At 42.9% G+C, this 144,179-nt stretch overlaps 1 protein-coding gene across 1 annotated transcript; it reads right to left on the reverse strand.

Moving 5' to 3' along the window:
* Window positions 1-14,346: 14,346 nt before the first annotated feature.
* On the reverse strand, window positions 14,347-116,297 carry LOC126188687 (facilitated trehalose transporter Tret1-2 homolog). The gene is made up of 5 exons (XM_049930293.1): window positions 116,246-116,297; window positions 71,947-72,185; window positions 63,378-63,786; window positions 14,566-14,652; window positions 14,347-14,531 (listed from the first exon to the last, which is right to left on the reverse strand). Exons 1-5 carry the CDS (start codon window positions 116,295-116,297, stop codon window positions 14,347-14,349), a joined length of 972 nt encoding a protein of 323 aa, XP_049786250.1.
* Window positions 116,298-144,179: the final 27,882 nt, after the last annotated feature.

Below are 144,179 nucleotides of genomic sequence, written 5' to 3' on the forward strand. Positions count from 1 at the left end.
TTTCCTCTGCACGATGGTATCTACCACCAAGACAACACAACGTGTCACACAGCTCGCAGTGTATGTGCGTGGTTCGAAGAGCACCAGAGTCAGTTTACCATATTCCCCAGGCCATCGAACTCCCCGGATTTCTCCCAATCGAGAATCTGCGAGACCACCACGATTGGGCTGTTTGAACCAAGAATCCTCAACCGAGAAACCTAGCACACCAGGCTACGGCATTGGAGTCAGTACCTTCTAGAACCTCACTGACTCTCTTCTTGCGCCTGTCTCACAGCTGCCCGCACTGAAAAAGGTGGTTATCCAGGTTTTTCACATTATTTTTACTGGACAATGTAGTTTGTTCCTGCAGATAGGCAAACCAGTGGGTAGATCTCCAAAGTAGGTTGGTGGCGTGCCTTTTCAAGCAATTTATGTCAGGAACTTCAATGAACTGTACTCACCAACAGACTTTTTCGATGACACAAACGTTGCCTGTATCGAGCACCTGTCACATAAGTATTTCTTGGGGAGGGGGGGGGCAATACTCTATCCACTGACATGTATCTATTTTCTGTACATATTGTAGTTTCATACAGCTGTCTTCTGAAAACCTGGTGGTAGTTATGTGATTCTGAGGCACAGCTGATAAACATTTGAAAGGATTAAAGTACCGTCAAGGTACCTAGGGGCCGCTCTAATCTCAGTTTGGTTCGCTCAAGTCATCAACCTTTTTCAGTTAGAATTTAGAAAATTTTCGATCCCACTTGTTCTTAACATAAAGATATTTATCAAAATATTTCCATTTTTAAAATTACAACTCATTTACTTACTTATATTTACTTTGTAGTTGGTGTAGAGCACGTGTTCCATTATATTAGATGAATTTTCTTTTTAAGAAAATTCTGCTTTAGAGTACCTTCTGGCGGCCGGGAACAGACAAGGGGTGTAAGTGGTTGCCTCTCCCTAATAATAATGAATTTCACAAATGTAACCAGTGTCACGCCCTGCCACACAGACGGATGTACAGTATCAATTCAGTACCAGAAGGCCAACATGTAGGCGAGGCTACCGAGAAACACTTGTCGTGACATCTCGAAACTATTTCATCGTTCACAGCAAAAGTAATGATTTTCATCCTTCCCCTCCCACCCAGCTCAGATCTTGGATTCGCTGTTGTTACTGGGTATAGCATTTCTGCTTTTCCATTTTGATTGTTTTAAAACCATACAACATTCCACAATGAGATAAAAAAGGGGCAGAGAGCGATAAAAATGAACAAGTGCCTGATAGTGCCATTCACTAACGGTCAAATTCCCAAAAATCAACGATTTTGCGTATCTCTAATATAGACGTGTGTGAACTCAAACGGTTCCTACTATGAAGGTGACCTCCACTAATTAAAAAGTACTCAAATTTTCAGAATTTGCGTCAAACCTTTTCTGTTACGTTTCGTTCAAACATCTCGTGTTGGAGGGCTAGAACTGATCCACTGCCTCTGAGTTGGTCAATTTTGATGAAACTTGTCACAGTGTAAGGTGTAACGTCTAGAGAAACAAAAACAATATATTATGTAGTAATTAGAGAATTAGATGTATCATATTGTGTCATTGCATAAAATTATGTATTTTTTTTATTATTTATTTTTGAAAACGTCTGCGTCGGCGAGTAATAAAACCGACACAGAAGATAAATGTTAAACAGAGATTAAATAAGGAACTAGTATATAATGCGTGATGTAGATTAATGTCTTTGTCTTCTTGATTTGGAAGTTGTGCGAGTAAGATCTCCTGTTGTTGTCGTAGAGAACGCGAATGTAGCGCTCTTTTGTCGAGACTAAGCAATGTACGCCATTACACGTGAATTCACAAAGGTCTGTAATCACTGAGATATTTAAAGGTTTTAATAGAGTTGTTTAAATGAAAACTTGTATTATTTATTGTTAAGCTTGCTTGCATATTATCCCATCCTGTTGAGACATTTTTCAGTTATACAAATATTATCTGTGGTGCTGAGCTGCGTGGAGAACGAAGAGCCGCTGCCGCGGCGTATTTAAACGACGTACAATATAGTCGAGCATACCGCAAGGAAGCGGTAAAATAATAGTAAAATAATATTATTTCTTTTAGTTCCCAGACTGGCAGTGAAGATCAGCAGATTTTATGATGTGTTGCAGGTTGACGCGGGCTGCTGATAGGATATAATTTACAGTGCAAATAATTTAATGTACCTTCAGAATCTGATAGGAATCTTGCTGTGCTCCGTTCTGATCTGGCAAACTTTATAGTGACAACGTATTTTTTAATGAGAGTCTCATGTTCTTGGGCTAGTCGTGGTATGAAATAGCATTTTAACGAGAAATAAAATCCACTGCGAACTTGTGTTTTTGAACGATCATACGAACTGTAACATCAGTGTTCATAACAAAGTAATTTCAACTTTTAATCACTATGAAGTAGGGAAGATATATTGATTCTTAGCATGAGTTGCAGTTACGAAAAATCGTTCCTTAAATTGTAGGCCAGATCCAGAACAATCAGACTTCCATATATACATTTTATTCCGCTAAAAGGTAATGATGATAAAGAAAAGCAAAGCACAGCATTGCTAAAAGTATTTCACGTAACTCTCTTCGTAAATGTGTTGTTACAAAGAGAATAAATAAACTAAAGAATAACAATTTAACAATTCGCGAGAGAGTTGTACGCGAAACTGTCGCCCAAAAACGCGGGGCCCGAATTTGCAGTGGCCACAAATATAAAATTTTATGTATTTTTCTTTCAGTGTTGATTGTTATGTATTTGTAGATATATATGTATTTAGTGATAAATGTATGTATGTATATCATGATCAATGCTATGTATTAATGAATGTGTAAACACTCTTTCATGACAAAACGTACTACTGCAAACGAGTCTGAGAAGACGATCCTGATAGTATTGAGAAGCTGTAACGACTACGTAATCCGGGGGCAGCCGAACCCCGAGATAAGATAAACTAAAGGTAAGACTACAGTGTAGTTGTCCTGTTTGTAGAAGTCGAGCTCCAGTGAAGTGATCTCATTTTGCTAGTGGTGTGCATATTGTGCGTAGTTTGATGTTAGTGTTGGTGACAGGACAAAGTTGATGGTAGATAGTAATTTTTAGGGTGCAGTTAGTGTAGATAAATTAACGTATTTTGTGTGCAAGGGGCAAAACTGTCAGACTTTGTGTTTTAGTAAGCAATCTAGGAATATGGTTAAGTTGCGTAGTCAACGTCCGAGCAATATGGATACTGAGGAACAACAATTAGTTAGTGCAGGAAATGTGGAACCGGGTACCTCAAGTAGTACTAGTACTCTCTTTGAGGATATAACATGTGAGAATGTGGGGGCAGGGGCACAGGAAGTGGTGCCACCGCCCACTAGTCCTCAAGGGGATGTAGAGAAAGAAGTTGTACCACCACCAGAAAAGCAGGAACCAGAGAGTGGTAATCTGCCTGGTGGGTATTCGCTTCAGGCTATATTAGAGCGCGTGCTGAATTACCAGGCAGAATTTGCGCAACAGCAAGTCGAGCGAGACCGCCAGCAAGCTGAGCGAGATCGTAGGCTAGCAGAAAATTTACTTTCCCAGCAAGCTGAGCGAGATCGCCAGTTAACAGAAAGTTTCCTTGCCCAGCAAGCTGAGCGAGATCGCCGGCAAGCTGAGCGGGACCAGCAACTTGTGCAATCGTTAGAAAACATGAAAAAAGAGATTGCAGATATGAAACAGAATTATGAGTCGATACCTAAGGCCGTGCAGGAGCTGACTGAACAGGTCAACAACCTGCAAGTAGCAAACACTAACAGGGTAGACGAAATAGGTGTATTAGCCAATCGAGTAGAAAAGCTAGAAATAGATTCCACGCAGCTTGTAGAGCAGAAGTGGAACGAACAAGCAACTAAAATTGAAACAGAATTCAACTCATGGCTAGAAGTGAAGGAGTGTGAGATTGACAAGAACATTAATTCCAAAGTACAAGCAGCCATAGCAAATAGAGGCTCCGAATCGTTCAGTACCGCAGTAAATAGTCAGGTACAGAACGACGTGCAAACCATCGAACAAATACTCAGTGAGGATATTCCGCTGTGGCAAGGGAATATGAACAAACGGATATCCGACCTGGAGAAGGGTTTAGCACAAAGCAGAAAGCATTTGGAACAGGAACCTCTGTCGCCAACAGCCCATGGTTTTGGCAACGCACAAACTTATACGCGATACAACAATGGGGAATCTGTAGTCGATAATGCGAAGAGCTGTAGCTTCGGTTCGGAGCACACAGCATATGTCCCAGGAGCAAAACCATGTAGTTCAAAAATATTAGTGGAAGAAAGTTTAATCAAAAATAGACAATTTCAAACGTTTACTACTGAACGGAAATCAGTACACCCAGTAGTATTCATAAAAAGCTTTAAAAATATCTTGCCCAGTGTGTGGAACGAAACACAGAAAATTCAATACGTAATGTCGTACATTCAAGGGGACGCAGCGTTGTGGGCTACAGAAGTGGCAGACAGCTGCATGACATATGAACAGTTCGAAAGGGCATTTCTATCGAAATATTGGTCGCCTTGTATACAAGAGCGGCTAAGAAAAGAAGTATATAATCCCGAACCGTACTCACCTCGTCTGGGGAATTTGAGACGGTATTTTGAAAAATATATAAACAAAACACGCTACTGGGACGAGCCTATATCACCAAGAGACATAATAAGACTACTAAAATCACATTTACCCATTCATATCAAAGATAAATTAATACACGCACCAGAAAGCGATATGGAAAACTTCCTGTCTGTTCTAGATTCTATAGACTTGATACAGGAAGACGCAAAATCAGCGTGTGATCACTCGCGGAATAATGGGTCAGGATGTAAACATGACAGAAATAGTAGTGCACAAAACCACAACCATGGAAATGGTGGGGGTGGTAACAAGCGGCAAGAACATTCGCAAAATGGTAGTAATGGTAGAGGCCAGAACGGGTATGGACAAACAACTTATAACAAAAAGCGTCGATTTGACGACCGGTACGAATCCGGAATGTCAGGGACCAACCGCTGGAAAAATGCGCGAGGTCAGTGGCAGAGCAATTATAGTGATAGTAATCGAAATTGGCAGCAAAATCAGCGAAGAAGCCCAGAGCGACAGGGTAATGACCGGTATGACAACAATAGACCACCACCGCAAAACGCGCCTATTGCGCAGCCGTGGCGGCCGACAAATCAGAGTGTACATATAGTGGAGGTCGCGGACAATAGCCGTCCAAGTACTTCACAAGTAACTAATCCAACAAACTAGAATCGGCCTCGATATGCTCTCCATCGATGGCCGAGGGATGGAGTGAGAGCAACACGAGTGATAATAATATACCTGGGATACGTATGCTGCGATACAACGACGGTGTCAGTATGGATAAAGATCTACTGAACGAACCGCACGAATGTAAGAAAGATAATAACGAAAATGTGCAAGCTATTATCGAAGCGAAAATCAATGATGTTGCAGTGAATATAATCATCGACACAGGTGCCTCAGTAAGTGTAATGAGTATGGAGTTATTTAAGGCACTGGGAAAAGGACATAGCATTCCGACTTTCCCGGTTAATAATTGTAAGGTGTCTGGAGCCATTAGTGCACAGAGCCAATCAGTTAAGTACCAGGTGCAGGTGGAGATTTGTAAGGAGGGCGAAGCCATAGTGAGCTCGTTCCTCGTTGTTAAAGGATTGAAGGTGGCCTGCATTCTGGGAGTAGATTTTCTCCGTGAGAGGGACGCATTGATCGACCTCTCCTTGGGGAAATTAAGCATAGTTAATAGGGGTAGGAGGATTGAGTTATCTATGATGAAATCGAAGGAGGTACTTGTGCCGTGTTGTAATCGAATCAATATCAAGGGTAGGAACCCTTGGGTACTACACCTTGATGATTTGTCACATGCAGCAGACCTCTATTACCCGAATTTAGAGGATCGAAATTTTGAAACAAATGTTGAGGCATTTCAAACCAAAGTGCAGGAATCTGAAGGTTTAAGCGATAAACAAAAGCAACAGTTGACGCAGCTGCTATCGGAATACACTATGGTATTTACCGACCGACCAGGAATAGTCAAAGGGTACCACTATCACATAGAGGTGATGCCCCATAAAACATACTGTCGCGCAACTTACTCCATCCCTTGGTCGAGGAGGGAATTAGTAGCTAAAGAGATTCGGAAGATGTTAGAGTGGGATATCATTGAGCCCTCCTTCTCTCCATACAGTAGTCCTCTTGTAGCAGTGGCGAAAGCCAATGGAAAAATCAGGCTAGTGTTAGATGCGAGGGACATTAACAAAATTATCATACCTGTCCGGACTCGCCCTGAGAATTTAGATGAGCAGATACAAAAATTTCATGGAATACAGTACTTGACCTCGGTAGATCTGAAAAGTTCATATTGGCAAATTCCCCTTACACCGGAATCCAGGAAGTACACAGCTTTCATATTCGGAGGGCGAAGTTACCAATTCAAGGTACTTCCCTTCGGATTGAATGTGAGTGCTGGAGTGTTTATTACTGCATTAGACACGGTATTGGGTCCAGACTTATTAGAAAAAATCACTGTATATGTTGATGATCTGGTAATCGCTACTGCTACTTGGGACGAACATATGGAATTGTTGCGTAGAGTACTAGAGAGATTTAAGCAAGCAGGTGTGACAGCAAACCTAGAAAAGTCAAAATTTGGACGAAATAAAATTAAATTTTTAGGCCATCTTATTACACCACTTGGTATTCGCCCAGACAACAAAAAACTAGAGGCGATCCGAGAATTTCCAAGCCCCCGTACTAAGAGGCAATTGAAAGCGTTCCTTGGGCTCACGTCTTTTTTCAGAAGGTTCGTGCCCAATCAGCTGTTAAATGACGCGTCGCTACTAAATCTGCTACGAAAAAATGTGCAGTGGGTTTGGACTGACAAATGTCAACAAGCTTTCGAAGCGATTAAAACCGCCCTACTGAATGCAAATATTTTGCAGATCTGTCAAAGGATTTTTGTCTTGCGACGGATTCATGTTCCTATGGCCTGGGAGCGTGCTTATTTCAGTGGGGGGAAGGAAACGACCCGACAACAATAAAGATTATCGGCTTCGCCAGTAGGACTTTAACTAGCTGCGAGAGAGCCTACTCGGCAACCGAACTGGAAGCACTTGCAGTAGTCTGGGCTGTAAAAAAGTTTAATTATTATCTACAAGGGAAGGAGATTAGAGTTTATAGTGACCACCAGGCGTTAAGTTTTTTGATGTCATGCAAACTATTCCATACCACACTGAGGAGATGGATGCTTGTCTTACAAGAATACCGGATAAAGATTATGTACATAAAAGGCCAAGATAACGTAATAGCGGATGCTCTGTCGCGACTGCCGGTAGGATTACCGGATTTAGCAGAATTGTTAGAGCAATCCGCGGAGTATAAAGTGCTGTTAGTGCGTGACAATACTTACATGAAAGATTTTTTATATATATGTAAAAACATGTTCGAATTACAAAGGGCAGATCCGATGTGGAAAAAAATCATTAATAATATTGAAGAGGGTGTTAACAATAGAGATGAGCAAGGTTTTAAAATAGTGAACCATATTTTGTATCATAAACTTAGTACGAAAGAAGACTGCTGGGCAGTATGTATACCTAACCAGTCGGTAAAAGTTATGATATGGCACACGCACTTGGCATGTGGCCATGCAGGGATTGGAAAGTGTGCAGAGATCATGGCGAGATACTGCTACTTTCCCAGTATGAAACACCAGATTCAGGCAACAGTTAGAACTTGCGTGATATGTCAAAAAGCAAAACATTATAATAGATCCACTAAGTTTGAATTACATCCCATAGTTCCACTCAGGCCGCTTCAAATGGTATCTGTGGATGTAGCCGGTCCCTATCCCATGGCCAGAGGAGGTATGAAATATATACTGGCCATGTACGATATTTTTTCCAAATACTTGGCAATTTATTGCATAAAATCAGCTACTGCCAAAACCATGGTCAGGCGGATCAATCAAGAATACTTGCCTCAAGTGGGAAAACCCGAAGCCATAACGACTGATAATGCGTCTTATTTCACGGGTCGAACTTGGAAAAATTACCTACGGGAACAAAATATACAGCATATTCTGGTATCCCGGTTCCATCCCGAAGCAAGTCTAGTTGAAAGAATATTCAGAGAATTGAATAAGTTCCTTAGAATCTACATAGGGAACCGACATACAAAATGGCCAGGGCTAGTACCGAAATTTGTAGAAATACACAATTTAACACCCCATTCAAGTACAGGCTATCCACCGGTAGAGATATTGAATGGATTTAATGAGACACCGAATGAATGGCTCACGCCTTTGCCGAGACTACCAGTCAAGGCAGAAACAAGGGAGGAAAAGATGAAAAAGATATGGAACAGACTAACCAGCTGTGCGGCAAGGAGGAAAAGGAAGTACGACCGAGGTGTAACTAACGAACAGAAATATAATGTAGGAGATCTAGTACTTATTCGTAACCACCCTAAATCCTCAGCCACCTTAAAACAGAATAGTAAGTGGCAATTGCTATATTCAGGGCCCTTTGAAGTAATAAACGTGCCACACGAATGTAGCTATTTGTTAGCACATCCCCATACGGGGAAGATCAAAGGATTGTATCCACGTAAAGATGTGAAGTTATTTATTCAGTGACATATCACATATAAAGAGTAATAGTTGTAAGAAGATTTTAATTGTGTTTTAGAATATAAGTATGTTAGTATTAAGAAAGAAATTTGTGTGTAATGAAACTTGGAGGAAGTGGATTCAGAAAGTAGGCAATAGCTTACACAGGAAAGATTTTGTTTACAGACAATTAGAGCCATTTAAAATATTATATGCTCATTAAGCAACGAACAATCTTCTTGTTGATAAAGTGAGGATTAATTTCTTGAATCATTATACAAAGGATTAATTTCTTGAACCATTTTCTATGTGTAGTGTGTAAGTGCAATTAATGACGCAATCTAATATAGTAAGGTAACTGTTGCAATTGTATTAGAATAAGGAACCCTGAGAGAGAGAGTCTTGACTAGCCAAACATGGACTTTGTAATATGCAACAATTATGTGATGTTTGCTGCCAGTAGTGATTTGAGAACGACACTGGAGCATAAGCTAATCAAAAAACAAGCCGGTTCCGTGGAAACTCCGCTTTGTATATAACAATGCTTCAATTGAAGCCTGTGTACTTGGTACACGCCCTTGAATATTCATTACGCGATACGCGAATTAAGTCAACCAATGTGGAACCTACACTGTAGTCATATAGGAAAAATCATTAAAAATAATGCTAGTGCTAAATGAAGTATTTATTGAGCAATATGCCCAAGTCAAGCTGTCATGCACATGGTAAAATCTGTTTGATAGATGGGTGATAACCAGGCAAGCTACACTGATAAGAAAATTAAAAAATTTTACAAAAGGGCTATATACGCCTAGTAACAATATGAAAAGTGTGTTGTGATAAGGTAAAAACAAATAGACGCCATGTAGATTAGAGTGAGTATGCGAAGAACAGTTAAAAGGTATTAAAAAATAAACTGTGTGCATAAACAATGGAGGAAAGGACGGAATATTGTGTGTAGCAGGGACAGAAAATGACTGTTGTATCTGCACCAATATATACGTCGATAAGTCTAGTGTTGAGTGATAAACTGTCCTAGTGCAGTGCTCAACGAACAATAGACAGTGTATGAAAACAGTAGTTATTGATCCGTTCGGAGTCGATTTAAACGAACATCGCTCGACGGGGACATTTAGTATGTGTGTTACGAAACATTTTCACGTGTTGAAAGACGCTCTGGCAGTGTACCAACCGTAGAGTGAGTGAAAATGTGTAGTACAATGTGCGTGTGACGAACCTTGAATACCAGTGTCACAATGCCACAAGAAACCTGTTATCACGCCAAACCATCCTGTGCATACCAGTGAAGCGACGGCTTACTGAACAATAAACGCTTTTAACAAGTTGCATCTTCTTCCACAGCTAGTAATCTGTATCCTTAAAGACAGTACACCGTTGTGGAATGTTTGTTTCATGCGCTACGACGGGGAGCCATGCGGAGAAGCCGAGACGAGTGCCGTGCCGCCAGCCAGCCGGTCGCGGTAAACCACTGCCACTCGCCGACATCGGCGAATGGTTCAGCGCGGTTCGCGACTGCTTGGGCGCCACGTCAGCACGACGTCGCTGTTACTGAGAGCCGGTCGTCGAACCCAGCGGCCGTCGGCACGCGGCGTTCCAGACGACGCTACTCAACAATTGCTTCGCGCCGCCAGCTCCGTACAACATTGTTGTCATTCAAATGAACTATCAAATATGTATTTAATGCACTAACATGAATAGGGTTTAGTGGACACGAAATGACGAGACAAACATTTGTTTTTTTTTCCTTGAGTTATTCAATACGGACTCAAAGTATTCATTGGTTCAGTGATATATAGATATAATATGTTTTCGTCATGTTAATGAAGTATACTCGCATGAATGCTAGACATTTTAAACCAATTGTCGCGAGTAAATGCAAGGACGATTCATGATACTACTGTAAAAATGTGTAATAAGTGACTTTCATTACAATCCAAAACACAAATATTATATGGGTAACAAAGAGACTAAAAGTTTAACATGATCTCACAAATAGCCTTTGTTATATGTGAACATTGGATAGAATCTGAACTTTTTGTGATCAAACTGGGTATTAAAACAAACCAGGTGAGATGACCATGGCTCCGGCGCTGTTTTCCCAGGTTTTCTGATCGCACGTAGCCCGAATGGGGGAGCCAAATAAATGTAATGACCCTGGGACTAGGTTGACGGTCACCTCGCAAAGTGTAAGAACAGTATAAAAGGTGTAATTAAACCTACAGTGTAAAGGAACTAAGAAGTGTAAAGTGAATGATCCAACCAAGGTAACAGACAATAACCAAACAGACGTTAGTGGCAGCATATTGCCGAACATTTCCAACGTTAGTCAATTGCTGCCAGGGGACATTGTAACGTCTAGAGAAACAAAAACAATATATTATGTAGTAATTAGAGAATTAGATGTATCATATTGTGTCATTGCATAAAATTATATATTTTTTTTATTATTTATTTTTGAAAACGTCTGCGTCGGCGAGTAATAAAACCGACACAGAAGATAAATGTTAAACAGAGATTAAAAAAGGAACTAGTATATAATGCGTGATGTAGATTAATGTCTTTGTCTTCTTGATTTGGAAGTTGTGCGAGTAAGATCTCCTGTTGTTGTCGTAGAGAACGCGAATGTAGCGCTCTTTTGTCGAGACTAAGCAATGTACGCCATTACACGTGAATTCACAAAGGTCTGTAATCACTGAGATATTTAAAGGTTTTAATAGAGTTGTTTAAATGAAATCTTGTATTATTTATTGTTAAGCTTGCTTGCATATTATCCCATCCTGTTGAGACATTTTTCAGTTATATAAATATTATCTGTGGTGCTGAGCTGCGTGGAGAACGAAGAGCCGCTGCCGCGGCGTATTTAAACGACGTACAATATAGTCGAGCATACCGCAAGGAAGCGGTAAAATAATAGTAAAATAATATTATTTCTTTTAGTTCCCAGACTGGCAGTGAAGATCAGCAGATTTTATGATGTGTTGCAGGTTGACGCGGGCTGCTGATAGGATATAATTTACAGTGCAAATAATTTAATGTACCTTCAGAATCTGATAGGAATCTTGCTGTGCTCCGTTCTGATCTGGCAAACTTTATAGTGACAACGTATTTTTTAATGAGAGTCTCATGTTCTTGGGCTAGTCGTGGTATGAAATAGCATTTTAACGAGAAATAAAATCCACTGCGAACTTGTATTTTTGAACGATCATACGAACTGTAACATCAGTGTTCATAACAAAGTAATTTCAACTTTTAATCACTATGAAGTAGGGAAGATATATTGATTCTTAGCATGAGTTGCAGTTACGAAAAATCGTTCCTTAAATTGTAGGCCAGATCCAGAACAATCAGACTTCCATATATACATTTTATTCCGCTAAAAGGTAATGATGATAAAGAAAAGCAAAGCACAGCATTGCTAAAAGTATTTCACGTAACTCTCTTCGTAAATGTGTTGTTACAAAGAGAATAAATAAACTAAAGAATAACAATTTAACAATTCGCGAGAGAGTTGTACGCGAAAAAGGACACTATTCAGAGCCAAAAATCTCTTGTGCAAAAGCACACTGCTGTAAGCGATTCCTTAGTCATGTTATCAGTTCTTGTATCTTTTGTATCGAGTATCGAGTAACTTGCATTTCTACACTGAATACATAATCAATCTTTTAACACAACATAACGTCTCAGATAACAACTATCATACGAAAATTGAACAACTGACATCACAAATATACACAAACCTTCAACATATACAAACTTCAAATTAAGAAACTTTTTAAAATATATATATAAATAGGTTTTTAACTTATTTTAGAATAGTAGTAATACCATAACATATAATGTAGATCTGTATATTGATATTGGTTACATAAAAACATTTCATAACAAAAAATAGTAAATTATTAAAAATTTGTAATGCTTTTGTTACTTTCAGGTATGAGTGTGGAAGAGGCTTTGTAAAACTTTGCAGCTTGTAAGACTGCTCATCAGAAAGGAATACCAAGATAACTGATTTAATATTGGTGCGAGAAGCAATAACAGAATGTAAGACAGATTCAGAAGTGGGATTCGGTTTCTGGGTGAAACGATATCATTGATAAGATTAGCTAATGACGTTGCTGTACTCAGTGAAAGTCAAGAAGAATTACAGTACCTACTGAATGGACTGAACACTACAATAAACACATAATATGGACTGCGAGTAAACCAAAGAAAGACGAAAGTAGTGAGGAGTAGCAGGAACGAAATTAGTGATAAACGTAACACCAACATTAAGTAAAATGTAGTAGATGAAGTGAATGAGGACGTAGATATAAGAAACAGACTACAAGCGGTAAAGGGAACATCATTTATCGAAATAGGGCTGCTAGTATCAAACATAGACATATAGATAGATATTTATAAGAAAGCACGTCTTGAGCGCAGTGAATCTTTGGCGGTGGAAATACAGAAAAATAAGAGAACCAACATGTTTCATATGTAGTGTTACAGGGCAATGTTGAAAATTAGGTGGACAGCTATGATAAGAAAGGAGGAGGTACTCAGATTCTCCACAGAATCGACGATAAAAATCATATATGGAAAATGATGCAGCGGCCGAACCCCAAATGGGATATCCCGGTCAATAAATGCCATACGATCATTTACGACTTAAATAAAGAAGGAACAGGATGATAGTACACATGTTAACGCATTCACGGTACTAGTGATAGAGATTGGAATACATATGAAATACAGGGTGTTACAAAAAGGTACAGCCAAACTTTCAGGAAACATTCCTCACACACAAATAAAGAAAAGATGTTATGGGGGACATGTGTCCGGAAACGCTTAATTTCCATTTTAGAGCTCATTTTAGTTTCGTCAGTATGTACTGTACTTCCTCGTATCACCGCCATGATTTCATACGGGATACTCTACCTGTGCTGCTAGAACATGTGCCTTTACAAGTACGACACAACATGTGGTTCATGCACGATGGAGCTCCTGCACATTTCAGTCGAAGTGTTCGTACGCTTGTCAACAACAGATTCGCTCTTGACTTTCGTTTATGGGGGCATTTGAAAGCTCTTGTCTACGCAACCCCGGTACCAAATGTTCGTATTGTGGACGGCTGTGATACAATACGCCATTCTCCAGGGCTGCATCAACGACATTTTGAACATTTCCTGTGACAAAGTGTTTGAAGTCACGCTGGTACGTTCTGTTGCTGTGTGCTTCCATTCCATGATTAATCTGATTTGAAGAGAAGTAATAAAATGAGCTCTAACATGGAAAGTAAGCGTTTCCGGACACATGTCCACATAACATATTTTCTTTCTTTGTTTGTGAGGAATGTTTCCTGAGAGTTTGGCCGTACCTTTTTGTAACACCCTGTATAATTCCATACGTCTGGCAGAGATGCTACTCTGAGACAAAGAGATTAGCGATAGAGAGAATACTGCGTCTGCCCCCCATCAAACCAGTCACATGGCTGACTACACAGGCAAGAAACGTACTCTTTGCATCGATGCAGAGACATTAACAGATTTTTCTCTGTCTTTGACTGAAATGTTAATTCAATGAATTGTGGGTAATTTAAATTTCCAAATGAATTTTACTCCCACTCGGACGAATTTGAGTTCTTTATTTCAGCCAGAGTCAGAAAAATGGCTACTTTGTTTCTTCGTCTTCTTCGCCCTCGAAGTGCCGCGTGATTTCGATGAAGGTGCGGCCCCTAGTCTCAGGCAGGAAGAAGAATGTGAAGACGAGGCCGACTACGGCGCTGGCCATGAAGAGGAAGAAGACGGCGTAGATGCCCGTGGCGTCGCTGATCACCTGGAAGAGCTTGCTGAGCGCTGTGAAAAGGATGGACTGCACCACCGCCACGACCGATGTAGCGACCCCCTTCACGTCCGACGCGAACACCTCGCCCACGACGGCCCACGGCAGTGGGCCGATCCCCAGGATGTTGAACACCTGCGAAGGCAAAGCGACCCATCAGCCAGAGCCATAGTGGGACTGCAGAAAACTATGCAAGAGTGGGAAGGGGTGGGGGGCAATATTCTGAATTTGTCACTTTTTAACATAACTGATTCATTGAGTTTGGAAACATATTCAAAAGAACTAAATTTAACCGAAAACACAATAAATTGTTGTACGCGAGTCTTCTACTCAATTTTTTATGGCAGATTATTTTCATATCTAAACAGTAACCAAATTTCAATAGTATAGGCAATGCACATCTTTCTGTTTTATTAAAATGAACATGAATACAATCCTCATCATTCAGCGACATAAAACTGCATTCTATTTATGATTAAGACAAGGGTATACGACAAGTTATTCGCAAAAAAATATTTTATACATTGTACTATCCCTGTCTGTACTATCCTCTTTTTTAAAGGGTAGCACAAAAAACAGGCCCCGAGCACAGACTGTTCGCCAACTACACACGAATCGTTGTCCGCCACTAGCAGATACAACAACAAATAGATTTAATAATTACATAATGAAGAAATAATAAATAGGCTAATGCAGAAATGCAGTTATAAGGGTCGAGGGACATGAAAGGGAAGCAGTGGTTGGGAAGGGAGTGAGACAGGGTTGTACCCTCTCCCCGATGTTGTTCAATCTGTATATTGAGGATGCAGTAAAGGAAACAAAAGAAAAATTTGGAGTAGGTATTAAAAGCCATGGAGAAAAAATAAAAACATTAAGGTTCGCCGATGACATTGTAATTCTGTCGGAGACAGCAAAGAACTTGGAAGAGCAGTTGAACGGAACGGACAGTGTCTTGAAACGAGGGTATAAGATGAACATCAACAAAAGCAAAACGAGGATAATGGAATGCATTCAAATTAAATCAGGTGATGCTGAGGGAATTAGATTAGGAAATGAGACACTTAAAGTAGTAAAGGAGTTTTTCTATTTGGGGAGCAAAATAACTAATGATGATCGAAGTAGAGAGGATATAAAATGTAGACTGGCAATGGCAAGGAAAGCGTTTCTGAAGAAGAGAAATTTGTTAACATCGAGCATAGATTTAAGTGTCAGGAAGTCGTTTCTGAAAGTTTTTGTATGGAGTGTGGCCTTGTATGGAAGTGAAACATGGACGATAAATAGTTTGGAAAAGAAGAGAATAGAAGCTTTCGAAATGTGGTGCTACAGAAGAATGCTGAAGATTAGATGGGTAGAACACATAACTAATGAGGAGGTACTGAATAGGATTGGGGAGAAGAGGAGTTTGTGGCACAACTTGACTAGAAGAAGGGATCGGTTGGTAGGACATGTTCTGAGGCATCAATGGATCACCAATTTAGTATTGGAGGGCAGCTTGGAGGGTAAAAATCGTAGAGGGAGACCAAGAGTTGAATACACTAAACAGATTCAGAAGGATGTAGGCTGCGGTAGGTACTGGGAGATGAAGAAGCTTGCACAGGATAGAGTAGCATGGAGAGCTGCATCAAACAAGTCTCAGGACTGAAGACCACAACAACAACAACAACAACAATGCAGAACATCTATATATACTGAATTGATGACAACAGGCGGGCGGCAATGAACGGTTTAGTATTCGGGGCCAGGTTTTCGTGCGCCATCCCCTTTGAACACTGAAATACATTAAATTGCGCTACGCCAAGGGCGAACTGCGCGCCAGTGGTAATGTTTATGCCTTGTATCCACACTCCAAAAATTATACTTTGTTCTATAACCAAGTTACCGGGGCAACCTAACGAATTTATTGTTGTACAGTCACGGTTGACAACACTGAGCCATGGGTGCATACGAAATCATTGCAACAAGGCGTTCTAATTTTTGCCGGCTACTGTTGCTTCTGTATTTCTGCTACAGAACGTAATGAACTGATCATTATTGTGTAAGCTTTGCTATTGTGAGCCTCAGCTCCGGGTTCTCATGGATGGCGATGAAAATGATGATGGACACAAAACACCCAGTCCCCTGCCGGCAATCGAACCTGGGCCCCTTGCGTGGTAGGCAGTAACGCTACCGCTGGGCTACGGAGGCGGACTCTGAATTGGTGTTATAATTTTTGAATACCTAATTTGCCTTCCTGTTGGTTTCACGTACTGTTATATGATACAGTTCTACTGGAAACATACTCTTGAAGATGCCTTTTATAGAAAGAAATTTTGTTGTACGTGTTGGACCAGTCCTTTCCCGCAAAATATTATGCTTCAGCAACTTTCTTGTCCCAAAAGGTTCCTTATGCCATTTAGTTCCATCTTTACCACGTAGAATACCTGCGGAAGACATAATCGCTTCACCGTCTTCGTCAGCTCTGTGATTTCCATCGCTGCTATATCACTTGCCTCTCTTTCAACTTCAGTATCATTACAAACATCAATAGCATCTTCCGTATCTAAAGCAGCAGCATCTTCCTTACTCGGAATCCATTCGTCTATTCGTCTGTAGAATTTTCACGCCTGAAACCTGTAGCGTTACCCTCTTCTGTATTTGGCAATGCCTTCCATTATCTCTAGATCATCAAATCCTAATTACTTGAGAAAATTTTCCCGTGAAGTTGGGTACTGAGTGCATGATAGGAGGGCTTCTAATTCTGGTTCCTGAACAAGTTACGGCTCAGGCAAAACGAGATGCTTCTGCATGTAAGGTAACAGGGGATAATATGGAGCTCTTTCAAGTAGTTCATAATTTAAATTTAAAGCACAGCAACAGCGATAATATGCTGGGCAAAATAGACTGGAAAATACTTGTTTTGTGTTTTGATGGGCGTTGTATTTCCGTTACGTAGTGTTTTGGTTTTCTATTAATTGCAAAGAATTATAAAAGTGTGGTGATAAATGAGTAAAATTATATAATGTATTTAGATTTAAGTATTTAAATATTATAAAATTCTGTAAACGAATTGTGGTCATGTTTAGGGATTATTTTGACTAGTGTGGTGTCATGTGACCCGACTCAGGACTCTGGATACGAGCGGGAAAATGGGGTCTTTGTGCATTGCCCGCTGTGGCGGCAAGTTGGGAGCGGCAAAAGTGACGCGAGTGCAAGCATGGACGCCAGTGTATGCGAAGGAACAAAGTGAAAGTGTGTGGGTGTGATACAAACAGTGTACGAACTGCATCGATTATTATTTATGAACTTAAAAATGCATGGCCACAAAGTTAAAGTGTTTCTTTTGAATAAATAAGTTTCAATCAGAACGTGTGTAGTTCAGTTCACTGCTGTTCAAAAGCTAGCCAATATCTGACTCAATAATAGGGGCGCAAATGCAACCGTTTACTACCAACCCCCTTTGCACATGAGCCACGTGAGAAATAGGTAGTAGACGTGCCAGAGTTCAGTTGCAATTGGGGGCTCGTGCGGGATAGGATTTTCTTCCCTAGTCCATAGTATTTCGGAATCGGATGTCCGTCTAATGTTAGGCTTTTGAACAGTCAGTGTGGGGGCTCTGAACTAAATCGGTGCATTAGCAGTACCGGAGTGTTTGTGCTGGACAAGATACGCGCTGCCCCGTGGTTACGCCGATATAAGGCCACCACGATTGTGAGGCAGTCATTTACACAGCCTGGGCGTGTATAGTTCATTTCACTGCTGTTCAAAAGCTAGCCAATATATGACTCAATAGTAAGGGTGCAAATGCAACCGTTCGCTAGCGACCCCCTTTGCAGATGAGCCACATGAAAAATAGGTAGTGAACGAGCCCGAGTTCAGGTGCATGCACGTCTGAAAATCGTTGGTGACTGTTTTGTACGCAAATCTCAATGAAACAAAAGGAAGAGGAAACAACAAAATGTTTCAAGAAATATAAAAAGCCAATATATGATGAACATTGCATTACAACAGCGTGTGAACTTTGTGACTAAATAATTCCAAGTTCCTCTTTCCACTGTAAGGAGCAGCAAAATTTGGTAGCTATATAATATAATGTAATTCATTCTGTCACATATTATTAAAAAAATTGATACATTTTGCACTTGTATATGGGTGTATCTGTTGAATTATTACTCGGTTGTCTGATAAATAATAAAACTTTTAATATGTTATATAAAATAAAGTATTTTATTTGTGAACTTCACACTTCATCTAATGGAGATAGCCCGAATATGGATTAGAGAGAGCATTATGTTGTTTACCGTTTAAATGCTCTTCATTGAGTGTATTTAAATTTTGCTAATATTATGACATTAGAAAGATTCAAATGAGGGATAACCTGAGGCTTGTGTACACTAGTTTCAATATACCTGAAAAATTGCTTGTTATTGTTGTAAAGGTTACTTGGTAACGCAATGTGGATACAACTAAGACAGTAAGAGATGCAGGCGTTCTCTTGGTTACGACAGTGCATTATCCCGTGAACTCAGGATTTTGTAAAGAAGAAAGTAAATACAGGAACACCGGTTCTAAACTTATACAAAAACGGTTAGGCGTGTTTTTTTGTTTAACAACTAGCACTGTTGTAGCCGTCACCAAGGTAATTAATCAAAATGTTAAAGGTAGGCCCGTATTTGGACGAGATTTCAATTTCGACTGACGTCAGCGGATAGGAAAAATTTATGAGTACTACTGAACAATATAATAACACTTTTGAGGTAGGTTTGTGACCATTACTTCAGTTTTTTGTTTATATCACCATGTATTATTATCGGCAGTTCATGAAGTGTAAGGGTAGTGTATGATGTATGAGTAGCACGAACCTGAACCACTGTTATTACCCTCTTTGGGGGAACTATTATTTCACTGATACTCATTTTTCTTACAATACGACAGCTACCATCCTTCCTCCACTTAAAGTGCTACACTAGCACATATGTGGACTCAATGCTGCCCATAAAAATGGGAACTATTCGACGGAAAAATTAGCTAGGTCGAAATAATAAAATTGTCTAAGTCATTTCAAATACCTCACTGAAAACAAGCTTGAGTTACATGAGAAGTTATGAGCAACGTTTTCATTCACATTCTACGTATACACTCCTGGAAATTGGAATAAGAACACCGTGAATTCATTGTCCCAGGAAGGGGAAACTTTATTGACACATTCCTGGGGTCAGATACATCACATGATCACACTGACAGAACCACAGGCACATAGACACAGGCAACAGAGCATGCACAATGTCGGCACTAGTACAGTGTATATCCACCTTTAGCAGCAATGCAGGCTGCTATTCTCCCACGGAGACGATCGTAGAGATGCTGGATGTAGTCCTGTGGAATGGCTTGCCATGCCATTTCCATCTGGCGCCTCAGTTGGACCAGCGTTCGTGCTGGACGTGCATACCGCGTGAGACGATGCTTCATCCAGTCCCAAACATGCTCAATGGGGGACAGATCCGGAGATCTTGCTGGCCAGGGTAGTTGACTTACACCTTCTAGAGCACGTTGGGTGGCACGGGATATATGCGGACGTGCATTGTCCTGTTGGAACAGCAAGTTCCCTTGCCGGTCTAGGAATGGTAGAACGATGGGTTCGATGACGGTTTGGATGTAGCGTGCACTATTCAGTGTACCCTCGACGATCACCAGTGGTGTACGGCCAGTGTAGGAGATCGCTCCCTACACCATGATGCCGGGTGTTGCCCTGTGTGCCTCAGTCGTATGCAGTCCTGATTGTGGCGCTCACCTGCACGGCGCCAAACACGCATACGACCATCATTGGCACCAAGGCAGAAGCGACTCTCATCGCTGAAGACGACACGTCTCCATTCGTCCCTCCATTCACGCCTGTCGCGACACCACTGGAGGCGGGCTGCACGATGTTGGGGCGTGTGCGGAAGACGGCCTAACGGTGTGCTGGACCGTAGCCCAGCTTCATGGAGACGGTTGCGAATGGTCCTCGCCGATACCCCAGGAGCAACAGTGTCCCTAATTTGCTGGGAAGTGGCGGTGCGGTCCCCTACGGCACTGCGTAGGATCCTACGGTCTTGGCGTGCATCCGTGCGTCGCTGCGGTCCGGTTCCAGGTCGACGGGCACGTGCACCTTCCGCCGACCACTGGCGACAACATCGATGTACTGTGGAGACCTCACGCCCCACGTGTTGAGCAATTCGGCGGTACGTCCACCCGGCCTCCCGCATGCCCACTATACGCCCTCGCTCAAAGTCCGTCAGCTGCACATACGGTTCACGTCCACGCTGTCGCGGCATGCTACCAGTGTTTAAGACTGCGATGGAGCTCCGTATGCCACGGCAAACTGGCTGACACTGACGGCGGCGGTGCACAAATGCTGCGCAGCTAGCGCCATTCGACGGCCAACACCGCGGTTCCTGGTGTGTCCGCTGTGCCGTGCGTGTGATCATTGCTTGTACTGCCCTCTCGCAGTGTCCGGAGCAAGTATGGTGGGTCTGACACACCGGTGTCAATGTGTTCTTTTTTCCATTTCCAGTAGTGTATTATAGAACATAGGCAAATAATGATAGATTGGCAGTGAAAACAACGGAAACGAAATAAACAGAACGATTCAGAAAATACTGATGAGTAGCGACAAAAATAACCATCAAAGAGAACCGAGCGAGGTTGCGCAGTGGCTAGCACACTGGACTCGCATTCGGAAGGACGACGGTTCAATCCCTCCTCCGGCCATCATGATTTAGGTATTTCGTGATTTCCCTAAATCGCTCCAGGCAAATGCCGGGATGGTTCCTTTGAAAAGGCACGGCCGACTTCCTTTCACGTCCTTCCCTAACCCGATGTGACCGATGAGCTCGCTGTCTCGTCTTCTCCTCACTACAACCTAACGCAACCCAACCAGCAAAGAAGTGACATACTGACGCATCTCGAAGTGGAAAAAGAGGAAGACAGCAACGTGAGTTCACTATCTTGCTCCTCATATCACAGTAGCAGAATACTGGCCTTGTGACACAGACCATTATCCTACTGGAAGATGCCATCACCGTTAGGGAAGACAGCAAGCATGAAGGTATGCAGATGGACCGCAGTAATGTTCGTGTAATCTCTCATTCTCATCGTGTATTCGATTACTGCCATAGGTCCCATAGAAGCCCAGAGGAATTCCACCCATAGCATAATACAACCCCACTGACCTCCGTCCGTGGGACAGTGTATGTTTCGAGCAACTGTTCTCCTGGGAAATAGCGTCTCTAACCACTACCATCGACCATGTGTAACAACAAACGGGACTCATCCGGCCAGGCGACACGTTTATATTGATGCACGGTCCAATCTCATAGACTCCGTGCCCACTGCAATCGTAAATGATGATCTCGTTGGGTCAATGCGTTAAAACACAGCTGAGCACCAGTTCAACAATGCGCGCTGAACAAAAAATGGTTCAAATGGCTCTGAGCACTATGGGACTTAACTTCTAAGGTCATCAGTCCCCTAGAACTTAGAACTACTTAAACCTAACTAACCTAAGGACATCACACACATCCATGCCCGAGGCAGGATTCGAACCTGCGATCGTAGCGGTCGCGCGGTTCCAGACTGTAGCGCCTTTAACCGCTTGGCCACCCCGGCCGGCGCGCGCTGAACAGTATGCACCATAAAATAAACGCCTGCGCCAGCACTGTGCACTGTCGCTAGATTTTCCACAGATGCATACCTGTCCAATTCTACAGAGAGGACAACCCACCAACCTCCACGTTCTATATGAGGTGTGGCCATTCAACACCTTGTCACGTACTCGTGGTTTCACCGTCCTTCAATCATCCTTCATCAGCGCCGGCTCTTGCACAATTTTACCAGTATGCTGTAATGTGGAGGCCTATAGCCTTTTCCCGCTGTGGCGGAGCGGTTCTAGGCGCTTCAGTCCGGAACCACGCGGCCGCTACGGTCGCAGGTTGAAATCCTGCCTCGGGCATGGGTGTGTGTGCTGTACTTAGGTTAGTTAGGTTTAAGCAGTTCTAAGTCTAGGAGACTGATGACCTCAGATGTTAAGTCCCATAGTGCTTAGAGCCATTTGAACCATTTTAAAGCCTTTTCGCTTATAAGGCTAGTACTCGTAATTAAATTGAATACATTAACTTCAGATAAACTGAACTGTTTAAAAATATTTAAATTTTATAACTAATCTCTTAGCATTGAGAGGGGTTCACTTAGGTGACAAAAGTCCTTGTATATCTCCTGATATCGGATCACATATCCTTTTCCTACTGTAGTGCAGCAACTCCACGTGGCAATGCCTCAACAAGTCGTTTGAAGTTCCGGCAGAAATACTGAACCATCCTGCCTTTATATCCCTCCACAATTGAGAAAGTGTTGACGGTGCATGATTTTGTGCACGAACTAACCTCTCGGTTATGTCCCATAAACTTCGGTGGGATTCATGGCGGACGATATGGGTGGCCAAATCATTCGCTCGAATAGTCCAGTAGTCTTCAAGCAAACGGAAAACAATTTTGGCCTGGAGACAAGTCGCATCGTTGTTTGTGCTCATGAAGTACATGGGTGACGGAAAATGTCCTCCAGACAGCAGAATATAACCATTTCCAGTCAATTATCGGTTCAGTTGGACCAGATGACCCATTCCACTCCATGTAAACACAGCCCACACCGTTATGGGGCCACCACCATCTTGCACAGTGCCTTGTTGACGGCTTGGGCCCATGGCTCCGTGGGTCTCCTCCACCCACGGAGCCATGGGCCTCCGCCACACTCGAACCCTAACATCAGCTCTTACCACCTGAAATCGGGACTCACCTGAGTCGTCTAAGGCCCAAGCGATATGGTCACGAACCCAAGAGAGACGCTGCCGGCGATGTCGTGCTGTTAGCAAAGGCACTCACGTCGGTCGTCTACTGCCATAGCCGATTAACGCCAAATTTCGTCGCACTGTCCTAACAGATACGTTCGTCGTTTGTCGCACATTGATTTTTACTGTTATTCATGCAAGTGTTGCTTGTCTGTTAACGCTGAGAACTCTACTCAAATGCCGCTGCTCTCGGTGAAGGCTAAGGATGGTCTTGACATTTGTCAAGAAAATTTGGCCTTTAGGATAATCGCAGTTAATCTTAAACTATATGAAGGGTTGACGACATACAGCGATTTAATCCGCTCCGCCATCTTAACCATTCTACGAGCTGATAGTGGGTAACCTACCAGGGGCTTTCAATAAGTAATGCAACATATTTTTTTTTTTGTCTCAGACCGTTTCCGTTGAAAACTCCGAAATTTGTTGTGGGACATCATGGAATATTCCCGCTTCAGCCCTTACAGTTTCATGAAGTTCCGATAGTGACGACGCTATACATAGTCTTAAAAATATCTGTAACGCGGATGCGTTCCATGCAGAGAGACGCCATTGAGTTTCGTTAGGTAGAAAACCAGAGCGACGCAGATATTCATAGTCGCTTGCAGAAGGTCTACGGAGATCTGACGGTGAACAAAAGCATGATGAGTCGTTGGGCGAGGCGTCTGTCATCATCGCAGAAAGTGGCACAAACCTGTCCGAGCTCTCAGGTGACGGCCGGTCGCACACAGCTGTGACTCCTGCAATGACGGAATATACGGACACTCTCATTCGAGCTGATCGAAGATCACAACCAAACACTTCGTTGCACACCTGGACACCTCGGTGGGCACTGCTGACATTCTTGTCCACCAGCTGGAATGTGCCTGCTGAGTTCCTCGCCCCCTATCAAATGACCATAAACAGCAACCAAGTACCATTTGTGCAGAATTGCTTGCGCATTGTGAGGCTGATCGTGACCATTTTTTGTCGATCATCGTCACACACGATGAAGCATGGGCTCATCACTTCGAACCAGAGACAAAAGGCAATCCATGAGGTGGCGCCACACCACTTTCCTCCGAAGAAAAAGTTCAAAGCCGCGCCCTCAGCCGGTTAAGTCATAGTGACAGTCTTCTGGAACTCTGAAGGGTTTAGTGTGTTTGATGTCCTTCCTCGTGGTGCAATGATCAATATGCCTTACACGATAGAATGTCAGCGTCTCTAAATTTGAATTTCTATTCATTTTGGTTCACAAATGCTGTCTTCTTTGTTTGACAACTTGACGTTTACTAAGGCAATGTACTACAGCGTCATCATTGTGGAGAAAACAAGTTACTGCTCCATACGTGTTACTCTGGCAGTTGCATTTCGTGTATCATGGAAAGCAATTACGGACACAACAACACTGTCATTGCATGCTGTAAACATAAAAAAGCATATTGTGAACTCATGATTCGCAGTACTCGTTGGTGTACGCCGACGACAGGGCACAAGTCCGTCGGGGATCCTATGAGACGATACAAATCGCCGTTTGAGCTGTGGGGGTGAGATGTGGGAGTGGAGGTATTCGTAGACAGGAGACGTTTAGATTGAATGGAATGGTGTCCCAGTTACGTTCAACAGAGTCTCTGGCCACTGAACCAGAAACGAGGCAACTGATCAGTGTAGTGCACCCATTTACGTAGCGTGCACTAGCTTATAGGAGAGCTCCACCTTAAACAAGCCAATGCACTACCTCATCGTTCCCGAATTGTCAAAATGCCTTTCGGAATATTCCAGAAAAATGACGGACCGATCAGCGAATATATAGTAAGCGTTAAACGCTTTTTCTCTCATCAGTTAGTGGGGATTGTCAGCGAGCAAAAGTTTCGTAAAGGTTTGACATTACGTATAAAGTTTGTTGGCGATCACTTTCTCATATTCAAATACTGAATGAATATAATGTGGTTACTTGCACGTCTTGAGTCATACTGTCTCAAGTGCTATACATAGTTTATAACTACACTACTGGCCATTAAAATTGCTACACCACGAAGATGACGTGCTACAGACGTAAAATTTAACCGACAGGAAGAAGATGCTGTGATATGCAAATGATTAGCTTTTCAGGGCATTCACACAAGGTTGGCAGCGGTGGCGACACCTACAACGTGCTGACATGAAGAAAGATTCCAACCAATTTCTCATACACAAACAGCAGTTGACCGGCGTTGCCTGGTGAAACGTTGTTGTGATGCCTCGTGTAAGGAGGAGAAATGCGTACCATCACGTTTCCGACTTTGATAAAAGTCGCATTGTAGCCTATCGCGATTGCGGTTTATCGTATCGCGACATTGCTGCTCGCGTTGGTCGAGATCCAATGACTGTTAGCAGAATATGGAATCGGTGGGTTCAGGAGGGTAATACGGAACGCCGTGCTGGATCCCAACGGCCTCCGAGATGAGGAATTTTAATGGCCTGTAGTATAAAATGCAATTACTAGCGTTACACGTATGGAGCAGTAGCTTGCGTTCTCCATAGTGATGACACTGTAGTGTAATGCCTTTGTAAATGTGAAGTTGTCAAACCAACAAAACAGCATTTGTGAACCAAAAGGAATAGAAAATACAAATTTAGAGATGCTAAAATTCCATCGTGTAAGGCGTATTGATCGTTGCACCATGAGGAAGGATATCCAGCACAATAAACCCTTCAGAGTTCCAGAAGACTGTCACTATGACTCAACCGGCTGAGGGCACGGCTTTGAACTTTTTTCTTCGGAGGTAGGTGGTGTGGCGTCACCTCATGCATTACCCTTTTGTCTCTGTTTCGAAGTGATGAGCCCATGCTTCATCGTGTGTGACTATGTTCGACAAAAACTCGTCAGGATGAGCCTCATAATGCGCAAGCAATTCTGCATAAATGGTACTTGGTTGCTGTTCATGGTCTTTTGACAGGCGACGAGGAACTCGGCGGTCGCACACCTTTGAGTATTACAATTGGTGGACAAGAATGTCAGCACTACCAACCGAGATGTCCAGGTGTGCAACGAAGTGTTTGGTTGTGATCCGTCGATCAGCTCGAATGAGAGTGTTCGCATATTCCGTCATTGCAGGAGTCACAGCTGTGTGCGACCGGCCGGCACCTGGGAGATGGGACAGGTTTGCGCCACTTTCTGCGATGATGACAGACGCCTCGCCCGACGACTCACCATGCTTTTGTTCAGCGTCAGATCTCCGTAGACCTTCTGCAAGCGACTATGAATATCTGCGTCGCTCTGGTTTTCTACCTAACGTAACTCAATGGCGTCTCTCTGCATGGAACGCATCCGCGTTACAGATATTTTTAAGGCTATGTGTAGCGTCGTCACTATCGGAACTTCATGAAACTGTAAGGGCTGAAGCGGGAATGTTCCATGATGTCCCACAACAAGTTTCGCAGTTTTCAACCGAAACGGTCTGAGGGAAAAAAATGTGTTGCGTTACTTATTGAAAGCCCCTGATAGGTTACCCACTATCAGCTCGTAGAATGGTTAAGATGGTGTAGCGGATTTAACCACTGTATGTCATCAAACCTTCATATAGTTTAATATTAACTTAGATTTTCCTAAAGGCCAAATTTTGTTGACAAATTTCAAGACAATCTTAGCCTTGAAGATTTTCTCGACCCTATTCCTTGCAAAATATTCTATCCATCCTGAGGCAACGTCAACTTTCTGTAGTAATTCAAATTACCTAGAATCCTTCTCATCTGCAGGCAGTGCTCGAGCCATGACGTGAACGACGTCTGCTCCCTTTTATGGCTTCTCTACGACATGCAAAGTTCTTAGCAGATTAAAATTGAGCGCCTGAGCAAGACTAGAAACCTAAACCTTGTACATCGCGGGCTATGCTCTTACCGATTACGCTGCCCAGGTACGTCTCACAACTCGACACGCAGCTTTAATTCTGCCTATACCTCCCTCATGCTTTCCACACCTCACAGCCGGCCGGTGTGACCGAGCGGTTCTAGGCGCTACAGTCTGGAACCGCGCGACCGCTACGGTCGCAGGTTCGAATATCCTGCCTCGGGCATGGATGTGTGTGATGTCCTTAGGTTAGTTAGGTTTAAGAAGTTCTAAGTTCTATGGGGCTGATGACCTTAGAAGTTGAGTCCCATAGTGCTCAGAGCCATTTGAACCACACCTCACACAATCTTTCCTGCATACCTTACAAGTCTAGCTCTCCCAGAAAAGAGGATATCACGAAAAAATGCCAGTCTGCGGCATAATTTTAGTCTTCCAGGTACTTTGGACGCAGCGCATCGTCCGCTCCAGAGTAAAAAATCTCGAAACAACAGACTGGCCTACTGACTAAAAAAAAAATGCGGCCCGCGGCTGCAAGCTGCCCGGCCGATTCCTGGCCGCATTTTGTAATAATGTGTACCTAGCATCCAACAGCCTAATTTAAATAGGTCAGCGAACTTTAAGGGCTTCGTAAGAGTGAGCTTTCCCTCTTCAATAACAATCAAATATACTTATAGAGTCATTAATATTTTAAGATGTCTTTAATTTTAATTGGCGTTGGTGAATTCGTATGTGACATAAGACGACCAGTTAGGCCCACTTCAGCGTGCGCGCCTTGTACCGATGAGGTGTGAGGATAATGGTGCAAATGGCTCTGAGCACTATGGGACTAAACTGCTGAGGTCATCAGTCCCCTAGACTTAGAACTACTTAAACCTAACTAACCTAAGGACAGCACACACATCCATGCCCGAGGCAGGATTCGAACCTGCGACCGTAGCGGTCGCGCGGTTCCACACTGAAGCGCCTAGAACCACTCGGCCACACCGGCTGGCAAGGGTCAACACGTTACTGACTTGCTGAATTTGCGAAATTCTTTCTGTTGAATATATCATCCAATTTTTCTGAAATTCAGGTCATTTGTTTGTTTGTACCCATACATCACATCCACCGATTTACGTCGCATTCCGATAATTTCTTCGTGGCGCGTCTTTTTTCTTTTTTTGTCTTAGAATGTAGTTAACCGTTCACAGCGTGTGGGAAATAGTCATGAGGCTACACTTAACAATATGTTATCAAAAGTACGCCTCTGTACTGAGATACACTATGTGATCAAAAGTATCTGGAAACCCCAAAACCAAAATTTTTCATATTAGGTGCATTGTGCTGCCAGCTACTGCCAGGTACTCCACATGGCGACCTCAGTAGTCATTAGACATCGTGTGAGAGCAGAATGGGGTGCTCCATGCAACTCACGGACTTCGAACGTGGTCAGGTTCAAATAGGTTCAAATGGCTCTGAGCACTATGGGACTTAACAGCTGAGGTCATCAGTCCCCTAGAACTTAGAACTACGTAAACCTAACTAACCTAAGGACATCACACACATCCATGCCCGAGGCAGGATTCGAACCTGCGACCGTAGCAGTCGCGCGGTTCCGGACTCCGTGCCCAGAACCGCTCGGCCACCGTGGCCGGCGTGGTCAGGTGATTTGGTGTCACTCGTGTCATACGTCTGTACGCGAGACTTCCATGCTCCTAAACATCCCTAGGTCTATTGTTTCCAATGTGATAGTGAAGTGGAAACGTGAAGGGACACGTACAGCACAAAAGCGTACAGGCTGATCTTGTATGTTGACTGACAAAGACGTAATGTATAATGGGCAGACATCTATCCAGACCATCACACAGGAATTCCAAACTGCATCAGGATCCATTGCAAGTACTATGACAGTTTGGCGGGAGGTGAGAAAATTTGGATTTCTTGGCTGCTCATAAGCCACACATCATGCCGATAAATTCAAAACGATGCCTCGCTTGGTGTAAGGAGCGTGAACATCGGACGATTGAACAGTGGTAAAACGTTGTGTGGAGTGACGAATCACGGTACACAATGTGGCGATCCGATGGCAGGGTGTGGATATATTGAATGCCCGGTGAACGTCATCTGCCAGAGTATGTAGTGCCAACAGTAAAATTTGGAGGCGATGGTGTTATGACCTGATCGTGTTTTCATGGAGGGTGCTCGTAGCCCTTCTTGTTTTTCGTGGCACTATCACAGCACACGCTACATCGATGTTTTAAGCACCTTCTTGAATCCCAGTGTTGAAGAGCAATTCGGGGATGCCGATTGCATCTTCCAACACGATCGAGCATCTGTTAATAAAGATGAACAATAACATCCCTGTAATGGACTGGCCTGCACAGAGTTCTGACCTGAATGCTATAGAAAACCCTTGGTATGTTTTGGAACGCTGACTTCGTACCAGGAATCACTGACCGACATCGATATTTCGACTCGTGCAGTACTCTGTGAAGAATGGGCTGCCATTCCCCAAGAAACCTCCCAGCACCCGATTGAATGTATGCCTGCGAAAGTGGAAGCTGTCATCGAGGCTAAAGGTGGGCCAACACCATATTGAATTTCAGCATTACCGATGGAGGGCACCACGAACTTGTAAATCATTTTCAGCCAGACGTCCGGATACTTTTGATTACATAATGTGTGTCCTCATGATAAGGTACCTCCTTTGCAGTACCATAAGGGTGAGCAAATTAAAAACGGCGCAGCCCATTGTTTAAATGGAGTGTTTTTTGAGTGGAATAGCACTGCAAGAGTCCATGTTAGGATGTTGGAAGTATATGGCAATGATACACGACCATATGACGCAGTGTTGAATTTTGGAGCAAAGGCAGGTCAATTGGGCAACCTCCACTAACGTAACCCTCTCCCCTCCCCTTCCCACAGAAAAATGGAGGGAAGTTCAAATACCAACAGGATAATGCATCACACCACGGTTATCTCAACTAACCTAAGAAAATCGCGGGAAGATAGATCACTTGGGCTACCTCCACTAACCTAAGTCATCCGACCGCCACCTCTTCCTAGGAACTTGCACTAAGTGTGAATTTTGCTAGCAAAGAAAGGTCAATTCGAGTATCTCTACTAAGCTAAGAAAATAGCGTGAGAGAAAGGACACTTGGACTACCTCCACTAACCTAAGTCACCCGACCGCCATCTCTTCCTAGGGATTGGTAGGAAAAGGACTCAGCTGCACTGGGCTGCTGGAGAGAGGAAGGACTGTATTTATTTTGAAACAATTTATTTAGGGATGGAGTATACTTGTCATAGAGAACACACGCTCTGACATGCCACACAGCATGCATACCTGAAAACTAGTCCTAAACAACTCATGTATAATGCTCCACACTTGTCCTTGCTAATTGTAAACTGTCAAAATAACGCATTGCACAGCATACAGACATATTAACCACTCGTAAATAATGCAATACATTTATGTCCAGAGAGCCAGACAAATCGTTAATTGTCAAACTAATAATCCATCTAAAAGATTCTGTAAACATGCTTGCTAATCATCAACTGTCTAAATCATGCACCAGTTTTTATGTAAACAATTGGAGACAGCACCACCATCCAGTGTGTTCGCCATGAGGTCCGCAATCCAACTGAGCTAGTACACAGTACCACTACCAGAGGGTTCTGTCGTAGGTTCCATGATGTAATCCAAGATGGCAGCCATGATATCAACTGATGACACAATACTCTTACCCAAGATAGTGGCAAACAGTGTGTTCACCACAAGGTCTGGACCTAGTACACAGTACCTCCACCAGAGCATGCTGCCGACTGTTTTGTGACACAATCCAAGATGGTGGGGAGAAATGGTGGGTGGACATAATGGCTGTGCTAGACATAAGTTTCTATTTTGCATGCAATGTCTCCAGCACGAGATCTAGACTCCAACTGACCTAGTACACAATACTGCCACCAAAAGGTGCTGCCATCCATCCTATGACATAATCCAAGACGGTGGTCTGTGGAGGGGGGAAATGGCGCGAAAATTACTCAGCATGTGCTGGGCTGCTGGAGACAGTAAGAAAGGAGTGTATTTATTTTGGAACATTGTATTTAGGGACAGAGTATATATATCACACTGACACAAAACACATGCTTGGGGTCACAATACACAGCCCACAGACCTGTAAACTACTCTTAAATAACGCTCTGCAACCACGTAACTTCCTACTAAATTACCGAAATAATTTCAATACAGACATGCAAACTGCTCCTAAATAATGCAATGCACAGATGTGCAGACACGAAATTCTAAACTGTCCAAATAATGCATAGCACAGCCTACAAGCCCACTCACTAAATAATGCAACAGACATGCAAGCACCCTCCGCCACCCCCTGTCCAATGGAATGCACAGGCGGTTAGTGGCAGTCCCTGTGAAGTGACGTGGCCGTCAGCTGTCAAACCGCGCACATGCATGCATGAAGTAGCGACATCCCTCTCATACTTGACACCTGAGAAATTCCTCTTGGAATACGTGTTCCCCTAGACACCATTGCTGACGTGATCAGACGGGTACGAAGACTTATTTACAGAGCAGTCACTCCAGGGGCATGCACTGTCACAGGTGCGGGCCGCCGCCAGATGCAGGTGATCCTTCCCTCTACTTTTGGGGTATCAGTCAGTGTTTACTGACGTCACAGAAATCCAAGGCGCGCTCACGTTCCTCTCATACATGTGACACCTCTGGGCAGCATGTGTCTTTACCATTGATGACAGAGTAGTACAAGCTGCTTTCTCAATAGCCATTCTAACGGATCACTCGTGACATGTGGCTTATGCATCGCCACGTGTAACTACAAGCACATCTAGCAACATTCTCAATGTTATACTGAAGCCACATGGCTATCTAAAATAAGAACAGGGTCGAATTCCAGTAAATTGCATAGTATCCCAGAAATACTTAACATGATCTTTTGTAGCAGTTTTCATGATGTCTCAACTTGAATGCATGGAAATTCTTGCCCTATCAGAATCTGTTTACGAAAATAGCATATAATAACCCTCATCCGTCACATGTTACCTTTCTTGCTCTCAACATACACAAATGTTCTCACATCTATGTAGAGACACCTGTATCCCAGAACAAAGAATGTCATGTGAATGAATGGAGCATTAAGATTGGCTCTTATGGAACTTACCCGCTGAATTACTGATGCTGCCCATATGGAAGCACCATCCACCTTTTTCTTCCTTTCTGCAGATGAGACTTTTTGCGCTAAAATTGTTTTGCACAGTTCACTAAATTGCATCGACAGTTAAACCCACAAAGTTGTCTACAGACCATCAAATACATATGACACTCACAAGAATATTGGAAGCAAGGAACATACGAAAAGAGCATATAACTACAAATAAATATTACGATTACTACTACAGTCTGACACCAATGGATGTACAGGTAATGTCTCCTCATGGTAGCCGTGCTTCTGGAACGAATGTCAGTACCTACAGAGCACATTATTTTCCATATAAAATATCTCTCTCATACCCTCTCGGTTACTGATGTGCTGAATCTCTATGTCCTTCACGATTGGACACACAGTCATCTTCTCTAGTCATACCACAACATAAGCCACAGCACCTTTACAATGCAATATATACACATTTTTCACAACATAAGCCATAGTAACATAACAATGCAATATATACACATTTTACACAAGCAGTACAGTTATCTTTTATATCTGTACATCATCCGAAAAATTTATGGTATGCCCACACATACACCAGCTATATGTCACAATTATCCTCAGTCCTAGGGAAGCACTGTCCGCCTTTTCTTTCTTTCTACAGACGTGCCTTTAAGCGGCTAAAAACTACTTTACACTGATCGCCATATTGCACTGACAACTAAACCTTCCAAAGTGCCATACACATCGTCAAATACGGAAAGTCTCTTACTCAATTGCACTGCTCTCCCACTGAGGACAGTAGCTTGAATATTACAGCGTGAAACCAATCTCCAACCCAAAAATATATCCCCGTGTATTGTCTGTGTAGTAAACATACAATTCATATCCTCTGCCATACAAAATTATCCCTTTTACATCAAATAGACGTCAGTGGATCGAAGTTACTATCAGAACTGTTGTGCAAAGACTGGCTCGTCCCCCCCCCCCCCCCCCCTTGTACAAGTGCGTTACTTTTTCTGGTCCGGACCTGCCTGCATCCTCGTGTTTATACATCTATCTCTGGACTCTAGGATTACAAGAACATATCTAGTTTCGCACTGTTCGCACACAGTAATATCCTACCAATGGCTCACGCAACGTAATTCCGAAGATACAGAGTGGGAATTATTTCTATACAAACACGAAACTTTAGCTAGGTGGGGCTTGCTGTAAACCACTGACTTACTAGATACTTTTCACGTCTGTGAAGACATTTATTCGGAGACTCGAAACAAATGATATTTACACTCTCAAATACCGATGTCGGTGATGTAACAGATTCGAAATCATCTCTACAATTCACAAGGTCAACTAAGCTGTTTTTCATGTCTAGAGAACCGGCAAACGTCTCTTCTACATGCTAGATGTACAACCCACAATCGATCTTTTCTCAACTAAATAAAGGCGCGAAATGAGCTGAAGCAGTCAACCGAACAATTTACATGGGAGGGAATAATGGTCCAGTGCAAACGCACCTCCGTATTCATTCTCAAATTTCCACGCAATCACGAAAGCTATGCAACGCATACTAAGCATTATTCCTACAATCCAACAGGCATCTCCAGTCTGACAGCTCCTACCTTTAATGGGAAACGTGAATCAATCCTGCACAGGTCAACGGCGCTGCAGGCCAAGCATGCACAGGTAGAATGTTTATCCTTAGAAGGCGGTCACATATATATTTTACCCCTGTACTTACAACTAAATGTTACAATCGTGGTCTCAGTTGAACGACATTCGACATTGGAAATACTCTCTGTTGATGGCTGTGGCTCTGGAAACAGAAATATCAGTACCATTCTTATGACTTGACATACTCGTCCCATGCTATCACAGTACCCCATGTCAAATCCATACTTTCCTTATGACTGGACATAGTCATTTCCTTTGCATATGTCGGAACACAAACACATACTTTATAAGCCTGATGCTCAAGGTAAACCTATCATGCACCCCTACTACTAAGTATAATACTTCGTCAATAACTGCTCACTGGCGATACGAAATAATTGGCATTTGATGGGTCCAATTTAAGTTGGAACTGAGCAGAAGTTCGAGAAAGGTATATCTACCACCTTCTCCAACCCATGTAGAAACCGAACGACCTGTGTTAGTGCAACAAGAGCGTGTTTTGACCATTAGGCGGAAATGGGTGCAATGTGGTACGTCTAGAAACTAGATACAGATACTACAGTCCGATGCAGATTCCCAACTGTTCAAATCAGTCAGCCCAACATGCTATCATCGTTATTCTTTACCCATCCACAAAAGTCATTCCCCAATCAAACAAGCGTTGTCAGTCAATCATTATGTGGTAACCAACAGCGCACCAATCCATGGATGTGATAGAAAAGACACCGCCGATGTACTATAATAATAAGCAACACAGTTCCCAGCACGAACAATTTTAGCAATTTTACAGTAACTTCAACACTGGCCAATGGTGTGACAGCATGTTTCCCCAGTTTCAGTGTCATAACTAAACCTCCCATTCTCTACATTGCGAGTATAATTGCGAATGTAGATAGATGACTGCTCAGTACATCCATTCAGTGTTAATTCTCGACCACATAGATCATCAAAGTATACCAGACAGCACTCTACATATTTCTATCACCTCAAACACAGTGCTTAATTTACGATCTGTCTCTCTGCTTGTGAGAGTCACGGAGCATTCTCGCTGTCTTAGGCTAAAATTAGAGAGTTGAAAGATGACCGCTACACTCCACATCTCGTGAATGAATGCAGCTGTCCGAGTCCTAGCCCATCCAAGGGCACTAGATTTTTCGAGATGCGCCCATGTTGAGGTGCTTAGTACTTCTTATCGATGTATAGTAACAGGTTTCAAAGTGTCGTGATGTACTAATAGCAGACGCTTAAGAAGAACAAAAAACGAATGATTTTTATGCGCAATGGAGCTCCAGACGGATGGAGTTCGACGCATTTTTACGTAAATCAACCAAGCTATTAACTCTAAAGTATTGATCTAGAGTGTAGGATCGGTACCTGGTAGGTACTGGCAAGAGAGAACAGAAACACAAGCACTCCTAAAGCTACAACGTCTGCACTTAAAACAGTCTATAACGTTAGATCGCCTGTGGTTCCAACCTATCAGTCATATGGAATGTAGCGGTGTTATTATTCCAATGTGAGAAATATATTTTAAGCGCATGAGATACATCCTTCTTCCCGGTTTCTCTACGATAAATTATGTTATCGAACGGTAAAACGAAAAAACTACTTCCACTTGCCCTCCATGATACGAGCACAGTATAGCTTTCCAGAGACGTATGGTGTCCATGATTAACATCCAATCATGGTTCAGAAATTATACGATGCCTGCATCAGGCCTATAAAAATGATCGTTAGGAGCGGGGGATACCTCCTACAAGGAAACAGATAAACGCATAGCATCAGCGTCCGACATTTGAAAATTGCAAGTCATTCCGTCACTAACTCCATAAACAGCACATCTGTCGGGCAAATGTGTACATGGGGATTGCAGTCCTCACAAGCACCTATCGCTAACTTAGTTATGATGCTGAGGTCTCTATTTTACACCCAAGATGCGACAGGAGGGGGCGGGGGGTGGACTACATCGCATTAATCAAAGTTCGTTTAGAGAAATGTGTCAAGCTTCATCACACATGATACATCGCATTAATCAAAGTTCGTTTAGAGAAATGTGTCAAGCTTCATCACACATGAGATATAAGGCCTCTGATGACCGAGAGGTTTACCGTTAACGATCGCAAGTAGACAGTGCTTTATGCCACATACAGAACATGGGGCTGTATATGAGTAGAATGCAGGCTTTGTCACCCGACTGATGCATCCAGACAGAACAGTGGAAAAATTGACATACAGTAACTTCTCCTTCTCTAGAATGCATCAGTTACCATTAAATTGTACATAATTACAGCTCCATCTCAATCGATCAGCCTGTCCACTCTCTGTTTTCCTTTAACGCAGATGCAAATAAATTTAGAGGTGAATGGTTCTCTGTCTTCCTGAAATGCATCAAATACAGTAGTCAATGCGGGTGTATCACTGGTACTCCAATAGACATACAGTATAATGCTGCCTCAACGGAAAGAAATTGACTGCCTCCCTGATTCCCTTCGTTTCGATGTCAATGTTCCCTTGGATTCATCTTCTTGCCACATACTTGTTCCCATGTACAAATTGTTCGGCGCGAACCAGAAGATACGCAAGTACTTCCTCGAATTCTCCACATTTCGGTGTATATTTGGACAATTTATACCTATTCCCTCGTCATTTTTCGCAATTCTATCGATTTTAAATTGGATCTGTCCATGCGATCATGACATAACCTCTGGTTCTGTGTTCTAAAATTGCTTGTAAAAATAGCACAGCTGCCAACACCTAGCCAAAATGCACTGATCAGGAGCTGTAATATAGCACTGTACTTAATTGTATCCAGTCACCTCCAGATTCGGAGAGCGTTTGCTCTATTTTCTGTATGTCTGTGTATATGCATGCCTCGCAGATGGCTCCCAGGATCTGCAGTAGACGCGAGTTATTTTTGGCGAATGTGGGTCCGCCGCGCGTTATATCCTAAGCGATATTGCGACGTGGATCCACAATATGAGTGAATGGGATGGGGTTTGAAGGTGGATCCAACACGCAGAATGTACGAGGATGTGTTGGGATGCAGATCCACAATATGTGTTGCACAGGATAGGGTTTGAGGGTGGATCCGCGATGCGCAATGTACGAAGTGGTGGTGGGATGCAGATCCACAATACAACACATCCGAAAGAGCGTTTGAGTATGGATCTGCAGTGGACTGCATATCCGGACTTATGTTCAAAGGCGGTTCCACCATATCTCACATCTGCGATAGGGTTTGCAAGTGGTTCAACCACACATTACGTCTGGACATGTATTCTGTGTTAGATGTTTGGTCCACCAGCTGAGGTGACTGGGTCCTGGTAGCCATCCGCGAGGCATTCATATACACAGACAAACAGAAAGTAGAGCAAACGCTCCCCGAATGTGGACGTGACTGGATACAGTCGAGTACAGTGCTATATTATGGCTCCTGATGAGTGCATTTGGGCTAGGTGTTGGCAACTGTGCTACATTTACAAGCAATTTTAGAACACAGAACGAGAGGTTATGTCATGATAGCATGGATAGATCTGACATAAAATGACGAGGGAATAGGTACAAGAAAAACTTATGAGACTTGTCAAACTGTGGTCCATTTTCTCTCAGTATTATTTCCTATCGCCAATGATAAGTTATTGACGAAGTATTATATGTAGTAGTAGGGGGTGTATGATAGGTTCACCTTGAGCATCAGGCTTATAAAGTATGTGTTTGTGTTCTGACATATGCAAAGGAAATGACTATGTCCAGTCATAAGGAAGGTATCGATTTGACATGGGATACTGTGATAGCATGGGACGAGTATGTCAAGTCATAAGAATGGTACTGATATTTCTGTTTCCAGAGCCACAGTCATCAACAGAGAGTATTTCCAATGTCGAATGTCGTTCAACTGAGACCGCGATCGTAACATTTAGTTGTAAGTACAGGGATAAAATATATATGTGACCGCCTTCTAAGGATAAACATTCTTCCTGTGCTTGCTTGGCCTGTAGCGCCGTTGACGTGTGCGGCGATGATTCACGTTTGCCGTTAACGGTAGGAGCTGTCAGAATGGAGGTGCCTGTTAGAGTGTAAGAATGTAGATGAATTAACCGTGTTGTACTCTAGACGACAAAACAGTGAACCAATACTTAGTATGTGTTGCATCGCTTTCTTGTCTGCGCGTAAATTTGAGAATGAATGTGGAGGTGCATCTGCACTGGACCTTTATTCCCTCCCATGTAAATTGTTTGGTTGACTGCTTCAGCCCATTGCGCGCATTTATTTAGTTGAGAGAAGATAGATTGTGGGGTGTGAATCTAGCATGTGGAAGAGAAGTTTGCCGGTTCTCTAGACATGAGAAACACCTTAGTTGACCTTGTGGATTGTAGAGATAATTTCGAAACTGTTACATCACCAACATCGGCATTCGGCAGTGTAAATATCAATTCCTCTAATTGTTTCGAGTTTCCGAGTAAATGTCTTCACAGAAGTGACAAGTTTCTAGTTAGTCAGTGGTTTATAGGACGCTCAACCTACCTAAGGTTTCGTGTTTGCGTAGAAATAATTCCCAATCCGTGTCTTTGGAATTATGTTGCGCGAACAATCGGTAGGATACTGCTATGTGCAAACATTGCGAAATTAGATATGTTCTTGTAATCCCAGACTCTGGATATATGTGTGCAACCACGAACAAGCAGGCAGGTCTGGACCAGAAACAGTAACACATTTGTACCAAGGGGGGAAACGAGCCGGTCTTTGCACAACAGTTCTGAGAGTAACTTCGAACTGACGTCTTTCTGATGTAAAAGGGATAATTTTGTATGGCAGAGGATATGAATTGAATGTTTACTACACAGACACAGTACACGGTGATATATTTTTGGGTTGGAGACTGAGGAGAATTGTGACATATAGCTGGTGTATGTGTGGGCATACCGTAAATTTTTCGGGTGATGTACAGATATAAAAGATAACTGCACTGCTTGTATAAAATGTGTATATATTGTATTGTAAAGGTACTGTGGCTTATGTTGTGGTATGACTAAAGAAGATGACTGTGTGTCCAATCGTGAAGGACATAGAGATTCAGCACATCAGTAACCGAGAGGGTACGAGAGAGATATTTTACATGGAAAATAATGTGCGCTATAGATACTGACATTCGTTCCAGAAGCACGGCTACCATGAGGAGACATTACCTGTACATCCATTGGTGTCAGACTGTAGTAGTAATCGTAATATTTATTTGTAGTTATATGCTCTTTTCGTATGTTCCTTGTTTCCAATATTCTTGTGTCATATGTATTTGATGGTCTGTAGACAACTTTGCGGGTTTAACTGTCAAAGCAATTTAGTGACCCGTGCAAAATAATTTTTCTGCAAAGCCTCATCTGCAGAAAGGAAAAAAAAGGTAAATTGTGCTTCCACATGGGCAGCATCAGTAATTCAGCGGGTAAGTTCGATAAGAGCCAATCTTAATGCTCGATTCATTCACATGACATTCTTTGTTCTGGGATACAGGGGTCTCTACATAAATGTGAGAACATTTGCGTATACTGAGAGCATGAAAAGTAGCATATGATGGATGAGGGTTATTATATGCTATTTTCGTAAACAGATTCTGATAGGGCAAGAATTTCCATGCATTCAAGTTGAGACATCATGAAAACTGCTACAAAAGATCATTTTAAGTATTTCTGGGATACTATGCAATTTACTGGAGTTCGACTCTGTTCTTATTTTAGAAAGGTGTGTGGCTTCATTCTAACATTGAGAATGTTGCTAGATGCGCTTGTAGCTACTCGGGACAATGTGTCAGCCACATGTCACGAATGGTTAGTTAGAATGGCTAGGGAGAAAGCAGCTTGTGGTACTCTGTCATCAACGGTAAAGACACATGGTGCCCAGAGGTGTCACATGTATGAGAGGAGCATGAGCGCGCCTTGGATTTCTGTGACGTCAGTAAACACTGACTGATACCCGAAAATAGAGGGAAGGATCACTTGCATCTGGTGGCGGCTCGCGCCTGTGACGGTGCATGCCCCTGGAGTGACTGTGTTCTGTAAATAAGTCTTCGCTGCCGTCTGATCACGTCAGCAATGGTGTCTAGGTGAACATGTATTTCGTGAGGAATTTCTCAGGTGTCAAGTAGGAAAGCGATGTCGCCACCTCATGCACTCGGGCATCTGTGCGTGGTTTGACAGCTGATGACCACGTCACTTTGCAGGGACTGCCACTAAACTCCTGTGTGGCCCAGTGGACAGATGGTGGTGGAGGGTGCTTGCATGTCTGTTGCATTATTTTGCAACTGGGCCTGTAGGCTGTACTATGCGTTATTTGGGTAGTGTAGGATTTCGTGTCTGCACATCTGTGTACTGCATTATTTAGGAGCAGTTTGCATGTCTGTACTGAAATTATTTCGGTAATTTAGTAGGAATTTGCGTGTCTGCAGAGTGTTATTTAAGAGTAGTTTACAGGTCTGTGGGCTGTATATTGTGACCCCAAGCATGTGTTTTGTGTCAGTGTGATATATATATTCTGTCCCTAAATAAAATGTTCCAAAATAAATACACTCCTTTCTTACTGTCTCCAGCAGCCCAGCACATGCTGAGTAATTTTCGCGCCATTTCCCCCCTCAACAGACCACTGTCTTGGATTACGTCATAGGATGGATGGCAGCACCTTTTGGTGGCAGTATTGTGTGCTAGGCAGTTGGAGTCTAGATCTCGTGCTGGAGACATTGCATGCCAAATAAAAACTTATGTCTAGCACAGCCATTATGTCCACCCACCATTTCTCCCCACCATCTTGGATTATGTCACAAAACAGACGGCAGCACTGTCTGGTGAAGGTACTGTGTACTAGGTCCAGACCTTGTGGTGAACACACTGTTTGCCACTATCTTGGGTAAGAGTATTGTGTCATCAGTTGACATCATGGCTGCCATCTTGGATTACATCATGGAACCTACAACAGTACCCTCTGGTAGTGGTACTGTGTACTAGCTCAGTTGGATTGCGGATCTCGTGGTGAACACACTGGATGGTGGTGCTGTATCCAATTGTTTACATAAAAACTGGTGCATAATTTAGACAGTTGATGATAAGCAAGCATGTTTACAGAGTCTTTTAGATGGATTATTATTTTGACAATTAACGATTTGTCTGGCTCTCTGGACATACATGTATTGCATTATTTACGAGTGGATTGTATGTCTGTAGGCTGTGCAATGTGTTATTTTGATAGTTTACAATTAGCAAGGTCATGTGTGGAGCATTATACATGCATTGTTTAAGAGTAGTTTGCAGGTCTGTATGCTGTGTGGCCTATCAGAGTGTGTGTTCTCCATCACTTGTATAAATATACTCCATCCCTAAATCAATTGTTCCAAAATAAATAAAGTACACTTCTTCCTCTCTCCAGTAGCCCAGTGCACTCTGAGTCCTTTTCCTACCAATCCATAAGAAGAAGTGGTGGTTGGATGTCTTAGGTTAGTGGAGGTAGCCCAAGTGACCTATCTTCCCGCAATATTCTTAGGTTACTTGAGATAACTGTGGTGTGATTCATTATCCTGTTGGAATTTGAACTTCCCGCCATTTTTATGTGGGAAGGGGAGGGGAGGGGCTTAGGTTAATGGAGGTTGCCCAATTGACCTGTCTTTCCGCCAAAATTCAAACTTCGCTCCCAAAAGTCACCATCTTGGATGACGTCACAGCCACCATTTTTGATGACATCATCGCCACCATCATGGATGTCGTCACCGCCGTCATCTTGGATGACTTAATCGCCGGCATCTTAGATAACGGTACTTTGGGGTGGTGTCCCCCTTGCCCCAATACTCCCACCTTCAGATGTTAACATTTGTTTATGCTTCGGGAACATTGTTTCTTTACTTACGATGTTTTACAGTAGCTCTCCTGAAAACTTCTGTTGCAAGAAACAATGTTTATGACAAACATAAGAATTTGAAGATAGGATGCCAGGCATCTTAATAAAATGTTACCAAGAAAAAATGAATCCCTACAAAAGCAAATGGTTACAGTTAATTCAACAATTGTAATGTTCTAATATTTCCACAACGACAAAGAATTATTTGCTAATATTAATACGAGAAACAGTAGAAAAACAGATTTCCATCGACAGGGAACAAAGATTAAGATCGAAATTTTTTGGCGACATTTCATCCAAGTGTTTGGAATTTAATGTATTAATATACACTATTAGCAGGCAGTTTTAAATATTTTTCAGAAATGCTATTGAAAATTGACTGCGGAAACATCCAAAACTGCGTCCCAGTAGGAATACAACTCCGGGTGTCTCACTCTCTCCCTCATGAATTTCTTCCGCGGAGCAGAATGAAGCCAATCGCGGGCAACATCCGGTCAGCAGGCCAGCGGTTGCCCACCGTTGGCCTACACCATTCAAAAAGCCTGCGGAATCGAGGCACTTCGCAGAAATTTTTCACCTGCGTCAGGCCAGTCCAGATGACTTCTTCGGCCACCTAACGACCACGGATGAATGGTGGGTGTGAATCACCATGACCCTGAGGCAAAGGAACGCACCAAGTATCGGAAGAATGTGGATTCTTTACCGCCGAAAAAGGAGGAAACACAAACATCATCAGGCAAGGTGATGCTTCAGGGTGTATTTTGGGACTGCCACAGTGTGCTGCTAACAGATTACAGTGACTCCAAAAAGTATTCGTCCGACCGTAGCGCATATATAAACCACAAACACAAAAACAGAGCTCAGAAACTAACAACAGCTCTTTCCTTACATCGGTTAATATCTACATTAAGAAATAAAACGCTACTTGGGTTCATATGTTGCTTCATTTGTGAACATACCAACGTTATTTAAAATCATGCCCCAATTCATGTCAAATAAACATTCGTCTAATAAACAAGATTCCAAGTATGTATCCACACTGAAACATTTCTCTCTCCCTTTCCTAAAGCAGTTGCGTTTCATACACTGGAGAGGATAGTTCTTTGCCTGTTTTCAAAGCCATTGAGTGATATTTAAGTAGTATTGCTCGAAAACGTCGCGAAACTACAACTGGAGAGAGAAATATCTGTGCCAAGTTGTTTCGAAAAGTAAAATTTTCTCAAGAATCGGAGAAACCATTGGCGGACCTACGAGAACAGTGGAGACATTATATACAGATTTAATAAAAAAGATCTACGAAAACCAATAACGAAGCGGTCGTCCTGTAATTCTATCTGAGATGGGGAAATGATAGCTACTTAGAGAAATCAGAAAAATGCATAACTAAGCGCTCCAAAACTTGTTACTGCAGTTCAGACGCACACAGGAATGTTTGTTTCAGCACATATTGTAAGAAATGTGTTTTATGTAGCTGAGTGTGGAAGGAAAACGGCCTGTAGAAAACCATAAAATCAACAAAAGGAAGGAAGTTGCATTTGCAAGAGAATATAAATTCGATGGGTTTGATTTCTGAAAGAAGGGTGTACTTAATGACGAGAGTCGATTTTAGCTGTTTCAGTGAAATGAGGAAGAAACAGAGTGGAGACAAAGAAATCGTGAAGAGACAAATACAACAGCCTCAATTAAACTTAGAGGATGTTCAGTATTTGCCTGGAGCTGCATGAGTACAAATGGTGGAATTATGGACCACAAGGTTTACATAAAGATCCGAAAAACACTTCTACCCAGAAGTGTGAACAATATGGGTCCTTCTGAGAATTATACAGGGTGATTCAAAAAGAATACCACAACTTTAAAAATGTGTATTTAATGAAAGAAACATAATATAATCTTCTGTTATACATCATTACAAAGAGTATTTAAAAAGGTTTTTTTTCACTCAAAAGCAAGTTCAGAGATGTTCAATATGGCCCCCTCCAGACACTCGAGCAATATCAACCCGATACTCCAACTCGTTCCACACTCTCTGTAGCATATCAGGCGTAACAGTTTGGATAGCTGCTGTTATTTCTCGTTTCAAATCATCAATGGTGGCTGGGAGAGGTGGCTGAAACACCATATCCTTAACATACCCCCATAAGAAAAAATCGCAGGGGGTAAGATCAGGGCTTTTTGGAAGCCAGTGATGAAGTGCTCTGTCACGGGCTGCCTGGCGGCCGATCCATCGCCTCGAGTAGTTGACGTTCAGGTAGTTACGGACAGATAAGTGCCAATGTGGTGGCGCTCCATCCTGCTGAAATATGAATTGTTGTGCTTCTTGCTCGAGCTGAGGGAACAGCCAATTCTCTAACATCTCCAGATACTGTAGTCCAGTTACAGTAGCACCTTCGAAGAAAAAGGGACCAAAAACTTTATTGGCTGAAATGGCACGGAAAACGTTCACCTTAGGCGAGTCACATTCATACTGAGTTGTTTCCCGCGGATTCTCAGTGCCCCATATACAGACATTGTGATGGTTGACTTTCCCGTTAGTGTGGAAAGTTGCTTCATCACTAAACACATTCTTTGAAACGAAAGATTCATCTGTTTCCATTTGAGTAAGGATAAAATCACAGAAATCGATTCTTTTAATCTTATCAGCTGCAGACAGTGCTTGAACCAATTTCAGACGATAAGGTTTCATAACTAACCTTTTTCGCAGGACTCTCCATACAGTTGATTGTGGAATTTGCAGCTCTCTGCTAGCTCTGCGAGTCGATTTTCCTGGGCTGCGAACAAATGTTTGCTGGATGCGTGCTACATTTTCATCACTCGTTCTCGGCCGTCCAGAACTTTTCCCTTTGCACAAACACCCATTTTCTGTAAACTGTTTATACCAACGTTTAATACACCACCTATCAGGAGGTTTAACACCATACTTCGTTCGAAATGCACGCTGAACAACTGTCGTCGATTCACTTCTGCCGTACTCAATAACACAAAAAGTTTTCTGTTGAGTGGTCGCCATCTTAGCATCAACTGACGCGGACGCCTAGTCAACAGCGCCTCAAGCGAACAAATATACAACTAAATGAAACTTTATAGCTCCCTTAATTCGCCGACAGATAGTGCTTAGCTCTGCCTTTTGTCGTTGCAGAGTTTTAAATTCCTAAAATTGTGGTATTCTTTTTGAATCACCCTGTATTTTCACACAAGACAATAATCCAAAGCATACAGCCTAGATGCAAGGATTTAGGTGTTGCATAACACTTCCCTCTTGATGCTAACACCACTGCAAAGCCCAGACGTTGATCCAACGGGAATTTTGTGGAATGTACTCTATAGGAATATGAAGAGTCTTCAGATGTGCAATAGAAATGAAGTAAAGAACTCTACTAGAGGAATGGCTGAAAATTACATTGCAAAAAAACAAATTCTCTGGTGAAGTCCATGCCAAGGAGACTGCAAGAGGTTATACAAGGTCGTCCATTGATCGTGACTGGGCCAAATATGTCACGAAATAAGCGTCAAACGAAAAAACTAAAAAAGAACGAAACTTGTCTAGCTTGAAGAGGAAAACCAGATGGCGCTATGGTTGGCCCGCTAGACGGCGCTGCCATGGGTCAAACGGATATCAACTGCGTTTTTCTGAAATAGGAACCCAAACTTTTTATTACATATTCGTGTAGTACATAAAGAAATATGAATGTTTTAGTTGAACAACTTTTTTCTGTTTGTGGTAGATGGCGCTGTAGTAATCACAAACATATGGCTCACAATTTTAGAGGAAAAGTTGGTAACAGGTAGGTCTTTTAAATTAAATTACAGAACGTAGGTACGTTTGAACATTTTATTTCGGTTGTTCCAATGTGATACATGTACCTTTGTGAACTTATCATTTCTGAGAACGCATGCTGTTACAGTGTGATTACCTGTAAATACCACATTAATGCAATAAATGCTCAAAATGATGTCCGTCAACCTCAATGCATTTGGCAATACGTGTAACGACATTCCTCTCAACAGCGAGTATTTCGCCTTCCGTAATGTTCGTACATGCTGTGACAATGCGCTGACGCATTTTGTCAGGCGTTGTCGGTGGATCACGATAGCAAATATTCTTCAACTTTCCCCACAGGAAGAAATCCGGGGACGTCAGATCCGGTGAACGTGCGGTGCTTCGACGACCAATCCACCTGTCATGAAATATGCTATTCAATACCGCTTCAACCGCACGCGAGCTATGTGCCGGACATCCATCATGTTGGAAGTACATCGCCATTCTGTTATGCAGTGAAACATCTTGTAGTAACATCGGTAGAACATTTCTTAAGAAATCAGCATACATTGCACCATTTAGATTGCCATCGAAAAAATGGGGGCTAGTTATCCTTCCTCCCATAATGCCGCACCATACATTAACCCGCCAAGGTCGCTGAAGTTCCACTTGTCGCAATCATTGTGGATTTTCCGTTGCCCGGTAGTGCATATTATGCCGGTTTACCTTACCGCTGTTGGTGAATGGCGCTTCGTCTCTAAATAACATGCGTGCAAAAAATCTGTCATCGTCCCATAAATTCTCTTGTGCCTAGTGGCAGAACTGTACACGACGTTCAAAGTCGTCGTCATGCAATTCATGGTGCATAGAAATATGGTATGGGTGCAATCGATGTTGATGGAGCATTCTCAACACCGACGTTTTTGAGATTTCAATTCTCGCGCGATTTGTCTGCTACTGATGTGCGGATCAGCCGCGACAGCAGCTAAAACACCAACTTGGCCATCATCATTTGTCGCAGGTCGTGATTGACGATTGACATGAGGCTGAACACTTCCTGTTCCCTTAAATAACGTAACTATCCGGCGTACGATCCGGACACTTGGATGATGTCGTCCAGGATACCTAACAACATACATAGCACACGCCCGTTGGGCATTTTGATCACAATAGCCATACATTAACATGATATCGACCTTTTTAGCAGTTGGTAAACGGTCCATTTTAACACGGGTAATGTATCACGAAGCCAATACCGTCCGCACTGGCGGAATGTTACATGATACCACGTACTTATACGTTTGTGACTATTACAGCGCCATCTATCCGAAAGTGAAAAAAGTGGTCCAACTCAAACATTCATATTTCTTTACGTACTACACGAATATGTAATAAAAATGGAGGTTACTATTTAAAAAAAACGCAGTTGATATCCGTTTGACCTATGGCAGGCCATCTAGCGAGCCAACCATAGTGCCATCTGGTTTCCCCCTTCAAGCTAGACGAGTTTCGTTCTTTGTAGTTTTTTCGTTTGATGCTTATTTCGTGAGATATTTGGCCCGGTCTCTATCAATGGACTACCCTGTATACAGGAAAGGAAGGACTACTAAGTACTAACCATAAAGTTCAATGTTGAGAGTGTCATTTTCAGTACTGCGGACGAATACCTTTTTTACATCCTAGTTTGACTATCTTTCCTTTCCCAAAGACGTCATTGGGTGCAATATGGAGGGGAATTGCGTCAGCACACAGCTCTCCCAAATGTTGTCAGATTTCATGAACTGTTGCTGCTACTACTCGGTCGGTAGTTCCTCAATCGGAATCATAAAGTTGAGTGCTGTTCCAGCCCTCTCAGCAAGGAAAAACATCTAGCAGTACCAGGAATTGGACCCATGTCCCTCACAAGACAGTTTGCAGCACTGAGCACTCACCTATGGAAGTTGAACTGTAGGTTCCTCTATAACCAGCTGGGTGAGTCAACTCTACTGCCATACTGCCTCTAATAAGACCATGGCTAATGGAGCACTTTGTGTTCATACCAGCCTACAGATCGACGACAGCTGCACCTTTGACATCAATTAAATTTCTGTTCTTATCAAAAAATTTAATTACTTTTCATTCCTGTTACATGTCTTTCACAGATTTTGTAGTTCGTAAGGAAGTCATATTGTGATAAAACTATGATAGTTAAAAAACTAGGCTTGGATACGAATTCTTCACAGAAAACTCATTGCAAGAAGTTATTTAACGAAGGGCTATCTAATAACTTTCTCAGATGGTCTGTGTATCTATAAGCTGGTGTTTAGTGAGAGCAGGAAACTACATCAAACCCTCCGAAAGTGTAGGACCAAAGCGTGAACGTGGGCACCGTCATCTGCACCACTCCCAATTTCTTGTAGTAACAGTAAGTTGCACAGCAAGAGCACACACCATACCCGAGCTGATATTAGTTTCTTAGAGAATGACAGAATAGTTTTGGCTCTTGCAGCGATTTTTTGTTTTAGTGCTGAAGGGTGGGGGGCTGCTGAGTAAATGAGCTGTAAAGATACTCACGAGAAAAACGACCATGGCGGCGAGTGGCAGCCACTGCACAGCTGTGAGGTCTGTGTGCACCACGTCCTTGAGGTAGAAGAGGGTACCAAGCACAGCCATGGTGACGCCACAGCCGGCGAACGAGAGCAGCAGCAATGGCCGCCGGCCAGCACGATCTACCAGCAGTGATGTGGCAACGCTGGTCACTGTCTGCACTGCTGCCACGATGATGGCGCACACATCTGCATCTAAGGCCACGCCTGACTGCCGGAAGATGTCAGTGGTGTAGCCCAAGAGCACAGCCAGCCCCGTGAACACCTGTGTCACGATCAGCACAACGCACAACACCAGTGCCCGCCGGCTTCTGCGTTGCCGCAGCAGCTGACCCAGCAGCTCCAGCCGCGATCGCCTGGCCTCTGCCCCAACAAAGCATGCAGCTGCACTACTGTGTCACATAATTATCAACAATTCCTAAATATAACTTCTGACATTTCAGCTCTTTCAACCAATGTACCTCCTGGAGCAACTAGTGGCTCCTCAGAACCAGTTCTTCCAAGAAGGGGGCGATAATTTTAGAATGAACTATCAACAGCTTCCATCCTTATAACTTTGACCTCATCTTTTAAAATCATCCTATCTGATTAAAATGCCTCAAACTGACCTCCACTGTGACCTAACATACAAACTACACATACTAACCCCTAAACATGAATCCTCAAAAGTTGAAGCCACTAAAACTGCTGAATGGCTGAACATGGTGAATACTTACCTTACTCTACAAGTACAAAGCCTTAATCAAACCAACTTGCTTTTAAGCCAATGTCACAAGGATTTCCACTTTACATAGACTCTACCAGTTCCTGCAAATATTCAGACACCATGCACTAAACCCTGCCTTCCTTGTCTGTGTAACATCCCCCATTGTGATCTCATATGAGCTTCTGAATTTCGCCTCTCTTCCATAAGTCCTAGAATGGACTGAAACTGCTAAAACAACTAAATGGCTAAACATGGGGACTGCATACCACCACCAAGTGCCATACACACAAAACCATAATCCAACTAAGCCCTCTATTGTCAGTTTCACAAGGATTTCTGCTCTGCATAACCTATACAGTCTGTCCAACTCCTCGAATGCCATGCACCCTGCCTCGCCTCCTAACTCATCTACTATCCTCTGCTGTGATTCCATATGAGCTTATTCTGCTCTCTCCTCTCCCACACTGAACACCTTCAGGTTTGCTATATTTACTGCAAACTTTATACCAACAACCCTATCATTTCATTCTTGTCCATTAACCCTAGAAATCTATTGTACCAATACATTCCCCCAACCTTACATCTTCAGTCTCTCCACATCTGGTCCCACATCTGATAATTTTCCCTACCTTACAGTAAAATGTGCACAGAACTCTAGCCATCCTTCCTCCTTTAACAGAATACGCCTATTTCTTTCCAGTTCAGGGCTCATCATCGTCTTCTCCAACATTTTCCACACTCCCTATACAGCATTTTGACCAGGGACTTCTTCCCAAACTCTTCTACCCAACATTCCTTCTAAAACACATTACCTCCTGAAATCCTCCTCATCCTCATCCCCCTTCCACCAATCTAGTCCAGTAAAGTTAAGTGCTTTATATTTATGTAGAGACTATCTTAATAATTTTAAAGAACATATATATATATATATATATATATATATATATATATATTGAATGAAAACAGTCTTGGTTGCAGAACTGTTTTTATTAATAACAATTAGGCGTTTCGCCATTGGAAGTCATCGTCAGATGATGTAATGATGCCTAAGGAAGCCAAACATGTAATTATTACTAATAAAAAAATTCTACAAATGTGACTGGTTTCATTTAAAAATATTCATAACCAGTTGCTGCATCAGACGGCCAAACTGGAGAGGAACCAATGTCACACATATCTTTTACCTTCCAAAAATTTTTTGGAAGCGCTCCATGATTTATTAATACTTCTGCTACCACTTCAAGTGAGGCAATGAAATAACGATAAGAATAAAAGGTTATGTCTGATGACACCACTTTCCTAATCCTCAAACCTACATTCCAAAAATCCCAACAATTACTCCAACTTCCTCTTAACCAGGTTACAACCTGATGAAACCAATGGCTCCTCAAGATTTGCCCTTCCAAAACCCAGGTAATAATTCTAGGACACACCACCACCAGCTTTGGTGGTCATGATTCCTACATAACCACTTAAGACTGCCATGTTTTTCTAACTAACACACTAAAACCTCAAACTAACACTCCACTGTAAACTGACATGAAAATCTCATCTCTTAAACACACAACACAATGACCACTACAGCCTACAATTTGTAACTGATGGTTCAAATGGCTCTGAGCACTATGGGACTTAACAGCTGAGGTCATCAGTCCCCTAGAACTTAGAACTACTTAAACCTAACTAACCTAAGGACTTCACACACGTCCATGGCCGAGGCAGGATTCGAACTGCGACCGTAGAAGCAGTGCGGTTCTGGGCTGAAGCGTCTAGAACTGCTCGGCCGTTTGTAACTGACCAAGCATGTTTATTGCATCCCTTCCACTATCCTCCATATCTACTAAACCTAGATCTGACCAACGCTCTCCTATGCCAACATTGCCTGGATATTTGCTCCAGCAAAGTCCCATTGCTGCTTCTATATCCTTGAACCACTTTACTTTGTGTTACAATTAACTTTTGTTTATCTTTCCACACATGAATCCTGTAATTTCTCGTCAAATACCTCTCCCTCTCACTCACATCTAACATATCGATATACTACCCACAACCCCTCTAATTTTCAGTCCCGGTTTCTTGCCACTCCTATACTGACCCACATTACCAGTCCATCATCTACAAACAATCTGCATACTCTCTTTCTAAATGCAACTGCCTCACTCTCTTAGACAACAGGATCCACACCAATATGTATTCATGCTAACAGCTCCCTTCCCTCCATACTCTACTGAACATCAGGGTGCCGACCTGTCTCCATCACCTAGTGAGATGACACAGTGGTAAGTGCACTGGACTCACATTCGGGAGGACGATGGTTCAAATGTGCTTCCAGCCATCCTGATTTAGGTTTCCTGTGATCTCCCTAAATCGCTGCAGGCAAAAGCTGGGATGGTTCCTTTGAAAGGGCATGGCTGACTTACTTCCCCATTCTTCCCTAATCAGATGGGACTGATGACCTCGCTGTTGCAACCCACTGGACTAGTTAGCTTTATACTGACACTCTATGACCTACAGAATGTCTAATTTTCCATCTTCTAATTATCCCTACCCACAGGAAGTCCATCAGTCTCCAGTGAACATTCAGGGCTCCTTTTTAAGATCTCTACCTTTCTGCGCCATTTTGTTTTTATTTACAAATTAAAAAATGAAAACGTGGTCAACGTGTGTTTAAATACCATCTGGAGCAACATACTTCAATAATCTTTAGAAACCATGTAAATATCTCACTAATTTAATTACACTGCCTGACAAAAGTAGTGAAGCATCCTGAAGGGTAGGGGAAAACAGAACGAAACTTCACAGGCTGTAACTCTATGTGAAGTTATTTCAGTGATTATAAAACTGAGTCAGATTTACAAAAAATGTGGTAGAATGAGCCCACTTTCCAGTACAACGTTGCACACTCTGTGGCCTGAATGCATGCACTGGCTGGGTTAGAAGGATGTTATAAAGCCATTGTTACCTCTCATGAAGCAAACTGGCCCACAACTGGTGTAACTTGTCCTTGATATCCTGGATTCTGGCAATGTGACTGAGTTGATGCTAGAGATGGTCCCACATACATCTATTTGGAACACATGTGGTGATCTTGCTGGTCATGGGAGTACCTCAGCATCATGCAGACAGTTCACAAAGACAAGTACTGTCCTTTTGAAAAATGGCCACATGGGAAGTAACATATAAGGGTGTAGGATTTCTGTGACTTATCGTTGTGCTTTCAGTTCCCTCAATCACTACCAACCATGGTCTGAATATCTGATGTTGTAGGCAGTATTTTATCTGTTCTCAAATGACGGTGCAGATACGACAGGGTTACATTTACTTGGGGCACAGTAACATAGACGAGGAGCGTATCTGCCCTCACTTTCACGTGCAATCCAATGTCGGGCGACTGCCACATCCGAATGCAACACACAGATGGATACTGCACGATTCAACCAGCCTGTGAATGGAGAGCCACAACGATACGTCTTTCAAACTCTGTTACAGGCTGATAACGCTGTCTCGTACGAGTACAAGGCATTTCCATGCCCTTCACAGTGATCATTCAACATGTAATGCTGTTCACGTCCTTTATATACTGAAAGGTGGCTACACTGAGTCACAGCGCCAGAGATTGCGCCAAAGCGTATTACTCAGCCGCCTCCACTGGCAGTGCTTGTTCAGAAGCGGTGGTAGGCAGTTCTTGTCGAGAAGCGGTGGTAGACAGTGCTTGTGGAGATGTTGCAGTAGCTTGTCGTTGTTGAGAAGTTCCCATGGAAAGTGTTTGTTCAGATGTTGTCATATTGTTTTGATGGGCTAGACACCATATGTTGTTGGATTAGGGATGCTGTAATGTGCTTCTCGTCAATATATATGAAAGTAAAAAAAAATCCCTTTTTTATTATTTCAATGTCTTAAACAATAATGCCTCTTGGTCACAGGTTCAGTCAACAAAGCATCTGGCTCGTGTTCTTGTATTAGACTGTATTTCTGGTTTCTATGTGCAATTATAGTATTTCAGTTTTATTTAATTAAGTCAGTGTAAATGGTATTTAAAATATCTGGTCTTATTGAGGAAGAACCGTGCCAGATGTGTAAGTTGAATCACACTTCCACACACAGAACAGTTACACTTGTGCTTTGTTGTTTCGTAGCTTTTATAGTTGCTGGGGACTTAATTAATTAATTGTGTTAACGGAAGTTTTGTTTCATTCTTTGTTGTTATGCTAAGCAGTCAGAGTGCGTACTAATACTGATCAGGGCCAACCGGTTATGAGATTGCGTAACCGGACAGACAGTAAAATTATTTGCATAATAAAAAATTTAAATAAGCCCCCATGCACGTGGCGACCGCTGCTTCGGATCGTCCCTTGGAATCTTCTGATAGTAAAAATAGCAGACAGTAGTATTGTTGTAGTAATTTGTAGTAATAGAATATTGCATGTGTAGATTTGGTAATTGAACATTTGTAGTTGTGTTGTCTTTCTTATAATGGTATTTTTGCAGAATTTAATTTTTGATGTCTTGTATACACGTTTGACAATTTTGTGCAATTATGAAGATTTCAGTTGTTCGTTAGGCGTGTTTGTCGGGAAACATTTCGTGTGAATGGTATTGTTGGAGATAAAGTGTCCTGTAATTTTCGTATAGGGACGAGTTTTGTATGTTTTGTAAATGATTACGCGATCGATGAAAAAGGCGAAAATGATGACTAGTGAGAATGACGAAATTGTTAACATGGCGAACTCGCCAACACAGGAGAACAGGATGATGAATAATGAAGTGGAAAACAATTTAATAAGTTGGGAAAATAGTCCGGAAACAGTTCAAAATTTTTCACAATCAAAAAATTTTCAGAATACGAGATTAACGACAGAAGATATAGAGCAGTTGATGAGTGCAATATTAAATTTGGGATCTCGGTTAGACTCACAAAGGGAAACAATGGAAACACGGTTAGACTCACTGGGATCACAGTTACGATGTGAATTAAAAACAGATAGGGGAACAATGGAAACACGGTTAGACTCACTGGGATCACAGTTGGGATCTGAATTAAAAACAGTGGGATCACAAATAGGACCAATTAAAACAGAGATGGGAACCTTGGCAACACGTTTAGAAACTGATATGGGAACAATGGAAACACGGTTAGATTCACGAATAGGGACATGTTTCAAAAACATGAAAGATGAATTAAAGAAAGAAATTAGAGAAGAAGTACAACCGATTTTGAATGCTCACAATAATAGATTAATTTCAATAGAAATCAGACAAAAGGAACAGGATACAGAACAGGAAGAAAGAGATCGCGCGATAGTACAAAAATTTTCAGAGTTAAATTTACAACGTGCTCACGATAAGGAAGAAATATTTGAGAGAATCGAGGAATCCGTACCAAATGAGAGAATAAATAACCTAACACAACAGTATGAACAGTTAACTACTAAATGTGACAATACCGAAACCCGAGTCGCGACTCTTACGGAAGACGTAAATAAACATAAAGAAAAAGTAGGTGACTTATCGGAAAGAGTTGAGGAGATTTCAGATAAATTGACAAGTCTTAGTTTAAATGGGGACAGAGATTCAGATGATGCAGGTCCATTACCATTTGCAGAAACCGAAGAGTACCAGAACATGAATAAGCATGATGAAAATCAGGGAAAATTTAATGAACGCATCAAAAGGGAATTCGAGGCATTACGAAAGCAAGTCAAACAAATTGAAGGCGAAATCGTAGGAAAAGACAGCAGGAGAAATTTAGAATCACAGATAGCAGAGGGCTTTGAAGGAAATAGTTTATTTCATTTACGAGATGCAACAAGAGAGAGCCAGGCGCGCGAACCTGACAATAATCGACATTCGGACTGGGACAGACGCGGTAGGTCTTTGTCGCCACGAGGAGAAAACTTTGACTATAAACACTTCTTAACTGTTCGGAAATTTAAGATCTTTCACAATTCTAAGAATGACATACATCCATGTTCATGGTTAGATCAATTTATGTACGCACTTCCACCAAATTGGCCACTAAGTCACAAACTGGAATATATGTGTGGATATTTAGAAAACGAACCGGCGACGCGGATGCGCGCACTTATTAGAGATTGTAATAATCTAAATGATTTTTATCATGCATTTCTATCGGCATATTGGTCCGAAAATACGCAAGACAGAGTCAAACATAGTCTTATTATGCAGCGTAATTTTAAACAGTCTGAGTTCCGCACGCCGGCTGAATACTTTGAAGAATCAATTCCTGTCCAACCCTTATAGCCCGATTGAATTAATTCGCATTTGTTTAACTAAGCTGCCACAATCCATAAGACAAATTGCTTTAGCCGGAAGATGTAAAGACGACATTGAGACTTTTAAGACGTTGCTACAAGAACTTGAGTATGACAACGACGACGGGACTTCTTGCAATTTTTTCAGTAACAGTAATTACAATAGATTTTCAGAGAAAAAGGATAATGATCGGAACGGACGTTATATGGGTAATTTTGAGAATGACAGACGAAACAGACAGGACAATAGATACCAGCCTTATGACAATAACAGACGTTGTAACAGAAATTACACAGACAATTATAATAACGGTAATTCCTACCGGAATGATCAATCATACGGAAACAGTAATCGGTATCATCAAGACAGAAATTATTCATACAATAATAGAAATTCTTACTACAGAAATAACCAGGGTAGTAGATATAACAATAATTTCAGAAGTGACAGTCGAAATTATACTACAAGAAGTAGTCGTGCAGATAGCCAGGAAAACAGAAATTTTAATAATAGACATAACAAAGAATTTGCATCCAGCAGACAGGAAGGACCTAATTGGCATCCTCCACGTGACAGAACTTCAGAGAGACAAGTGCAAATCGTAGAAATTGATCCGCGAAATGACGGGAATAATCAAAGACGTGACGCGAACAATCGACAATGACTTGTAGCTTCGGCTTCTGGCAGCAATATAGACGGTTCAGAAAGTAATGACACTACGACTTTACACTACGTACGCCTGGAATACATGAGAGACATTTTGCTAGACGAAAAGGAAAATAATGTAGACGCATTTTTACATCCTGTTATTGAAGTATGTGTGGGTAAGAATAAGTTCACTGCAGTTTTAGATTCTGGGAGCCCATTGAATGTCATTAGTGAAGTAGTTTTTCGTATATGTGTAAGAACTATTGCTTGTCCTGTGTTCCCTGTTTATAAAACTACAATTCGAGGCGCTATTTCTGGAAAAAGTATGGAAGTCAAACAACAGACCAACTTAAATTTCATTTGTCAAGGATACGAATTTTCTGCTAATTTTGTTATTGTTCCATTACTCAGTACACAAATTATATTAGGTATGGAGTTTCTTAACGCACATAAGGCAATTTTAAACTTTAAAGAAGGAAGTGTGAATTTGACTGTTGCCGGAATGCCGAAAAGTTTGAAATTTTTCGAGTGTTTAACAAGATCTGAATCAGGCACAAAATGTTTGTTTCTTACTTCTGATGTTTTCGCTGAGCATTATGATGACAATGTGTTCATTCATGACAATGACAATAGATACAGAGACGGGATGGATGATATAATTAATAGCGAAGAATTAATTAATGAAAAGGTTAAGAAAGCTGAAGTGCCAGATGACGTTGCAAGAGAAGAGCTGCACCAAATTTTGACTTCACATGCTACAGTATTTAGTCAACACACAGGAACTATACAAGGCCTACAATATTTATTTAAAGTAAAAGAACACACACCATTTCGGGGGAAAACGTACGCTATTCCTTTGGCTTACAGAGACAAGGTTAAGAGTCAACTTCAATACATGTTAGATCAAGGCATTATTGAGCCAGCAGTCAGTCCTTATACCAGCCCATTACACGTTGTTCTTAAAAAGGATGGGTCAATTCGTTTGGTTCTGGATTCCAGGCAGATAAATAATATCATCATTCCTGAAACTGACCGTCCACAAAATTTAGATGAACTTCTTCAACATTTCTATGGAATTAAAGTTTTATCCACGATTGATATGCGCGCAAGTTTTTGGCAAATAGAACTCCACCCTGATTGTAGAAAATACACTGCCTTTTTAGCCTTTGGTAACTGTTATCAGTATCGGAAATTACCATTTGGACTTACTGTATCTTCAGCAGCACTCATTCGTAGCTTAAACGAAATTTTACCTGTTTATCTTCGTGACAATATTACTTCATATGTTGACGATATTCTTATTGCTAAACGTTCTTGGAGTAAGCATAACAAAATTTTGGATTCATTATTACGTATTTTTGCAAGAGTTGGCATTACAGTGAACTTGGAAAAATCTGAATTTGGTCGTTCTCATATTGGTCATATTATTTCTACAGAGGGTATTCTTCCTGATCCAGAGAAACTAGACGCTATTCGTAATTATGCTGTTCCTACTACAAAACGTGATGTTCGTAGTTTCCTTGGTGTCTGTAATTTTCTTAGACGCTTTGTTAGATTGGATAATTTGGCCACACCTCGTTTATGTGAACTATCTGGAAAGAATTCTAATTGGTGTTGGGATGAGGAAGCTCAATCAGAATTTGAACAACTCCGTGATGCTTTAGTTGCTGCTCCACTTCTTTCACATCCGGATTTATCAAAAGATTTTTGTTTGGCGACGGACTCATCATACAAAGGCCTAGGTGCACACTTATTTCAAGAGATAGAAGAAGACGGCGTTGTAGTACAGAAAACTATTGCATTTGGAAGTCGTGTTCTCTCTAAATCAGAAAAGAATTATTCGATTACGGAACTTGAAGCTTTGGCTGTTGTATGGGCTTTCACAAAATTTCGCATATTTTTGTATGGCAGACATACTAAGGTTTACACCGATCATCGAGCTCTGGAATTTCTTATGTCAACAAAATTAACTCATGGAAGATTGTCACGATGGGCGCTGTATCTACAGGAATTTGACTGTAGTATTGTTTACATACAGGGATCTTAAAATATTATTGCTGATGCTTTATCTCGTGCACCTATGGGTTTGAAACAAAGTGCTGAAGAGGACTGCAAGGAAAACAATTATTGTTTGATGTATATTCAAGGTGTTGCGTTTGAGAATTTTATTTCGTCTTCGCTCCAGGACATCGCTAAGGAGCAAAATAAGGATCCAATCTGGAAGGACATTAAGGAGAAGTGGAAGAGAAAGGAAAGCGTAGCGATTAGACAGTATTATTTAGTTCGCAATGATATTCTTTTTAAACGAAAATCGGTCGACAACTCTGTTTGGTTAGTTTGTATTCCTGATGAGTGGGTCAATAAATTGATTTGGTACACACATTTCAGTTACGCACACTTTGGTCCCAGAAAATGCTTTCATAAATTACGAGAAAATTGCTACTTCAGTAATATGGAAAAACGTATTCGATCTGTCCTTGCCAAATGCAAATTATGTCAAAAGGCTAAGCCGTCAACTATTTCTCACAGAGCACCGTTGTTTCCTATCATTCCTGCGAAGTTAAAGGACATGGCTGCAGTCGATTTGTTCGGTCCAGTGGTTCGTTCTACTAATGGTTTTGCGTACATTTTGGTAGCAGTGGAATTGACATCAAAATATGTGTGTTTTACACCTTTACGCAAAGCAACAGCTCGTTCAATATCTAATGCTTTCATCAAACATTTTCTTAAAGAAGTGGGTCATGTGGATAAGGTTATATCAGATAATCGATCACAGTTTCGTTCTAAAATTTGGCTTCGTACTCTAAGGCGTCGTAAGATTAACCGGACAGACAGTAAAATTATTTGCATAATAAAAAATTTAAATAAGCCCCCATGCAACACCCGATCAGGTCTGGTAACAACACTAAAAATGAACAACACTATTGAAAGCTGGTTGCCATTCTACCTATCACAGAGAACTGCATTCTTATCATTTTCATACCCATTGATGCTGCATATATGTACAAAGTTTCATTGACAGCCAACCATGTGTTCTGGGTACTTCACTTTTTTTGCCAGGTAGTGTACGACGCATCAACTGTATGTGTTATTATACCCATTTAGATGAAAAGCATGAAAATTATACCACTGACAGCCCACCGCATCAAAGACCTAGGTAAGGGGGGTAAACTAACAATTACGAAATAAGAGAGGTATCTACAACCCTTAGTTCGTGTCATATGTTGCATGAACAGCAGAAACGACCTACTTGAGCTGCAAAAAGAATTGTCATTGCTTTTTAATTTTAAAGGGATCGTATTTATGAAAGCGAAGAGATTAAAAATGAGCTGCAACAGCTGAAGATCTCTCGTGTCTAGGAAAAGAAATAGATTATTCCAGCTCTTGAAAAAAGATCGTGGGACAGATTCACAAAGCCTTGTACATATCATCTCACTGACGTCAGTTTGGTGTATTGCTATGAAATCTATTTTTTGTTCACATATAAGCATTTTTTGGAGACCCATCATTGCTGTTTCCAAAATTTGAACCAGTTGCTAGGCAATTGTTGTAAACAATCCAGAAGCAGCGAATCGAAGTACATTAGTATAGATACCGAAATCATAATATTAATACGTGAGCACAAAAGTTAAAGTGACAGTTTTTAATATTGATTATACAAGGAGGCCAACGAAACTTACATAATTTCAAAGATACTTTGCCATAGATGTGCACAAAGAAAAAAAGTGTATATGTACGTAGTCATTAAGAGTGCAGAAATGAAGGGGATAGTGTCATATTTGTAACTCTGATGACACCTTCCCTATCACGCACTAAAATCGCCAGTAAGTGAGCATCGAAGATTGGAGTGCTACCAAAATCTCTCGGGCGTACCGATCAGGTGCTATGGCAAAAATGAGACATGAAAGTAACAGCGTTTCTTGAAATTTCAATCTAGGGACGTTCATGTTTATGTGGTTTATTTGCAGTAATACACGCATACCGGCTAGCGACAGTGCAATAACTGCTAGGTCGATGAAGTTGTCAGCAGTGGAAATAAAAATATAAAAGTAACAAAGTCTGTATATTGGAATCGTTACTTTGCTTAATTTTCTGGAAGAGTAACTTTGTGGTCATTTGCTGCCGTTACCATAAAATTTCAAGTAAGTTTCTAATTTTTTATTTCTTTATTTTGAATAATTATGGCTTCCGACTTCTCTTATTATACGGAAACCATGTTTGTTTTAGACTTTGCCAAGAAGAATAACGATAACGGGCCGAGCGGAAGACGCAGAAATAGACAGATACAATTTCTGAGTAGAGAAATTAATGGGGATGTGGACATTCATAATAATAATGCAACTGTTTGATTGAACGATAATATTTTTAATACGTGAACTTCGAAAACTGAATTACTGATGTTTAAAATTAGTTATACAAGGAGAAATATGAAACTTGTATAATTCAAAGATTGTTTGCCATAGACGTGCACGAAAAAATCATGTGTGTACATAGTCATTAAAAGAGGTAAAAGGAAGTATACAGACACGCATAAGTTTCCCTCTGTCTCTCACATTGCTAACATTGCTAGCAAGTTGTACCACAAGTACGTCTCAGGTGTTGTGGTAGAAATGAGACAAGAAAGTAACAACGGTTCGTGTAATCGCATTCTATGGACATTCATGATTAAATTTTGCAGATGGTTCATTTGCAGCAGCACACGCAAACCGGGCAGCTAAACTGCCACAGCTACGACGTCGTTGATGCTGTCAATAGTGGAAAACGAAGGCGTCTGGAGCAACAAACGCTGTTTATTAGCTTCGTTTTTTCATTTTCTTTCGTCTAAGAGTAAACAGAACCAACTTTGTGTTCGCTTGCCGCCCTCGCCACAAAATTTGAAGTCAGCATCTTCATTGTGAATAGCTACGACTTCCCCTATTATACGAAACTATATCTGTTTTAGGTATGCCTCGAAGAAGAACGCTAACCTGTCGAACTGAAAGACGAAGGGCTTTTTTTTTTTTTTTTTTTTTTTGTCATCAGTCTACTGACTGGTTTGATGCGGCCCGCCACGAATTCATTTCAACCTACGTCCTCAATTATTTGCTTGACGTATTCCAATCGATGTCTTCCTCTACAGTTTTTGCTCTCTACAGCTCCCTCTAGTACCATGGAAGTCATTCCCTCATGTCTTAGCAGATGTCCTATCATCCTGTCCCTTCTCCTTATCAGTGTTTTCCACATATTCCTTTCCTCTCCGATTCTGCGTAGAACCTCCTCATTCCTTACCTTATCAGTCCACCTAATTTTCAACATTCGTCTATAGCACCACATCTCAAATGCTTCGATTCTCTTCTGTTCCGGTCATCTTCGCACGAAGGGCTAGAGGGAGACAACTTTTGTCTACACAAAGTAATAGGAACAACGTAGACGTTGATAATATTAATTCTATTGTTGTTTTTAAAGATAAATTTAAACGTAGATTGAACGTAATTCCAAATAACTACTGGCGATTAAAATTGCTACACTACGAAGATGACGTGCTACAGACTCGAAATTTAACCGACAGGAAGAAGATGCTGTGATATACAAATTAATAGCTTATCAGAGCATTCACACAAGGTTGGCGCCGGTGGCGACACCTACAACGTGCTGACATGAGGAAATTTTCCAACCGATTTCTCATAGCAAACAGCAGTTGACCGGCGTTGCCTGGTGAAATGTTGTTGTGATGCCTCGTGTAAGGAGGAGAAATGCGTACCATCACGTTTCCGACTTTGATAAAGGTCGGATTATAGCTTATCGCGATTGCGGTTTATCGTATCGAGACATTGCTGCTCGTGTCGATTGAGATCCAATGACTGTTAGCAGAATATGGAATCGGTGGGTTCAGGAGGGTAGTACGGAACGCCGTGCTGGGTCCCAACTGCCTCGTATCACTAGCAGTCGAGATGACATACATCTTATCCGCATGGCTGTAACGGAAAGTGCAGTCACGTCTCGATCCCTGAGTCAACAGATGGGGACGTTTGCAAGACAACAACCATCTGCACGAACAGTTCGACGACGTTTGCAGCAGCATGGACTATCAGCTCGGAGACCATGGCAGCGGTTACCCTTGACGCTGCATCACAGTCAGGAGCGCCTGCGATGGTGTACTCAACGATGAATCCAGATTCTGCTTACAGCATCATGATGGTAGCATCCCTGTTTGGCAACATCGCGGTGAACCCACATTGGAAGCGTGTAATCGTCATCGCCATACTGTCGTATCACCCGGCATCATGGTATGGGGTGCCATAGGTTACACGTCTCGGTCACCTCTTGTTCGCATTGACGTCACTTTGAACAGTGGACATTACATTTCAGATGTGTTACGACCCGTGGCTCTATCCTTCATTCGATCCCTACGAAACCCTACATTTCAGCAGGATAATGCACGACCGCATGTTGCAGGTCCTATACGGGCCTTTCTGGATACAGAAAATATTCGACTGCTGCCCTGGCCAGCACATTCTCCAGGTCTCTCACCAATTGAAAACGTCTGGTCAATGGTGGCCGAGCAACTGACTTGTTACAATACGCCAGTCACTACTCTTGATGAACTGTGGTACCGTGTTGAAGCTGCGTGGGCAGCTGTACCTGTACACGCCATCCAAGCTCTGTTTGACTCAATGCCCAGGCTTTTCAAGGCCGTTATTACGGCCAGAGGTGGTTGTTCTGGGTACTGATTTCTGAGGATCTATGCACCCAAGTTGCGTGAAAATGTAAGCACATGTCAGTTCTAGTATGATATATTTGTCCAATGAATACCCGTTTATCATCTGCATTTCTTCTTGGTGTATCAATTTTAATGTCCAGTGGTGTAAAAGAAGGGGTCAGTTGATAGAATGCATCCAAAGGTATCAAGGAATCTTCTATTTGGAAACGGAGATAAGTGAGTGTGTGTGTGTGTGTGTGTGTGTGTGTGTGTGTGTGTGTGTGTGTGTAGGAGAGAGAGAGAGAGAGAGAGATGGGCGGAGAATAAAATTTACGGAGTGAGATTAAGTCTGGACTACAATAAACAGGTTTAAGTGCGTGTAGGTTGCAATAATTAAGCAGAGAAGAGGAGGCTAGCACAGGATGGACAAGTGTGGAGAACTGTATCAAAGCCGGCCAGGGTGGCCGAGCGGTTCTAGGCGCTACAGTCTGGAACCGCGCGACCGCTCCGGTCGCAGGTTCGAATCCTGCCTCGGGCATGGATGTGTGCGATGTCCTTAGGTTAGTTACGTTTAATTAGTTCTAAGTTCTAGAGGACTGATGACCTTAGAAGTTAAGTCCCATAGTGCTCAGAGCCATTTGAACCATTTGAACTGTATCAAAACAGTCTCTGGAACTCAAAACAACACATTCTGCTGGTGGGGGAAAATAATTTTCTGAATAGGCCTCGTCGTGTATTTACCCAGTGGCGTCACATTATTCTGTACTATGAAACAAGATGTCCCTTATAAGTACAGCCATCTGACGTGAGATGCAAAGTAATGTAGGGCTACTCACCTCGCTGCTCCTTGACGTACTTGTGAATAACGCCGAGCTCCTCCTGGATGGCTTCCTCAGTCATGGCACCTCGCAACCGCCTCAAGGCCCTTTCTGCATCCTTGTCCCTGCCACGCAGAGCCAAGAAGTAGGGTGACTCGGGCATCCAGAGGAAGCCCACCATGAAGACCACGGGCACGGCGGCGGACACGATGGCCACGGCCGAGTAGGACATGTAGGGCCCCATGCAGTAGGAGACGAGCCCGCCCACACTCATGGCGAACTGGAAGACGGTGCCCAGCATACCCCGCACCTTGGCCTCAGCCACCTCCCCCACATACATCGGTAACAGGCAGATGCTGGCCCCAATTCCCAGACCAGCCACCAGGCGTGATGCTATCAGCATGGCCGCCGAGTCAGCGAACAGCACCTGTCGGCCGACAGCACCTTTCAGCACATTTCTGTTACCTCTTGCCATGCTGCTTGCTCCTTTCGCCGAGTTGGACGGACGACAGCGCCAGACTTTATTGGACCTGGTATATTCATATGGTATGTATTGTATTGTATGTTAACCGGGGACATAGAAACGATGGAGAGGCTCCGTCCCCACCGCAGCCGCAGTGGTCCACAACCCCACAACGACTACCGCAGTCCACTTCACCCTTCCGCCGCCCCACACCAAACCCAGGGTTATTGTGCGGTTCGGCCCCTGGTGGACCCCCCTCCCCCCCCTCCCCAGGGAACGTCTCACACCAGACGAGTGTAACCCTTATGTTTGCGTGGTAGAGTAATAGTGGTGTACACGTATGTGGAGAACTTGTTTGCGCAGCAATCGCCGACATAGTGTTATTGAGGCGGAATAAGGGGAAACAGCCCGCATTCGCCAAGGCAGATGGAAAACCGCCTAAAAACCATCCATAGACTGGCCAGTTCACCGGACCTCGACACAAATCCGCCGGGCGGATTCGTGCCGGGGACCAGATGCTCCTTCCTGCCCAGAAAGCCGTGCATTAGACTGCACGGCCAACCGGACGAGCCATCTTCATATTACAAAAACAGAGTTTCTGTCGAGCATTTTTTTATGCAGGATATCCCAGAAGGAATCGTCAAAATTCAGGAATAAGGCAGGAATGATATTTTGAAGCAATAAACTTGGTACAGATATATGGCCTAATCGGACTGGTTTCGGACAAAGGGCACATTGAATATACATTTGTTTTTGGGCTGGTCATGTGCACATATTTATCTTACCCACTCAATCTCTCTATAGTTTCAATTTCGCCCACATACCTCACTGTTTTCAAACTCTTTCCTCAGGATGTCTTTCTGTCATTATACTAGACCACTGAAGGCACAGTCGTCCACAATGTGTTGTGACTGAAGTAGTGTGGGGTACTGAACAGAAAAAGGTATGTTTACAGCTTCTGCGTTGGTGGTGCTCCTGCTGCTGCCAAAAAATACCATTTGCACTTTCTGACACATCAAAGTCCTAGTTGTAAAGTGTTAACCAGAGTTTTCAGCCCAGTTCATGAAACTGGTATTCTGTCAAGTTCCCATTATCCTTCTGAACATTTAGTTCAACAACCTATGCAGGAACAACAACATGTTGTTGAAATGCTGCAGCGTACTGACAAGTATGATGATTCTTAGAGGTGAATGTGTTAAAAATAGTATGTTTCAGTTTATATTGTGTATAACACACATTGTATTATTGAATAACTGTTGTAGATGGGTAAACATGACATGTTTTGTATCAGAAGCCACTCAGAATAGAGCATTTGTCCATATAAAGTTTCTTTTTTGAAATTATCGTTCCTGTCATATACCTGAATACTGACCATTTCTCATAGGACATCCTGTACCAGTCTTTGGTATGGCTCCATGATCACTTCAACAACTTGTGTCCGACGTGCTTTCTACTTAATGAGTCACTATAGTTTGTAAGGTGGGGAGGTAATTTTGATTTTTGTAAGTTATCGATGTGCACATCAGAGTGAGAGCAAATTACGTTACTGTTAAACAATCTTTGGTCTCGCTGTGGCACAGTCTTTGCCTCTGCGCAGTCTAATACATTCTTAGTTGAAGTGTAGTAGCTGTGTTGACTTGTGATTGTATATGAAAGATTTATTGTAAAGGACATCAAGGATGAATATTACCTATATTCTGAAAGGCGAAAAGAATATAAATTTTGAGCACCGTTTCTTTTTTTGAGAAGAGAAGAAGTTTGAGGTAAGACTGCAGCACTGAACAGCTAATTTGTCGGAATGATTATTGTCAGCTAGTTAATTCTGTTCACTTGCTCAGAGCTGAGAGAACAACCACCCCAGTTCCTTGAGTCATGCATTAACATCTCAACTGATTAAGCTGTTTGGTTTTTATAGAAATTCTCTGTTAACATTGTACTCTTTTTAGATCATTCTTCACTTTGTTAAGCATAGTATTGTTCAGACCAATGTTATGTGTAAAGATCACGAGAAGTTTTATTCTGTCTTTTTGAATACATACTTCATTCTAAAATCGTTGTCTTGAAATATCATTGCATAGGAATAGTTACTGTCACTATCCCACTGTTTAAAGAAGGTTTATCATCACGCATTACCACATTCACTAATGGTATGCAAAAGTTTGAACATTGTTTGGAAATTTTATTTAAAAATAGAAATCTAGCTTAGGCACTGCCACCTGCTGTTGCGTTTTTGAGAAATCTGCAGCAATGTTGTCAACACGTGAGAGAACTGGAAATTTTGATTTGGGCCTGATAATAGTTTTACTTCAGTTGCGGATTTAATATAAGACAAGTTTTATTAAGACCAGTTCAGTTCAAATCAGGTTGTGTTTAGTCAAACGTCAGCAACAGTTTTAAGTAGGATAACAGTTTGTGGGTACATAGTTTTGGAAATACATAAACTTTTTTACATAATGGGAGGTATATTTGGGCTAAATTTCATACAGAGACAGATAGTGGGGAACTGACAAGTTGTCAGGTGCATTATTTCTATTCTTTGGATTAGTAACTAACTTTATCGGTTAGTCGGTGGCTTCTTAACAGTCGCCAAAGTTCCAGGTACTGGAGGCCAAATTGTATGTTAACTAACTACAACAGATACTACACTTGTCTGACCCTGGAAGACTTTAACCTAAGTGCTACTGACTTATTGGAATTTCCAGTTCTTGATGACCACTAAGACCAACCTGTGGATATCTCTTGCCACTTTTCTTCCTTCTGGAAAATCACGTGTTATTCAACAATTCAGATGTACACTCTCCACACTAACGTCAGGTTCAAACAGTAGTGATACAAAAAGGCTGTAGTAGTTCTAGGAGAACGACATCATTCTATTTCAACTGTATATGAGACTTTCTTCTAATTTCCAGTGACTATTTCGAAAGCAATTTTATATTTTTTACGACTCTTCTTCTGTACTACAATTTCATAGATTTTAAGTCATGAAAAAAGGATATATCGAAATTCTTTTGGGTTAAAGTATCTTCATAGCTTGAATTAGTTGAGCAAGGAGATAAGTGCGGAAGACTGACTCTAATATTTTATTTTCCCATTTACAAGCCGTAAGAAAATAAAGAATTCTGCTCCTCCTTAAATTGGACTTATATTAATGTAGCACCGTTTATTTTTACAGTGTAGGAAAAGACAGATCTTTGCCATATTCCCACACTAACTGGATTCTTTTTTAAAACCCACTCTTCTGCTTTGTGGGACAACTACTGAAAGTAGATGAATTTTGCTGTTCACCCAAGCCCATCAAAAGAATGGCAAATAATTTTTGTGTTTCAAAATGAAAGAACTGAGGTAAACGTTATGCAGCACTGAATACCACACCACACACATAGCCACTGCTTAACAGCGTACATTACTTTTTGATTGGAGTTTATGAAGCAGATACTGCAGATCAGACTAAAATTCCCTTATATGAGTCTACGAAGCATGGACCTTGTCTTTGGTGGGGAGGCTTGCGTGCCTCAGCGATACAGATGGCCGTACCGTCGGAGCAACCACAACGGAGGGGTATCTTTTGAGAGGCAGGGCACACATGTGATTCCTGAAGAGGGGCAGCAGCCTTTTCAGTAGTTGCAGGAGCAACAGTCTGGATGATTGACTGATCTGGCCTTGTAACACTAACCAAAACGGCCTTGCTGCGCTGGTACTGCGAACGGCTGAAAGCAAGGGGAAACTACAGCCGTAATTTTTCCCGAAGGTATGCAGCTTTACTGTATGATTAAATGATGATGGCGTCCTCTTGGGTAAAATATTCTGGAGGTAAAATAGTCCCCCATTCGGATCTCCGGGCGGGGACTACTCAAGAGGACGTCGTTATCACGAGAAAGAAAACTGGCGTTCTACGGATCGGAGCGTGGAATGTCAGATCCCTTGATCGGGCAGGTAGTTTAGAAAATTTAAAAAACGGAAATGGATAGGTTAAAGCTAGATATAGTGGGAATTAGTGAAGTTCGGTGGCAGGAGGAACAAGACTTTTGGTCAGGTGAATACAGGGTTATAAATACAAAATAAAATAGGGATAATGCAGGAGTAGGTTTAATAATGAATAAAAAAATAGGAGTCGGGTAAGCTACTACAAACAGCATAGTGAACGCATTATTGTGGCCAAGATAGATACTAAGCCCATGCCTACCACAGTAGTACAAGTTTATATGCCAACTAGCTCTGCAGATGATGAAGAAATTGATGAAATGTATGATGAGATAAAGGAAATTATTCAGGTAGTTAAGGGAGACGAAAATTTAATAGTCATTGGTGACTGGAATTCGATAGTACGAAAAGGGAGAGAGGGAAACATAGTGGGTGAATATGGATTGGGGCAGAGAAATGAAAGAGGAAGCCGTCTGGTAGAATTTTGCACAGAGCATAACTTAATCATAACTAACACTTGGTTCAAGAATCATAAAAGAAGCTTGTATACATGGAAGAATCCTGGAGATACTAGAAGGTATCAGATAGATTATATAATGGTAAGGCAGAGATTTAGGAACCAGGTTTTAAGTTGTAAGACATTTGCAGGGGCAGATGTGGACTCTGACCACAATCTATTGGTTATGAACTGTAGATTAAAACTGAAGAAACTGCAAAAAGGTGGGAATTTAAGGAGATGGGACCTGGATAAACTGACTAAACAAGACGTTGTACAGAGTTTCAGGGAGAGCATAAGGGAACGATTGACAGGAATGGGGGAAAGAAATACAGTAGAAGAAGAATGGCTAGCTCTGAGGGATGAAGTAGTGAAGGCAGCAGAGGATCAAATAGGTAAAAAGACGAGGGCTAGTAGAAATCCTTGGGTAACAGAAGAAATATTGAATTTAATTGATGAAAGGAGAAAATATAAAAATGCAGTAAATGAAGCAGGCAAAAAGGAATACAAACGTCTCAAAAATGAGATCGACAGGAAGTGTAAAATGGCTAAGCAGGGATGTCTAGAGGACAAATGTAAGGATGTAGAGGCTTATCTCACTTGGGGCAAGATGGATACTGCCTACAGGAAAATTAAAGAGACCTTTGGAGAAAAGAGAGCCACTTGTATGAATATCAAGAGCTCAGGTGGAAACCCAGTTCCAAGCACAGAGGGGAAAGCAGAAAGGTGGAAGGAGTATATAGAGGGTCTATACAAGGGCGATGTATTTGAGGACAATATTATGGAAATGGAAGAGGATGTAGATGAAGATGAAATGGGAGATACGATATTGCTTGAAGAGTTTGACAGAGCACTGAAAGACCTGAGTCGAAACAAGGCCCCGGGAGTAGACAACATTCCATTGGAACTACTGACGGTCTTGGGAGAGCCAGTCCTGACAAAACTCTACCATCTGGTGAGCAAGATGTATCAGACAGGTGAAATACCCTCAGACTTCAAGAAGAATATAGTAATTCCAATCCCAAAGAAAGCTGGTGTTGACAGATGTGAAAATTACCGAACTATCAGTTTAATAAGTCACAGCTGCAAAATACTAACGCGAATTTTTTACAGACGAATGGAAAAAATTGTAGAAGCCGACCTCGGGGAAGAACAGTTTGGATTCCGTAGAAATGTTGGCACACGTGAGGCAATACTGACCCTACGACTTATCTTAGAAAATAGATTAAGGAAAGGAAAACCTACGTTCCTAGCATTTGTAGAGTTAGAGAAAGCTTTTGACAATGTTGACTGAAATACTCTCTTTCAAATTCTGAAGGTGGAAGGGGTAAAATACAGGGAGCGAAAGGCTATTTACAATTTGTACAGAAACCAGATGGCAGTTATAAGAGTCGAGGGGCATGAAAGGGAAGCAGCGGTTGGAAAGGGAGTGAGACAGGGTTGTAGCCTGTCCCCGATGTTATTCAATCTGTATATTGAGCAAGCAGTAAAAGAAACAAAAGGAAAGTTCGGAGTAGGTATTAAAATCGATGGAGAAGAGATAAAAACTTTGAGGTTCGCCGATGACATTGTAATTCTGTCAGAGACAGCAAAGGACTTGGAAGAGCAGTTGAACAGAATGGACAGTGTCTTGAAAGGAGGATTTAAAATGAACATCAACAAAAGCAAAACGAGGATAATGGAATGTGGTCAAATTAAGTCGGGTGATGCTGTGGGAATTAGATTAGGAAATGAGGCACTTAAAGTAGTAAAGGAGTTTTGCTATTTGGGGAGCAAAATAAATGATGATGGTCGAAGTAGAGAGGATATAAAATGTAGACTGGCAATGGCAAGGAAAGCGTTTCTGAAGAAGAGAAATTTGTTAACATCGAATATAGATTTAAGTGACAGGAAGTCGTTTCTGAAAGTATTTGTATGGAGTGTAGCCACGTACGGAAGTGAAACATGGACGATAAATAGTTTAGACAAGAAGAGAATAGAAACTTTCGAAATGTGGGGCTACAGAAGAATGCTGAAGATTAGATGGATAGATCACCTAACTAATGAGGAGGTATTGAATAGGACTGGGGAGAATAGGAGTATTTGGCACAACTTGAGAAGAAGATGGGACCGGTTGGTAGGACATGTTCTGAGGCATCAAGGGATCACAAATTTAGCATTGGAGGGCAGCGTGGAGGGTAAAAATCGTAGAGGGCGACCAAGAGATGAATACACTAAACAGATTCAGAAGGATGTAGGTTGCAGTAAGTACTGGGAGATGAAGAAGCTTGCACAGGATAGAGTAGCATGGAGAGCTGCATGAAACCAGTCTCAGGACTGAAGACCACAACAACAAGAACATGAGTCTAGGCGTAAATGGAGGTCAGGTAGTCTGACGTGGTATCACTGTGCACTTTTATAGAATGACTATGTGGACTCTTGTGGCACATCAGCAATGTAATATCAGAACAGGTCTGTGATCGAAGTGCTGTGTATGGTGGGCCCTGTACTTTAAAATGAACTATTGACCACGTCTCATGAGCTGACTTAAATATTCAGTCTGCAATTTCATTTTGAGGGAGTCTACTTACCTCTTCTCTTTTCATCACCTCTTACATTTTTCCATCGTGAGCAAATTGGTACTTGATAAATTTCTCCCTTTCTGAACTTTTTGCAAATAGATAGTTGGCGTACCAAATTCTTTGTTGAAAGAATGCAACATGGTGGTGAGGTTGACTTGGCGGTCGCTTCAGCCGTAAACTCTAGGAGGAAATTGTTGGTGAGTTATTCGTTTATCTCCGATGTCCAACAGAAACCACCTCGCCCACCATGCAGAGCAGTGGAGTGCTATGGACTGGCAAATGTCGCGCAGAAATCTGATTCACTATATTCAGTTTGCTGCTTCCAATCATTCATATTGCCAATTTTTTCCAAAAATTTTAAATCGACCACCTCGGCATTACACATTTGTTAACTGTGGAGTGATCAGAGCAACACTGTGTAAGAGCGAGAGAAATTATAGTGAACCAACACTTCCAGAGCTTAAGCATTCTGTTATTAAAACCATATAAGCAATGCCAAGGCAGCATAAGCGCATCTCAGCACTTTTTATGAAGCTTATTCATATTTTTTATTATTGGACTTATTTCTTCTGAGTGATTAAGTAACTAAGTACGTCAAATGGACTACGGGTCTCAGTTACTATTTTTCTTTGCCAAATTAACATGTGTGATACTGCTCTTATTCTTCCAATATTTCGATGCAGATGATTTCCTTATGTAATTTTCATGTACAAGATTACAGTCTGAGTTGGTTTTCAAAAAGCATTTGCCTGATGTAGCATCAGAGATAAAGTGTAGATATCTGGCTCCGAGCTCTAGCACGACAATAATATTGACCAGGCAACAAAATACATATCAGACTTTTTCAAGCTAAGAACATTCTGTACATGCATTACTACACGTGGAAAAACTTTAGCTTACAAATCTGTTACATTTATTACGCAAAATCTAACTAAAATCCAGTAAAATATCAGCAGAAGTTTCTTCGCTTCATAACATGGAATTATTCAAAATTAACCGAAATGTAAGTAAGCTGTTTTTTTTAGTTGATTCCTCTACACTACAATTTTATGTGCAATTAAACTCCACAAAGAATATTCTTGTTAAAACATGCACTCCTACCTCTGTCCCTCTCAAGCAAAAGGAGGTATTAAATGCAGTACAAACCATAAGCCAGGAAGCGAACACTGGCAATCCAGATGCGATGAACAGCACCTTGCGGCCGACGATGTCGACGATAATTGGCACGCCTATGATGGGCAGCACACACGAGATGGTCATGCTGGAGACGATCCAGGAAGCCTCGTCTGCTGTCAGTGGCAGCCATGACCCCGGCTCCTGGAGGCGCGGCAGGATGGGCGACACCCAGCCGGAGATCATGCCACTCATCAGGTACGTCAGCGCCGCTGTGGGAACACGCCATTTTAACACTACTCCAAGCAAGATTAAGAGTTCAACGTCTCCTCCAAGATGGTGTTATTAGAGTTGGAGCACAAGCTCACTTTGAGAAATGATGGAGATGGGAACTGGGCATACCCTTTCAAGGAACATCCTGGCATTCACCTTAAGCGATTTAGGGGAATTACGGGAAACTTGACTCTGGATTGTTGGATGAGGGTTTGAACCATTGTCTTTCCAAATACGACTCCAGTGCGTTATGACAGCACCAGCTTGTTACCTGCAGGGTGACTGTTATTGAACAATTTTAAATAAAATCGTCATAACGTCTGAACTGTTTGGGTTAGGACGTCGGAACCTCACGGTGGGCCACGGGGCACGATGGGAATTAGTTTGTGTCTGTGCACGCACCTTGTTGCTGTTGGTCATTTGCATGTGAAAATGCCACATACAGCGGGCCTCAGTGTACAGCACTTGTGAAGGCCTACTACACTCCTGGAAATTGAAATAAGAACACCGTGGATTCATTGTCCCAGGAAGGAGAAACTTTATTGACACATTCCTGGGGTCAGATACATCACATGATCACACTGACAGAACCACAGGCACATAGACACAGGCAACAGAGCATGCACAATGTCGGCACTAGTACAGTGTATATCCACCTTTCGCAGCAATGCAGGCTGCTATTCTCCCATGGAGACGATCGTAGAGATGCTGGATGTAGTCCTGTGGAACGGCTTGCCATGCCATTTCCACCTGGCGCCTCAGTTGGACCAGCGTTCGTGCTGGACGTGCAGACCGCGTGAGACGACGCTTCATCCAGTCCCAAACATGCTCAATGGGCGACAGATCCGGAGATCTTGCTGGCCAGGGTAGTTGACTTACACCTTCTAGAGCACGTTGGGTGGCACGGGATACATGCGGACGTGCATTGTCCTGTTGGAACAGCAAGTTCCCTTGCCGGTCTAGGAATGGTAGAACGATGGGTTCGATGACGGTTTGGATGTACCGTGCACTATTCAGTGTCCCCTCGACGATCACCAGTGGTGTACGGCCAGTGTAGGAGATCGCTCCCCACACCATGATGCCGGGTGTTGGCCCTGTGTGCCTCGGTCGTATGCAGTCCTGATTGTGGCGCTCACCTGCACGGCGCCAAACACGCATACGACCATCATTGGCACCAAGGCAGAAGCGACTCTCATCGCTGAAGACGACACGTCTCCATTCGTCCCTCCATTCACGCCTGTCGCGACACCACTGGAGGCGGGCTGCACGATGTTGGGGCGTGAGCGGAAGACAGCCTAACGGTGTGCGGGACCGTAGCCCAGCTTCATGGAGACGGTTGCGAATGGCCCTCGCCGATACCCCAGGAGCAACAGTGTCCCTAATTTGCTGGGAAGTGGCGGTGCGGTCCCCTACGGCACTGCGTAGGATCCTACGGTCTTGGCGTGCATCCGTGCGTCGCTGCGGTCCGGTCCCAGGTCGACGGGTACGTGCACCTTCCGCCGACCACTGGCGACAACATCGATGTACTGTGGAGACCTCACGCCCCACGTGTTGAGCAATTCGGCGGTACGTCCACCCGGCCTCCCGCATGCCCACTATACGCCCTCGCTCAAAGTCCGTCAACTGCACATACGGTTCACGTCCACGCTGTCGCGGCATGCTACCAGTGTTAAAGACTGCGATGGAGCTCCGTATGCCACGGCAAACTGGCTGACACCGACGGCGGCGGTGCACAAATGCTGCGCAGCTAGCGCCATTCGACGGCCAACACCGCGGTTCCTGGTGTGTCCGCTGTGCCGTGCGTGTGATCATTGCTTGTACAGCCCTCTCGCAGTGTCCGGAGCAAGTATGGTGGGTCTGACACACCGGTGTCAATGTGTTCTTTTTTCCATTTCCAAGAGTGTATGTTACGGCGTAAAGTCGGCGCCGGCACACCAGTCGGGAACGACAGAGAAGAGAAGGCTGTGAGAAGAGGTCAGCCAATCGCACGCTGACCGACCTCCCTCCTGAATGATAACGCGGCAGCAGCGGCCCTTAGGTGAAGAGGATACAAGCGCTGCGCCCGACTGTTGGCAGCCCACTTCGATAGCAGCTTCAACGTTAGCCGCTTTGTTAGCCGACGCGTGGTAGCTTCTATCATTAGCTATCAATACGTAGCACAGACTTGTGTTTGTCTTTTCTGAAGAAGACTGATTATTTTGTGTGTCACCCTTTGCGATTGTGAGAACATTTATAGCCTTGATTCGTTTGATTTGTTTGGCTTTCAAATGCAGGACAATATGTTGTCAGTGATTGCATTCAGTGTCACAGATAGTGTAGCTAACTTGCTTAAAGAATCCCCTGAACTCTTTTCTGTAGGTTTAGGCAAGGCTAACAATTTTGTTGCACATATTACTATGAAAGATAATGCTCAGACAAAATTTTGGCTGGCCAGAACTGTTCCGATTGCATTACAGGACTATGTGGCTGCTGAACATTAAGAATTGAAAGACAGCGGGGCTATTGCTACCATACAAGCTAGTCAGTCGGTAATTCCACCGGTTTCGCTCCCCAAACCTTCAGGTCGCGTTCGCCTCTGTGTTGACTTTAACCAAAACTGTGATTCACACTTACCCACTGCCATGCCTAGAGGATCTCATGGACAGATTAGGCGATGGCTGCTACTATTCAAAAATTGATTGGCGTGACGCATATCTTCAAATACCACGAAATCAAGAATCTCAAACCTTGTGTGTTGTGAACACTGATTTTGACTTGTTTAAATGCTTGTGTTTGCATTTTGACAGTCCTTCCGCACCCGCCATTTTCCAACGTTATTTGGAACACCTGACTGCTCAAGTACCAAACTGTTCAAACTATTTGGACGATATTGTCGTAGCAGGTCGTACACCTGAAGAACACATTGCAAATTTGCTTTCTTTGTTTCGTGTGTTGTCTGATGCATGAATAAAGTGTAGACTGAACAAGTGTGATTTTTTTAAAACCTGAGTTGCAGTATCTTGGTCATGTCATAAACAGCCAAGGTGTACATCCTCTTTAGTCACATTTGTTAGCCATTCGTGACCTGCCAGTTCCTCGCAATGTCACAGAATTGCAGTCAGTCTTGGGGAAAATGAACTATTATATTCGATTTATATCGAATGCTGCACAAATCGCTGTTCCATTGCATCCCTTGCGTCGCAAGAAAGTTCCCTTTGTTTGGACAGATGAGTGCCAAGAAGCGCTTCAAAAGCTTAAAGATGCATTGCTTAGTGATCGATGCATGGATCACTTTGATCCTGACAAACCAATTCTGTTGCAAGTTGACGCTTCCTCTTATGGAATCGGTGCAGTGCTTTCGCTCAGGTTTGGTGATAGAGACAGGCCTATTGCTTTCGCATCAAAAGTGTCGTCCAAAGCTCAGTGTAACTGCCCCAACGTGATGCGCACACGTGTCGAATAGCTCTCGCTGTTTGTCTCTACCTCATATCAGAGACGTCGGGACCCTGGCAGATTCGCCCCCAGGCCCCCAGAGTGGAAGACTGGCGCGCTACCAACGAGCGTGTGGGCCGCCTTGGATACATCGCTATCTCCAGCAGGCAAAGCATCCAGAGCATCCGGCAGCAGGGCAATCCTGCGGCCAACCGTAGCACGTGGAGCCAAGTTTCCGTAGTTTAAAAATGGTGTGTTGTCGACCTACACAACATTAGTAATTTGGTTCATACTGGCATCAGCTATCCAGGGTTAAAATTTTGTGACACAATTTTTCTCCACTCTGTATGTTCCACTTTCTTTGGCCATCGGCTATCCTCCATTCTTTCGAGAGGTCCGTACCATTTTAAGCGTTTCATATCTGTGGTATCTACTACTGATTTATCGACGCCGTAGCCTCTATTTTGGTGCTGTATGGTTGTAAGTAGGCTGTTTGTTTTTATATTGGTAACGCCACGTAGCGCTCTGTATGAAAATCACTGGCTGTGCTGTGTGCAGTCTGTGGCTGGTTTGCATTGTTGGAATTCGATTGTAGTGTTGGGCAGTTGGAGGTGAGCCGCCAGCACTGGTGGATGTGGGGAGAGAGATGGCGGAATTTTGAGAGCGGACGATCTGGATGTGTGTCCATCAGAAAGAGTAAATTTGTAATATTGGATATCATGGACTGATATATATATATATATATATATATATATAACTGTTTGGTCCTTTTTGTTATTCCAAAGTACCGAGTGAATTGTCGTGTGGCCCTTCTACCCTGCCCTGTTTTATTATTTATGTCTTTTTCAGTTTGATGACATCATAACTCACAGGTTCTTAAAAGGTTTACATTCCCTGATTCTACTGGCTTCAGAACCACTATGGTACTGTCGCCAGCCTTCAGATCTTCGGTTTTTGTCATGATTATTGTGAGGCTCCATCTTTCATAATTCTCTTGTAAATCCCAAAGCATGTGCTCAGCATCATCCTGGTCTCCTGCTACGATGACCTGGTCATCAGCGATGAGAAATGTGTGTAGGATTTCATCCCTCACAAGGACGCCTATGCCTCCACATTTGTTCTTCCTGGCTTTAAATGCATCCTCCTCATAGATTTTAAATAGCGCCAGTGCTATAGCACACCCTTCACGCAGTCCTTTTGATTCTTTCTTTTAAGATTCTCCCATATAATCACGCTACTGATGGCATCATACTTACACCCCAGTAATTTCACTATCCTGTCTAGTCACTTTCTTATAGACAGGAGTAATAATAGGCTTTCTCCATTCCTTGGGTACCTCGTCCCCTTCCGAAAGCTTAACATACAGCTTGGCCAAGATATTATACACAATCCTAGGAGCCGCCTTTATTGATTCTATGTTTATTGCACCTCGACCCAGGACCCATGTGGTTCATTGCTTTACACATTTCTTGCGAGATTATTGGTCGTGGACATGGACCTTCATCTTCTTCCTTCAAATCTAACGTCTCTTGTATAGGTTTCTTTCTCTTCTCCGTGAGCAGGGCTTTCTAATACTTTACTCACTACTTCATGGTTATCATAGTCATCCCAGCAGTATTTTTGTTTCCAACTCTCATCATCTTCACGTTATACTTCCACGTTCTATTTGCTCTAGTACCACCAAAGTTTTCTTCTACATCCTCTCCAACTTTCTCCCACGCCTCATTTCTTACTTTAGTAATGGCCCTTCGTGCTTTTTCCCATTTAGCTCCACATGTTTGAAGGTCATAATCAAGCCCAGTTCTCAGCCATTTATTGTAGGGCTCATTTCTCACCTTCACCAATTCCTCAACTATCTTATTCCACCATCGGTTCAACTTCTACATACATACCCCGCAATCCACCATACTCTGCGTGGCGGAGGGTACCTCGTACCACAACTAGCATCTTCTCTCCCTGTTCCACTCCCAAACAGAACGAGGGAAAAATGACTGCCTATATGCCTCTGAACGAGCCCTAATCTCTCTTGTCTTACCTTTGTGGTCTTTCCGCGAAATGCAGTCAGCCTCAAATGCTGGTTCTCTAATTTCCTCAGTAGCGATTCACGAAAAGAACGCCTCCTTTCCTCTAGAGACTCCCACCCGAGTTCCTGAAGCATTTCCGTAACACTCGCGTGATGATCAAACCTACCAGTAACAAATCTAGCAGTTCACCTCTGAATTGCTTCTATGTCCTCCGTCAATCCGACCTAATAGGGATACCAAACGCTCGAGCAGTACTCAAGAATAGTTCGTACTAGTGTTTTATAAGCGGTCTCCTTTACAGATGAACCACATCTTCCCAAAATTCTACCAATGAACCGAAGACGAATATCCGCCTTCCCCACAACTGCCATTACATGCTTGTCCCACTTCATATCGCTCTGCAATGTTACGCCCAAATATTTAATCGACGTGACTGTGTCAATCGCTACACTGCTAATGGAGTATTCAAACATTACGGGATTCTATTTCCTATTCATCTGCATAAATTTACATTTATCTATATTTAGAGTTAGCTGCCATTCTTTCCACCAATCACAAATCCTGTCCAAGTCGTCTTGTATTCTCCTACAGTCACTCAACGACGACACCTTCCCGTACACCACAGCATCATCAGCAAAAAGCCACACATTGCTATCCACCCTATCCAAAAGATCATTTATGTAGATAGAAAACAACAGCGGACCTACCACACTTACCTGGGGCACTCCAGATGATACCCTCACCTCCGATGAACACTCACCATCCAGGACAACGTACTGGGTTCTATTACTTAAGAAGTCTTCGAGCCACTCACATATTTGGGAACCAATCCCAAATGCTCGTACCTTAGTTAGGAGTCTGCGTGGGGCACCGAGTCAAACGCTTTCCGGAAGTCAAGGAATATGGCATCTTTCTGATGCCCTTCATCCATGTTTCTCAATATATCATTTGAAAAAAGGGCGAGTTGAGTTTCGCAGGAGCGATGCTTTCTAAAGCCGTGCTGATGCATGGACAGCAACTTCTCTGTCTCAAGGAAATTCATTATATTCGAACTGAGAATATGTTCGAGAATCGTGCAACAAACCGATGTTGAGGATACTGGTCTGTAATTTTGAGGATCCGTCCTTCTACCCTTCTTATATGCAGGCGTCACCTGCGCTTTTTTTCAGTCGCTCGGCACTTCACGTTGGGCAAGAGATTAGCGATAAATGGAAGATAAGTAAGGAGCCAATGCAGTAGAATACTCTCTGTAAAACCGAATTGGAATCGCATTAGGACCTGGCGATTTATTTATTTTCAACCCATTCAGCTGCTTCAGAACCCCAGGGATGTCTATCACTATGTCCTCCATACGGGAATCTGAACGAGACTCAAACGGCGGTATGTTTGTACGATTGTCCTTCGTGAAAGATTTCTCAAATGCTAAATTTAAAATGACAGCTTTCGTTTTGCTGTCTTCCGTTGCCAGGCCAGACTGATCAGCGAGTGACTGGATGGAAGCCTTCGACCCGCTTACCGGTTTTACGTAAGACCAGAATTTCATTGGGTTTTCAGCAAGATCTTTTGCTAAGGTATGACGGTGGTAGTGGTTGAATACTTCGCGCATCGCTCTTTTTACAGCAGCACGAATGTCTACTAACTTTTGCCTGTCCTCATTCTCCCGATCTTTCTTGAACCGCGAGTGCAACTGTCTTTGCTTACTGAGCATTCTCCGAATTGCGCTGTTAAACCACGGTGCGTCTTTTCCGTCCGTAACCCACTTTTTCGGCACATACTTGTCCAATGCGTGATTTACAATGTGTTTAAAATTCGCCCATAATTCTTCCACGTCCATCGTACCGGAAGTAAATGAAGTCGATTCATTTACTAAGGCCGGCCGCTTGTGGCAGAGCGGTTCTAGGCGCTTCAGTCTGGAACCGCACGACCGCTACGGTCGCAGGTTCGAATCCTGCCTCGGACACGGATGTGTGTGATGTCCTTAGGTTAGTTAGGTATAAGTAGTTCTAAGTTCTAGGGGACTGATGGCCTGAGATGTTAAGTCCCATAGTGCTCAGAGCCAAGCCATTTACTAAGTGGGATGCTAACAACTGCTTATCTGCTCTTTCTAGTAAGAATACTCTCCTAGCCTTCTTGACAGACTTTTTAACTTTCGTAACCATAGTCGTAATGACAACATCATGATCACTAATCCTTGTCTCAACACTGATACCGTTGATGAGTTCTGGTCTGTTCGTGGCTACCAGATCTAAAATATTTCCATTACGCGTTGGCTGTCGATTTAGCAGCTCAAGACAGTTTTCGGATAATGTGTTCAAAAGTAATTTACACGACGGCTTGTCTGTACCACCTATAATGAATCCATAGACATCCCAATCTACAGGGTGTTACAAAACGGCACGGCCAAACTTTCAGGAAACATTCCTCACACACAAAGAAAGAAAATATGTTATGTGGACATGTGTCCGGAAACGCTTACTTTCCATGTTAGAGCTCATTTTATTACTTCTCTTCAAATCACATTAATCATGGAATGGAAACACACAGCAACAGAACGTACCAGCGTGACTTCAAACACTTTGTTACAGGAAATGTTCAAAATGTCCTCCGTTAGCGAGGATACGTGCATCCACCCTCCGGCGCATGGAATCCCTGATGCGCTGATGCAGCCCTTGAGAATGGCGTATTGTATCACAGCCGTCCACAATACGAGCACGAAGAGTCTCTACATTTGGTACCGGGGTTGCGTAGACAAGAGCTTTCAAATGCCCCCATAAATGAAAGTCAAGGGGGTTGAGGTCAGGAGAGCGTCTAGACCATGGAATTGGTCCGCCTCTACCAGTCCATCGGTCACCGAATCTGTTGTTGAGAAGCGTACGAACACTTCGACTGAAATGTGCAGGAGCTCCATCGTGCATGAACCACATGCTGTGTCGTACTTGTAAAGGCACATGTTCTAGCAGCACAGGTAGAGTATCCCGTATGAAATCATGATAACGTACTCCATTGAGGTGGAAGAACATGGGGCCCAGTCAAGACATTACCAACAATCCCTGCCCAAACGTTCACAGAAAATCCTCAGCCCACACATATTGATGGAGAAAATTTACAATTTGATCACGTTGGAATGAAGCCTCATCCGTAAAGAGAACATTTGCACTGAAATGAGGATTGACACATTGTTGGATGAACCATTCGCAGAAGTGTACCCGTGGAGGCCAATCAGCTGCTGATAGTGCCTGCACACGCTGTACATGGTACGGAAACAACTTGTTCTCCTGTAGCACTCTCCATACAGTGATGTGGTCAACGTTACCTTGTACAGCAGCAACTTCTCTGACGCTGACGTTAGGGTTATCGTCAACTGCACAAAGAATTGCCTCGTCGATTGTAGGTGTCCTCGTCGTTCTAGGTCTTCCCCAGTCGCGAGTCATAGGCTGGAATGTTCCGCGCTCCCTAAGACGCCGATCAATTGCTTCGAACATCTTCCTGTCGGGACACCTTCGTTCTCAAATCTGTCTCGATACAAACGTACCGCGCCACGGCTATTGCCCCGTGCTAATCCATACATCAAATGGGCATCTGCCAACTACGCATTTGTAAACATTGCACTGAATGCAAAACCACGTTTGTGATGAACACTAACCTGTTGATGCTACGTACTGATGTGCTTGATGCTAGTACTGTAGAGCAATGAGTCGTATGTCAACACAAGCACCGAAGTCAACATTACCTTGGGCCAACTGGCGGGGAATCGAGGAAGTAAAGTACGTACTGACGAAACTAAAATGAGCTCTAACATGGAAATTAAGCGTTTCCAGACACATGTCCACATAACATCTTTTCTTTATTTGTGTGTGAGGAATGTTTCCTGAGAGTTTGGCCGTACCTTTTTGTAACACCCTGTATACCTCCGACTAATATAGCATGACCCGCGTACTTCTACGATACAGAGTGTAGACTCCCTTTGAATGATTCTAGAACTGTCACGGTGGAACCTGGTGGCCGGCAATAACACCCAACAATTATCTTTATTTCTCCCACCCCTGCTAAACGTGTCCAGATAACTTCACAATCACACTCTACTTCGACCTCAGTAGACACAATATTTTTGACAACCGCAATGAAGACACCACCTCCTACGGTGTCTAATCTGTCTTTCCGATACACGTTCCAACCCTCACTAAATATTTCAGAACTTCCTATCTCAGGGTTCAGCCAGGTCTCAGTAGCGAGAATATTTTGCGCGCCACACGCTTCCTGGAGGGCAGTAAATTCAGGAAATTTCTTCCGAACACTCTGAAAATTTACTGCTGATATCTTGATAGCTGAAGTGTCTTTACACTGAGCGGGTCCTGATTTCCCTGCCTGCACGTCGACTGGTGAGTGTTCATCAGGGCACCTCGCACTACTGCCTAGCCTAGAAAACCCCCATGTGCACGCCTCAAGTACTCTGCTACCCGAGTAGCCGCTTCCTTTGTATAGTGCACCCCTGACCTATCTAGGGGCGTCCTATAATTCCCCACCCAATGGCGCAAGTCTAGAAATCTGCAGCCAAGACCGTCACAGAGTCGACGAAGCCTCTGGTTGAGACCCTGCACTCGGCTCCAAACCAAAGGACCCCGATCCACTCTGGGATCGATGCTGCAAATAGAGAGCTTTGCTTGCACCCCGCGTGCGAGGCCAGCGGGCTTCACCAAATCCGCCAGCCGCCTGTACGAACTGAGGATCGCCTCAGAACCCAAGCGTCAGGCATCACCGGTGCCGACGTGAGCAACTACTTGCAGACGACTGCAACCCGTACGCTCGATAGCCGCAGGCAAGGCCGCCTCCACATCTTGGATGAGGCTCCCCGGCAGACAAACCGAGTGCACGTTGGAATTCTTTCCAGCCCTGTACGCTATTTCCCTAAGGGGCTCCATCACCCGCCTAACGTTGGAGCTCCCAATAACCAGCAATTTCTTTTCCCAATTTTGTTTCTTCCCCAGAGATTCAAAGGCCGCCTCATGTTTCATTGATTTACCAGACTGATACATATTGTCTGCGGTATGATCCTTAATAAGCGATGGCCTTCTGCCAGTATAAACTGATAGCGGACGCGTGTTGAATCTTCCTACAGACTTAACAGATTATACTGGGCCTCCAAAGACTCCACACTTGCCAACTTTTTCACCTGCTTCTTCTTTCCATCTAAAGGAAAAATAGTTCCTTGACAGCAGTAGGTAATGGTCTGATTACCATTCGAGGTCCCATAAAACTCTCACGTCTTTAATAAATAGCCTTGTTTTCTGCTGTATTATCAGGTAGTGAATTATTGGTCCTAACTTACGAGTCGATTGTTCCCACCTATATTGATGTATTGACTTATGCCTAAACCATCCACTCATTATCTTCAAAGCATTTTGCTAGCATAAGTCTAGTAGCCTGTCGCCATTGTCATTTAACACATTTTTCCTATAGTGAGCAACAATGGGGGTTGTTACTTCTCTACCCAGTACGTGCGTTCATGTCCCCTATAACTAAAATTTCTTTTCGATCACTTACCTTTTCCAATTCTCCCGTCAGTTCCCCATAAAAATTTCTTTTTCCTCCATCTTAGCTTCATCGTTTGCTGCAAAAATGTTAAAATGTGTGGGAATACTTAAGGGTCCAAACTGCTGAGGTCATCGGTTCCTAGACTTACACACTACTTAAACTAACTTATGCTAAGAACAACACATACACCCATGCCCGAGGGAGGACTCGAACCTCCGGCGGGAGGGGTCGCGCAATCCGTTCAGATGGTTCAGATGGCTCTGAGCACTATGGGACTTAACATCTGAGGTCATCAGTCTCCTAGACTTAGAACTACTTAAACCTAACTAACTAAAGGACATCACACACATCCATGCCCGAGGCAGGATTCGAACCTGCGACCGTAGCAGTCGTGCGGTTCCAGGCTGAAGCGCCTACAACCGCTCGGCCACAAATGCCGGCCGCAATCCGTGACATGGCGCCTCAAACCGCGCAGCTCATTTGCTGCATACACTGCCATGATCGCAACTGAGTGGCTTAATAATTCTATTTGCAACTGCATCCTATCACGAACCTGATTTCAGGATTTTATATCTTTCTTGCGTTTTTACTCAATAGCTATGGAGACTCCACTTCTGATACTCTCCTCTTGAGGCACCTCACCGTTCTTCTGTACTTTTGCCCTTTATCTTTGTTTCAGTTAGGGCTACTGTGTCCATTTTCTATTTCCTTACTTCATTAAAAACTTCTTCAGTTTTTGTGAGAATCCACTGGATGTCCCATTTACCGATATTCATTGTCCTTGTACGTGCCAACCTTCGTTCAGAAAGACCAACGTGTCTGAGGCTATTTTGACAGGAAATATTGCCCTCTAATTTTTTTGCAGGTGACAGGGTACAGGCCTGACGTCCCAACACCCATTAGCTGCATAACACATATCCACTGTACACTACGGATTGCCCAGGAGGTACATTACTCATGTCTTCTTGGTTTTGAATGTATGATTTGTGGACAGAACTGACTTGCATCTTCAGTCTTCAAATTCTGACACTTCACCTTATACCAGTGGACATGACTCACGATTTTATCCTTTTCAGGTATTGACATCCTGAACAGGCCCCAGTGCCCTTTTCCAACATTTGCCTTCACCACATTCCCTCTGTAATATATTATAATTTCTTTGCATCATTAAAATATGCATAAGAGCCAAAGAAATTGGTACAACTGCCTAATATCAGTAGGGTCTCCGCGAGCACGCAGAAGTGCCGCAACACGACGTGGCATGGACTCGACTAACGTCTGAAATAGTGATGGAGGGAACTGACACCATGAGCCCAGCAGGGCTGTCCATAAATCCGTAAGAGTACAAGGAAGTGGAGATCTCTTCTGAACAGCACATTGCAAGACATCCCAGGTGTGCTCAATAATGTTCATGTCTGGGGAGTTTGGTGGCTGGCAGAAGTGTTTAAACTCAGAAAAGTGTACCTGGAGCCACTCAATAGCAATTCTGGACGTGCGGGGTGTCCCGTAGCCCTGCTGGAATTGTCCAAGTCCGTCGGAATGCATAATGGACATGAATGAATGTAGGTGATTAAACAGGATGATTACATACGTGTCACATGTCAGAGTCGTATGTAGATGTATCAGGGGTCCCATATCACACTAACTGCACACGCCCCACACCATTACAGAGCCTCCAACAGCTTGAACAGTTCCCAGTTGACATGCGGGGTCCATGGATTCATGAGGTTGTCTCCATACCCATGTGTGTGTATGTGTATTGAACCGGGGACCTAGAAACGACAGAGGGGGTTTGTCCCACCGTAGCTCTCAGTAGTTCACAAACCCACAACAAGCGACAGCAGTCTACCCACCCCACCAATGTCCCACACCGAACGCAGGGTTATTGTGCGGTTCGGCCTCCAGTGGTCATTCGTCCTGTTGTGCTTCCATTCATGAATGGCGTTCCAGGAGGTGTTCTCCAAAAGATAATGCTTGCCCATATACAGGTATTGTAAGCCAATATGATTACAGAGTGTTGACATGTTGCCTCGGCCTGCTTGATCACCAGATCTGTCTCCAACCGAGCACATATGGGACATCAACTGACAACAGCTCCAGCGTTATCCACAACTAGCATTAACTATTCATGTATTGACCGACCAAGTGTAACAGGCATAGATCTCCAACCATCATACTGACATCCGGCATCTGTGCAACATTCTTCCTGTTACACCCGTTATTAATCTACCAGCATTTAACATCTGCAATAGCTTATGTTGCATTTACGGTTACCTGTGACCTTGCAATGTTAATAGCCTATTTACGTTACCTAGACAAATGTATTTCCGAAATTTCATTACCCTACATTACTTATTTTTTCGCGTTGCAATTTTTCCCGCAGTGTAAAATGTGTAATCGAGGAAGCACACTGCCTGCTTCATTTAGGAGAAACACATCTTTTCAGTGACAGAGACAGACGTCCAGATGCCTGGTGTGCCACAAAACGCTTGTTTCTGCAAAGAAATACAGTTTAGAGCGTCATTACGCTCCCCATCATGCAGTAGATTACCATCGAATACAAAGGGATAGTCACAAGTAACTAGTTTCCAATTTAAAGGGAACAAACAGGAAGATGTAAGTTAAAAAATATTGTGATTTAGAATTTATTTAGAATTGGAAAAAATTTTTACTGCTGTAATGCATTTATTCATTTGAATTAAATGCTGCTGAAAACGTAAAAGAAGCTATAATTTCTGCAAGCTAAGAAGTAGATAACATCATAGCGCTGATTCGCAAATCGTTCTCTTTCGGACCTCTCTCTGAATCATGTCTGGTAGCACTAGCAGAATGCATAGGTCCAAGGGAATTAGTAATTTTATTCAAAGCGTTTATCTCTCAGAGCAAACGGTGCCCTGCGAATCCTGACTTGGTGGCACAACTCACTAATAAAACTCAGAGTTTCACAGCTTCTTCACTCGCATTCGATGACAGCACAGATAAATTCGAACGTGGTGTGGACAGGCAACTGCAACTTATGGAGAAGCTGCTAGAAATGGTACCCCTGGATTACATGACAACAAAGCTGATATTTCCGAGGCCGATGTGAGTCTGTGGACAGCATGAACGTGGCCGTTGGACAGTCTTCATTTTGAAGCCACAAACGCCAAAATGGGTGGGCATTTGTAAGGCTTTGGCACTTTCGTAACAAATTGTCTGAGGAGCATCTTTGTGAAGGAAATATGCGGTATAAACTGTTTCAATTATCAGGAAGCAACGTGACCTAAAATTGTGGAACTTCTTCGTATAATGCACACTGTCGTGAAGTGTGTGAATTTTGTATGAAGGCAAGGTGCAACCATCGTAAGATCAACATCCGCATCTACATCTACATACATACTCCACAATCCACCATACGGTGCGTGGAGGAGGGTACCTCGTACCACAACTAGCATCTTACCTCCGTTCCACACCCAAACAGAACGAGGGAAAAATGACTGACTATATGCCTCTGAACGAGCCCTAATCTCTTATCTTACCTTTGTGGTCTTTCCGCGAAATGTAGGTTGGCGGCAGTAAAACTGTACTGCAGTCAGCCTCAAATGCTGGTTCTCTAAATTTCCTCAGTAGCGATTCACGAAAAGAACGCCTCCTTTCGTCTAGAGACACCCAACCTAGTTTCTGAAGCATTTCCGTAACACTCGTGTGATGATCAAACCTACCAATAACGAATCTAGCAGCCCGCCTCTGAATTGCTTCTATGTCCTCCCTCAATCTGACCTGATAGGGATCCCAAACGCTCGAGCAGTACTCAAGAATAGGTCGTATTATTGTTTTATAAGCGTTCTCCTTTACAGATGAACCACATCTTCCCAACATTCTACCAATGAACCGAAGACGACTATCCGCCTTCCCCACAACTGCCATTACATGCTTGTCCCACTTCATATCGCTCTGCAATGTTACGCCCAAATATTTAATCGACGTGACTGTGTAAATCGCTACACTACTAATGGAGTATTCAAACATTGCGAGATTCTTTTTCCTATTCATCTGCATTAATTTACATTTATCTATATTTAGAGTTAGCTGCCATTTTTTCCACCAATCACAAAATCTGTCCAAGTCATTTTGTATCCTCCTACAGTCACTCAACGACGACACTTTCCCGTACACCACAGCATCAACAGCAAAAAGCCGCACATTGCTATCCACCCTATCCAAAAGATCATTTATGTAGATAGAAAACAACAGCGGACCTACCACACTTACCTGGGGCACTCCAGATGATACCCTCACCTCCGATAAACACTCACCATCGAGGACAACGTACTGGGTTCTATTACTTAAGAAGTCTTCGAGCCACTCACATATTTGGGAACCAATCGCAAACGCTCGTACCTTAGTTAGGAGTCTGCAGTGGGGCACCGAGTCAACGCTTTCCGGAAGTCAAGGAATATGGCATCCGTCTGATGCCCTTCATCCATGTTTCTCAAGATATCATGTGAAAAAAGGGCGAGTTGAGTTTCGCAGGAGCGATGCTTTCTAAAGCCGTGCTGATGCATGGACAGCAACTTCTCTGTCTCAAGGAAATTCATTATATTCGAACTGAGAATATGTTCGAGAATCGTGCAACAATCCGATGTTAAGGATATTGGTCTGTAATTTTGAGGATCCGTCCTTCTACCCTTCTTATATGCAGGCGTCACCTGCGCTTTTTTCCAGTCACTCGGGCCTTTACGTTAGGCAAGAGATTCGCGATAAATGCAAGCTAAGTAAGGAGCCAATGCAGTAGAGTACTCTCTGTAAAACCGAATTGGAATCCCATCAGGACCTGGCGATTTATTTATTTTCAACCGATTCAGCTGCTTCAGAACCCCAGGGATGTCTATCACTATGTCCTCCATACGGGAATCTGTAAGAGATTCAAACGGCTGTATGTTTGTACGATCCTCCTGCGTGAAAGATTTCTCAAATGCTAAATTTAAAATTTCAGCTTTCGTTTTGCTGTCTTCCGTTGCCAGGCCAGACTGATCAGTGAGTGACTGGATGGAAGCCTTCGATCCGCTTACCGATTTTACGTAAGACCAGTATTTCTTTGGGTTTTCAGCAAGATCTTTTCCTAAGGTATGACGGTAGTAGTGGTTGTATGCTTCGCGCATCGCTCTTTTTACAGCAGCACGAATCTCTATTAACTTTTGCCTGTCCTCATTCTCCCGATCTTTCTTGTACCGCGAGTGCAACTGTCTTTGCTTACTGAGCTTCTCCGAATTGCGCTGTTAAACCACGGTCGGTGTTTTCCGTCCGTAACCCACTTTTTCGGCACATACTTGTCCAATGCGTGATTTACAATGTGTTTAAAATTTGCCCATAATTCTTCCACGTCCATCGTACTGGAAGTAAATGAAGTCGATTCATTTACTAAGTGGGATGCTAACAACTGCTTATCTGCTCTTTCTAGTAAGAATACTCTCCTAGCCATCTTGACCGACTTTTTAACTTTCATAACCATAGTCGTAATGACAACATCATGATCACTAATCCCTGTCTCAACACTGACACCGTCGATGAGGTCTGGTCTGTTCGTGGCTACCAGACCTAAAATATTTCCATTACGCGTTGGCTGTCGATTTAGCTGCTCAAGACATTTTTCGGATAATGTGTTCAAAAGTAATTCACACGACGGCTTGTCTGTACCACCTGTAATGAATCCATAGACATCCCAGTCTATACTAGGTAGGTTGAAGTCGCCTCCTATTAATATTGCATGATCCGGGTACTGCTGCGGTACAGAGTGTAGACTCCCTTTTAATGATTTTAGAACTGTCACGGTGGAACCTGGTGGCCGGTAATAACACCCAACAATTAACTTTATTTCTCCTAGCCCTGTTAAACGTGTCCAGATAACTTCACAATCACACTCTACTTCGACCTTAGTAGACACAATATTTTTGTCAACTACAATGAAGACTCCACCTCCTACGGTGTCTAATCTGTCTTTCCGATACACGTTCCAACCATCACTAAATATTTCATAGCTTCCTATCTCAGGGTTCAGCCAGGTCTCAGTAGCGAGAATATTTTGCGCGCCACACGCTTCCTGGAGGGCAGTAAATTCAGGAACTTTATTCCGAACACTCTGAAAATTTACTGCTAATATCTTGATAGCTGAAGTGTCTTTACACTGAGCGCTTCCTGATTTCCCTGCCTGCACGTCGACTGGTGAGTGTTCATCAGGACGCCTCGCACTACTGCCTAGCCTAAAAAAAAACCATGTGCACGCCACAAGTATTTGCTACCCGAGTAGCCGCTTCCTTTGTGTAGTGCACCACTGACCTTTCTAGGGGCGTCCTACAATGCCCCACCCAATAGCGCAAGTCTAGAAATCTGCAGCCAAGACCGTCACAGAGTCGACGAAGCCTCTGGTTGAGACCTTCCACTCGGCTCCAAACCAAAGGACTCCGATCCACTCTGGGAACGATGCTGCGAATACAGAGCTCTGCTTGCACCCCGCGTGCGAGGCCAGCAGTCTTCACCAAATCCGCCGGCCGCCTGTACGAACTGAGGATCGCCTCAGAACCCAAGCGACAGGCACAATTGGCGCCGACGTGAGCAACTACTTGCAGACGACTGCACCCCGTACGCTCGATAGCCGCAGGCAAGGCCGCCCCACATCTTGGATGAGGCCCCCCGGCAGACAAACCGAGTGCACGTTGGAATTCTTTCCAGCCCTGTACGCTATTTCCCTAAGGGGCTCCATCACCCGGGTTTCTCTGAGATACTGAAGCCGAGTGCAGAGACATACTTTATCTCTGCACTGTTCGGTTGACCAGCAGAAGTAAGGTTCTTTATTTTTATTATTATTGTAATTTGTGAGTAATTTACCACATCTCGTACATTACCAACAACGCCCTCTGCATAAAATTTTGCCATCTGAGACCGTAATGAACCTGTGCTAGCATTTACATTTTCGTTGTAACCGAAGTGTTGGAAGCTAAGTCACTTTTTCATGTTCATGAATAATTGGAAATCACTGGATCCATGTCTGTGCTGTACGGAGGATGTTCAAAATTTCACGTTTGCCCTGGCACTACAGTTCTTGTGATTGGAGAACATAGTATGGCTGAGCATTGTTGCACAAAGGCACATCACCATTAGTCAAGAGATAGCATTATGAATGGCTATTTCAGTTTTCTTAATGTCTCATAGTAACTAATTGTGCTTCCACACTCCATAAAATCCACAAACAAGATTCTTTTAGCGCCCTATGAAAGCGTAAGCATAACCTTTGACGCGCTTTCTTTAGTTTGTTGCGCTAGGAGGGATGGCTCCACACAACTGACTGGGGTTTCGTCTACACATTAATGCAAGGGCCCACCTTTCGTTACGATTCTGCCGCTGCCAACCGACGGCATGGTGAAGAGATGCCAGGGCTGTACTTGAGTTAAGTAGCTTTAATTCAACATGGTACCACGGTACTATAGGTTTTAATTTTAATGAGGATTGTGCCTTACTCTGGCATGTTATAGTAATTTTATGCTTCTGAAGAAGGTTAGATTAATTTAGCCAAAACCTGGTAAAGACCAGAAAATTTGCGCAACTGAGGCTGTTTCTTCAATATATTATTGTTCCACACTGTAACGAAAAGGTAAGTCCAGAGAAGCTGCCATCAATTAGGTTCAGTCGTTCTCAGTAATAGGGTAGAGGGGTTTTTGGAACAAAGTGCATTGTTGCCAGATGTATACAAGATGGCGGGAATGACATCATCCAAAATGGAGGCCTGTAGACTTGGCAACAGCGAATGACATCATCCAAGATGCCGGCCGTGGAGCCAGCTGATGAAGCGAGTACCGTTATCGAAGATGGCGGCTTTTGGCGTGAAAGTGCCACACCCCATCCCCCTGGCAGGAAGTTTGAATTTTGGCGGGAAATTGAATTATGTCCTTCTACAAGTCACCTGGCAGCCCTTGCCCCCTCTTTCCGACTTAATGCATGATGGTGTGTTATCCTCTTGGAAAATGGCCAGGGATTTCGAATTTTGGAAGGAATTTTGCTCTAAGAGCTTACTCATGCAGCTGATCGGAGTTAGTATGGTGTTGCCCCCACTATAGACTATTCACGATGTCATTCAATTCGAATATAATTTTTTAAAATTTGTTTAAATTTGTTATCTACCTACAGCAGTAGCGGCTTAGTGTGGTGTTACCAACACAAAAGACTGAGATATAAGTGCTTGTTGAGCTGTCAGTGTGGAAGGAGCATGTGTTTAATTAGCGAGATGTTGGTGCCAGACAGGGGAAGTTTTAATAGCTGTATTACATGCACTCATTCAGCCAAGGAGTGCATCCACAGCTCACTGCACGAAGAATGGAAGCGAGTATTAATGCTTGAAAATATGAAGAGGAATAATACGATTCTGCAAATAAATGCTTTGCATCGAGATGCATTAAAGATGAATTACTCAGCGCATGGAAACACCTGTCTCTGCTGGAACTGTCTGTCATTTCCAGAACCTACATATAAGCTCCCACCCCACAAGAGACAACTGCTTCCGATCCAGCGGGCCAAAGAACTGAGCTAGTTCATGAGTTCACCGCAAGAGGGCACCCTGATAGGTCACATTGGAAGGGGTTCATTATGTAAGAGGTTTACTGTTCACTACCCTACTGGAGCAAATGTGATTTCCATGTATTGCTCACGCTCTGCCTGTGATGTAAAACATCTCTGCTGGTATAGAATCGCAGGTCAGAGCCGTGTCGGCAGCAGTAATATTCACTTGCTCCTACAGAGCGGTTGCATTAGTTCGTTGTTATGGAGCAGTCGCAATAGCTTGCTGTTACGGAGAAGTCGTAGTAGCTCACCGCTACAGTACAGTTGATAGCCATGTGAGAGCAATAGCAGTCGCCGCTGGTGCAGCGTAGTTTATTGCCATGTAGTGTAAGGTAAACTTTGTTATTCTTAATCGCCATGTGCATGCTTAAATTTGTTGTCTGAGTTGTCAGTACGGTTTTGTTTCAGTCTTTTTGTGATTTGTCAGCAATAATTAAGTCAGGCTTATAATATTCAATTTTTATGTAATGGTTTGCTTAAATCTTTTCAATAATAAGGTTTTTCAGAACATAATATTTTACTAGTCATTACCATAAATTTAAATATTTTACAGATTTTCCCAGATCATAGTCATGTGTTGTTTAATAATCAGAGGACCAGCCTTGCAGCTGTGTCGACAAGCAAAGTCAGTTTTTTTCTAATAATGCAAATCTCAGACAAGTGTTGGTTAGTAGTAGTAGATAGGCCAGCATTGCACTAAGCTGTGCCATTTAGGAGCAGATATGTAGACAGTGTTATCCGGCGACACCATTATGAGGTAAGAATCTTTCCCCTTATTCAGGTTGATTTCACAGAGCCTGACGTAGCGCTGCTTACGACCAAAATTCATCAGTTTTAATGCTCAGTCTATTTTGTACGGGAAGTTATTTTACATACGAGAAGGTTACAACGTGATCGTGCAGTTCAGTCAATAGGAACACATCATGACGATGTCACGTGATACTTCTTAGTTGACGTGTGCCGCAGCCTCTTCATCCCCCGTGCAGTCTGGAGGGGGAAAATGGTGGGAAAAAGACTCAGGTCGATCTGTGGTGCTGGAGAGAGGAAGAAGTGTACTTTACTAATTTTTTTGACAATTTATTTAGGGACGGATTTCACCTAGTTTATTTATTACGCTGATACAAAAATCTCACCCTGATGTGCTTGGGGTCACAATATGCAGTTTACAGACCTGGAAACTACCCGTAAATAATGCAGTACGTTGATGGGCAGAGACACAAAAACTCGTAAATTACCGAAATAATCCAGTACATGGGACACAGACATGCAAACTACTCGTAACTCACCGAAATAATGCACGTGTAACGCTATGCAAACACGCACACAACGCTTAAACACCAGAAAATAATGCAGTGCACATAAAAAACGCAGCATAATAGCAACTGGAACCCTGATTCTACTGCATGGAAAGCCTATGTGCACTCCCTAGCCGGCCGACGTGACCGAGCGGTTCTAGGCGCTTCAGTCCGGAACCGCGCTGCTGCTATGGCCGCAGGTTCGAATCCTGCCGCGGGCATGGATGTATGTGATGTCCTTAGGTCAGTTAGGTTTAAAGAGGATTAATGACGTCATATATTAAGTCCCATAGTGCTTAGAGTCATCTGAAACATTTTTGCACTCCCTAACACATGTAAACTGCCAAGATGCGGGAGTACAAGGTTAGGATAGTGTACTTTATTTATTTTGTTCGGGAAACTGACGCAAATATGAATCCTAATTACGTAGTTAATCAAAAAAGGTCCTAATTACACAACTACGTATATGCATAGCGCTGCACAAGGACGGCACAAAATCACAACACACGGCAAAAACGAGACGATACCGTACAACTAGTGTTATCCCACTGGGAAACAATTTTGCATTTCCTCTCGAAACCACCATCAACAGTAACACTCAAACTCAACTCTACACCCTACAAGCTGGCAGGAAAAAGGCTGGGGTTTAAGGTACTATCTTTATTCCTTTTGGTGGGAAATATGTTCAACTCACAAGATGCTGGTGTTGAACACAGAGGAGTTTAAAAGTATATTACATGATAGCATACAGCATCTATCGCTGTTTGACATTGGAGTTCACTACAGACGCCTAATAAAAATCAACCTACAGCCCAGGTAGTCAAAACCAATACCATCACAACTGATGGAAAAAGATGCATCACATTTCCAATTAAATTTCGAAATAGTTGTGAAAAAACAGCATTTGTAACGAACGGTTCATAATGGAGCACATGTACAAGGGGAAAATCATTCTCTTAAAAGGCTGCAGAGAAGGCGGTAGTTAACTAAACAATAGGAGATAAATGAACAACTATCCCAAATGCCTCTTGGTCGTCTAAAGCATAGTGACAGAGCCGAATCTAATGTTTAGGGGATGCACAGTGACGAGCCGTCACAGACTAGACAGGTCCTCAATGCCTCCAATAGGCCTCTCGTTCTAGGATGGAAAACACTTTTGTTTAACGTCACGTAGGACGCTCCAGCTGGTACCGGGGCAGACCCACAGTCTCATAGAGAAGTTGCCAGCCATTCTGCGCTGGACTATTTAACATCAACTCGAATCCAACAATAAAGCAACTATTGAAAAAGAGGAAAAAAACATCTGCGATGACAATAAATGTCCTCTTTCCACGGAAATAGACAAAGCCCATTTTCATTTAGTTTTAATGAGCAAAATCGATATAGTTTTTTTACGTTTGACTGCACTCGCATCTCATTATTTTGCGACGTCCAACGAAGTGTACCGCCATCGATCACAAATGATCTCAGAGAAATACCCACGATGCATTAAAACAGGAAAAAACTTCGACTATTTTTCTGCGAAACTACTGATCATCATAGAATGTCCTCGTTATTTCGAAATGAAATTGATCAAGAGAGTCACTTTGCATGGCGAGTAATTTTTGCTTTTGTTTCTTATGTAGTTGGATTACACTCACCGTGGAGGTCCAATGGGAATCCGTGTAGGGAACACAATGTTCTTTGCGGGGAACACTAGTGAGAAAATGACATCTGAAGCTGACCACTGAGAGATTCTACAGCCCACAAAATACATTTCACGTAAGGACTATGCTATTAAAAACGCTATCGTCGTGACTGTGTTACGGTCACCATGCATAAAAAGCAGTCTTGAGTCTACAGGTATACACACAAGCCACTGATAGTGCTACGCATTGTGGTAGAAATGCTGTCAGCAATTTGGAATCAAGTCTATCCATTCAACCACTTACTTGCGTTGCATCCTGTAGAAACATTACAGCCACTGGTGAATCATATTCGTGGCACTCTCATATCTTGAAATGAGTCACTTTTTATCTCTCAGGGTGCATTCTTGTCTACCACCCAAACATGTATGTGGCGATCCTATTAAATGCATAGGTATTGGTTCATTGGAGCACGTGGTTCATGATCAAAGTCGCTTCCACAGACGTGTGTAAAGTTTCATCAACTGTACTGTAGGATGACCGTACCTAACATATTATCAATCACATGAGAGGGTTCCTGTATTTCTCTTCATAAGCAGTATAATACAATGTTTTTTTTTCGGTTGCATCGCATCCAGTCAGTGTACACTGCTGTTTCTACCATGACTTAGAGACCCATGTCAGCTGCTGCTAAACCAACATTACACACTTCAATCCTCTGGCTCTCACGCGAAGCTGCACATGGCATGGCATAAACTGTTCAGCTACCACACCACAGGCTGCTAGCAATAAAACACAGACGTGATGTTTCTCATTGACAAAAATGGGGAACACGTCGCAACATATGAAAACTGGAAGAGCGTGCAGTATTGTAGAGCGCTTCCAACAACTATTTGAAGGTGCTTGCCTGTACAGTTAATCTCATCTTTCGATCAAAAGAGTAGCGGATGAATCGATGCTCCATTTCGAAAAGCATTGTTCCTTCATTTTGCTGTCATGTACATGTTTATTGTTCTGGAGCTGACCATTGCTGGAAGGTGCTGTTCACAACACACGTGAGGTAGCACAAATAAAATGGGGTACAGTTATCTTATTGGTGAAACAAAAAATTAAAAACACGTGTATGGTATAGCAGCATATGTAAATATGACGATTCGGTAGGAATGAGGAATGCCTCCAAACAACTGTATTAAGGTGATGACATCTACATTTAATCCCATGTCCCACAGCGACAAGTAACAGATATGCAGAGTTCCATCAAGGTTCCCTCCATCTCGACAGAGTGGTGTCACTCAATAATTGTGCGATAATCAACAGCATACCCAGTGGACGGTTGGAATTGGAAAGAGCCATCCACGACACTTGCACATGCGCAGACATACAGAAAACAGAGCAAATGCCCTGCAAATTTGGAATATACGGCTGGAGGCGATTCGATGGAATCGAGAACAGTGCTATATTAAGCCTCCCGATCAGAAAAATAGTCGATTTGCGCTAGGTGTTGGCAGATGTACTACATTTACAAACAGTTTTGGAACATGGAACGAGAGGTTATGTCTTGTTCGCATGGATAGACGTGACATAAAAAATCTATATAATTGCGAAAAATGGTAGAAAATATGTATAAATTGAGCGAAAATACGCTGAAATTCCGGGAAATTGAGGAAGTAGTTGCGTTTGTTCTGGCTGGCGCAAAACAATTCTTGTACATGGTAACAAGCATGTGACAGCAAGAGGAATCCGAGAAAACGTCGACATCGAAGCGAAGGGGGTCAGGGAAACAGTTACTTTTTTTCCGTCGAGGCGGCATTGTACTGTATGTCGATTGAGGTAACAGTGATACACGCGAGTTCACTACTGTATTAGACGCTTTTCAGGAAAAAAAGAACCATCCATCTCTAAACTTGCATGCATTTGCATTAAAGGATAACAGAGTGGACGGGGTGATTGATTGAAATGGAGCTGTAACGAAGTACGATTTAATGGCAGACTGCTCATGCATTCTAGAGAGAGAGGGAGATTTTGGTGGTCATTTGACCATTTTTTCCGCTGTTCTGTCAGAATGCATCAGTCGCGTGACTTAGCCTGGGTTCGACTCGTATACAACAATGTGTTCTGTATTTGACTTAGAGCAACGTTTGTTTGCGATCGTTAGCAGCAAACCTCAGCGTCATCAAAGGACTTCCATCTCATGTGTGAAGGAACGTTACCATTCTGTTTCGACACAGTCCCCTAATGAATGAAGATTTATGCAATGTACTCCATTCCCTTGTCTCATCTCGGGTATACTGTATAATCGATACTTCGGTTTCATAGCTAAGATGATTCTGAGTTACCGATAGGTGTTTGTGAGACACTGCAATCCTCACGTATACACCTCCTTGACAGATGTCCTGTTTACAGAGTTAGTGGTGGCATGACGTCTAATTTCACATGTCGGATGCCGCTGCTATGCGTTTATCTGTTTCCTTTAAAGAGGTATTCTCCGTGAATAATGATCATTTTATACAGGACTGATGCAAGCGTAGTATAATTTTTGAATTTCTGAACTGTGATCGGATGTGAACAGTGGACGCTATACATCTCTGGAAAGCTACATCGTGCATGTACGATGTGCATTCAAGTTCTAAGGCCTCCGATTTTTTTTCTAATTAACTACTCACCCGAAATCGATGAAACTGGCGTTACTTCTCGACGTAATCGCCCTGCAGACGTACACATTTTTCACAACGCTGACGCCATGATTCCATGACAGCGGCGAAGGCTTCTTTAGGAGTTTGTTTTGACCACTGGAAAATCGCTGAGGCAATAGCAGCACGGCTGGTGAATGTGCGGCCACGGAGAGTGTCTTTCATTGTTGGAAAAAGCCAAAAGTCACTAGGAGCCAGGTCAGGTGAGTAGGGAGCATGAGGAATCACTTCAAAGTTGTTATCACGAAGACACTGTTGCGTAACGTTAGCTCGATGTGCGGGTGCGTTGTCTTGGTGAAACAGCACACGTGCAGCCCTTCCCGGACGTTTTTGTTGCAGTGCAGGAAGGAATTTGTTCTTTAAAACATTTTCGTAGGATGCACCTGTTACCGTAGTGCCCCTTGGAACGCAATGGGTAAGGATTACGCCCTCGCTGTCCCAGAACATGGACACCATCATTTTTTCAGCACTGGCGGTTACCCGAAATTTTTTTGGTGGCGGTGAATCTGTGTGCTTCCATTAAGCTGACTGGCGCTTTGGGATTGAAAAATGGCATCCACGTCTCATCCATTGTCACAACCGACGAAAAGAAAGTCCCATTCATGCTGTCGTTGCGCGTCAACATTGCTTGGCAACATGCCACACGGGCAGCCATGTGGTCGTCCGTCAGCATTCGTGGCACCCACCTGGATGACACTTTTCGCATTTTCATGTCGTCATGCAGGATTGTGTGCACAGAACCCACAGAAATGCCAACTCTGGAGGCGATCTGTTCAACAGTCATTCGGCGATCCTCCAAAACAATTCTCTCCACTTTCTCGATCATGTCGTCAGACCGGCTTGTGCGAGTCCGAGGTTGTTTCGGTTTGTTGTCACACGATGTTCCGTCTTCATTAAACTGTCGCACCCACGAACGCACTTTCGACACATCCATAACTCCATCACCACATGTCTCCTTCAACTGTCGATGAATTTCAATTTGTTTCACACCACGCAAATTCAGAAAACGAATGATTGCACGCTGTTCACGTAAGGAAAACGCGGCATTTTAAGTATTTAAAACAGTTCTCATTCTCGCCACTGGCGGTAAAATTCCATCTGCCGTATGGTGCTGCCATCTCTGGGACGTATTGACAATGAACGCGGCCTCATTTTAAAACAATGCGCATGTTTCTATCTCTTTCCAATCCAGAGAAAAAAAATCTGAGGCCTTAGTACTTGAATGCACCTCGTAGTATCACACAGAATCGATATTTGAAGGAAGTGGTTTTTTCATTTTACAGTTTGTTACCGTAGTTTACCATACACAAACCTACAGGAAGGATGCATATCATGTGCAGGAAATATATTTCCTACAATGGTATGATAACAATGCTGCATTTCACATGACTGATAGGTCGGAACCTGAAGTAATCTCACACTATAGCCTGCTTTAAGTGAGGAACCATGTAGCCTTAGGAGTGTGTGCGTTTATATTCCCTCTTACCAGCACCTTCCTGGTACTGATCCCAGACACTAGAACAATACTTTAAAATTGATAGCGTGGTTGACTTACGGAAAAGTCATCGAACTCCATCCGTCTGGAGCTCCACTCGTTCCTTGTTCTTCTTAAACGTCTGCTATTACATCACAGCATTTTCAAATCTTCTACTGTACACCGATAAGGGGTGCTAACCTCCTCGACATGGGCGTGTCTGGAGAAATCTTGTGCACTTGGATGAGCGAGGACTCAGCAAGCTCCATTCATTCACGAGACGTCGAATGTAGCAGTCCAATTCTGGTCAGCTGCAGATTAACTAGGTAGCAGTACTGCAGGGTGGACTGGTCAAAGACAATGCTAGGGGCTCTTTCAGTCTCTAATTTTATCCTAAGACTGCGAGAATGGTCTGACTCCCATCCACATAGAGCTCGATCGTAAATTATGCGCTGTGCTCAAGGTGCTAGAAATATCGAGAGTGCTGTCTGGTATACTTTGATGATGTATATGTTCAAGAATTAACAATGAATAGATGTACTGCACAGTCATCTATCCACATTCTCAATGACACTCGTAAAGTAGAGAAGGGACGGTTTAGCGATTATACGGAAATTGGGAAAGACGCTGTCACGTCGTTGGTCAGTGTTAAAATTACTGTAAAATTGCTAAAATTGTTTGCACTATCAATTGTGAAGCTTATTATTACAATATATCGACGGTGTCTTTTTCACCCCATCCACCCAATGGTATGCTGTTGGTTACCACATAATGATTGACTGACATCGCTTGTTTGAGATAGAGGAAGAGTTTTGGTGGAGGGTCAACACCTTCTGGGGATGAGTAGCATCGAAACAGTGATCACGCATATGATTGCAATACGAAGAATCAGTCGAAATGGAATGCAGAGCCATCAGCTATTCCATCACTTTGCCACAAAGTTTAAATGTAGAGGTCGCCAATCACCTTCGGACAGCAGTTTGAGACTCTCCACAACGCCACCAAACTCTTCTAGTTTCCTTATGTTGTAAGTCTTTTATTTGAAATCATCCAGTGTTTGTGGTGTGTTATGGCAGCAGCAGTAGAAACATGATTTATACCATACGAGGTCTAGCTTTCTGCGTGTGTGTTAATGTCAGTTTAGAACCTGACACCGAACTCGAAGTCGTGGCAGTAAAAAACAAAATTTATGGCAGTGCACAAAGCGTGTTACAGCAGAAAAAGCAATGTTTCAAACAACGACACCGGGTCACAGGGAGCATCTCTTGCGACTTATTGTATAGTTTGTGGGATACGGTCATCCTCCTACAGTACAGGCGATGCAACTTTACACTGGTCTGTGCAATGGATAAATACTTGTATATTTAATAGGATCGTTACATGTGCTCGATGCCGGCACGCAGACAGTTTGTAATTTTTCTCTTCTGGATGGTACAGAATAACGATGATAGAACGTTTGGATGATAGACGTGAATGGATTCTGAGGGACGCGGATCTGATTCGATGTAGAGTCTTTTTTACTTTTCCCAGCAAGAAACACCAACATAAAAGTTCGTACGGTTGTCGAGTTGCTGCAGCAGGCTTCATTTGACGCTGACTTTACACATCGAACACAAGTGGTGGAGCTACGAGAACATGTCCCCATTTCCACCGAGTGGTTGAAACACGCTCCTATAGCATTAACTCAGTTCGCTCTGTTTCTAAACAGACTGCAGAATGTGGTGGATATTGCTCTCACCGAATTCTGAGTAAAATTGCTAAAATTGATCTCACTATCAACTGTGGTGTGTTTTACAACAAATAGATCCATATCAACTGTGTCTTTCCAATCCCGAACGTCCACTGGGTACACTGTTGATCACAGCATAATTATCGAGTGACATCACTCCATGGAGATGGGGGGACCTTGGCTGAACACTGGGTATCTGCTACTTGTCGCTGTGGATCATGGGATTAAATGTAAAGGTCATCACCTTAATACAGTTGTTTGGAAGCGTTCCTCATTCCTACCAAATCGTCATATTTACATATGCTGCGATACCGTACATGTGTTTTTATTTATATTTTTATTTTTTTCACCAATAAGATAACAGTATCTCGTTTCATTTGTGCTACCTCACGCGTGTTGTGAACAGTACCTTCCGGCAATGGTCAACTCCAGAACAGTAATCATGTACATGACTGAAAAATGAAGGAACAATGCTTTTCGAAACAGAGCTTCGATACATCCGCTACCCTTTCGATGGGAAGATGAGATTAACTGTACAGGCAAACACCTTAAAATAGTTGTTGGAAGCGCTCTACAATGCTGCAGACACTTACAGTTTCCATATGTTGCGTTATGTTCCACATTTTTGTCAATGAGAAACATCACGTCTGTGTTTTATTTCTAGCAGCCTTTGGTGTGGTAGCTGTACAGTGTATGCCATGTCATGTTCAAATTCCTGTGAGAGCCAGAGGATCAAAGTGTGTTCATGTTAGTTGACCAGCAGCTGACACGGGTCTCTAAGTCATGGCAGAAACAGCAGTGTACACTGATTGGATGCCACGCAACCGAAAAAAAACATTGTATTAAACTGCTTATGAAGAGAAATACAGGAACCCTCTCATGTCATTGATAGTCTGTTGGATATGGTCATCTTACAGTACAGGTGATGAAACTTTACACACGTCTGTGGAAGCGACTTTGATCACGAATCGTGTGCTCCAATGAACCAATACCTATATATTTAATAGGACCGACAAGAATGCACCCTAAGAGATAAAAGTGAGTCATTTCAACATATGAGAGTGCCACGAATATGACTCACCAATGGCTGTAATGTTTCTTCAGGATCCAACGCAATTAAGTGGTTGAATGGATAGACTTGATTCCAAATTGCTGACTGCATATTTACCAGCAAGCCTAATACCATCAGTGGCTCGTGTGTGTACCTGTAGACTCAACACCGCTTTATATGCATGGTGACTATAACGTAGTCATGAGGATCGCGTTTTTAATAGCATGATCCTTACGCAAAATGTATGTTGTGGGCTGTAGAATCCCTCTGTGGTCAGCTTCAGATGTAATTTCTCAATAGTGTTCCCCGAAAAGAACATTGTGTCCCCTCCACAGATTCCCATTTGACCTCCCTGGTGAGTGTAATCCGACTACAGAAAAAACAAAACCAAAAATTAGTTTTCGCATAAAAATACTTGAAATTTTTTCCTGATTTTACGCAGGGTGGGTATGTTTCTGCTGATCATTTGTGATCATTGACGGCACACTTCGCTGGACGCCACAAAATAATGAGATGCGAGTGCAGTCGAACGTTAAAAGCTATACCGATTTTGCTCATAAAACTAAATGAAAATGGGCTTTGTCTATTTTCCTGGAAAGAGAACATTTATTATCGTCGCGGATGTTTTTTCCCGCTTTTTCAATAGTTGCTTTATTATAGGATTTGAGTTGATGTTAAATAGTCCAGCGCAGAACGGCGGGCGACTTCTCTATGAGACTGTGGGTCTGCCCCGGTCCCAGTTGGAGTGTCCTATGTGATGTTAAACAAAAGTATTTTCCATCCCAGAATGAGAGGCCTATTGGAGGCATTGAGGACCTGCCTAGTCTGTGACAGCTCGTCACTGCAGATGCGTCCCCTAACCATTAGTGTCAACTGTGTCACTATGCTTTAGATGTCCAAGATGCATTCTGGACAGCCGTTCTTTTATCTCCTTTTGTTTGGTTGACTATACCTGATTTTGCGTTGGTGAAGTACCATTGTCTGAAGGCGGACAGTAGGCTGCTGGTGGAGTAGCTCCCTCCCTCGGTCCATCCACCCTGTAGCTGGAGAGAGGGCCTCGATTTTCGGCAGTTTGTGATTGTACATCGAGGAGAACGCCCTTTCAACTACCGCCACCTCTGCAGTCTTTTAGGACGACGATTTTCCCTTGTACATGTGCTGCATTATGACCCATTTGTTACAAGTGCTGGTTTTTTCATAACGATTTCGAAGTTTAATTAGAGCTGTGATGCATTTTTTCCATCAGCTGTAATAGTGTGTATTGGCTTTGATTACCTGGGCTGTAGGGTGATTTTTTGTAGGCGTCTGTAGCGAACTCCAATGTCAAACAGCGATAGATGCTGTATGCTTACAGGTAATATACTTTTTAAACTCCTCCCTGTTCAACACCAGCATCTCGTGAGTTGAATATATTTCCCACCAAAAAGAATAAAGATAGTACCTTACGCCCCTACGTGTTTCCTGCCAGATTGTAGATGTAGGGTAGAGTTTGAGTGTTTCTATCGCTGCTTTCGCGAGGTATTGCGAAAAGTTTTCCCCAGCAGGATGACACCAGTTGTATGGTATCAGCAGTTTTTGCGCTGTATTGAGCATTTTTGCTGTCCTGATGTAGTGCTATGCATATAGTTGTGTAATTAGGCCCAATATTTGTGATTAATTACGTAATTAGGATCGATATTTTCATCAGTTTCGAGTGGTACTGCGAAATTTTTTTCCCAGCAGGATAACACCAGGTGTAGGGTATCATCACTTTTTGCACTTTATTGCGATTTTATGCCGTCCTTGTGCAGCGGTATGTATATAGTTGTCTAATTAGGACCAATCTTTGTGTTTAATTACGTAATTAGGATGATATTTGCGTCAGTTGCTTGAACAAAATAAATGAAGTACACTGACCTAACGTTGCTTTCCCACTTCTGGACAATTTCCGTGTGTTAGGGGTTGCCCTTAGGCTTTCCATGCAGTAGAGTCAGGGTTCGAGTCGCTATTATGCTGCGTTTCTTGTGTGCACTGCATTCTTTTTCGGTGTTTAAGCGTTGTGAGCGTGTTTATACAGCGTTTGCATCTCTGTATCCTGTGTACTGGATTATTTCGGTAATTTACGAGTTGTTTGCGGCTCTGCACATCAGTGTAATGCATTATTTATGAGTAGTTTTCAGGTCTGTAAACTGTATATTGTGACTCCAAGCACGTCAGGGTGAGATTTTTGTACCAGTGTAATAAATAAACAAGGTGAAATCCGTCCCTAAATAAATTGTTCCAAAAATAAATAAACTACACTCCTTCCACTCTACAGCAGCACAGAACAGGCTCAGTCCTTTTTCCAGTATTTCTTCCCTCCAGACCGCTGGAGGATGAGGAGCCTTGGGCACACTTGCAGCTGAGAAAAACGCGTGATGTCATCTTGATACTGTGCTCCTACTGACTGAATTGCACGATCACATGACCAATTGCGGCGCCCTCTAGAGGTGAACTCGCGAACTAGCTCAGTTCTGTGGCCTGCTGGATCGGAGGCAGTTGTCTCTTGTGGGGTGGGATCTCATATGTACGTTTTAGAAATGACAGACGGTTACAGCAGAGACAGATGTTTCCATACGTTGAGCATTTGATCTTTAATGCGTCTCGATGCAAAGCATTTATTTGCAGCATCATACTATTCCTCTTCACGTGTTCTATCATTAATGCTCGCTTCTATTTTTCATGCAGTGAGCTGTGGATGCACTTCTTGGCTGAATGAGTGCATGTAATACAGCTGTTAAAACTCGCCCTGTCTGGCATCAACATCTCGCTAAATGAACACATGCTCCTTCCACACTGACAGCTCAACAACCACTGATATCTCACCCTCTTGTGTTGGTAACACCACACTAAGCCGCTACTGCTGTAGGTAAATAATAAATTTAAACAAATTTAAACAAATTATATTCGAATTGAACGACATTATGAGCAGTCTCTAGTGTGAGCAACACGATACTAACTCCCCTCAGCTGCATGAGTAAGCTCTTAGAGCAAAATTCCCTCCAAAATTCGAAATTCCCACCCATTCTGCAAGAGGATAACGTGCCATCATGAAAAGTCGGAGAGGGGGGGTGGGGAGGGCGCCAGGTGACCCATAGAAGGACATAATTCAATTTTTCGCCAAAATTCATACTTCCTGCCATGAGGGGGCGTGCCACTTTCTCACCGAAAGCGGCCATCTTGGATAACGGTACTCGCGTCATCATCTGATGTCACGGCCGCGATCTTGGATGATGTCATGCGCTGTTGCCAAGTCTACAGGCCGCCATCTTGGATGGCGTCATTGCCACCATCTTGGATGGCGTCATTGCCGCCATCTTGGATACATCTGGCAACAATGCACTCTGTCCCAAAAACCTCACTACTCTACTACTGTTCTCAGAAAGCTTTGCAAAATCCAGGATGGTATAATGACAGTATTACAAAAAGATAGATTGCTACTCACTATATAGTGAAGACACAACAAAAAGACTTCTAAACAAGGAAGCTTTCATTCAAAATTCCTTCTTCTGATTATACAACATGCACTCACACACACATTCACACCAGCACAACTCCCTTTTCACCAACATCAGCTTTTCTGAACTGCAGCAAGTGCAGCCTGCTCCTTACCCCCACCACCTGGATTGCCACTCCCATAATGTGCTGTTGCTTTCAGCAGCCAGAAACAGTGGTCATGTGCTTGTGAGTTAAGTTTTCATGACTGTGTATTTATATGTTGTCTAATTCAGAACAAGGCTGTTTGGCCAAAAGCTTACTTGTCTAGCAGAGTTTTTGTTGCAGCTATCTGTGCCTCAACGTTTCCACTATGTGGTCAGTAGCAATCTATTATTTTCATAATACTGTTGTTATTCTATTCTGGGCTTTCCATTCTTTGACTTTGCCTAGCAGCTTTTCTTCCATCCCATAACCCAATGTTGTTCTCCTTTGTTACTGTTTTCTAACCCATTACTTTACTCTGTGTGCATCCTTTTTTTTCTCTCATTTCCTGTGGTTTACATGTCGCTTTCCAAAACGCATCACTCATTGTGACTTATGAGCTACAGTATATCAACCATCTCATCCATGCACAACACACAGCTACGTGATTGTGGCCGGCCGTGCGGTTCTAGGCGCTACAGTCTGGAACCGAGCGACCGCTACGGTCGCTGGTTCGAATCCTGCCTCGGGCATGGATGTGTGTGATGTCCTTAGGTTAGTTAGGTTTAATTAGTTCTAAGTTCTAGGCAACTGATGACCTCACAAGTTAAGTCGCATAGTGCTCAGAGCCATTATGTGATTGTAATTGTTGTTGGTGTGGCATCTCATGTCCCACATTACTACCGCTGATATCATTAATCCTAGACCTTCCAGTTGATGACTCTTCCTGTGTAACTCTCATATATATCTGCATATTATTTTCCATATATTCGTGTGCCATACGGACTTGTACAACATCCTACAAACCCTTCCCCACTCCCCACTCTTTCTCCTCTCTTATTCTAGTTTTCACAATCCAGACTCGCTTAATCTGATCACATCTGCTATCCCCTCCTTCATACATATCCATCACTAAGCTACAACTGTTTTTTTTATATTTGTATTTGATCTCATTGTGTTTTCACCTCGATTTCAGTTTATTTTCGCCATTAACCATCGACCTAATCATTCAGTTTTCATCTTGTTTGTACTTCATCCATTCTGTCTTTTTTTTGTTATTTTTCCCACGTATTTTGGCGTATTTTTTCGAGTTTGTTTCCACTTACTTCTGCGTCATTTACGTATTTTTGGGGTTTTATCCCGCACCATTGATCGTTACTCCTTCCATCTGCACTAATACAGAGAAGTTTTCTTATGCCAACCCAGAACCCAATCACTCGTACTGTTCCTGCATTATTTCGTGGCTCATGGAACACCCACAGATGGCCTTACCATCAAATTACTCGTCTCCAGTATCAATCCCTTCTTCCACAATGACCTTCATCTGATCACATTCCGCCAGTCCTTAACCCTCATCAACATAGTCCTGCAAAACCATGTAAATCAGGTTCAAACCTCCTTGCATTACCTACACTGTATCCATAAAATTCTCTTGCTGTGCAATCCCAGATTCCTCTATCCTGTCTCACACACTGAAACTCTTGTCCTCCACGAACTAGAGCAGCACAACGCCACCTCAAAAAGTACTCCAACCTTTGCACATCGTACTTTCGCCTTTGACTGTCACCAACCGCCACCTGTACAACAGCCTCAAAACCTCCCCCACATCCCCTCAAAGCTGACAAACCCTGTCTCGTAGACCTGCTACATTTACCACCCCCTTGAAAACTCCCATCACCATACAGAATCAAGAACCTAAGCAGACCTGACACACAGTGAGGAATCTTTCCTCCAAAAGCCTTAGTCCCACAGAAGTATCATTACCTTTCAAAGTCCTTAACTTCTGCCCCATTCCCAGATTCAGTTATGTTGGACTTTTTAAAAACCTTCTCTCCTTCTCCTGGTCCTCTTCGCCACCAGCCCTACTAATCAGACTCAACCAAAAACTAATGTTGAATCCTGCTGACTCATGCCAGTCCTCCACTCAACTGTGATACACCCCCACTGCCCCTAAATCACCCCCTGTTAAATTTGCATAATTTCTTAATCGCAAACCTTGCCTCGACATCATTCCCCAAATCCCAAAGCATGCATGCTAACCTTACATTCATAGAAAGAACTGCAATTCATGTCTTAAAAACTGGTCCCTATCTTATAATCTTACTGCTGCCTAAGGTTCCACCAGTGTGGTTTTGAACCACAAGTATTCCCTGGCAGAAAACCTTCACTGGCTGTCAGATTCGTCCACCTACAAATCCTGCCATAATGACTCCATTCCTAAAAATCCAGCAGGATCTCCAGTCTCTCCCTAAAACCTTCGACCCATCCCAGAACCTCTCCCCAAAGTCTCTCTCTCTTCTCAACGTTACAGCCTCCCTACACTTCTACCTCCTACATGCTTCATAAAGTGCATAAATCCAACTACCCAGGACACTCTATTGGACTGTTACTGTGCCCCAGGGAGAGAATCTCTGGTCTTGTAGACCAACACCTTCATCCTATAACCACAACTTCCCATACTACATAAAAGACACTGAACATTTCCTCCACCAGCTCTCCACAGTTCCTATTCCTATACCCCACTGTGCCCCTGCTCATCACTATTGATGCCACCTCCCTTTTCCTAACATCCTTAATGACAATGTCGTTACCAATATTGAACTCTAGCTCTCCAAATGCCTGATGGGTTCCAAACCTACAGCTTCCTTCCTGGTCACCATGACCAACTATATCCTCAACCAAAATTACTTCTCCTTTGAAGTCTTCATCTACAAACAAATCGGGGGCACAGTAATGGGCCCTTGCAAGGTACCATCCCGTGGCAACCCATTCATGGGTTGTCTAGAGGAATCGTTCCCAAACATCCAGAATTCCGAATCTTTCACTTGATTCCGATTCATTGATGACATCCTCATCATCTGGACCAAGGATGACGACACCCTATCCACATTCCTCAAGAACCTCAACAACTTCTTCCCCATTCATTTCACCTGGTCCTCCTCAAACCAAAAAGTTACCTTCCTCGATGTTGATCTCCACCTCAAAGATGGCTACATCAGTACCTCCATCCATATTACATCTACCAACTACCAGCAATACCTCCACCTCGACAGCTGCTATTGATTCCATACGAAGAAGTCCCACCCACCAGTGGCCATCGTATCTGTAGCGATGAGCAGCCACTCTCGAAATACACAAATGTTATCACCGAGCCCTTCACAGACCAAAATTACCCTCCCAACCCTGTACAGAGACAGGTCTCCCATGCCTTACCTCTTCAGTCACCAGTCACGTCCGGAAGTCCCACTGTCTGATGACAAAGGAACATCCCCCTTGTGACTCAGTACCACAGAAGACTGGAACAACTGAATCATGTTCTCTGAAAGGGTTTTGACTACCTCTCAACATGCCCTGAAAAGAGGCAAGTCCTACCCACTCTCTTTTCATTCTTCCCACAGAGGTATTCCACTGCCCACTGAACCTACACAATATTGTCATCCATCTCTAGTCAGCTCCTGCTCTCAGCACCTTGCCTCTTGGCTCATATACCTGTAATAGACCTAGATTCGAGACCTGACCCATACATCCTCTCACCACCACCTTCTCCAGTCCGCTCACATGTATTATCTGTCCTATCACAGGCAGGGCTACCTGTGAAAACAGTCATGTGACCTAGAAGCTAAGCTGGAACCACTGTGGTGCGTTCTATATGGGCACAACAACCAACAAGCTGTCTGTCCACATGAATGGCCAGTGACAAACTGTGGCCAAGAAACAGCTGGGCCATCCAGTTGGTGAGAAAACTGCCCAACACAACGTTTTTCACTTCAGAGACTGTTCCATCTGGATCCTTCCAACCAAAATTTGCTTTTCTGAACTGCAGAAGATGAGAACTCTCCCTGCGATATAGCCTACGTTCCTGCAATCCTTCTGGCCTCTACCTTAGTTAGTCACTGTCATTTACCAATCCATCCGCTTCCCTGTTCCCACTCCACCATCAACAGCCTTCTATTCCACCAACTGACCCACAGTCCTTTTACTTCTTTCCTTTTCCACTCCCCCTCCACCTCTGTCTAATCGCCCAACTTCACCTAGCTGCCATACCTTCTCACCACCCCTCCCTGTATGCTCCCACAAGGAGCGCTTACCATCCTCTCCATCTCCCCTCACCAGCCTTCTCTTTACTGCCCCCACCCAGACTGCTTCTCCCATCATGCGCCGTTGCCCACAGTCTGGCCTTGGCAGTCAACTACATTGATCAATTGCGTGTGAGTTGTGTTTGTGTGAATGTGTGTGCGTGAATGTTGTTTAATTCAGAAGAAGTCCTTTTAGCCAAAAGCTTACTTGTTTAGCCGTCTTTTTGTTGTATCTGTCTGTGTCTCAGTATCTCCGCAATATGGTGAGTAGCAATCTATCCTTTACATAATATTATCAGGAAGAGTTCTGAAATCTAGTGAGCACACCAGTTGTTGCTCCCTAATTGCTTAGTAAAGGTCCATGAAAAATACTTCACAAATCTGTGGAAAGTTTTGGAAATTTGAAATACCATGAAACACGGGGTTCAAGAATTTTTTTGCCAATTTTCAGTACAAGTTTGTTATTAATTACAGACATATGTCCACTATTGTCATCATCATGAACATTCGTTCTTCCACTCTGAATTGAAGGACACAACTGACACACAATATCTTCACTCATCACATTTAGTCCTTATACACAGAGTGTTCAAAAAAAGTGTCTAATGTTTGAGAGGTCATATTAATAATTGAAAAAAGAAAAATAAGTGCAATAAACATGGATTCGGAAGCGCATACTTTCCAAGATAAACAAGTGTTTATAGGAAGAGCTGCACTACGCTTGACTGCGGATATTAGCCCAGTTGTTGCATTGGTGCTCTGTCCAATGTGTCGGCAGGATATTATGATACCTTACTCACAGTAATCTACCTTATGTTAGGCAGTACTCTACCTACTGTTAGGTGGACTGCAGTCTATTGTGTGGTTCGAGTCGTGTTGTAGGCTACGTTAGTTTTTGTAGTGTTTGTGCGCTTTATTGTACAGTATGGCCAATTGTGGGTAGCTAACATGTGTTTCACCTTCTTCCAAACGCAGTTTCACTTATTTGTTTTACGGTCGCAGGTTCGAATCCTGCCTCGGGCATGGGTGTGTGTGATGTCCTTAGGTTAGTTAGGTTTAAGTAGTTCTAAGTTCTAGGGGACTTATGACCTAAGATGTTGAGTCCCATAGTGCTCAGAGCCATTTGAACTTATTTGTTTACTGTTATTGCGCTTTTTGTACGTACAAGTGGTGTATCACATTTACAATTTCTCTCTGTCACCACTTGTTAACAATGGAAGCCTACTACTGGACAAGTGAAGTGTCGGATATGATGTTCTGCTATGGTTTAGCAAATGGATGTAGCCTTACGCTGAAAAATATCCAAGATAAGAATGCGCTCTGATAAGCTTCTCGGCATACTTTTTCAGCCTCTGGGAGACACAGGTAGCCTTGCACCTCAGGAGACTGACAGTGGAAGGCGTATGTGCTACATTTGATGGACGAAACCCCTAGGACCAGTGTGCGACGAATAGCAGATGCTGAAGGCGTTTCTCACTGTCTTACTTGGTGGGGGGGGGGGGGGGAGGGGGTACTTCATGAACAACTGCTGTGCCCATATCGTTTACAGTGCGTTCGAGCCCTAAGGCCACAGGATTAGCGGTTCTGTCAATGACTGTTGCAGAAGTGCGCCACTGATCCACTGTTCACATCCAAGTTCTTATTTACCTGTGAAGCAGGGTTCACAAGAGATAATGTTGTGAATTTCCATAACCAGCATGTATGGGCAGACGTAAATCCCCAAGCAATTCAGGAAAGAGGGCAACGTATGAGCAGGATACTTGGAAATAGATTAAAAGGGCCATATGTGCTACCAAACAGATTAACTAGGGCGCATTAGCTAGACTTTGTTATTAATCTATTGCCTACGTTGCTGGAGGCTGTGTCATTGCAGCAACAAATACAAATGTGGTTCATGCATGGTGGCTGATGGTGCAGAAGCACACTTTCGTCACAAAGTGCGTGAACATCTGATGCAGACATTGCAGGACCTCTGGACTGGTCGGCTGAGCCCCACACATTGGCCTGCTTGTTCCTCAGCCTCAATCCGCTAAACTTTTCGTTATGAGGACACTTGAAGGAATTGGTCTACGACACGCCAATCAACGATGTGCGGACACTGCAGGGTCACGTCTTCAATACATGCCAGCAGGTACGACAACTGGGTATACTTCTAAGGATCGGTCATTCCTTAAGCTGGAGGGCAGATGGGGGCATCGTCATGAATGGACGCCTAGTTGAATACCTCCTGTAAATACTTGTTTATCGCCGAAAGTATGCATTTCTGGACCCATTTTTATTGGACTTTGTAACGTCTCTTAGTAAAAGACATAATGTGATAAAGAGAAAAACATGGTGTATCATATTTTGTTATTGTATAAAATTATGTATTTTTTTCATTATTTATTTGAGATAATATCTGTGTCGGCGAGTAATGAAACCGCCACAGACGATAAATATCAAACAAAGATGAGAATATGAGACTAGTATAAATAATACATAACGAACATTGATTTCTCTGTCTTCTTCTTGGAGTTACGTGAGAAGGATAGCCTGTGACGTGATATTGTATGCTAGCGTAGCATTCTTTTGTTAAGTTTGTAAGAGAGACGCCATTAGGCAAGATTGTTAAAAAGGTGTGTACTACTCAAATTGTTTAAATGTTTGAATAGAGTTATTTAGTGAAACCTTGCATTATGATTCATGTCAAGCTTGCCTGGTATTTTATCCCATCCCTTTAAGACATTTTCAGTTGGTTAAATATTATTCGTGGTGCAGAGCGGCGCTACGAACGAGCCAGCCGCTGCCGCGGTTCATTTAAATTGCAGTACATGAAACCTATCATACCGCAAAGAAGCGGTCAGGTAATAGTGAAGTGAAAAATTATTTCTTTCAGCTTTCGAAGTTGCAGAGCAGAGCAGCAGATTTTATGATGTGTTTTACAGGCTGACGCGGGCTGCTGATAATATAATACTAATAGTGAAAAGAGATAATTTATTTTCATCACATGAAAGAAATCTTGCTGTGCGTAGTTCTGGTCTGGCAACCTTATAGTAAAAACATTATTTTTCTCCGATAATAGTCTCATGTTCTCGCCTTAGCCGTGGTACTTATTGTTGTTTTACTATTAACAAAAATCCACTGCAAAATTATGATGCTGAACAATCATTGCGTACTATAACTGCTTTAATAGAAAGCCAGATACAGAACAATAGGAACATAATACATTTTCTTTTGTTGAAAATTAGTGATCCAAAGAAAGGCATAGCACAGCACCGCTAAAAGGTATTTCGAGTCTCTTTTCGTAGTAACATATCTCATTTGATATATGAGTTGTTACGCGAATAATAATAAGAATAAGAATAAAAACAAAGCAAATAAATAAAAATTAGGCCAGAGAGGTGAAAACTTCTCTCAGAAACTTTGAGCATCCTAATAGGGTGCCCCTTATAAAACGGACGCCTCACGCCCAAGATTCAGGTAACAATGCAATAACTAAAGGACTGTATAATACGAGGGTCACTCCAAAAGAAATGCACACTATTTTTGTAAAAATACAGTTTTCATTCTTCATATGTGAAATTTTTACAGTGTGTAGATAAATCCTTTCCGCTTGTTTTCAGAGTTAATTCAATCTGTTCCCGTGAGTGGCGCCGTCACAGCATGTCTTCAATGTGGCTGCTACACTTGACATTCGTCAGAAGCAACGTGCTGTCATAGAATTCCTGTGCTGTGGAAACGAGACAGTGGGAAACATCCACAAGAGGTTGAAAAAGGTGTATGGAGATGCTGCTGTCGATCGCAGTACAGTTAGTCGGTGGGCAAGCGGGTTACGTGATGAAAGCGGGCACGGCAATATTGAGGATTGTCCTCGCAGTGGCAGGCCTCGTACTGCACACACTCCAGACAATGTGCAGAGAGTTAACGGATTGGTGACTGCTGACAGACGCATCACAGTGAACGAATTGTCACGCTACGTTGAGATAGGGGAAGGAAGTATTTGCAGAATACTGAAAGTGTTGGCGTTAAAAAAGGTTTGTGCCAGGTGGGTTCTCAGGATGTTGACAGTGGCTCACAAAGAAACAAGAAAAACGGTATGCAGCGAACGTTTGGAGCAGTACGAGAATGGTGGAGATCAACTTCTTGGAATAATTGTGACAGGTGATGAAACATGGCTCTATCATTTTTCACCAGAGACGAAGAGGCAATTAATGGAGTGGCATCATGCAAATTCACCCAAGAAAAAAAATTCAAAACCACACCTTCTGCTGGAAAAGTTATGGCTACGGTGTTTTTCGATTCCGAAGGACTCTTGCTTATGGACATCATGCCAAGTGGAACCACCATAACTTCTGATGCATATGTGACAACAATGAAGAAACTTCAAGCTTGACTGAGTCGTGTTCGAACACATCGGCAAAAGCAGGATGTTTTGCTGTTGCACGACAATGCACGGCCACATGTCAGTCAAAAAATCATGGTAGCGATCATAAGACTCGTATGGACAACACTGAAACACCCACCTTACAGTCCTGACCTGGCTCCATGTGACTATCATCTCTTTGGGAAACTGAAAGACTCTCTTCGTGGAACAAGGTTTGAAGATGATGACTCCCTTGTGCACGCTGCCAAACAGAGTCTCGAACAGGTTGGTCCAGACTTTTACCGTGCGATTATACAGGCGCTGGTTCCAAGATGGCGTAAGGCAGTTGAGAAGTATGGAAATTATGTGGAGAAATGAAAATATTGTTCCTAAAGAACGTATCCACACAATGTAAAACTTTCAAACATGTAGAATAAAGGATGGATTTAAAAAAAAATTGTGTGCATTTCTTTTGAAGTGACCCCCGTAGCAACGTCAAAAAAATGCAGTTACCTGTTTATAAGAGTTTCTGGAAGTGGTTGCCATCGGCATCCAGGCATCGTTGACGTCGTGTGATGATGTTAACAGCAACACGCTGTAATTCTGCAGGCATAGCGTTGTTTCTTTCTCTAGCAAAGTTCCGTTTAAGATCATCTTTTGTGCGAGGATTGTCGACATACATTTTGATTAGTGTGTCCCATAAATAAAAATCACATGACATTAAGTCTGGGAACCTTAGGGTCAGAGGCTTATACTGACAAGTCTGTCTTCAGAGAACACATTGATGATGTGGGCCATACTTTGGTCAGATGTATGAGTGGTTGCTCCATCTTGCTGGAATACTGCATACAGATTATCTGCATTTGTTAATTGTGCACACAAAGGGTCACAGATTTCTGGATGTTTGGCACTGTTAAAGTTTAATTGAAAAGCACGTGGCCAATAATGTGCATGTCGGACAAAGCACACCAAATACTTATCTTCTCTGCGTGGAGAGGTTCTTCATGCAGGATATGTGGTTTGTTCCAGGATCAGTGTCTGCAATTCTGGGCTTTACGTAACCAGACAAATGAAACCAGACCCCGTCTGACATGAAGTAAAGCAAGGGGTCCAAGAAACCGTTAGCAATCGATGTTAACAGCCAGTTACAATAATGAACTCTTTTTTTCCTGATCGCCAAATCTCAACTGTTGCTCCAGACTCACCATACAGGCTTTTATTTTCATATCTTTTAGTACATGGGGTACCAGATATACCAACCTGCTATGGTAACCTCCTTACTGACTTGCGGGGAATTCTCGTAACGTCCATGCGAATTCTGTTTATTGTCCTCACTGTCGATCACCTATTCCTCTGCACATTTTGAGCGACTCCTACAGCCCAACAGATCTTCAGTGGTGCTGGTCGTGGGAAATTTCCTACCAGGACACGTCACGTGGAACATTTCTTTACATTCCTTGATGGAGCTTGTCTTTATGTAACACTCCACACTATCAATTCACTGTTCTAATAAAAATTGCCCGATTTCTGTAACATCTCAAGAATATTATTTTCTCACAACTAACGCATCTGCGCTCTATTTTCCGATAAAATGCAGTGTAGCCAACTTTCGAACAGTGTTGCCACTTCACAAGCAGTTCGAATAGAGATGATTAACCGATACGTGAGGCGTACCGGTTTCATGTAGGACATCCAGTTGCACAAATTCTGCGATGAGTGTCAACAGCCTTCCGTATTCTATAATATCTTCCAAACCTTTTTTTTTTTATTGTATTGTAGTGCTCCTTTTGGATGGCTACGGTAGACGAAAGAGAAGCAGTGAGGTTTCTCACTGTAGCATCCCTATGCGCACTATGCTACTGCGTCAGTAAGCGTAGCAACTGTTCCCCCTTTCCCTATAGCGATGGCTGTCTGGAACTTCAGGGGGAGTACCTCGCCCCACCATTATGTCTGGCGAGGACAGAAGAACGGTGAGGGTAACACAGCACCGACTCCTTCCCGCAGTGCTGACACCATTATCTGTATTTTGAGCTTACGTTAAAAAAAAGGTGAACATACAGAAATACTGGTAGCGTTCGCAGCCAAATGAATATTCTCCAACTAGTGCTGTTTTGCTTCGCTAGAGCCGCACATTAAAAGGAGTCAACTTATCGTGGCCAAACTGTACATGAAAATGAAAGTTACTTAACGCATAGCCCTCGTATGACTGTTTGGTTTGAGGATCATTCCACCTGTTTGGTGTGGTAACTAAAGTCGTGGACCTGAATCACATCTAGAAAATCTTTTAGAACGCTAGAGACTAGATCAGTGCACCTGTCCATCCTCGGCAAGTTACCATGGTAGAAGTGGTTAGACCTTGTTGTCTCATACATAAGAAATATCACACGATTGCCATAGCAAACTGAATCTTTTATAGAGGCTTGGGCAGGTGTTTTATCCTATCAGGATGAACGAGACTGTTTTTTCACGGTGACTTAATTTTGTTGTAGCCGTCTCTTGCACTTATGGCCGTAACATTCGGAGTAGCCATACCCCTACAAGAAGATTCAAATTGATAAACTCACCCCAGAAGGCAGCGAGATACTGCAGGTTTGTGGTGACGAACGGTATCCGCATCTTACCTGTTTAACAAAAAGAGAATTAGATAATTTGCAGGATAAAAGGCATCAACGCCGTAGGATAAGCGTTACAACATTCTAAATGAGTCCCAAAGAGCTTAAGGAATTCATGAAGAGTGTTGTGAAGCTCGTAATTCTACACGACAACATATTTCTGAAATAGTTAGTGTAAACAGTCTCATCACATTTTGCAAGACAGACTCATTTCAGCTGCCCTCTTTAACTGAAGGGAGTGGAAGGGTACTGTGACGTACAAGACCAACGCAACTGTGTAAACGTGTGTCTGCTTGTTTGGCACAAGTATGGGAAAACATTTTAGTGTTGATTGAAGTGTGCAGTGTACTTTCTTTTTGCTTTTTAGTGAAATAGGTCGATAAAAAAGGAAGTATATTCGTAGACCATGAAATACCAGATTGTAGTGAAACATTAATGACAGGGACAGAAAAAGAAAGGTGATTTATTTTATTGTTCCTGGCGCTAACCAAGCGCCAGTGCCCTATATCGATGTTTCATCATTGCGAATACAGCAACAGTTTCTGTGCGTGGATGCAATATCACCTAATTCAGGAAGCACTTTTCCTGTGAATCGTGTTAACTGTTCTGTGAACTTTCTTTCAGTTTTTTATCAGTCACAGAAAGGGCTCACGAACCGCCTTACAAATGCCTGACCTTGAATTTTGAAACACGAGGAATGATAAAGAAATGACGACTTACCTCTGTACTATTTGTCAACGTGCGGAAACGATCGACAGTGTTTGGTATAAAAATTATATTCGAAATCCTTAAAAGGATAATTACATTGTCAGGCAAGTAATGCATGAAAGCTGAGATAGATTGAAGCATGTGTCCAGTGTAGGTTCGACTTAAATAAGGATAGACGGGTATTGTCTTGTTGTTTAATTTTTATCCTGAAAAAGGTTTGAGGGAAGCGATAGAAATTATCAGGCAAGAGCGCGCCCAGGATCTAAGTATTTATTGGGGGAGGGGGACCACTCACATTACATCTCACTGAGGCGATACAAATGCGATACGACAATACATTGCAATAAAAGTTATGCGACGTTTGTCGGTGAGGCACTCATGTTGCCACAGGAGCGGTACAACAAGGCACAGAAGGCGGAAATAGCCACACGTGTGGCGCACTGCCGCTAGCCCCGATGGGGACAACCTCTCATTATATCACACATTTAATTGTGACTAGAAATAGATGTGGATCTCATTGCAGTGTTAAAAACAATTTCGATGTGTTAGCTAGATTTAGTACACAGTGATGTATGACCTAAGATACACAAAACGTAAACTGGTCAGTGACTAAATTTTCTACTGCGAAGTTTCCAAAATACGTGCTGCGTTTACTTAACTTCGAAGTACCTCAATAGTTAAGGGCAATAGCGTAAAGAAAACCATTTCACTATCATGCTGTGCTATCAGCCCTTAAGGTGCAAAAAAGTCATTTTTTTTTTACGGAATAATTTCCTCAGAAACTAATGAGAAAGACTTTATAGCAGAGAACATGCACAAATACCAAAACAGTGGTTTTTAATTTTTTGTGTGTAAAGTAAAAGTTTTACTGAGAAACTACCTACAGAAACGGATGTAGTTTTGCTTCATCTACATGAAAAAAAAATTACGCATCAGATGACTTGAAGTTTCCCTCCCCATGCATCGTACAATATATCTGCGTGGAGCAACCAACACTTAATGTTGCATCAGGCGATACGACAGAGAATGATGTTGGTGTGTTGTATCAGTGCGTCCCTCCGTGAACCAGTTAAGCAACGTAGCTATATTTCTACATGCTCCACCAATACAGGTTTACCTCTGAGTCGTATCGCGAGTTGCATTGGTTATTATATTGTACACTACTGGCCATTAAAATTGCTACACCACGAAGATGACGTGCTACAGACGCGAAATTTAACCGACAGGAAGAAGATGCTGTGATATGCGAATGATTAGCTTTTCAGAGCATTCACACAAGTTTGGCGACGGTGGCAACACCTACAACGTGCTGACATGAGGGAAGTTTCCAAATGATTTCTCATACACAAACAACAGTTGACCGGTGTTGCCTGGTGAAACGTTGTTGTGATGCCTCGTGTAAGGAGGAAAAATGCGTACCATCACGTTTCCGACTTTGATAAAGGTCGGATTGTGGCCTATCACGATAGCGGTTTATCCTAACGTGACATTGCTGCTCTCGTTGGTCGAGATCCAATGAGTGTTAGCAGAATATGGAAGCGGTGGGTATCACTAGCAGTCGGGTTGATAGGCATCTTATCCACATAGCTGTAACGGATCGTGCAGCCACGTCTCGATCCCTGAGTCAACAGATGGGAACGTTCGCAAGACAACAACCATGTGCACGAACAGTTCGATGACGTTTGCAGCAGCATGGACTATCAGCTCGGAGACCATGGCTGCGGTTACCCTTGACGCTGCATCACAGACAGGAGCGCCTGCAATGGTGTACTCAACGACGACCCTGGGTGCACGAATGACAAAACGTCATTTTTTCGGATGAATCCAGGTTCTGTTTACAGCATCATGATGGTCGCATCCGTGTTTGGCGACATCGCGGTGAACGCACATTGGAAGTGTGTATTCGTCATAGCCACACTGGCGTATCACCCGGCGTGATGGTATGGGATGCCATTGGTTACACGTCTCAGTCACCTCTTGTTCGCATTGACGGCACTTTGAGCAGTGGACGTTACATTTCAGATGTGTTACGACCCGTGTCTCTACCCTTCATTCGATCCCTGCGAAACCCTGCATTTCAGCAGGATAATGAACGACCCCATGTTGCAGGTCCTTTCTGGATACAGAAAATGTTCGACTGCTGCCCTGGCCAGCACATTCTCCAGATCTCTCACCAACTGAAAATGTCAGGTCAATGGTGGCTGAGCAACTGGCTCGTCACAATACACCAGTCACTACTCTTGATGAACTGTGGTATCGTGATGAAGCTACATGGGCAGCTGTACATGTACACGCCATCCAAGCTCTGTTTGACTCAATGCCCAGTAGTATCAAGGCCGTTATTACGGCCAGAGGTGGTTGCTCTGGGTATTGATTTCTCAGGATCTATGCACCCAAATTGCGTGAAAATGTAATCACATGTCAGTTCTAGCATAACATATTTTTCCAATGAATATCCGTTTATCATCTGCATTTCTTCTTGGTGTAGCAATTTTAATGGCCAGTAGTGTATATCATTTTCCCTCAGTGGCAATAGTGTCTTAAAGGATTCTGTAAGAAAGTCTGTCAAATAATAACTGTTGCATCAATGGATACGTAACGTTGACTTTTGTTTTTCAAAAAACCACTGTTATCCCACAACCATCGATAGCGAGTTTGCGAAATGTGATTTTCTCGGTGAGAGATTATCGTATAAATCGTCTTCGTCGAGCTTAAAAAAACATCCCTAGAATTCACATGTACATGCGAGTTTGTCTTCCTAGGGAATTATGGAGCCAAATTAATTAATGAGAACAATACATTTGTTCCATTTATGGTTGTCTCAGTGCATGTGTAACCGATATCTTAAATTTATTTTAAGATATGCGTGCTAGGCAGTGTGATGTTTTAAACATAGTCATACGCAAATTTTCATTGATTTTTCTGGAATACTTAACCTGTCGATACCATTTGTCTGCTTTGGCATTATTCTTTATCTTCTCTCTTTTTGCACTTATTGCGGGATACTTAAATCGCAGTAACTGTCACAGGTGTACTAACAGTCGTAGCTTCAAACCTTATCACATATCAAATTTCACCGTGTATTTCTAACACGAAAACTTACGTTTAAATTTGGCTGAGAGTACTGAATATTGCATTTAAAGCTGACTGGCAGCTCGAAAGATTAAACTGGATGTACTACAGTACTTAAACTGACGTTTAAAGCACGTTTAAAATACAGTAGTAAATGATGACATTTGACGACACCAAAGATGAAACTGGCTGTACAGCATATTTCATTTGAAGGGCGAAACCGGTAAATAAAAAATGCAGAGTACGACTTGTGGCTGTTCTAAAAACATAGTTTTAACAGTCGCTCTCCCTTCAGGCAATGCCTGCTCTTGCTAGACGTTTTTGTTTTTCTGTAAATTTATAGAGTTAATTGTATGATCTTTAATTTTATAAAAACAGCGTCATTACTGTACCCGTAGCATGACAGATAACTCCCTGTAAATATGCTTGGTGTCCCAGGAGGAATGGCCAGCGTTTAAGGATATAACAGGAATGATGTTTCGAAGCAAAAGAAGTCTAGGAAACATGAGCTCAAAAATCCATACTTTAAGAGCAGTGAGTATTACAACTTCGATACTGCGAAACAAATCTCTTCTACTGAAAGCTCCTTGCTTTCCATATTTTCGTAGGTGGTAGTATAGAACAAAGCACGGAAAAAAAATATTCAGTATACATGGGCTCTAAAACGCATACCTTACGAGCTACGGGCACTTGTTCAGAAGAGATGTTTCACAGTAGCGAGGATGGACAAGTGCTCATTGCTCTTCAGGTATCCACTTTAGATCCCTTGTTTACAGGGTTTTTGTGTTTCGAATGATCGTTGCTGTCATATACTGAAACGTGGCTACACTGAGTCTCAGCGCCAGAGATTGCGCCAAAGATTATTATTCCGCCGCCTCCACTGGAGCAGTAGCAGTTCAGAGGATGCCGAGAGCAGTCGTTGTTCTGTTGGGCGAGAGAGTAGACGATCTGAGTGTTGACTGAAATGTTGTACTGTTCGGTTAGTGTAATGTATAGATGGAAGAAGATGCAATTGTCAGAATATATTTGAGAAAGGAGATGGGGTTTTAATTTATGATGCTGGTCTAATGGAATATTTCCGTCAATATATAATGAGGTAAAAAGGTACTACAGTTTTCTTTAATAACAATCCCTCTTGCTCACAGGTACAGTCAACAAAGCATCTGCCTCGTGTTCATTTATTAGACTTGTAATTCTGGTTTCTATGTGCAATTATAGTACTTCTGGTTTTTCAATTAGTTAATTGTAAATGGTGTTTAAAATATTTTGTCGTATTGAGAAAGAACCGAGCCAGATACATGTACGTTGAGTCACACTACCACACACAGAACAGTTACACTTGTGCTTTCTACTCTGACAAGCTATTTAAGTTTTACAAGATAATCAGAGCTCAAAGAAGACAGCGGAATCGAGGGGGTTAGGTATCCCTCAGTACAGCAAATTTTGTTATAGAGGAATTTCTGAATACTTATTATAGATTCGTATTCCCTACATAAATTCTATTCGTTCTTATGTGGAGAATCAGACAAGCCGGGTACCCAAAGAAAATGAAGAGAGTAAAAATGTATAGTAATGACGTCTTAGGGGTTTAAATCAATTATGCGTACGAAAGGTTAATATATTAATCATTCATTCCCTGGAATTTTGCGTACAATAGCGCTAAACGTGAGTGGTTCATAATGCTCTGAAAGCTTGGAGAAATATAATTAGTCATTTGCACACTAAAAAATTAAGATCCTGTCGATGGCTGAGGAAATTTTACAGAACACGAGCAGTTTTTCAAATCTCACATAAGATTTTGTTAATTTACTACCACTTTTCTCTAATGCAACGTCACGTTAAGTCTACGTTTGTGTTGTACCCTACATCACCAGACATTAAGCTTCGAAGTTTACCTACGGTATTCAGTTCACATATTAGTTCGTACTTGCTAAAGCACATCTTTAACATTTCACTTTTACTGGTGGTGTGGGTACGTTTCGTATATTTTCTATTGCAGCTTCGAGAATTATACTGCTAGTAGCAATCGATAACCTACACTCTTGGAAATTGAAATAAGAACACCGTGAATTCATTGTCCCAGGAAGGGGAAACTTTATTGACACATTCCTGAGGTCAGATACATCACATGATCACACTGACAGAACCACAGGCACATAGACACAGGCAACAGAGCATGCACAATGTCGGCACTAGTACAGTGTATATCCACCTTTCGCAGCAATGCAGGCTGCTATTCTCCCATGGAGACGATCGTAGAGATGCTGGATGTAGTCCTGTGGAACGGCTTGCCATGCCATTTCCACCTGGCGCCTCAGTTGGACCAGCGTTCGTGCTGGACGTGCAGACCGCGTGAGACGACGCTTCATCCAGTCCCAAACATGCTCAATGGGGGACAGATCCGGAGATCTTGCTGGCCAGGGTAGTTGACTTACACCTTCTAGACCACGTTGGGTGGCACGGGATACATGCGGACGTGCATTGTCCTGTTGGAACAGCAAGTTCCCTTGCTGGTCTAGGAATGGTAGAACGATGGGTTCGATGACGGTTTGGATGTACCGTGCACTATTCAGTGTCCCCTCGACGATCACCAGTGGTGTACGGCCAGTGTAGGAGATCGCTCCCCACACCATGATGCCGGGTGTTGGCCCTGTGTGCCTCGGTCGTATGCAGTCCTGATTGTGGCGCTCACCTGCACGGCGCCAAACACGCATACGACCATCATTGGCACCAAGGCAGAAGCGACTCTCATCGCTGAAGACGACACGTCTCCATTCGTCCCTCCATTCACGCCTGTCGCGACACCACTGGAGGCGGGCTGCACGATGTTGGGGCGTGAGCGGAAGACGGCCTAACGGTGTGCGGGACCGTAGCCCAGCTTCATGGAGACGGTTGCGAATGGTCCTCGCCGATACTCCAGGAGCAACAGTGTCCCTAATTTGCTGGGAAGTGGCGGTGCGGTCCCCTACGGCACTGCGTAGGATCCTACGGTCTTGGCGTGCATCCGTGCGTCGCTGCGGTCCGGTCTCAGGTCGACGGGCACGTGCACCTTCCGCCGACCACTGGCGACAACATCGATGTACTGTGGAGACCTCACGCCCCACGTGTTGAGCAATTCGGCGGTACGTCCACCCGGCCTCCCGCATGCCCACTATACGCCCTCGCTCAAAGTCCGTCAACTGCACATACAGTTCACGTCCACGCTGTCGCGGCGTGCTACCAGTGTTAAAGACTGCGATGGAGCTCCGTATGCCACGGCAAACTGGCTGACACTGACGGCGGCGGTGCACAAATGCTGCGCAGCTAGCGCCATTCGACGGCCAACACCGCGGTTCCTGGTGTGTCCGCTGTGCCGTGCGTGTGATCATTGCTTGTACAGCCCTCTCGCAGTGTCCGGAGCAAGTATGGTGGGTCTGACACACCGGTGTCAATGTGTACTTTTTTCCATTTCCAGGAGTGTATATGCATGTAATACGAAACACAGATAACTCTTTAAACATGAACTGAAATGTACTGGACAGTTAAGTAGCTAAGTTATGGCACCGTTCACCCGACGTTCGTGTCAGTTCACAATACCTGTTGTTTTAATTATACTGATAAACTAAACTGATGTATACCACCTAATTAGTTGTTTAACAAGTGGTGAATTAGGTAGTACAAACAAGTGACAGTAATAAAAAACTGTTAGCAGTAACTCGCACAAAAACATAACCGTGACTGCGTTAACTGATACTACAAAATTGCCGTAATACTGGGTGCGGCAGCGTTCATAGCGTAGTTTGACTTGCGTAGCACAGTGACGTACTGCAGGAATGCGCGCCAGCTCGTGCCGCATTCGTGTACTGATGAGCTGCCATTTCGAGTGTGACAGTGATGTGGAGCGATGGAGTGCACAGCATCGTGCCTTTGCTGTTGAAAGTTATTTCAAGAATAATGACTCTGTTATTGCTATTTCGGCAACATTTCAACATGGGGAGTCATGGGAAAATTCCAGATGGACGGACCATTGTGAGGTGGGTACGTGCATTTCGAACAAGAGGTTCTGTTTGTAATGGCAAACCGTGAAGAAGTGAAAGAACAGTGCGGACACCAGAAGCCGTGGAAAATGTTCGTGCTACAATATTGCGCAGCCCAAAACGAACTGCTCGCCGTCATGCGCAAACTGTGCATATGTCCGATCGCTCTTTCGGGAGAATATTGCACGAAGATCTCCATTTTCACCCATATAAGCTGCAGATTGTTCAGAAAATTAGGCCTCGCTATTGGGTTTCACTCGAAACATTCTGCTTAACAGTGCGCGATCTCCTTCGCCAAAATCCACAAATGTTGCACACCATCCTGTTGTCAGATGAAGCTCATTTCGAGTTATGTGGTTCAGTGAATAAACAGAATATGCGTTATTGTAGTGATGTAAACCCGCCAGAACTGCATATCAAGCGTTTGTACAGTTCTCGTGTCACAGTGTGGTGTGGGCCGGCCGGGGTGGCCGAGCGGTTCTAGGCGCTACACTACGGTCGCAGGTTCGAATACTGCCTCGGGCATGGATGTGTGTGATGTCCTTCGGTTAGTTAGGTTTAAGTAGTTCTAAGTTCTGGGGGACTGATGACCTCAAAAGTTAAGGCCCATAGTGCTCAGAGCCATTTGAACAGTGTGGTGAGGAGTTGCTTCCTTTGGGATTATTGGCCCTTACTTATTTGAGGATTACAGCGATGTGGCTGCAACTGTCACCGGTGAACGCTACCTAAAGACGCTGCAAGACTTCGTTCTTCCCCAATTAGGTAGTGTCAATGTGGATGTGGAACAATTATGGTTTCAACAAGACGGAGCGACCTCGCATACAGCCAGAATTTGCATGGATTTCTCGCGACAGACATTTCCCGGTAGAGTAATTTCTCGTTTTGGTGAAATTTCCTGGCCGCCTCGCTCACCTGACCTTTCCTTTGGGGCTACCTGAAGCAATAAGTGTTCCGAACACGTTGTGCCACCATTCATGAGTTGCAGGATCGCATCAGAACTGACGTCGGCAATGTCCCAGGGAATACGTTACGCCGAGTTATGGAAAGCTTCCAACGCCGTCTAGATGAAAGTGTTGTGCAGAGGGGGCATCATTTGACAGGAATCATATTCAAAAAGTAATACACGCAATGGACAATGACCTACACATTAGTAAATGGCATACCTTTAACTATTAATTGACATAAGAGGTAATAAATAAATTACAGTTACTGCCTTATGGTGTGTTTCTGATATCCTACTATGAGCGCTGCAGCACTTTGTATTTCTGAAACTATTATCTCCATCAAGACAGGGCGGTATAAAATTTTCAGCTCCGTGTTCTACATTCCCTCAGAAAAAACTGAACCACCCAGAGGACATAACTGGATGCCAATGCAATTAAGTAAACGTACACAATTCAAGAGTATGAAAATGATTAGAGCTTCAATTCTGTATGACAGGTAGAACGACCACCAGAGTGCCTTAGTGTTGTTCGTGTTTCGTGTTGTTAGCAGGCCTGATAGGCTATATAAGAGCGTTGGAGGCGTTGGGTGGGCACCATGAAAAACACCGTGATACTAGGTATATGTGTGAGACTTCGTTATTGACACCTAACAGAGTTTGATAGGGGTCTCATAGTGGGCCTCCTTTTGGGCCGTTGGTTGAATTGTGCGTGTGGTGTGCGTACTGTAAGACCTTCGGTACACACACCATCAGATTGTTTGACTTGTGGCTCTAACGAAGTAGGTGAGTGTCAGCGATATGTCTCGTGGTCTTATTGTGGCGTGTTTATCTTCTGCCGTTAGGTCAGACGATAGAAATTCCACTTGCACGCTTAGAGTAGCAGATTGACAGTGACCAACTTTAAACAGAACTTGATTAATTTTCACACACAGTTATTAAAATAATAAAAAACAGACAGTACGAAACTTGATTCTAGATGCTGTTTACAATTGACAATCTGAAGTTCCCTTGGCCTTGGTACGTTAATCTTATTCTCACATATCTCTGATACTTGACAAAGTGTCTATTCATTTATCTTCACGGCTATGTACAGGAATATGGTAATCTTATTAGGTGCAGACTGAAACTTGACTATAGACTAGTACAGACTAATGTAGACTGGTGGAGACAAATGCAGACTGACCAATCGGTGGTCTGTACACTCGTTATAATACCTTGCGCGTTCAGGTATCAATGCGCGAGTGTGATCCGTGAGGAGAAAAGGTTCTATATTAGCAGCAATCTCATTGGCTGCGTTACATATTAATACGCGGATCGGCGGAAGCAGAATTTGGTCCATCTCTAAGACAGCGCCATCTCGTAGTGCGGAGATGGACAAGCGCTGCGCCTGCGCTGTTGTGCTTAGCGGGGCGCGCTCTAGTGGGAAAGTTGTGTACGCGCTGACTACGCGGAACTATGTACACAACAGTGCAACATCTAGATTCATGAGGCATTGTAATGTGACACTAACACAGTGTCAGATTGCGTGGAACATGAGGTCAGGCATATTCTTTGTAAAGGTTCTGATCGACCACGCAAGGGAAGAGCGCCGTGTTGTGTACCAAGCACACCGTAAACACTTCCCTTGCACACCAGCCGTCCAGCAACAAGTAATGGAATCCTTGCAGCCATCCGTGTCATCCCATACCTTTGGTCCGCTGCTAGCAGTGACCGGACTAGAGGATTACTGACCCTTGCAGAAGCTGCAATTAACGACACTACACAACAGGCTGCGTTAGGAGTGGTACCATGACCGGCAAGCATTACATTTACAAATGAATCGCGGTTCTGGACTACTTCGGATGACTGTCGTTGGCGAGTAAGCAACGACCTGGTGAGAGGTCCCATTCTTCCAGTTTTTTGGAGAGGCAGTAGAGTGTGTTCTTCCTGGTGTCACCGTATGGCGAGCCATCGGATATGACATTAGGTCATGACTGGTGGTGGTCGAGGGAATCCTGATGCCACGACTGTATATCACAGACAGCCTGAGTCCTCAGGTGGTACCCCTCGTGTGACGGTATTGTTGTGCCATTTTTGTCAGGTCTATGCTCGACCACACATAGTACATGTCTCTATGAAACGTCTCTCTAATGTTGCGGTACTCCCATGGGCAGTTAGATCGCCCGCTCTGTCCCCACATAGAACATGTGTGGGACCGGCTCTGACACCAACTCTGTCTAATCGCGAGTATCCAGGATATCAAGGACAAGGTACAACGTTTGTAGATCGGCTTGCTCCAGGAGAGAATACACCGGTTTATGACACCTCTCCCAACCGAATCAGTGCATGCATTCAGGTCCGAGGGGGGAGCATCGTCAAACTGAGAAGTGAGCTCATGCAACTGGGTACTCTGCAAACTTAACTTGATGTTGCATTCACTGAAATAACATTCCATATCTTCTCAGCCCATCGAATTTCATTTTGTTTGCTTATCCTCTCCTGGGTGGGTCACTCTTTTTATCAGATAGTCCATGTAAGTCAGAGTCATTAGAAAACAGCATTTGAAAAATTACAGAATAAAAAATGGACTGATATTGTTATAAAACTTTTCGTTCATTCTATCGTGGAAATGTTCACCATCAGCTAAAATGCACCATCGTGGAATTATGGGCATAAACCTGCAGCCAATAACCTAACCTAACCTAACCTAGCCTAACCTAAGCGACATGTTCGGGGAAGCATGTTCGGCCAACGAATACTTTTGGCTGTGTCTAGCAGTGGGGTTTTATCCGACTAAGCTCCTGCTGTGTTAAGTTGTCGCTATTATGCTCTGTACTTGTTAGAATAAAAGTTCATTCGTGCTGTACATTATCAAAAATCGAAATTGTACCGTTCAGATTTCATTATTAATGAAATTGTACCTTATCAGTACCACTTGTAGACTTGCTTGTTGCAGTACTAACTCTGCGGTATAACTTATTCTTCTTCTCATGGCCTTACAATCCTGCATGGGTCTTAGCTTCTTCGATAAGTTTCCTTTATTCTGCCTTTGTCGTGCACTTCTCCGCCATCCTCTAACTCTGGTAGATTTTATATCTTCTCCGAAATTGTCTATCCACCGCTTTCTTGGCCTTCCTCTCTGTCTTCTTCCAGGTGGCCTGCATTCAAAAACCGTTTGACTGTTGGACAACAGAAGATCCTGAGGAAGGTCCCAGCAGAGGGGTCGAAACGTCAATCATTTTAGTAGAAATATAACGCGGCCTAATAACCCAGAAGATTTTACCTACAGCGACAACGGCCACGAAAGCCTGCTGAATTACATACCGTTTGACTTGTTCGCCCAGTATCCATTCTGAGGACATGTCCAAGCAAGGCTATTCTCCTACTTTTTATTCTTATTACATTGTAAGCTTCGTTTATGAGTGTTCCTTCTAGATCTCCAGAAATCACTGTTATCCTGAACTCCCCATTGACTCTGCGCAGAACACTGCGTTCAAATACCCTGAGCTGCTGCTCTCAGCACTCGTTAGTTTCCATGTTTCACATCTATTAGGTTACAACTGACCTGACCGTGACCATAAATCTGAAGTTTCAGTTGCCTATTAAATAATCTAGAGGCGAACAATTTTTTAAACGTGTGGAAGCACCTTTTTCCACTTCGGATGCGCTGTTTTATTTCAGCTGGCATAGAATTTGTCCTATTAATTTTAGATCCCAGTTAATCAAAATCCTCCTCGTGATAGCCGGCCGGAGTGGCCGTGCGGTTCTAGGCGCTGCAGTCTGGAGCCGGGCGACCGCTACGGTCGCAGGTTCGAATCCTGCCTCGGGCATGGATGCGTGTGATGTCCTTAGCATAGTTAGGTTTAATTACTTCTAAGTTCTAGGCGACTGATGACCTCAGATTTTAAGTCGTATAGTGCTCAGAACCATTTTTGAACCTGCTCTTGATAAATATTGAAAACAACTGCCGATAGTTTATCCAAGTTTTTATTTTATTTTTTTCTTAATGAAATTCATGTATTTAATCTTCTTTTTACTAACAGCAGGGCTTCTGTGTAGTGTGGCTTCTTTGAACTTACCTATTGCTCTCTCTAGTGATGCCTTTCTTCTACTTATAGTTGTTACATCATTAGCACATGCACATATCTGGGTTGAATTTGTGCCTAGGTAACCAGATATTTGAAACTTTTTGAATAGCTTCTTCAAGAGTCAGATTAAAAAGCAGCGTAGAGAGGGCGTCCCCTTGTCTAACTGCTTTCCTAATGCTAAACCATTTACTGAGTTCTCCATCCACCTGCACTGCAGCCTTGGAACCAGCCGATGTTGACCGTATTAATCTAATATACAAAGATGGTATACGAATCAGTGGAAAATCATTCATAACTTCTTACCGTAACAAGTTAAGGGCAGTATGGTACTTTTAGCGTTGCTCATTTAATGGTCAAGTTTTACAAAGTAAACATCACAGATAATTCACGTCTAATGTAACCAGCCATGGTTACGAATTTAATGTTGGCCTAGGCTTGACTGTTCATTTGAAACCATTATCTTTAGCTAATTTCATTATTAACTGCACCATTTAAAACAACATATTTTAGCTGTGGCAACTTATAGTAAATGCACACACTTCCACATGCTCCTCCTTGATTGACTGTCGCTTTATGGCCGTTTCTCCACAACGGAACATTTTCGACGTATGCTTATCTGGAAAAATTTGTACGATTTAACGTCTGCTACCCCGCTCTGTATTCATTATCGAGCAGTTTTTCTCTGCCTTGTATACAAGCTGTGCAATATTATCCACGCAAGACAACGGTTTAAAACTGGTCTTTTGCCGGCTCTTTTGATGAAAGAAAAACTCCGCATTTCTAAGTTCGATGAGAATAGTACGACTCTACACATCACTGAGCCAGATTGTTAAAGAAGAATAATATGCAGGGTGTAAAGCGTGTAAGTGCAGATATTTCTATTGTTGGCTGAAAACGGTATACCGTACAACATTACATCAGTATTTACTCCATTTGCAGAACAGTAATTATAGCTATTAGGAGTAGTATGTTTTTGGATTGGTTAGTACCTCCAAGTAATGTGGCAAGAGCAAGTTATTAATACTTATTGTCCACTAAGTAGCATGTCAGTAGTTGAATTGTGGACACATGGACGCAAAGGTTAGTTTATAATGATAGGCATAGTTCAATTAGTGGTGCAGATACGACTGTGCAGAAGACATCAGGCAGTAAATTACGTGACGTGTTTGTGGGAAGACTGTTCGATGCGGAGAAACAACAACCAACACACTGATGTGTCGACATATTCAGGTACCACATGTCAAAATATCAATACGTATACCCGTCACTTATACCCCCAGACTTCAAGAAGAATATAATAATTCCAATCCCAAAGAAAGCAGGCGTTGACAGATGCGAAAATTACCAAACTGTCACTTTAATACGTCACAGTTGCAAAATACTAACATGAGTTCTTTGTAAACGAATGGAAAAACTAGTAGAAGCCGACCTCGGAGAAGATCAGTTTGGATTCCATAGAAATATAGGAACACGTGAGGCAATACTGACCCTACGACTTATCTTAGAAGCTAGATTAGGAAAAGGCAAACCTATGTTTCTAGCATTTGTAGACTTAGAGAAAGCTTTTGACAATGTTGACTGGAATACTCTCTTTCAGATTCTGAAGGTGGCAGGGATAAAATACAGGGAGCGAAAGGCTATTTAGAATTTGTACAGAAACCAGATGGCAGTTATAAGAGTCGAGGGACATGGAAGGGAAGCAGTGGTTGGGAAGGGAGTGAGACAGGGTTGTAGCCTATCCCCGATGTTATTCAATTTGTATATTGAGCAAGCAGTTAAGGAAACAAAAGAAAAGTTCGGAGTAGGTATTAAAATCCATGGAGAAAAAATAAAAACTTTGAGGTTCGCCGATGACATTGTAATTCTGTTAGAGACAGCAAAGGACTTGGAAGAGCAGTTGAACGGAATGGACAGTGTCTTCAAAGGAGGGTATGAGATGAACGTCAACAAAAGCAAAACAAGGATAATGGAATGTAGTCGAATTAAGGGGAGCCGGTGGTGCCTATGCTGCCCATGTTAAAATCACTAATTCGAGTAACATTTATGAGTAAACTACCAAACAGAAAAATTTGAATTTTTTTTACATATAGAGTGGTTTAGTATTGCAGTTATGACAGAGGGATTTTGGAGTATCTTTTCTAGTTTGCTTCCAATTATTTTTTTTATTAATGCCCCAAATTTTTTTACAAATGATTGCTTTATAATTAAACTGAAATGAAACTACTGAACATATTGCCAAATGGCTGTGTTACAATGTTAGTTTGACCACTAAGAGTGCTGTATAAAAATTTCATCTCTCTAGCTTGAGTGGATTTTGAGAAAATGTTCCTTATATTCGAAAAATTCTAATTTACGGGAAATGGTTATCAAAGTTTCGCAATAAATTCCTGCACTATAGGATGGATTATCGAGGTCTTCTTCTTCATCCTCCAAAAGCTTCCTCTCCTGTCTTCTTTTCTGGCCTGTTGTTCCATCATACTTCATATGCCTTTCTCTTCTTTCTGCTCCTCTTATCCTTTCTCTGTCAATATTTCTTAGTGCTCGTACAGTGTTCACCCCAGCTGTAAATCCTAATGCCTTCAGAACTTCACACTTCACACTGTTCACTTTGTTGTAGGTTGCTATTGCATCATAAATGCCAAAGTGCAGTGTTTTTATGCTTACAAACACCCTTTTAGGAATCACTTTCCAAATCAAATTGTTTACGCTCTCATTAGGATTCTGCGTCTTTCGGTGTAGACATTTGTGTAACAATTCTGGCTGTGCTAAGTCATGAAAAATTGGTTTTATTGCAATTTATCACAGCTGCTGGCAAACCATGTTTGTGATCATAGTCCTTTTTTGCATTATATTTGCACCAGGAATCTTTTGGGCACAGGCTGTGTTGAGGGTATTCATTGGAAGGGGCAGTATGAAGGAACAATGCCCACACTGCTTTTCGCATGTCACTAACATTACTAGTATTTTGCCTTATAGCATAACCATAGTATCTCTGTAGACGTTCAATCACCTCATCAGTAAGCCTGCCTCTCCCTCCTATTGTCTTTCCATCACTGAGCTTACTTGAACCCAAAGTTTGTTTGAGCCTTCGAAGCCGTGCACCCATACACTTTTGCACATGCCCAATGCATTCCAACTTTTCAACTACAAATTCATTTCCATATGGTTTCAGTTCCTCTATAGTCTTGAAACCTTTGGAGTCACCATCCCCAAGGTAGTATTTGCTAGAAGATGTCACAGGGCTATGGCCGGCCATGTGTTGCTTAGCACTGTTTCAGTAATTGTAGTATTGCAACTTGGTATTAGTGTTAATTTTCTTTTCCCTACGTTCTTCCTCTTCTTATATACACGGTTACTAAAACGTGGCATCGTAACCAGAACAACGCTTTACACAAGAAGTATAATACTACCAACAACAGGCGCAACACTGAACTAATTCGAAACGGTAAACAGCAAAGAGATGATGTTCCGTGCTCTTAGCGCTTCATTTGTCACAGAAAACAATGTAACCAACCCTTGCACAATCGCTGTATGCGTAACATAAGGCGCTGTATGCGTAACAGGCCGAGAAAATTCCAAGCAGTTCGCCAGGAAGTCACGAGAGGGTGTTAGATGCATTCAGCAGCCGCCCATTTCCTCTGCAGGCGTGGGGGAAAATGGTAATAACTCCACTTCTAGGGCGAGTAGAACAATAATTCAAAGTTTACATTAAAGAGGAATGTTCCAATTAATTTTCGGTAGCAAAAAAAATCGTAATTTTTTGGATTTGACCACCTCCGGCTCCCCTTAAGTCGGGTGATGCTGAGGGAATTAGATTAGGAAATGAGACGCTTAAAGTAGTAAAGGAGTTTTGCTATTTGGGGAGCAAAGTAACTGATGATGGTCGAAGTAGAGAGGATATAAAATGTAGACTGGCAATGGCAAGGAAAGCGTTTCTGAAGAAGAGAAATTTGTTAACATCGAGTATTGATTTAAGTGTCAGGAAGTCATTTCTGAAAGTATTTGTATGGAGTGTAGCCATGTATGGAAGTGAAACATGGACGGTAAATAGTTTAGACAAGAAGAGAATAGAAGCTTTCGAAATGTGGTGCTACAGAAGAATGCTGAAGATTAGATGGGTAGATCACATAACTAATGAGGAGGTATTGAATAGAATTGGGGAGAAGAGGAGTTTGTGGCATAACTTGACCAATTTAGTATTGGAGGGCAGCATGGAGGGTAAAAATCGTAGAGAGAGACCAAGAGATGAATACACTAAGTAGATTCAGAAGGATGTAGGCTGCAGTAGGTACTGGGAGATGAAGAAGCTTGCACAGGATAGAGTAGCATGGAGAGGTGCATCAAACCAGTCTCAGGACTGAAGACCACAACAACAACACAACCCGCCACTAAACGAAAGTAAACGCCATCCGCACAGGCCTCGGAAGGACCGACGGTACGGACCGACCACCGTTTCATCCTCAGCCGACAGGCGTCACTGGATGTGGATATGGAGGGGCCCGTAGTCAGCACACCGCTCCTCCAGCCGTTGTCAGATTTCACGACCGGAGCCGCTACCTCTCAATCAAGCAGCTGCTCAAGCGGCCTCACAAGGGCTTATCGCACCTCGTATTCCAACAACGCTCGACAGACCCAGACATTCACCCATCCAAGTGCCGGCCACGCCCGACAGCGCTTAACTTCGGTGATCTCACGGGAACCGGTGTATCCACTGCGGCAAGGCCGTTGCCCCTAAATCGTAAATAGGGGAAAACTTTATACCTTGGAACACTTTGCAGACTTTTGCCTCTATTTTCTTGTTCCATTTTTAAACAACGGCTTCACTTAATTTACAAAAATTTAATTTTGAAAATTAAGGTTTTTCCAAATGTGAAAACATACTCCATTCTTAAAAATTTAAGAGCGTTATAACCGAGAAAATCTTGTTAGTAATGTATCTGGTCGTAAATCTGTTACATTCTTACTCTACTGCACCCCAATAATTAGTAAGAGAAATTAAATATAGCAGAAGTTGTATCAAAAACTAGGTACATGTTAACTATATTTTGAAGTTGACAGTATTGGAAACTTTCGCAAAACCACGCGAGGTGGAGTAATGGTTAACACACTGGACCTGCATTCGGGAGGAGGACGGTTCAAACCGGCGTCTGGCCATCCTGATCTAGGTTTTCCGTGATTTCCCTAAGTCGCTTAAGGCAAATGCCGGGACTTATCCTTCTAAGGGGCATAGTCGACTTCCTTCCCCATACTTCCCTAATTCTGTTGGGGCCGATGACCTTGCCGTTTGGTCCCCTCCCCAAAATCAACCAACCAAATTTACACGAAGAGATTTAGACATTAACGAAACTCACAAGGGGAGGCCACGACATTGGGATCACGGAGTTACTTCAAACTTTGTACCGTACATTAGTAGGCCATTAAGACAGCATAATGTGCAAGTAGTTAACCGCGTTGTCTAGAACGCATTGCCATGGTTCGCGCCGCCGGTTCCCCCGCCCCCCGTCCCCCGTCCCCCGTCCCCCGTCGGAGGTTCGAGTTCTCCCTCGGGCATGGGTGTGCGTGCTGTCCTTAGTTTAAGTTAGATTAAATAGTACTCGTATGTAAGCCTAGGGACCGATGACCTCAGCAGTTTGGTCCCATGGGAAGTATTACGCGTTTATTATGTAACTGATGTACCTGTGCGTAGAGGCCAGACGCTAGAAGTTCATGTTGTTCAACTGGTTAGCGTTCTAACAGCCCAAGACGAACGTGTATGAAGCGACGGTTGGACTCCCCGCTCAACCCTTCATTTTTGTACTTGTGTACTTCTATTGTGGAGGAGCGAGGATTGCAACAAGAAGTGGAATGAAGATCCTGGAACCAGTGCACGTAGTAGTTCAGCATCTATCTGGGTTAATCATCCTCTAGTCTGGACTATTCTGCGTGAACTATTGCTATATGCATATCCTGTGCAGCCTGTCCAAGCCCTTCACATACAAGATCAGGTTTCCATTATGCAGTTCTACCAGTGGCTGTTGCATACATACTGTTCACAGACGACGCCGGTTTCAGGCACGCTGGGGTTGTGAAGTTTCATAACCAAAATATGTGGGGTGTTGCAAATCCACACCCAGTTGAAGAATCAAGGCTTCAGCGCCCTTTTTCAAATCAGTGTATGTGCAGGAATCATTGGCTACAGGCTTAGGACCTTACACACTACTAAACAGACTGGTGCATGATATCGTCAGTTCCTATAAAACATGTCGCTGTCGTGCTAGAGATGGTACCGTTCCAACAACAATTGGAGATGTGGGTCTTGCATGATGGAGCACCAGCGCATTTTCTCAAAAATGTCGGAGAACGCACCACACAAAAATGTATTGGATGACGGACTGGTCGGGAACGTCTAGTACGTTGTCCAGCTCGTTCCCCCTATCTTAATTTTTAAAAAATGGTTCAAATGGCTCTGAGCACTATGGGACTTAACTTCTGAGGTCATCACTCCCCTAGAACTTAGAACTACTTAAACCTAACGAACCTAAGGACATCACACACATCCACGCCCGAGATAGGATTCGAACCTGCGACCGTGGTGGTCGCGTGGTTCCAGACTGTAGCGCCTAGAACCGCTCGGCCACTTCGGCCGGCGATCTTAATCCCTTGGTTTTTTGGCCGGGGGACACTTGAAATCTTTTGTGTATGCGAGCCCCGTTAACAATACACAAACTCTACGGTCTACAGGAACGCGTCATCAGCACCTGCCAGCGCATCTGAGACCAGCCTCGAGCTTTTCAGAGAGAGTGTGATCCCCTAAGACGTCGTACCGAAGCACGCCTATGGATACCATATTGAGCACCTCCTTTAGTGATCGCTCGCAAGTCGTGTGTAATAGCAAGCAAATTACATTAGAGGCTCTGCTGTTTCACAGTAACAGAATACTGCGTTCTCATGTGTTTACTCATTTGTTTAGTGCATTCCTTAGGTCGTTCGTAATAGTAAAGGACTTGCAGTGAAGAGACGTGTTTCACAGTACCGAAGGAGAACAAGTGCTCAAAGCTCTTACGGCATGCATTTTTAGGGCTCAGGTTTACTGAAATTTTTTTCCTTATTTGGTCCCTACTACTCTCTCTCAAAATACGGAATACTTCGTGACATGTTGTATTTAGTAATAATACATTCAAATAACACATATACATGAACGTAAATGTTCAAATATGTCATTATGCACCTTTGCTATAAGAGAGTCTGTTTTCGACTATCGAAACTGAACAATCTAGTGACGAGAAGCTGATTGTTGAAGTGACGATATGGTTGACGTGTTGTCTTTCCGTGCGAAAAGACACGATAAAACATTTAACCTAGTATATACACCTCTTCCACATGAACAGCACAACGACAATGATTAATAGAGAGTGAACTGTGAACTTTGCGTTGTGCTATTATTCGCGAATGAACTAAGACAGTTTTGTCGTGTGTAGTGGACGTCAGTCAGTGGGTCACTGTGTGGACGACGACAGATTTCAACATTTCAGGGCCTTTACTTTAATGCGAATGAGCCATGTAGTGTGTCGTATTACTAAGTGACCTGAAACTGTTTGTACTCTGTAAATACGTCAGTGCTGCGTATTTCAAATGGTGCTCACTCTGGAACTGTAGTCCCGCAGCATCGACTTCATAATGACAGCTACGTCTTTACGGGAGTCGTAACATTACTTGGAACAGATGCATAACGAATCCACAGAGAGGCTGTTCAACGCAGAACCGTGAAGTACCAGCACCGTACGTCATCGTCGTCACACGATCTCGGAATCCTGCAATAACGTGAGGTGCAACCAAAGCGGAAAATTTTGAATGATTCCTAAATAGGATCAAGCTCTCATTTTCTCTACAATTTTTCTGATAGGTTATAAAATGCTAGTCATATATGCTCCCATATAGTCAGTGCACTTTCCAAGTTTCACACATTCTGATTTCTCTTTAACAATAAATTAATAACTTTCTGGTGTGAGAAAATTTTCAAACCATCATTATACGATGTGTGCGCGAACGTATCATAAATGTGTTCTGATCTGATTGGTTGCAGGCCGCGCTGTGTTTGAATTTGACATCTTGTTTACAGGTGTTGGAGGCTGGTTTGTTTATAGTATTACGCGAGTAGCGTGGTTTGGGCGCGGTAGTGTATTTCGAGTGACTGAGTGCATGCATACTTATTATCCAACAACATTGGCACTATATGCTTGTGGAAACCATGTTTACTGGCAAATAATGATATTTATTTGATTTTCCTGATCCTGTGTTTAGCTTATTTGAGTGAAGGTGCAAGGAGACTATATGAATACACCTTTATTGATCTGGAGTTGGACAGTGAGTTTAATTTCATTCTTATCACGTCAAAATCCCACATGTGGAGTTAAACATCGTTAATTAACACACTTCCGTTCACGCAGTGTAATGTGACGAGATAAGGTCACTACTTGATTACAGGTCATTTACGCTGCTTAAACGTAAGTCAGAGTATTAACATACATATTTACTTGCATGTCTGGATGAACAGATATTATTGACGCCGTGTTGATGGCCGCGGTCAGCCGTCTTCAGGCTGCTGCCTCGGAGTGTAGCGGCAGTGGGGAGTCTGGTGCGTCGCAAAGTACACCCCAGGTGTTACATGCTTCACCCACTGTCCCTGCTGTCGAGACATCTTCGCGGGTACCGGGCGCGGTTGGACCACCCTCTCCCCAAGGGGAGTGGCGGGTTCAGCGGCGTTCGCGGCGCACGAGGCGGAGGGTCAATGTGGAGGCTGGCCGTGTGGCATCGCCCGCTCTGCCTGTGAGTGGACATGTGGCTGCTCCTTCAGCAAGGTCCGAGCAAGCACACGGGGGGAGGGGTTTATTAGTTATTGGGAGCTCCAACGTTAGGCGGGTGATGGAGCCCCTTAGGGAAATAGCGGGAAGGTCGGGGAAGAAGGCCAGTGTTCACTCTGTCTGCTTGCCAGGGGGTCTCATCCGAGATGTGGAGGAGGCCCTACCGGCGGCGATAGAGAGCACTGGGTGCACCCGATTGCAAATTGTTGCTCATGTCGGCACCAATGACTCATGCCGTCTGGGTTCAGAGGTCATCCTCAGTTCGTACAGGCGGTTGGCGGAATTGGTGAAGGCGGAAAGCCTCGCTCGCGGGGTGGAATCAGAGCTAACTATTTGTAGTATCGTTCCCAGAACCGATCGCGGTCCTCTGGTTTGGAGCCGAGTGGAAGGCTTAAACCAGAGGCTCAGACGATTCTGCGGAGATCTGGGGTGCAAATTTCTCGACCTCCGCTATCGGGTGGAGAAATGTAGGGTCCCCCTGAATAGGTCAGGCGTGCACTACACGCCGGAAGCGGCTACAAGGGTAGCGGAGTACGTGTGGAGTGCACATGGGGGTTTTTTAGGTTAGAGAAACCCCTCCTTAGGCCCGACAAGACGCCTCCTGAGACGCGGCAAGGTAGGAGTAGGCAAAATGCAACAGGGAATAACAATATTAATGTGCTAATAGTAAACTGCAGGAGCGTCTATAGAAAGGTCCCAGAACTGCTCTCATTAATAAACGATCACAACGCCCATATAGCTCTAGGGACAGAAAGTTGGCTGAAACCAGACGTAAACAGTAATGAAATCCTAAACTCAGATTGGAATGTATACCGCAGAGACAGGCTGAACAGTGAAGGAGGAGGCGTGTTTATAGCGATAAGAAGTGCAATAGTATCGAAGGAAATTGACGGAGATCCGAAATGTGAAATGATTTGGGTGAAGGTCGCGGTTAAAGCAGGCTCAGACATGGTAATTGGATGTCTCTATAGGCCCCCTGGCTCAGCAGCTGTTGTGGCTGAGCACCTGAAGGATAATTTGGAAAATATTTCGAGTAGATTTCCCCACGATGTTATAGTTCTGGGTGGAGATTTTAATTTGCCGGATATAGACTGGGAGACCCAAACGTTCATAACGGGTGGCAGGGACAAAGAATCCAGTGAAATTTTTTTAAGTGCTTTATCTGAAAACTACCTTGAGCAGTTAAACAGAGAACCGATTCGTGGCGATAACATATTAGACCTTCTGGTGACAAACAGACCCGAACTATTTGAAAAAGTTAACGCAGAACAGGGAATCAGCGATCATAAAGCGGTTACGGCATCGATGATTTCAGCCGTAAATAGGAATATTAAAAAGGGTAGGAAGATTTTTCTGTTCATAAAAAGTGACAAAAAGCAGATTTCAGAGTACCTGTTGGCTCAACACAAAAGTTTTGTCTCAAGTACAGATAGTGTTGAGGATCAGTGGACAAAGTTCAAAACCGTCGTACATTATGCGTTAGATGAGTATGTGCCAAGCAAGATCGTAAGAGATGGAAAAGAGCCACCGTGGTACAACAACCGAGTTAGAAAACTGCTGCGGAAGCAAAGGGAACTTCACAGCAAACATAATCATAGCCAAAGCCTTGCAGACAAACAAAAATTACGCGAAGCGAAATGTAGTGTGAGGAGGGCTATGCGAGAGGCGTTCAATGAATTCGAAAGTAAAGTTCTATGTACTGACTTGGCAGAAAATCCTAAGAAATTTTGGTCTTATGTCAAAGCGGTAGGTGGAGCAAAACAAAATGTCCAGACACTCTGTGACCAAAATGGTACTGAAACAGAGGATGACAGACTAAAGGCCGAAATACTAAATGTCTTTTTCCAAAGTTGTTTCACAGAGGAAGATTGCACTGTAGTTCCTTCTCTAGATTGTCGCACAAATGACAAAATGGTAGATATCGAAATAGACGACAGAGGGATAGAGAAACAATTAAAATCGCTCAAAAGAGGAAAGGCCTCTGGACCTGATGGGATACCAGTTCAATTTTACACAGAGTACGCGAAGGAACTTGCCCCCCTTCTTGCAGCGGTGTACCGTAGGTCTCTAGAAGAGCGTAGCGTTCCAAAAGATTGGAAAAGGGCACAGGTCATCCCCGTTTTCAAGAAGGGACGTCGAACAGATGTGCAGAACTATAGACCTATATCTCTAACGTCGATCAGTTGTAGAATTTTGGAACACGTATTGTGTTCGAGTATAATGACTTTTCTGGAGACGAGAAATCTAATCTGTAGGAATCAGCATGGGTTTAGAAAAAGACGGTCATGTGAAACCCAGCTCTCGCTATTCGTCCACGAGACTCAGAGGGCCATAGACACGGGTTCACAGGTAGATGCCGTGTTTCTTGACTTCCGCAAGGCGTTCGATACAGTTCCCCACAGTCGTTTAATAAACAAAGTAAGAGCATATGGACTATCAGACCAATTGTGTGATTGGATTCAAGAGTTCCTAGATAACAGGACGCAGCATGTTATTCTCAATGGAGAGAAGTCTTCCGAAGTAAGAGTGATTTCGGGTGTGCCGCAGGGGAGTGTCATAGGACCGTTGCTATTCACAATATACATAAATGACCTGGTGGATGACATCGGAAGTTCACTGAGGCTTTTTGCAGATGATGCTGTGGTGTATCGAGAGGTTGTAACAATGGAAAATTGTACTGAAATGCAGGAGGATCTGCAGCGAATTGACGCATGGTGCAGGGAATGGCAATTGAATCTCAATGTAGACAAGTGTAATGTGCTGCGAATACACAGAAAGATAGATCCTTTATCATTTAGCTACAAAATAGCAGGTCAGCAACTGGAAGCAGTTAATACCATAAATTATCTGGGAGTACGCATTAGGAGTGATTTAAAATGGAATGATCATATAATGTTGATTGTCGGTAAAGCAGATGCCAGACTGAGATTCATTGGAAGAATCCTAAGGAAATGCAATCCGAAAACAAAGGAAGTAGGTTACAGTACGCTTGTTCGCCCACTGCTTGAATACTGCTCAGCAGTGTGGGATCCGTACCAGATAGGGTTGATACAAGACATAGAGAAGATCCAACGGAGAGCAGCGCGCTTCGTTACAGGATCATTTAGTAATCGCTAAAGCGTTACGGAGATGATAGATAAACTCCAGTGGAATACTCTGCAGGAGAGACGCTCAGTAGCTCGGTACGGGCTTTTGTCAAAGTTTCGAGAACATACCTTCACCGAAGAGTCAAGCAGTATATTGCTCCCTCCTACGTATATCTCGCGAAGAGACCATGAGTATAAAATCAGAGAGATTAGAGCCCACACAGAGGCATACCGACAATCCTTCTTTCCACGAACAATACGAGACTGGAATAGAAGGGAGAACCGATAGAGGTACTGAAGGTACCCTCCGCCACGCACCTGTCAGGTGGCTTGCGGAGTATGGATGTAGATGTAGATGTAGATGTACTTCGAAATAAATTCGATGAATGCGAATAACTTGGCTTCAGTTAAGTGACATACGAAATTTTCATATTTCACCAGTAGATAGTACATCTATACCTAACACAGCTGAGGCCGAGTTATTCGCATCCAGCGAATTTGTTTCGAATTAACATGTACAGTCATGACACATACTGCTCTGAAAGTTGTTGCGACAATTGCTCGAAGCAGTGACAATAGCGCCATAAGCGTCGAGAAACACAGCTATAGCGTTAATGGGTTGTTGTTAGTTATTTTCTACTCAGTTTATTAAAAGTTTATAGTATTTTTGCGTTCCGATAATTAGTAAATTATTACGAAAAATGAATGATCGTGAAATAAACGCAAAATGAGCCGAATTTCACTAGTGACATAAGCTGCAATATATTGATAAAGAAATATTTTCAAAACTGCGTACAATTGCAGCTTAAACTCCGCGGAAAGCAAGATAACGTAAACCGAATATTTCGCTGCTGTGTGTTATAATTATGATAGACACTTTCCCCAACACCACAAATTTGCATGCAGTCTAATGACTTGCACGTTTTTAAATTTCAGACAAATATTTTTCTAAATGGAACTACTTTTTCTTCGAAGAAAGATTTTGTTGAAGATTCTGCCACTTGTTTTTCTAATGTTTGTGGCTCAGGCTTAACTGGAGCAATAATTGCGGATTGATTTCTTGTGTGATGGAAAGCGCTTTTTGTTTGTTTTGACATTGTATTGTCACGTCTGCATGGTTTTCTCACGGTTGTTTATTTGGTACATTAAGGAATATATGTATCGTATTTCATACAAGTGGACCAATTCACGAATTCATCAACTGGACTGGCTGGAAGTGCAGTGACAAATTGTCACGTTATTGCGTATCCACTCAACGGCTTTCTGCAAAAGTTCACACCTTCTGCCATTTAATGTTCGTAAAACGAAACTACATTTTTCTATAAATGTCATTTTATTACAACAGGATCGTAAATAAACTCTTCTGTAATGTGCTATTTCATACACCCATAATGTGCTATTTTGTACATCCAGGCTCCCTAGGACACTTAAGAAAGACCAATCTGGTCTCATCTCTTTGTAATTGTTGCTATTTATTGCACTACATATGCTCCCTCCTCTAAAAACTGTATTTAAAATCAGTAATAACGATACTATTCGCACGCATCCAATATCGTGTTGAAAAGTGTATCTTACAGTCCGCTTGGAGCGCTACTATTGCATAATATAACAAAAATAAAAGCTCTGAAAGTCGTCCTGAATTTCACGTCTTGAGTGATTTCTGTCTATGACGAATCCCCCAACTGGACGTGTAGGAAAGGAGCACTTCTGCTTTTAAAATTGCTTAAGGAATGCTGCCCGTTAGCGAAAACTTTCAGATGTAGCTTCCACAATATTAAATAGTGAAGGCTTTGACCGACCTGATGTGAACACCTCTATCCAATGTTCGGGAACTTTTGTGTGAGCTTTCTGGTACACAAGCCCAATGTTTTTATGACATTCAAGACATGAATGTCCTCTTGTTGGAAATGTTACTTTTACAGTGACGAATCTTCCCTCTGCTGAAATCAAATTGTGCAAAAATCGAGAACATGTACCACAAAATATATAAACACTTCGCAGGGCTACGTCATCATAACTGTAAGAAAAAGTATGAATCACGAAAAATATACCCTCTGCATTTGATAAACAGTGGATGTTGAAAGCATACACAGATAATTGCCGTTCATAGTATACACAGGTAGTTATCATGCTAAGCAGAGGTAGATTCTTCGAAGATCCATAAACGTGGCTTCCTTTTCTGTGTTATTTCAGCTTTCTTTCTTAGCGTTTTTCTTCATCTCATAAGACGTGTTGACCTGCAACTTGTAAAAATCGTTTCAAGTTTTCAAATTCGTCAGTTGAGTCTCAGTACCTCATATTTCTTCTTGTTCAGTGCACTTTTGTTTTTCCATTTCCAGACATTTCACTTTGGCCATTTATTCATCTTAGGTACTGTAGTATCTGTCGGGGGATACCTCAAGTTATACTTTAATTTTATATTTTAACCCATAAAGGCTATTTCTATTCGGGAAGTTGACAAAATGCTGCTTAATAGTATTAACTGTTTCATAACTTAATTTCCATATGTTGTCCTCTTGTTTCCCTCTCTTATCATGAGATACATTCTTAAAACTTCGAAGACTAGACACTAAATATTGACTCTTACTTTTTGATATACTGTACATTGCCAAAAATGCCCACTACTTCTTTCAGTGCATCCCTTGTTTGTCCTCTGACTCTGTTCTTGTATTTTGCATTGTTAAGTCTTGCTTCACATTCATCTTTCCTAGGCCTTCTATGCTGTATTGGAAGTAGAGAAATGAGACCACAGAAATAAGCATTCTGCAAATCTACCGATTCCTTTTAAAACTTTGCCTTTTATTGCAGTACGTTGTTAAAACATTGTAACCTACAATGGCAGTTTTCTCCCATCTCATGAGACATTAAATTAATCTTTTCGTTTACCTCAGACAAGCGGCCATGCTGTTTTATTATCTTCGTTGGTTGGTGACCTTCTTCCATATTTTCTCTATAGACATCACTAAGTGACTCACCTTCCATATCGGTATTTTCACAAAATTATAGAAACATTGGTGCACTATATGAAGACATGCACACAAAAGCTTAATGTGTCAACAGTGCACACAATTACAACAACGTTTGACAACTGTTTGTTAGGGCAGCAAGCTGTCTCATCTAGGTCAGCACTTAATGGAGTAAGCCTTATTGTTGC

The sequence above is a fragment of the Schistocerca cancellata genome, chromosome 5 (assembly GCF_023864275.1).
Source record: "Schistocerca cancellata isolate TAMUIC-IGC-003103 chromosome 5, iqSchCanc2.1, whole genome shotgun sequence".
NCBI classification, from domain to species: domain Eukaryota; kingdom Metazoa; phylum Arthropoda; class Insecta; order Orthoptera; family Acrididae; genus Schistocerca; species Schistocerca cancellata.

What these genes read in the sequence shown, in the direction of transcription:
- LOC126188687 (XM_049930293.1), bottom strand. Translation starts at nt 116,297, where the DNA reads ATGCGGATACCGTTCGTCACCACAAACCTGCAGTATCTCGCTGCCTTC. An exon ending in GTATCTCGCTGCCTTCTGGG is followed by an intron (nt 72,186 to 116,245) that starts GTGAGTTTATCA and finishes GTGTTCCCACAG; the next exon opens with CGGCGCTGACGTACCTGATG. An exon ending in TGAAGGGGGTCGCTACATCG is followed by an intron (nt 14,532 to 14,565) that starts GTCGTGGCGGTG and finishes TCCTTTTCACAG; the next exon opens with CGCTCAGCAAGCTCTTCCAG.